Source organism: Mizuhopecten yessoensis, unplaced genomic scaffold (genome assembly GCF_002113885.1).
Source record: "Mizuhopecten yessoensis strain PY_sf001 unplaced genomic scaffold, ASM211388v2 scaffold9963, whole genome shotgun sequence".
NCBI classification, from domain to species: Eukaryota; Metazoa; Mollusca; class Bivalvia; order Pectinida; family Pectinidae; genus Mizuhopecten; species Mizuhopecten yessoensis.
In genome coordinates, this window is record NW_018408310.1 from 172,591 (window position 1) to 316,769 (window position 144,179).

Sequence of the window (144,179 nt, forward strand, 5' to 3'; positions counted from 1 at the left end):
TGATAAATATTTAGAAATTAACGTTTAGGGTAATAATCAATACAGTGTACGATAATGAAGGAGAAATTGGAAAAGAAATTATTTCAGTTATTAAAATATCTTACCAGATGCTAGAAGACCATTAGTAACGATGAGGAAACGTTTCGCAGTCAGTGTGAAGGTGTTATTAAAGTCGGTGATTGTCTTTCTTCGTTGGAAACTGCATGTGAATATTCCATCTATGTTTGATCCACTGGTATGTATGAGGTCGCTGGTATTCTGGAAATGACAAAATGGTATTCTTGATCATTAACGGTAAAATTCAACCCCCCTAGCTTCTTGTTGACTGGGAAATTGATTCAATTTTGATGTTTTTCATTTGCTTCTTTTTGAATATGAGATGTTTTTACAGTTATTGTTTTGATCAATAGCATTAAATATTGATTGCTGAAATAAATAATAACATAAATGATTAACTTGTTTTATTATGGAATAACAAGATAATGAATTCTTAATTGATGATAAACCAACCGTTGCCACAGTGGTGTACGCGTATCCGGGGTTGTAGCCGAGCTCCACCGAAATGCTGCCATTCATCGATTTACACATAATAACACTGGTGTTTTTCTGTAACATAAATGTTTCTGTAAACAATCCTGCAAAACCTGAAACGGTGTATAAGGGTATTATTGTGATGAAAATGTTCCATCATGATCCTTTTATCGTTCAACTGAAACGACTTTGTTATGGTACCGAACATCTCTTATGTAGATATTAACGTATATCAACCTACCATGTTAGTGTCATCTGATATACCGAGAGCTATCCAAGCGTTGTCTACAGCACTGATATTCTGTGACATTGTAAAGTCTATGTAGTCTCCAGCCTCCTGCCATGTCACTTGGAACATACAGTCCTCCCTACTCACACAGCTAAAGAAACATCCTTTGGTTACTCCACAGTCCACGTCAGGAATAATTGGTCCTGGCTAAGACAAAAGAACATAGTGTTTGCCGTTTGTACACATATCATATCTTAAATTAAACGAAATTATTGTTAACACTTATTCAATGGGATTACCGGTTTTCTAATAATAATTAAAACCACCAAACCTCATTTCTCTATTGATGAAAGAAGAATAGCTTGACTATATCACGTGACTACCCTGGAATTGTATTTAGTTGAAATTGAGCCGGTTCTTCCAAGTAATAAATCGTCCAACTAGTGTGTATTTAATAAGTATGATTCTGTACCTGAGTGGTTATCACCCCTGGGTTTACCGTGGTGATTTCTGGGACGATGTGGATGAAGTCCTGTTTAACCGGACTGACTCTCGGCTCGTTGGTGTGCTTCACAGGAATACCTGTTCAAAGAAACGTAGAATACAATGGGTTTTTTTGCTGTCATTCTTAATATTCATATTTTGGATAATTCAAAGTGAAGAAGAATTGTTAAAACAATGTTTTTTCCATACGATAATTAATATAAGCAGAAATGTAAAGATAAATGTATTTGAGTTATTGTAACGTCTTACCTGAAGATAGAAGACCATTAGCAACGATGAGGAAACGTTTCGCAGTCAGTGTGAATGTGTTATTGAAGTCAGTGATTGTCTTCCTTCGTTGGAAACTACATGTGAATATTCCATCTTCGTGCGATCCACTGGTATGTATGAGGTCGCTTGTATTCTGGAAACGAGGAAATTGGTTTATTGAACAGTCTGTGTGAATTCGATCGAACTAGCCTTGACTTTCAAGATAAATTGATTCTATATCGATGCTTTCATTTCATAATTTGTGGTCAATTCGATCTTTCGTACCTGGATTTTTCTGCAAGATCGATTTTGCTTTGATTTTGTGATTTGAAACAAATATAATATTTTACGTCTTAAACAAATACGATATGGCTAGCTATGTTTATCGTTTGAACATAATATGAGAAAAGGAGTCGGCTACAGTATTTATACCACTTACTTCTTTTGGACATAAAATAATTGGAAACAAGTAATGGATGGAGACCCTTGATAAAATACAGAGAGAATAAGACCATGTGTTCCGGAAAGTTCAGCGCCTTCTGCTTCATCAACGCCACCTGTCATGTAAATCTAGGTGAAATCAATTTAATGTCATGTCCATACAGCGAATGCTCGGGTAATGACAACAAATCAAAATATAGACTTACCGTTGCCACAGTGCTGTACGCATATCCGGGGTTGTAGCCGAGCTCCCCCGAAATGCTGCCACTCATCTCTTTACACAGGATAACACTTGTGTTTTTCTATAACATAAATAATATAACCATGTTTCTTTAAAACTTTCCAACGAACGCGTGGTCCCTGCAGGTAGGGCGTAAGAATTGTACCTGCTGCCCCATTGCATCATCGTAAGAGGCGACTAAATTTGGGATCTTATCTTTTCTATTCTTTCTAAACAACTTTCTTCTTCCCTATGTCTCCCTGGACAGTGCCTCGCCTTTTGGCCTTTAGTTGAGCATTCGCCCTTGTGGGGGAGGCTTTGGGTTATGTCCCCTGGCCGAGACATACCAAAGTTTGTAAAAATGGTAGTTTCTACTCCTGCTTAACGCTCAGTAATTTAGGAGTTGGACGACTGGTTCGCCCGTTTTCAGTATAATGTGACCGGGTGAGGTGTCCTGCTGAGTGTCTTCGGAAGTATGTTTCAGTGAGGTAACACTATAAAGTCGGCATTAGTTCCGCGCTATCACAAGGAGACAAACACAAACATATCGCAGCCTCCTAAAACACATTACACGCAGGCATCTTTCACACAGGGGAGTTTGTCCTTAAAAAACCATACTAAACCAAACCAAACCAATCAATCGAACACGTGTTTGTTATGGTCCCGAACATCCCTTATGTAGGTATCAACGTATATTAACCTACCATGTTAGTGTCATCTGATATACCGAGAGCTATCCAAGTGTTGTCTACAGCACTGATATTCTGTGACATTGTAAATTCTATGTAGTCTCCAGCCTCCTGCCATGTCACTTGGAACATACACTTCCTTGTATCGTCACAGCTCGAGAAACATCCTTTGGTTACTCCACAGTCCACGTCAGGAATAATCGGTCCTGGCTAAGACATAAAAACATAGTGTTTGCCGTTTGCACACATATCATATCTTAAATTAAACAAAATGATAGTTGTACACGCTTATTCAATGTGATTACCGGTTTTCTAATACTTATTCAAACCACCAAATCTCATTTCTATTGATTAAAGGAGAATATCTTGACTATATCACGTGACTACCCTATAATTGTATTTAGTTGAAATTGAGCCGGTTCTTACAAGTCATAAAGCTTCCATACCTGAGTGGTTATCTCCCCTGGGTTTACCGTGGTGGTTTCTGGGACGATGTGGATGAAGTCCTGTTTACCAGGACTGACTGTCGGTTCGTTGGTGTGCTTCACAGGAATACCTATTCAAAAAAACGTAGAATACAATGTTATTTTGCTGTCATTCTTAATATTCATATTTTGGATAATTCAAAGTGAAGGAGAATTGTTAAAACAATGCTTTTTCATATGATAATTAATATAAGCAGAAATGTAAAGAGAAATGTATTTGAGTTATTGTAACGTCTTACCAGACGAAAGAAGACCATTAGCAACGACGAGGAAATGTTTCGCAGTCAGTGTGAATGTGTTATTGAAGTCAGTGATTGTCTTCCTTCGTTGGAAACTACATGTGAATATTCCATCTTCGTGCGATCCACTGGTATGTATGAGGTCCCTTGTATTCTGGAAACGAGGAAATTGGTTTATTGAACAGTCTGTGTGAATTCGATCGAACTAGCCTTGACTTTCAAGATAAATTGATTCTATATCGATGCTTTCATTTCATAATTTGTGGTCAATTCGATCTTTTGTACCTGGATTTTTCTGCAAGATCGACTTTGCTTTAATTTTGTGATTTGAAAAAAAATATAAACAAATACGTCTAAAACAAATAAGATATGGCGAGCTGTGTTTATCGTTTGAACAAAAAATGAGAGTCGGCTACAGTATTTATACCACTTACTTCTTTTGGACATAAAATAATTGGAAACAAGTAATGGATGGAGACCCTTGATAAAACAGAGAATAAGACCATGTGTTCCGGATAGTTCAGCGTCGACTGCTTCATCAACGCCACCTGTCATGTAAATCTAGGAGAAATCAATTTCATGTGATGTCCATACTGCTAATGTTCGGGTAATGACAACATATCAAAATATAGACTTACCGTTGCCACAGTGCTGTACGCATATCCGGGGTTGTAGCCGAGCTCCACCGAAATGCTGCCACTCATCTCTTTACACAGGATAACACTTGTGTTTTTCTATAACATAAATAATTCTGTAAACAAACCGGAAATGCATGGAAGATTGTGTTATTGTATTATATAAACGACATGTTCCTTCATAACCATGTTTCTTTAAAACTTTCCAACGAACGCGTGGTCCCTGCAGGTAGGGCGTAAGAATTGTACCTGCTGCCCCATTGCATCATCGTAAGAGGCGACTAAATTTGGGATCTTATCTTTTCTATTCTTTCTAAACAACTTTCTTCTTCCCTATGTCTCCCTGGACAATGCCTCACCTTTTGACCTTTAGTTGAGCATTCGCCCTTGTTAGGGAGGCTTTGGGTTATGTCCCCTGGCCGAGACATACCAAAGTTTGTAAAATTGGTAGTTTCTACTCCTGCTTAACGCTCAGTAATTTAGGAGTTGGACGACTGGTTCGCCCGTTTTCAGTATAATGTGACCGGGTGAGGTGTCCTGCTGAGTGTCTTCGGAAGTATGTTTCAGTGAGGTAACACTATAAAGTCAGCATTAGTTCCGCGCTATCACAAGGAGACAAGCACAAACATATTGCAGCCTCCTAAAACACATTACACGCATGCATCTTTCACACAGGGGGTTTGTCCTTAAATGACCATAGCTTTTGATAGGACGTTAAACCATACTAAACCAAACCAAACCAATCAATCGAACACGTGTTTGTTATGGTACCGAACATCCCTTATGTAGGTATCAACGTATATTAACCTACCATGTTAGTGTCATCTGATATACCGAGAGCTATCCAAGTGTTGTCTACAGCACTGATATTTTGTGACATTGTAAATTCTATATAGTCTCCAGCCTCCTGCCATGTCACTTGGAACATACACTTCCTTGTATCGTCACAGCTCGAGAAACATCCTTTGGTTACTCCACAGTCCACGTCAGGAATAATTGGTCCTGGCTAAGACACAAAATCATAGTATTTGCCGTTTGCACACATATCATATCTTAAATTAAATAAAATGATAGTTGTAAACGCTTATTCAATGTGATTACCGGTTTTCTAATACTTATTCAAACCACCAAATCTCATTTCTCTATTGATTAAAGGAGAATATCTTGACTATATCACGTGACTACCCTATAATTGTATTTAGTTGAAATTGAGCCGGTTCTTACAAGTCATAAAGCTTCCATACCTGAGTGGTTATCTCCCCTGGGTTTACCGTGGTGGTTTCTGGGACGATGTGGATGAAGTCCTGTTTACCAGGACTGACTGTCGGTTCGTTGGTGTGCTTCACAGGAATACCTATTCCAAGAAACGTTTAATACATCAAATTCATATTTCAGAAAAGTCAAAATAAATATAAATTATCAATATTCGAACAATCCTGCTTCGTACGATAATGAATCATGAAAAGAGCATGTAACGATATATAAGGTTAAATTTGAGTAATTTAATGTTTTACCAGTTGCTAGGAGACCATTAGCAACGATGAGGAAGCGTTTCGCAGTCAGTGTGAAGGTGTTATTAAAGTCGGTGATTGTCTTTCTTCGTTGGAAATTACATGTGAATATTCCATCTATGTTAGATCCACTGGTAAGTACGAGATTCCTGGTATTCTGGAAACAACACATTGACATTTGATAGTCTGTGATATATGAATCTTCATAGCGTTCACTGTTCAATTGACATTGTCCTGATGAGTAACTTTTCCCAACTTTGACGTTAAATTATAAATTATATAAATCGTTTGTACATTTTGTATTACGCTGTCTACTTTTAGACAGATAGAATTTGAAACTTAATTGAAATAGACCAACCGTTGCCACAGTGGTGTACGCGTATCCGGGGTTGTAACCGAGCTCCACTGAAATGTTGCCGTTCACATCTTTACACATTATTACACTGGTGTTTTTCTGTAACATAAATATTTCTGTAAACAAAACTAAAAAAAAAAATATCAAAATTGTATTTGAAATGAAATCAAACATCTCTTATGTACATATCTAAGTACATGTCCTTACCATGTTGGTGTCATCCGATATACCTAGAGCTATCCAAGCGTTGTCTACAGCACTGATATTCTGTGACATTGTAAAGTCTATGTAGTCTCCAGCCTCCTGCCATGTCACTTGGAATGAACATAGGTCGCCTGAACCGTCACAGCTATGGAAACATCCTTTGGTCACACCACATCTTGGATCAGGTACAAATGGCGCAGGCTTAAATAGGCAAATATATTCTTTATATGAAACGGAATCATGCCATTTTATTTTCACAAATAAGAATGTTGTTGTATGTGTTTACTCATCTCTATTACGAAGATGATGCGACCATGACATTGTACTGATTAGCACAGTGTTTGTTTCAACTGATATATGAAATCTACTGTAGTAAGTGTAAACAACTACCAGGTGAACTTATATATTCAATTTCAAATATATGAATGTCCAGTGTCCAATATATAGTCTCTACGTTATAATTTATCTAAAGTTTAAGTGTATATTCGTTTACCTATTATGGAAAGCCACTATTAATGATTCAATTACTACTGGTATTTGTAAATCAGTATCCCCTACCTGTAAAGTGACGTCAGGAATGGGAGTAGTTGTTATGACATCATTTCCGCGGATGAAGTCCAGTTTTTTGTCCGAACATACGGGGTTTTTGATGTGCATGTGAGGGTTTCCTGTAACAACCCAAAATAAATGTCCATTCATATGCACAGGACATGAAAGTTGCGATTAACAACACCGCAGCAGTCAATAATTTGGACTGAAAAGTTAAATTCATTTTGCTAGATTTATGTTGTAACATTATGTTAAGCCCGTTTAATAATATACGCATTAACTTAAAGCACACCCTTTTGTGTTAATAATAATCTGAAAATAACTTTGAACTGTGTATATTTGAACATTACAAGCAGAAATGCATTTCATTTGAGAATGAAAGCAAAAACTCCCGTGAGGTAACACGTGGTTCACTTATGACGTCAAATATTAACCTTGTTCAATGAGAGTCTGGTCACTTGGCTTTGGATAACATTGAGAATGCCCCTGCGTCAAACGCTTAAATGACCACGTTTAATTATTGGCGCCAATTTTTATTCCAATAGGACTGTTCCGCCAATGTCAATTAAAGAACGACGCATATACAAAACGCAGTATTTTTTTTTTTATCTAAGAACAAATAAAAATGTAAATATATGGATTGAACGGCATTGTATTATTCGGTATTGAAAAGTGTATTTTCATGCAATATGGATGCAACCGATTTGCGTTTATATCGGCATGAAAATTTCAAAAAAAAAACGCCGTTCAACCCCTGAATGAAAATTCAATAAAAAAATAAACTTATCAATACCGAATGATATAATTATGAGTGAGGGAAAAGGTGAGAAAACAGGATAATACCAAAAATGTTAACAAAAACAGTTATTCTAACTAAACATGAGTTAAACCAGGGCAAAGCGTGAACATAAGCATCGGGGCATTTTCAAAAGTACAAAGAAAAACAGATCAGGTGTTTTTGATGGGTAAACGTTTTCTGTTTTATTGACGGCATATGCCATATATATGTAGGTCAAGTCAAGGTAATATCACGTTTGCAAAGAGAGATTAAACTAGCATCAAAGCATTTACGTAAATGGCATATATTGTTAATGTGAATACTCTTGGGAAAAAGAAGATTATACGAGTTAAACAGCCTGAACTTTATTAAGACTATGGACTTATTAGTGTATTATTTGATACTATCCTGTTCCATGCGTCTGTTGTGGGCTTATTGGATTTTGCAATAACTAAAATGATATGCCGACCATTGAAATATTTCCCCTTTCCATCTATAATTCGAAACTCATTTACTGCCAGTGTCTCTCATTAGTACTAATGGAAGACTAATTTTGCGTTGGACATTAAAATGCCAGTTCCGAAGTTATATGAAAGAAAAGGGAATTGGAACATTAACTGATTTCGAAACACATAATTTTAAAATTATTATTTGTTATTTACAGAATATACCTATTATTAAATCGACATCACCCTGTCCAACCAACATGTATAATTCGTCTGATAGCAGAGCCACGTGCTGATGTTTGACCTTGATGAGGCGCTGAAAACGACAGGTAAAAATTCCGTCGACGACAGAAACTTTGGTGTTCTTCAGTGTGTCTGGTACCTAATACAGAGTATGTAAAAGCGATTATGATTTAAATTGATAAAGTCCTTTAGTAATCATACAAATTTCGAAAAAATATATGAATAAAACAAACAGATAAGGAAGGAGGCCATTTCCGGCCGTTTTGTAAGGCCCCCTAACCGATAAGCTTTGTTTTTGGATGATAATACCTTCGGTTTAGACCTTCATACGTTTCTTTATTTGAAAAAAAAAGGTGGGAGGGGGAAATGAAATGTTCCCGACTTAAGTCTTACAACTTTTTCTTTTGGTATAAAAAAATATAATTTTAATGAGCAATCCTTTGATTGATGTAATATTGAAGGAGAACATCAATGAAAAAGTGGGTAAATAACCAAAAACAAACAGGTCACGGAAACTCATTTCAAAAATAAAGTTGTTTTTTTGCTATGTTTACGTTTCAATTACTTGAATATTTCTAATTGTTTTATCCAAAGTATAATTGATACTCTAGAAATATTAGATAAAATGTGTTCTTAGTAATTGTATAGAATGCATGGAAAGGGCAAGAGGTCCATGGCATGCATACATGCAGGAGACAATATGGCAGATTGTCATTTCAACTAGCAGCTAGTCTTTTCATTATTATTTTTATGTTTAGCGATTTTTATTTAGATCAATTTATTAATACCCTTTTTAATGATTCTTTTTAAATCATTTATTCTTATTGATGTTATTTTATGAAAACATAGATGCATAATTGATTTTGTCTGCAATGATACGTTAGAACGGAAATCAAATTCATTGGAACAGAGAAACGAAACATTTGTCATTTTGCTGCCCTTAGTTTGATCTCCAATATCTCGCAATACAAGGGGTCAAACGGATTTATTCAAAATTGGCTATTATGCAGGTCCAACCTAAAGGCATCTTCATGCTAAATACATGTTTATCGGCAAGGGGACATAAAACGGTCTAATAACGGTCTAAGGAGAAATTAATGTATAACATATACTCACATTTGTTATCGTTTCGTAGAAGTGTCCCGGATTATAGCCGAGTTCTACTGACGTAAACGTGTTGTGATCCTTGCACATCACTACACTTGTTCTTGCCTGTTTGTATGTAATTAAACATGAGAAGTAATAATTTAGTGACATGTCATTAACAAAACATCATTCACCTTACTTGATGCCTACAATTGGAAGCTTCAAAAAAGTGAGATAAAAGCCAATATCATGTGGAAACAAAATAAAATATGGAAAGATACTGAACCTTAACTGTGATATAATTTAAAAAATTCAAAATCGATGTCAAGAGTAAAATGGTGCTTCTAATAATTTTGCAGGTAAATCTCGAGTTTAAAGTTATTGGTCTGATATAAAGGGAGTACTTAATTAAGCGCATCTAAATATAGATATGTTATAAAACATTCTATAAACTTAGTTTCAGAAAAGTTATACCCTTGTTGTTAGAAACTAATAATGATCTTTTATAAAATATAGTGACCCATTAAATTAAGCCGTCACCATCAATGCTGCAATTATATATCTGACGTCATTTTAGTTTGCGACGTCAATTTAGCATTCATATGCATTTTGAGGATTGGCCTCCATCGTTACAGTAACACATTTTGCGAAAAATTTGCATAAATCTGGTTTACATTGTTAAGGTTCAATAAACTATAATACTGAAATCATATGCTATCTTTCAGGAAGCAAATCACGATGGGTAAATAACATAACTGTGCATTGAGGGTTTTCTTCTAGACACCACTTTACCATGTATTTGTCAGTCGAAAATCCAATGGCTATCCATACATTCTGACGTAGGTGAGATACATCGTGAACAACTTCAAATTCCACATAGGCACCAATCTTATTCCATGTGACTCTGAACTGGCAAACCTCAGAATCACACTTTTCGAAACACATCTTTTCTGTCGTTCCACAGTAAGGATCCGGCGAAATGCCTGGACTCTATAAATATTGACGTTTTACGTCATAAGAAAGTTTAACTAAGAAAACTTTAATACTTTCCTAAATAAAGCAGTTTATTAGTTTACTGAGATTGATAAAAAATTAAGATGCTAGGTAACTATACCATGACGTAATAAAATACTAAGAACAGTTTGCAAACACAATACTAGGATAAACCAGATTTGAAAAAAAAAATGATGAATAATGGTCATATCTTAAGTAGTTAGATATTGTCAAATAATTTTACATTATCTTAGATAATCAGAAATGATAAACTAGTAAAATACAAAATTGCAATGAGCAACGCTGAGAGCTCATATTGCGAAGCAATTAAATTTCATACAACCCAAATCGTTTACATATACAATATATATTTAATAAATGCATTGCTTTTTCACCCACGTCTTGACCAAGTTTGATTTGTATATTTTACTATTAGAGAACACTGTTTTTAACAATATGATTGGGCCACATGATGCGTACCGATTTAACTGCATAGCTATTATTGGTGTCGGCAGCACTTACGGCGACAGCCAATAGGATAGAAACGGAAACAAGATGGTTCATCCTCCCAAAAGATGTTCGCTGATCTGTGAAAGTAAAAAGAATCTGGATATTTCATATTTAATGTACATTTCCATGCTTTATATAAATCAGTCCTTCAACTATTTAATTAGGTTAGTAATGCCAAACACTATTCAAGGGGAAAAATATATCACGTTTAGCATTACACAGAAATACTGAGGTGACATGAACAAAATATATATACTAAAGCTGATCTACAAAATTCATGAATGTATCTCACCTTTATGTGTATCGAGGTCCAGGGTCTGGTCACACTGAACATAGGGCAATATCTACACATCAATATATTACTTGTATCTGTATTATCACCTGTATGTGAAATGCAAACAGTCACATGATTATCATGTGCACGACCCGACGAGGTGTGCTATCACAAAAACTGAGTAAGCGTGTACTTGATATACTTAACGTTCTACAGTACGTAAACAAAACTCTGTTTATAGTTGAATTACTATATGCCAAATGAATCAAGACGTTTTGTTATGTTTTACAAGAAAATGAGACAGGTTTTAAAGTATGATTCTTCATTGACTTCTTTCAACGTTAATTTGTCCCTAAATATCGTGCAGGTCTGTTTAAACATGTTACAAAGAACAAAATCCATACATGTGGTGCAAGGCTGTTTATGTAGTTGGTGTTCGTGGTATGTATTGGATAGATAAAAACGCAGGTATGTTTACATATTGTTTCTGTGGTATGGTTATATAGAGTCAACATTATCTTACTGCCTCACATCGATCACTATACTGCTGTATAGTGATCAGTGTGAGGAAGTTTACCCAGTGTGAGTAGCCGGTGCGACAGCATAAATGTAGTGAGGTGTACTAGGTGATCGTCGGGTACTGATAACCCTAAGTCTGTCATCAGTATATTTCGATAACAAGACTATCGGGGAATAGATAGGACACAGACATTACTGATTGTATCTCTATTATCATACTCTATTTCCCCTGTCAACTATTTTGAATTGCCTTTCCTGTCTATGTACTTATAAATCGCTTTTCTTTATTCATATAATCCTTGTGGAGCTTTTATGTAAATAATTAATTCCATTGTATTCTATATCAATAGTGAAATATACTGTATTATTACTTTATGAACATGATCAAACTGGGTAGAAGTTATTTATTTAAGGAATAACCAAGCAATTTTTTTTTGTGGTTAGACCGTATCCAATTTTGTGCACTTTGCATTAATCCGCAAAGTGCTTTATGCCAAATAGTTCATAGTTTAGGTATGTAAGGTACTCCTAATAATTTCTTTTGAAAGACACTTTCCCTTTGCAAAATCAATTGATATATAGTTTTGCTTCACAACAAAATAAATACTGTGCACTTATTATTTTTTGCCATTTTTCGATAGATCTGATTCGCAATTGACCTCCGAAAGCTGATTGTGACGTCATGATTTATTTTTCCCTTTGAAGATTTCTCATTTCTTTCCGTGTGTCATCTGTCATACACTAGGAGGTGACAGAGACATTTTTAACTGGTCAAAAGGGAGGCTACTCATTGAAAGGATGGAGTAAAGCTTACCGCATGTTAAATGTTGTTGATATTCCGATCATGTTATGTCCTACTGTTATATATGTGATCATATAACATACCACATTTTTTCGTCAGTAAGTTACAAATCAAGTGTATGATAGTCTTATGTACATATCTATTGTTTTGTACGTAATATATACCTAGACATATCTATGATAACAATGTGCCATCAGAGTCGAACAATATGGTCTGATATTACTTTTCTCAGATAAATAACAAAAATATTTATATCAGGTGTTTGTTCCATTCATTAATTATTTACAATATTTGGTTTCTATGTCATGCAACCTTACCAGCCAAGAAAATAGGTATTAACACTATTTGACGTGGGAGAATAGATTCAACAGTCATACGCTTGTGTAATAGGGTAGACTAGATAACGAACTCGAACAAAATGGTTTGCCGATCTGACGTTATACATTGCGCCACAATACACGCAAACAATCACATTTGTTGCATATTTACTTATCATTAAATATATAAATATGCATAAAGTCGTGCATACCGTTGGAGATATTTTGAACCAAGATATATTGTAAACACATAACACAACTCGTTACATTCGACTGGAAAGAGTTTCACTAGTAATTGTTAATGTCATGTTTTCTTTGTGCACTTTCAATTTCCGTCCTTTTTTTCACGAACAAGAGGTTAAATTTAACACATGGATGAAATATTTCACTTAAGAATTTCATTGTGTACATTTACAGTTTGTCTTATTTCTGTCTTACATAAATACAAGTGTCCTATCCTCATATACATTAACTTCCTTACACATACATGTATAGCCAGTAGCTATGTGTATGGAAGTTTTTTTCTGAAACCTGTAATCACTTTCCAAATGTTAGCAAAATGTTATTCAGCTAATATCATATAATGGCATTTATTATCCCCCCACCTTCACCGAAACGGGGGATATTAATTTGGGTTTGTCCGTCTGTCTGTCTGTCCGATTTTCTTCAAACTTGGTCACAGGGTTAAATGCCTTAAGGGCTCGACTAAATTCGATGACCACTTTCAGCGGACCCTATTTGGCGGAGTTATGGCCCCTTGAACAACGAAAAACGTCATTATCTGCTGCGTTTCGTTTCCGTACAATAACTACAACAAATGTTAATTGATTTTCTTCAAACTTTGTACCAGGGTTAAATGTCTTAAGGGCTCGACCAAGTGTGATGACCCCTTTAATCGGACTCCATTTGGCAGAGTCATTATCTGCAGTTTCCGCTTAATAACTCGAGCAAATATTAGATAAGGGTATTTTGCAAGCTATACATTATGTCTCAACAGCACGATACTCACTTGTTTAAACCTAACCTCAATAATATTTACCTACAATGTGTCCTGAAAGCGGGGGATATAAATTCCACGAATTTGCATGTTAACTTTATTATATATCCCAATGGCTTTTCTTTTATCACTGAATCGTTTACGCTCATCCATGAATATAACATAAATTTGCGAGCATCCTGAATGTTTGTTTGTTTGCATGAGTCTCGTTAACATGAATTAAACTTTGAAGCAATTAATATCAGATTTGTTCGAAGCTCACTTTCCCTTTTTATATTCCATCCCTTCTGTACTGTACGATGTGATCAAATACCATTATATAGATACAATTAGTTTAAATACAGAGGATATTAAATAGTAGGGTAAACCATTGAATTTTCCCTTAATAACATTTTCCAGAGTATCTGCAATATATCAAATATGAAATGCATTAAAAACTTTTGGAAATCTACAAAAGTAATCTTTGGTGCCATGGTTTAATAATGTCACGCTTGACAACAATGCTATGAGTCATTGTTAATCAGCAACTCATTGTAATTCTACCGGGTTTTTTTACTATCTGTTTAGGTTTACTTGAAGACATGTAATTAAATGGTTGATTGCTTTCATACGTTTGGTTGATGAGGAAAGATGTACCAAAACAATCACTTATTCTATCGTCACTTTTTCTGCATCCGAACAACAGGAAATCTGCAGCATAGAATGCAGGGAACGGAAAGTACCGTTCTTTTTGGTCAATACTAAATGTGATATATTCACATTGCGTATCAAGTTTACAGAATCCAATAAAATCACCAGATGATCCAAGGTGTACCAGGATAAAAAGACATAAGACTTTCATTATTTTATGCCAAATATTTACTCAAATATCATTATAACATAAACGTATGGCACATGGACATTGATTATTTGCTTTAATGATATCTATTAATCTTATTATCCTTTCGAGGAAATGTGATATACAGATATGTAACAAATTTAATAATTAAGTCATTAATAATTTAATTTCACTGTTACAAAATATTCTATAAATCTTCAAATAAACTTGACAGTAACCTTGTAACTTAAATCTATTCTGAGAATGTTTACATTAAATACTATCTGTTCAGCATAGGTTGTATAATACAAAGTTATAATTGTTTTATATGAATCGTCCTGTTTTGCAGTATTACTTAATAGAATCCGAAATACTTTGGAAATCAATGTAATTACAATTGATCTCAGTTTCCACTAAATATCCTAGGAGGACGAAATGTTCATATGGTATAGTAACATTATTTCATTGTGCTCATTCGGCCTTAGTTAATAATTCTAGCGCTCGTTTTATATTCGGAACAATTATAATTCCTCCCTGTATATGTATTCGCTATACTGATGAATTTGTTTGTGCTTATGTTAACCATTTCCGGTCAAAAGGTAGTCACTAGTTCCAGACATTTGGGCCGTGACTCTCCTCAACTCTGGCCCTAGGCCCGTGTCCATTGGACGTGTCAGTAATGAAAATATCTATATCATGTAGGTCCATACCGTCACTGTCACTGTCGGAGCACGGTCTAACAATAACTATAGGTGACACAGCATTTGCTGAAGATTGATTTCGAGGCTGAGGTGGTACAGCTTCTTCACTTTCCTGCTTGAATTTGCGTTCTAAACGATCGGCTAGTTCCATGAAATTTGGATACCAACAGAAAAAGGTCCTTAAGAAATATATACGACTCTCTTTGAATACAAATACAAATACAGTCGTGGTAATGATATATGAAACTTGAAAAGCAGTATGGTAAAGTTCTGCATAAATCAACACCACACTATCAGCGCTTAAAGGATTATCATTCACGAGCGATAAAAGAAATGAAACTGCCAGTGGACAGCAGGTGAAAAACACAATCACCACTATTGCAAACATGACGATGGGAGTGTGGTACAAGTTCAAGGGCAATCCATTGCTGTGTCCATTTGTTGGCACATCAACAGGCACAACCAATCTGTCACCTCGTATCTTCTTAGCGACAACAAAGACACACATCAAGGAAATAAATGCACAATGGGAGAACATTAAACAGATAAGTATTTTTTCCAATCTGAAATCATTATAGATTGATGCAACACAGTTTCCACTGTATTCGTTCCGAGCAAATGGAATCCATGCGCAGATTTGTATTATCAGCCATATTGTAACACAGCGCGCTATGGTGGTCTCCTTAGTAACGTGTATTATATACCAGGTCACATAGTGTACAGCTAACATCCGGTCAACAGCCATGCAGGTCACGACCCCAATAGAGACACCCACGACTTCAGTTAAACCAACCAACACTGCGTTACAATAATAGGGGAACAATACCAGTCCCGAGTGTAAAACAATCGATCGACTTATGATAATCCATACCGAATACATCCATTGTATCAGAAGTAAATTGTATACCAGAATCTTGATCTGTGGGACGATATTTCGACAACGGTAAAGTGTCACAGAGGCAACTGTGTTGATGGTCAGTGAACAAATAGCAACGGTCAGATCTGCAATACTGACCAACGCCCTGACGAGTAAGGCGTCCCCCATCGTAATGCACGGAGCACCTGCTCCAAACAGCGAGTTCAAGTACTGTTCATATGCGTGCATACACTCTCGTGTTACCAAGACATGATACCACTTAGATGATTAAATCACACTATACAAGGATGCTTGACAACACTTCTTGGTTGAAAAATGGTTTCGAGTAATCCCTAGATGGTGGCACAGATTTTTTTATTGCACAACTTGGTTAATTAGTCACTTTATTGTACAATTTTTTGTATTGAACAGAAGCAAAATATTGACCATTATAAAAACAGATCATTCAAATTAAAAAAAAAATTATTGCAATATTTTGGTTCTATTTTAAAAGTCTTCAACTAAATACTTCTGCCCACTGCTACGTCTGATGAAGGAACAGTAAAATGACAGTTCTATCACCATTGGTTACCATAAATGAGGTACATACAGTATTTAGTACAATAATATTGCCAACTGTTATCATCATAAAGACATATTACTTTCTTCACCTTTAATGAGGATGCTGTTACCTACATGAATCCTGATTTTGTCGCAAAAATAATGACTAGGACCTATAATATATTGTGATATGCAAAAGCAAGACGTCCGGTTTAATAATATAATGTATTCTGTGACTTTACTTGGTCATCATTCACAGCTGAAAATCACATTCAAAAAATTATATTTGCAACAGGTTAGATAACACAGATTTTGTTTGAATTAAAAAGAAGACGATAATGTATCATTCCCATTTTGTCCTACATCAATGTTGAATTCTTTGTACAATAATCTGATACATGCTTTTATTATGATATTTTGTTGGAAGGCTAATCGATACCTCGAAGCCTCTTGATGACAGATTTTCGGTTCATTCTCTTTGAATAAAATCTGTCTCCCCTTTTCTTCAGGTATTGTCATCTTGTATGGCTTGTTTTTTTTTTTTTTATATAAAGATGCATATTTTCCAGATGTTTCACCAATGCCACTCAAAGATTGAAATAGGAAATGGTATACTGTTAAATAATATTTCAAAAATAACACCATTGTGCCATAACCTGAGGAGGGAATCTGAACTCAAAGCGGATACAAACACACAACAACAGGAACCGAGCTCGAGGTGACACAAGAACTAATGGACAACATCAAGAACCGGAGGCGACACCTGGTGCACCGGAAGGGTAGGCGTTTTTTTTTTTATCACATTAAGAACTCGTCATATTAAATTTATGTTGTGAATGAGGACCTTTCCTACTGAAAGATGTTTTCCTTATTCTGAAATTTAATAAAAATCAATAATTAGCAATTATGAAAACATCAGATGTAGTTGAGACAGATTTTTTTTTTTTTTCAACTGCGATTTTATCACAATACGTTGGGAAGTTACAATATGTAATAAAACAACAGATTTTTTCTCATATACATATACTAGTAGGACTTCAGGTTACTACGAGACATTAAATGTAGCAAAGGACTAAAATGAAATAACTTTTTAGTATACAAATATTGCTTAACCTATTAATATATAATTCATGTGTGTCGAAGCGTGTGTAAGAATGTGTATCATTCACACTCGAACTCATCTCAGTTATAATCCCGGTTGTAACGGATGCAAGGACGTAGTCCCCGGATGTATCTGATGACACGTTATTTATATACCTCCATTTATGGATGTAAATATAACTTTCAGCAGAACGAAACGAAGGTAAGTGCGTTGACTTTTCAAATAGAAAACAAACTTTAGAATTAAAATGTATTGTTTTATTGTTAATTTTTACTTACTGTGCATGCTTTCTAATGTTTATAAAAGGCGTCCTTTGTAATCAGAAATAGAAATACAATGTGACTGTTTGCTTGCGTTTTAATTTGTATACAGTTATGCATGTTTAAGCAACTAAAAAAAGCTTCATTATACAAATTACTATCTTATAAATGTTGATTTTCTTCTATTTGGAAACTATATGTTTAGGTACAGTGGGTGTACAGGGCTTTCGCTTTGTTTAAAATGTTGCTGGTCGTTGGTATATTTGATTTGTTGGCGGTGATTAGTATTTCATCGGTTGTTAAAGATATTCCTTTCTTATTTTCAGATTCTTATAATTGAGATGTTGACCGTAATTGCTGTACTCAGTTCTGTCCTCGCTTGCCATGCACAGGTAGGTGAATTTCTAACGTAACTAACAAGAATCTTATAATATCACCTACAATGTCATTATGGATGGTTTTCTACATCTTACAGCGATCTGGTCAGTGATACATGTTATTATACCCATTGCAATAAGAACCTAAACGTAAAAGGTTATAACATCGAAATTCAATAACTCTGTTCTGGAAGGACACCAGTCTATAAAAGGAGTACTACCAGTGTGCTTGCACAACTAGACAGATTAAATCAATGGGCAGTAACATAATCACAGAATATTAGTTATACCAAAGGAGATAGGACAACAAAAAACCGACTTCTTAGCAACTGCATTATGGTTTTTGAGACCAGTGGCAAACCTTTTGCATCCACAGCGAAATAAGTGTAATGATTCTTTATTTCCGACTTTCAAAGATATCCCCTTGTAGTATTTTACATGCCCATACACTATTTATATAACATTGATATTCATTTAGTATTTTACATTTAAGATTGTTACAGGTTGGCAGCAAGATAATTGACTTGTAAATGCATTTGTTCAGGTATTAATTGACTTTGTTCTAGCAATATTTCAGACAGGACATCTAGCAAGGGTCCGAGATAAAGGTAGATTTACATCTAGCAAGGGTCCTAGATACAGGTAGATTTACATCTAGCAAGGGTCCCAGATACAGGTAGATTCACATCTAGCAAGGGTCCCAGATACAGGTATATTCACATCTAGCAAGGGTCCCAGATACAGGTATATTCCCATCTAGGAAGGGTCCCAGATACAGGTAGATTCACATATAGCAAGGGTCCCAGATACAGGTATATTTACATCTAGCAAGGGTCCCAGATACAGGTAGATTCACATCTAGCAAGGGTCCCAGAAACAGGTAGATTTACATCTAGCAAGGGTCCCAGATAAGGTAGATTTACATCTAGCAAGGGTCCCAGATACATGTAGATTCACATCTAGCAAGGTTCCCAGATACAGGTAGATTCACATCTAGCAAGGGTCCCAGATACAGGTAGATTTACATCTAGCAAGGGTCCCAGCTACAGGTAGATTAACTTCTAGCAAGCGTCCCAAAATACATTGAAAGAATATATTATATTGTTCAAAAGAAGATTCAACCTATCAGACAAACTCAAGAAATAGTTACTGATTTTAACTTTTTATTACGTGTCATGTAATGACTTATGATTTCAACCGTATAACAAGTACCAGGACATTGACCCCAGTAATACCTGTCATTACCGAAACTGTTACTTAATAGAAAGAAAAACAAATTTGAATTACGAAAAAAACTATCTGCAATCTGTTGACAAAGTGAAAACTTCGCCAACTGGTAACTTGGGTTTTTTATGAGATATGATATACTCATATTGGATTGATTCTTCTTTTTGTATAAAATACACCCCTTAACTGATTTCCTGACTGACCCAGCTGCATTTTGCTTTTATTTGTCCCTATTCATTTAACCTGTTAAAATACTTTAAAGATGAAAATCAAAAATAGATATTCTCCAAACATCTTATATTAACAGTGTGTAAAATCACTGAGGTTTCTATATGAACAACAGTATTTAAACAAAAGCTATTGAATCTATAAGGTCAAACATTTAAATTAACGAGAAATATACATATGGTAATATCTAAAATAGTACACCGGGGTTAAAGTATTGATAGGTTGATGGGTATTATCACTTCAGTATAAGGTAGATTGGGGAAGGTGTCTGTATGTTTACCGAAAATAGCAGGGTAAACTGAGATGTCCAATCAGTTTTCTTACTAATATGCGTTGAGAAAATTATGCTTAAATTGGGACGTTTACCTAGCATACTCTGTCTTCATGTAAAAAGAGTGGTCAGTCTTAAATTTGGAGGCACGGTAGTCTAGTGGTAGGGCGCCGGGTTCGCGATCGAAGGTACGCGGGTTCGAGTCACGGCATGGCACTGTGTTGTATCTTTTAGCAAGATACTTTACTCCGCTTGTTCCAATCTACTCAGCTGTAAATGAGTACGTGGTTGGGCAGTGCTAGAATTGTAGAATGCTAGCTGTGAGTGCCGAAATAGCAGTACCGGGGGGTTGAGAAAGATATTGGCTGGTTGCAAAGGCCCTATCACCACGGATAATAATATGTAAACCGCTTTGAGACGACCTACGAACTAGGTTGTGATAAAGCGGTATATAAGAACCTCTAAATATTATTATTATTATCATTAATTACTGAGCCGGAACATTCCTCTCAATATACCGACCTGGTCGGACAGCTGTGTATACATCCGTCTTAGTAAAGTGTTACAAACGATAGCCTCATAGACACCATTTGAGATAATAACGTCAGGTTAGTAGACAAAAACGTGATGTCAAATGAATACTCAGTTTAATTAGATACATGTTCTCACTTAATTTGTCCTTATGTACATACATCATTTCCTGGTGGGATGTTACTCTTATGTGTATGCAGAGACAGTTGATTGTTATACAGGGATAACTTAATGATGTCTTTATATAATGTCCCTTCAAAAAAAAAATCAAAGCAAAAGGCTATACGTTATGTTACTGGTAACTTTTGTAATTAAAAGATATTATATTTTCTTAAAGTGGTGTCAACGTGATAAGAAAAACTGAAAAGAAAATGTGCATTTCATTAGCTATTCCTTTCCGAAAACATGCTACGCAAGTCTGCCTAAACCTCTAATAAATCTGCAACACTCATCCCGTCATTCTAGCATTATGTGTGTCTGTATGTGTGACATGCGTGATACCAAAAATCTATTATTTATCAATTAAATACACATAGTTTTAACATTTAATTATCAGAAATGCAGTAAATATTTTCAACTTAAAAACAAATGATTTCGACACCAAATAGACTCGAGACCTTTTCCAAACTAAATGCGTCGACTGGCAATATGCAAATCGTATGTAGCTTCAGTTAACTCTTGTATAAATTTAAAGATATTAAAAGTCAACAAAGTCTTCGAATATCTTCTAGTTTTTAAGTTGTATGCTAAAAGCATGTTTATGATTGACGTTGGAAACGGAAATATGAACGGAAGTTTGTCTCACTTCGGAAGCTGCTTTTGTCATAACGGTATTTAAGTGTAGGCTGCTAATCTGTATAATGCAGTGTGTCATATAGCAGCGAAGAGGAAACGTAAAAAGTAAAGGTAGGTATCATACATAAACTTCTAAACATTTATATTACGCTTGACATATTAGCAAAGGAATCTCACTTTAGAGATGCTTGTAAAGTGTTTTTAAACATTTTATTGTCATAATAAATTCAAAATCAAAACAGAATATCATTAATCTGAATATTGTACGGAGGTCGACTTTGAAACGCCCAATTTTTGACAAAGTACCTTGATTGGAAACGTTTCAGGAAGGCAGACAAATTAAATAATCATGGTAAGAGGAATGAAAACTATGAAGTATGTGGATATATTTTTTACGGTAATACGATTAAACGAATTTGCCTGAAAAATTTAATAGTGAAACCTTTGTTGCAGATGTTCCAAGCAACCATCATTGTCGCATTGACGTGTCTTCATCTATCGGTACGTATCAGATGTGTTGTTGTGTTAAAAATATTATATTAAGTCGATAAGTGGGCATCTTTATCATTATCAGGTTTTTGCTAAGGGGTGATTTTTTTCTGTCGAAGAAAACATTTTTCTCATGATTATCATATATAATATTAACAATATATAACAACAAAATATCAACGAAACTGAGTACAGTTATATTCATAACGAAATGCTGAGGCATAGACATAGCTTGAGCTGGTTAAAGTTTTGGTATTTTCTCCATCTCTTGAATGATATAATGTAGTTTAATCAGAAAAAAGGGAATTGTGATCTTTTCGAAAAGATTATAACGAAGGTCATTGCTCTCGTTTAATATGGCAAATATCCAATGATAAAACATGGATAACACACAGGAAGTCATCAACATGATATGCACGTATTTCCGCATACCGACATGCATTGCCATAGAAACCTAGTGTCTCATGTTGTTAATGTGAATACGATTCGGATAGTGTGGATATTTTGTCAATTTGTATTGACTAAACAATCGCGAAAGAAAACAGATACGGATAATATTACACTATAAAATGCAGAATTGAATATGCAAAAAGAAAATGCAAAATACAAAATACGATAAGAAAACGCCAATATTTGCATCTGCAGGCATATCCAATATGTTACCTGGTTCTAAGGACCACATAAGTAACGTTATGACGAGGCGTCTGTTGTCCTTCATCTTTCTGTCTTCAGTCGTTCATTCGAGATTTCCATAATGATACGATTAGTGCTTAGTGCTTTTCATCATCATACGATAAGCGCTTAGTGCTTTCCATCATGATACGATTAGTGTTTAGTGCTTTCCATCATGATACGATTAGTACTTAGTGCTTTCCATCATGATATGACTAGTGCTTAGTGCTTTCCATCATGATGCGATAAGCGCTTAGTGCTTTCCATCATGATACGATTAGCGCTTAGTGCTTTCCATCATTATACGATTAGTGCTTAGTGCTTTCCGTCATGATACGATAAGCGCTTAGTGCTTACATCATGATACGATTAGTGCTTAGTGTTTCCATCATGATACGATTAGCGCTTAGGGCTTTCCATCATGATACGATTAGTGCTTAGTGCTTTCCATCATGATACGATTAGTGCTTAGTGCTTTCCATCATGGTACGATTAGTGCTTAGTGCTTTCCATCATAATACGATTAGTGCTTAGTGCTTTCCATTATGATTAGTGCTTAATTACACGTGGATCATCCCCTGGTGAAGGAAATTTAATGTTGAATAAGGAAACGTATGGCCGTCTGAAGAAGGGTAAAGAGGTGAACACTCCTGAGTGAATGATGTTTTCACCTATTCCGTCTTTGCGTATTGCAGAGTTATCTTCTCTTGGGAGTAGGTATTGATTGTTACGTCATTGGTTTGTGTGAGAAAATTACGTCGTTTTCTCAAAAATTGATTACGTTACTCTCACAAACAAGTGACGTAACAATCAATACCTGCTCCCAAGAGCAGATAACTCTGCATTACGCAAAGACTGAATTAGGCATCGGGGATGCATTAAACAAGACATTGCTGGAAGTATAAATGAAAGGGATGTCTCTCTGAGGGCAATGGGATAGGACGTAAATAAATCCTTTAAAACATTTATCCTTTTAACAGAATTGATGATATTCTAATTGCAGTTGATTTTCGCCGTAATTACTCCCGACCCACAATGTGGAAGTACTAAGGGTTGCTACCCCCCGACCTGTCCCGTAGGTGGATGCAAAGATTTTCACCTTCGCTGGGAGGACGCTGCGGAATACATAAGGTTCAAGATGGTGGCTTCAGTTCCATCAACGGGGAACGTCTGGGCAGCTATAGGCTTCTCAAAGGACAACCAAATGGTAGGTCAGCTTAAGTAGATGGGAAAGGATCATATACAGAAAAGAAAAAGAAAAGAAGATTTTGTTTTGTTCTGTTTAACCGCAGAAAAATGCATCTTTATAGTAGTTCATTGTTAATAACAGAACAGTGTCAATTTGATTTACAATTTTATGACATGAAATGCTATTAAAGTTGGAAATATGTATATGATAGCGTCTGCCTATTATGATATCTATAGTTATGTCTGTCTGTCTGTCTATGATAATGTCTGGCTATGGATTTGTTTGTCTATGATACAGTCTGTCTATGGTACAGTCTGGCTATGGTTTTGTCTGTCTATGGTACAGTCTGGCTATGGTTTTGTCTGTATCTGGTAATGTCTGGCTATGGTTTTGTCCGTATATGGTAATGTGTGGCTATGGTTATATCTTAGGTAACGTTTTTGTTTAGCCATTGTTTTTTCTGTCTATGGTACAGTCTGTCTAAGGTTATGTCTATCTTTTGGTTTGTCTGTCTAAGGTACAGACTGTCTAAGGATATGTCTATCTATTGGTTTGTCTGTCTATGGTACAGTCTCTCTAAGGTTATGTCTATCTTTTTCTTTGTCTGTCTATGGTACAGTCTGTCTAATGTTATGTCTATCTTTTGGTTTGTCTGTCCATGGTACAGTTGGTCTAAGGTTATGTCTATCGTTTTGGTTTGTCTGTCTATGGTACAGTCTGTCTAAGGTTATGTCTTTCTATTGGTTTGTCTGTCTATGGTACACTCTGTCTAAGGTTATGTCTATCTATTGGGTTGTCTGTCTATGGTACAGTCTGTCTAATGTTATGTCTATCTTTTGGTTTGTCTGTCTAAGGTACAGACTGTCTAAGGATATGTCTATCTATTGGTTTGTCTGTCTATGGTACATTCGGTCTAAGGTTATGTCTATCTTTTGGTTTGTCTGTCTATGGTACAGTCGGTCTAAGGGTATGTCTTTCTTTTGGTTTGTCTGTCTATGGGACAGTCTGTCTAAGGTTATGTCTATCTTTTTTGTTTGTCTGCCTATGGTACAGTCTGTCTAAGGTTATGTCTATCTTTTGGTTTGTCTGTCCATGGTACAGTCTGTCTAAGGTTATGTCTATCTTTTTGGTTTGTCTGTCTAAGGTACAGTCTGTACAATATTATGTCTATCTTTTGGTTTGTCTGACTATGGTACAGTCTGTCTAAGGTTTTGTCTTTCTTAGATGACGCTTGTCTTATATTTTGTCTAATAGTGATTTTATATGTCTACGGTAATGTCTGTTGTGGTAACACCAGTCTAATATGTTTTCTATTGATGATATCGTTGAATATGGTAAGGTCTTTCTATGGTAATTTATATCTATGTTTATTTCTATCTATGACTATGTCTATCTATGGTTAGGTCTGTCTATGGTTATTTCTATCTATGATTATGATATCTATGGTAAGGTGCGTCTATGGTTATTTCTATCTATGATTATGTATATCTATGGTTAGGTCTGTCTATGGTAAGGTCTGTCTATGTTTTTTTCTAAATATGGTAACGTCTTTCATAACAGCTTTATTTGGTTATCTTTCTGTAGAGTAGTGTCTGTCTATCATTGTCTGCCTAAGTTAAGTATACATATGGTAACATTTCCAATATCTTTACACTTACAGAAAAACAGTAGTGTGGTGATGTGCAAAGTGGACCCGACGACAGTGGAGATAGGGTATACCGACCCACTCAAAAACTCCTATGCTGCCTTAAAGGTTTATACGTTAAGAACTTGTTGTATTACATTTCTACACAGATGTATCCACCTTATCAATTAGATATTTTCACTTTCTTGAGTTTTGAAAAGTAATGTTATCCAAAATGCATTGCATTGAACACTAACATAATTGGGAATATCTAATAGTTATGCATATTTGAATAAGTGATAGATAGCAAAATAACGACAAGAAGAATGAGCAATTCAAAACAAGAAAAATGGAGTGCATCAGTCAAAATATGTACTTGGTTTTCTAAGATAAGGTTTTTTGCTTCAAGATTGTCGAAGCACTGACAATCACCGATAAACTTGAAGATGAAACAGGACAAGATTTGCTTTATGTGATATCACGGTTATGTTAGCTCTGTGCGAATTTATCATAGAGTATGTACAGTAGGCGAACGAAGTTTTTATTCAATGAAAACAAAAGTGTCAAGAGAACAGTAATTCTAAGTCAAAATCGATGACATCAGGGCGAATTGAACCCGACATGTATTGATATGCTAAATGTATGCAATGAAAATATTTTCAAAGACTCGTGACAAAGAAACCACACGTCACCATTTTGATCACAAATTCATCAAAATTCCTATTGCACAAGGAAACAGAATATTTCCAAATCAAATAATGACGGCGACCATAAAACCTGGCCTAAATCTCCTCAAGCTGTAGCTCTCGCACCCTGTTGTAAGTAGGTCAGTAAGCAATCGATAAATTACTATCAAGAATGAGAAAGTATGCGTTCGAAAATTATTCAGCAGTACTTAGAATGGTGGTGGTGCCTTACAATAATCAGTACCAAAAAGCTTATTTCTTGAAGTCGTGAAGTACTCAATCGAAAAGTCAATCCGAAACGGAAAGACACCAAATCAAAGGAAAGGCGAAACAAAAAAAGATACGCGTTTTTCTGCACCATATGTGTTAAAACCTTAAGTGAAACAAATCGGTCACTAGCAATCTAAGAAACTGTAAATAATCATAATAGCCCCGGCCGTTACATAGTTAGAAGTAAGGCAATGGTTACGAGCGTAATATTTCCTCAGCAAAGGTTGATAGCCTCCACAGTAGAAAAATGTGGCCATGTTGTCAATCTGTCATAAGGATACATTCATCCACAACATTATGATAATGAGGACAGGTCGAGTTATCTCCCATGTGGCGTACATCATAGATGTCACCACATTTATATTCAGTTTCTGATTAGATAATCTGGTGAAAGGAAATGTGACATGCAAACCCAATGAGCTAGGGAGGCTGGTATTTTACTACTTAGAAAGAGCAAAAGGGGGGGGGGGGGGCATTCTGTTTTAAGCAAACGAAACGTACATTACGTCGCATATAAGTAGCAAACGAAACGTACCTTAACAACACTGTTTCAAAATGATCGGTGTTTGAAGAGAAGTTATCGACATTTGGCGCATATAAATAGCATAAATTGAAGTACATTTGTTGTTGCAGACTGTATCCACCCTAACCAATGTGTCAGTAGCCCGTAACGGATCCTATATGACGTGTACATTCGCTCGGATCAAGAAACCAACGGAGTTCCCGACTCAGATATTTGCTCTAAACCAAACCGATCTATATCTTCTGAATGCACATGGACCACTTATAGGTGATAACTTATGAAGAGGAATTGATAAATAAATGCAAATTTAGAAACATCATATTTCAAATTTCTTTAGTTTAAACAAAACTTTTTAGTTTGAAATTTGACATTAATTTGTAAACACGAAATCGAGCTAGGAAACATATTTTTTTTATTTGATTCATCGCCTAAAATGTGACATAAAAATTACTTGCTCGTGGTATGTTTTCTATTTTACTGGAGCTATATTAGTATTATTGAAAATCAAAAAAAAGTAATTTGTGATTTTTATCAATTTAACTGGTTATATTGTCTCTGTTAATAATACTATGATTTTGTAATGGTGTCATTTCCAATCAAATGTTAATTAAAATAATGTCTGATGTTGATGCGTATGATATCTAATATACTTATTTATTTTTTATTTCAAGACGGCATACCTGGCTATCACAACGCAATCAGGCAAGCAAGCGCGAGCACCCTGTCGTTCGTAAATATGACCGACACTACTCCAATTTTGCCAACAACTGACGCCCCTCCTACCAGCACTCAGATGGCAACTCCTAGCACCACTCCTGCTAATACTGCTACACCCCTGAAAATCACTATTTCGTCCATGTTCCTTACATGTTTGGCAGTGGTCGTCACACTCCTGTAAAGAGAATAGAACTGGTTTCTATACAAACAGCTTTTAAATCCAGTGTATCTTGGTCAAATTGAAACGTTTCATTAGTATAAAGTTATCTATAAATTCTAACGATGAAGTTCGTCAAATACCAAGGAAAAGATGTCTGGAGCAAAATAAGTCTTTCCTCTATTTCTGATTAAGAAATATAATGCATTTAACTATTCCGTCTTTTTGTATTGCAGAGTTATCTGCTCTTGTGAGCAGGTATTGATTGTGACGTCATTTGTTTGTGAGAGGATAACGTCATCAAATTTTGAGAAAACGACGTAATTTTCTCATACAAACCAATGAGGTAACAATCAATACCTGCTCACAAGAGAAGATAACTCTGCAATACGCAAAGACGAAATACAAAGTATTTTCTACTGTCATCTAGTACTCTTTCGCACAGTTTACAAAGCGTTGCTAGATAATACAATGTCTCGATACTGAGCATGAAAGACATGCAGTATGTTATTTAAGGAATGATTTTTATTTTTTCAACATTTATGAGGTCATAACAACAATGGGTTTATGGACATATTGAATGAATCGCGTTAGCGATTCATGTAAAATATGTCCAAAAACCCATTGTTGTTATGACCTCATAAATGTTGAAAAAATAAATATCATTCCTTATATTTACATTGACGAATCCTTTCAGTGGATCGATATAACAACGAATAAAACAAATAAACAGGGTTTGTTCCTGCTTATACACGGGTGCAACGCAGTGGCGAGAACAGTGTTTTTTCGCGGGGAAATGTGACACTATCGTGAGAGATCTTAGCAACCGTCAACAACAATAACACAACAAAATGTAGTTCCATATTCAATGTTTATTTGTAGCACAGGACACGTGAATACGTGGATATTTCACAAAGCACAGTTCAATAATATTTTAAGATGTAAGAATTAAGCATCTAGGTCGGTCGTTCCGAGTGAGTAGTTTTTGTAGTGTATTACTACGCAGTGTGATCAGGTTACTATCAGTTCCCACGTGCTGAGATTCTATGAACACCTGTGTTATGCATTTATGAATGTAATTTTTGTCAATGGGTCTAAGCATACAGAATGTAAATATATACACATGTAAAGCAAATACAGAGGTTATTGGTATCACACGGATGGCCGATATATGTAATATATCTTTTTATATTCAGATGAACACTTTTTCATTAAGACAATAAGCTATTTCAGAATGGATAAACATAATAATTTCCAAAACTTATAAACAGATAATAACCATCATTCATTAATCTTAGCGTACGCATCTAGTTAAAAAAAAATAAAAAAAAAATTTTGTTAAGGCTTATTTTAATTGTATGTACATTATATCTATACATGTATAATTTAACAAGATAGTTGTATTTAAAGATAATTTCGTATTGATTTTTTCAGCCTTGTTTACGTTAGTATGCATTGCTTATTAACAGTATGATATAAGTGAACATTATCATTGTGCTTTGACACGGTAAAAAAATCCCGCGCGACACCAGGTTTCTTTTTGTGATATAGGATCTGGTATTTCATCAAGAGGGGTGAGAGGTTGTCAGGTATTAGAAGGTGAGGGGCATCTAAATACTATAAGCCCAAATAAAATTTGGACTGAAATACCTCCTATATTCCTGGACCGATCGTTTGGGGTTTTCGTTCTCTGTTTTTAGGGAATTTCTGGGGATTTAAAAGCCAGGACACAGGGACAATCTCCGAAAGAACTTCATATGTTTCCAATAGAGAATAATTTCCGTTCACACTTTTCCTTTTAACACGACAGCATTAAAAGACACATCATTCTGTTTTGTTAATTAATCATCTACGTGTCATTGATATATCTTAGTACGTATCTGGTAAAGTATATAAATCATATTAAGGGGCGTACATGTGTGACATTTATCAATATGCATTCGTTGAGAATATACGTCACACTAAGGGGGTACATGTATGATAGCCATGAGTATGTATTAAGGGGAGTATTTATATCATAGTTAAGAGATATGTGTTTTTGAAAGTATTCAAAAGTTTTACTTCAAATGTTGCATTTTGACACAGTATTAGCAGTGAAAAATTACTTAGTTCAACTTTCAAAATTTTAAATATCAATATTTTAAAGACTACTTTGTTTTTTGTTCTCCTTCAACAGCAAAGATAATGGGTTTTTTTATGTGAAAATCCTTTGAAATACATGTTCACATTACAAAAAGACTACATTTATAGACAAATGTGTACCTCATTTCAGCTCGCATGTGCAAGAGACGGTGTCCAAAATTAGAGTAGGCGAATATGAAAGCATTTGATTGTTCAATTTTACAAATGTTAGAGAAGTATAATATATTGTATACCTATTTACTCATTCCAGTTTGTCGTCAATACTAAATGCCCAATAAGAGCCATTCCTTGTGAAATAACGTCCTTTTTTTAATCTTCGAAAAAGCATGAGACATGGCGGTTATAAAAACTGCCAAGATTATTACAATTATGGTAAATATTTAATAACAAGTTTGTCTGTATGTTTGACATGTCACATCCCATCCTCACGTGATGAAAATCTACATCAACATGCTCCCTAGGGAGTTGAGAAAGATATTGGCTGGTTGCAAAGGCCCTATAACCACGGATAATAATTTGTGAACCGCCTTGAGAAGACCTCCGAACTAGGTTGTGAGAAAGCGGTATATAAGAACCTCGAATTATTATTATAAACAGCACATCAACTTACCGAAAAGAAAACTGAAACTGAGTGAAACATTTAGAAACGAGTGCTTAAATAGAACCTAACTATAATCCCATTTTATGAAAATGCCATAAGAAGAAAGCAATAAATAATATACAAGATAACATGCATTTCATTAGCTTTTCGTTTCCTAGATAATGCTCCTCGATTCTGCCTCAACCTCAAAACCTCATACAATTTTGCTTCGCCTGTCCCGTCATTCTGACCCTTTGTTTGTCTGTAGGTATGCACAATGTATGTTATGGTTTTATTAAAATGTGTGATGTAAAACAAATGCTCTCTTCTGTTATCAATTAAGTACACAACGATTGAATATACAGACTGGATGTTAATATTTTCAAGCTAACAATGAGTTCAACATCAAAAGGACTCTCTGGATTTGTTTGCAAAACTGAATGCGACAAACTTACAACTACAACGTGCAAATCAATCTTAGATTCATTGTTCATGCTTGTGTTTATTTGAGTCTGACAGTGTCTTGAGTTTCTATAGATTTACAGTCATAGTTTAAGTTGTACTTTTAAAAAAAAAACATTTATATGATTGACGTTGGAAACGGAAATTTGAAAGGAAGTTTGTCTCATTTCGGAAGCTGCTTTTGTCATAACGGTATTAAAGTGTAGGCTGCTGATCTGTCTAATTCAGTGTATCACATGGCGGCGAAGAAGGAACGTAAATAGTGAAGGCAAGTACCCTCCTGAACCATTTATTGAATGAATAATACATTTTCGACATGTAAGCTAAAACAATGTTTTTCAACTTATTTAGTAAGCTATTTATTCAATTTCTACTGTGATAATGAATGAAATACAAAGGCAATTTTTAAGTTAAATATTGTACAAGATGCCGACTTTGATATGCCCCGTGCTGTATCATGTACATCTGTTGAATCGGGTCCGCTTTTCTGAAACGCTTTAAAAAGGCAAATTATATTATTTTGGTAGACAAAAGGAAAAAAATCGTTTGAACTATAAAGATTTTTTTTATTGTAATACGATTAGACAAATTAAGCTGTTTTCGATTTGACAAATTTAAACTTACTCATTTCAGTTTGTTTCAGATGTTACAAACAGCGATCATCGCCACATTCGTCTTCATTCAAATATCGGTACGTATACTTTTAAAGAAAACAGCTTTTCAATGTCATAACAAAACATATTATACATGTAATAACAATTATAAGGATTATAACACGAAGATATAACAGAAAGAAGTAAGAACTTAATTGAGACGGCTATAATCACAATGAAAAGGTCGAGGCATGGAATGAACACCCTGAATACAACGTGCTGTTGTGGTAGTTTTTGGTATTTCCTCGAGCTGTGGAATGATAACATATAGTTTTAACTAAGAATTAAATCTGCCATCACCATCTCTTAATAAGATATATCTAAAGAGATAAATGCTCGCGTAAAAAATGGCATATATCCAATGATGAAATGCCGATGAAGACAGGAAACCGTCACAAATTATGTATATAAATTACTGTGTACCGACATAACTGTCATTTATATCTCGCGTATAATTCGATAAAATAAAAGAGGTTCGCAATGGTTTGTTAATTTGTATTTAGAAAAACATTGAGAAAGAAAGTAAATAAATTGATAAGCTATGACATTCTTAATCCGAAATTGAGAATTCGAAAATTTCCTGACAAGTTTGAAGAGTCAAAACACGAATATCTTTTCAAAATCACAAACATTTCTATTTTTAATTCACCTGGCGAACTTGTTTTCATGGGACAGCGTTCGTTTGTCTACATTTGTTCGTTGGTTGTCAATGTTTCTTTTTAAAAAGGTATTTCGACTTAATTTAAGAGATGTTGGTTTTGACCCTAATCTTAGTGGAGCATCCCTGGGCCATGATTATTGCATATATTATCAATGAAAGTTCTCTTTGAGATGGGATAAGCATTTTGACGTATTCCTGCTTTGGGTAATGTCGATTTATCTTTCTGTTTTCACGAAAATCTGGAATTTTATTGTTTTTAAAAGAAGCAAAAAAGAAAAAGAAAAAGAAACAAACACGCTTAAGTACCGATGATGAAGATTTGTTCTAATTCAACATGAAACATTCCTGAACCAAGGGATTTCAATATTCAGAGAAGTAAAGGGTGTTTCTATAATGGGGATACACTTCTAAAATATCGGGATGGGAATTTGGCTTTATTTGGCATTGGTGGTTTCCCTTAAAAATAGGAGAAATTAGGATATAACCATAACACTTCTCCCTAAGAGTAGCTGAAGGGGTTATCACGCAAAACAGTCGATGAAGGCGCTATATTGTTGAAAAATTAATGGGGATGCTCTCTATAAGAAAAGAGGGTCCGGTCCGTGAGTAAATTTGTCAAAAAACTTAACTTCTTTTCATTTAGCGAACACTTTCAAAGATTTATCAAACTTGAGGGACTAACATTTTTTTGTAATATTTCGGACTGATGTGTCATCCTGCTGGGGTAGCTAACACTAATGTGGTGTCCCTGTGTTCTGCAGGACAGAATTGATTTTACAAACACACCAAAAAGTTACTTTATCGAACTTCAAAATACATGTATAACGGCTAATTCTTATAAGTGGATCAATATATAGGTACTATTGTGTTGTCTAGCAGTAGCGGTGGTAGTTTCAAGTAAGCATGTATTGTGTTTATGTTTATTTAGAATCTGATGTGCCTATCAATAATCAATCACTTCGACATCAAGCGCATTAAATATTGTGTGATTTCATTTCAGTTTTTGTTTGTTTTCAATTTTGAAGCACCATTTAGTTGATTTAATGTAAATAATTGAAGACATATACAACGGGAATTTAACTTGAATTTGATCACATAATGAAGAAAATTATATTATATGCATTTATTGACCATATATATTAAATATAACAACTAAGAAGATACTCTAATTCCAGTTGACTTGTGCTGTAATTACGTCCGATCCTGAATGCGGTAAAACAAAGGGGTGTTACCCCTCCATCTGTCCCGTAGGTGGATGTCAAGAATTTCACTTAAGCTGGGAGGACGCTGGGGAATACCTAAGGTTCAAGATGATAGTTGAAGTTCCAGCAGATGAGGTTGTATGGGCAGCAATAGGTTTCTCAAAGGACAACAGAATGGTAGGTCTGCTCAAATAGACGGGGAGACAGAGTGACAGGGATAAGGCAGAAAGACAATTAACAAAAACACTGACAAAAAGGCGTCTTAAAAAATGTTTTACAGGCGATTTTATAATACATTGTTGTTATCCGTTGGACCGACGACAAGGTCTTCAAGTTAAATTTTAATCTGTATGAGATAAATATCTATAAATGGATGTGTCTATCTATGGTAACGATTATCTATGGTTATTTCCATTCACAGTAACGTTCGTCAATGGTTATGCTTATCGAACACTTGTATGTGGTTATGTCTTTTTATGGTAATGCATGTTTTCTTTGATAATGTTTTTCTATTGTACTTGTCTTTTTGTCAATCTATAGTAACACTCGTTTATAGTAACGTCAATCTATGGTTACACTCGTTTATTGTAACGTCAATCTATGGTTACACTCATTTATTGTAACGTCAATCTATGGTTACACTTGTTTACGGTAACATCAATCTATGGTTACACTTGTCTATGGATATGTCATTATATGGTTACACTCGTTTATTGTAACGTCGATATATGGTAACACTTGTTTACGGTAATATCAATCTATGGTTATACTTGTCTATGGATATGTCAATCTATGGTTACACTTGTCTATGAATATGTCAATATATGGTTACACTCGTTTATTGTAACGTCAATCTATGGTTACACTTGTTTACTGTAACATCAATCTATGGTTACACTTGTCTATTGATACGTCAATCTATGGTTACACTTGTCTATTGATACGTCAATCTATGGTTACACTTGTCTATGGATACGTCCATATATGGTTACACTTGACTATGGATACGTCAATATATGGTTACACTTTTCTATGGATACGTCAATCTATGGTTACACTTGTCTATGGATATGTCATTATATGGTTACACTCGTTTATTGTAACGTCAATATATGGTAACACTTGTTTACTGTAACATCAATCTATGGTTACACTTGTCTATTGATACGTCAATCTATGGTTACACTTGTCTATGGATATGTCAATAGATGGTTACACTCGTTTATTGTAACGTCAATATATGGGAACACTTGTTTACGGTAACATCAATCTATGGTTATACTTGTCTATGGATATGTCAATCTGTGGTTACACTTGTCTATGGATACGTCAATCTATGGTCACACTTGTCTATGGATATGTCAATATATGGTTACACTCGTTGATTGTAACGTCAATATATGGTAACACTTGTTTACGGTAACATCAATCTATGGTTATACTTGTCTATGGATATGTCAATCTGTGGTTACACTTGTCTATGGATACGTCAATATATGGTTACACTTGTCTATGGATACGTCAATCTATGGTTACACTTGTCTATGGATATGTCAATATATGGTTACACTCGTTTATTGTAACGTCAATATATGGTAACACTTGTTTACGGTAACATCAATCTATGGTTACACTTGTCTATGGATACGTCAATCTATGGTAACACCTGTCTATGGTAAACATCTTTCTTTGATAATGCATGTCTATGGTAACGTCTTTATATGGAAACATTTGTCTATAGTTACGTCTATCTATGATAACGCATGTTTATGGTTACCTGTCCATATGGTAACATATATCTGTTTTAACGTCTTCCTATGGTAATGCATGTCTATAATTACGTCTACCTATATGATTACACCTTTCGATGGTTACGTCTTTCTATGGTAACAACTGTCAGTGGTAACGTCTATATATGGTAACGCATGTTTATGGTAACGTCTATATATGGTAACGCATGCTTACAGTAACGTCTATATATGGTAACGCCTGTCTATGATTACGTCTATCTATGGTAACGCCTGTCTCTAGTGACGTCTATTTATTGTAACGCCTGCCAATGATTGCATCTATCTATAATGAGGTTTGCTTATGATCGCGTCTATCTGTGGTAACGCCTGTCTATGATAATGTCTATCTGTGGACACGCCTGTCTATGATAATGTCTATCTGTGGTAACGCCTGTCTATGATAATGTCTATCTATGGTAACGCCTGTCTATGCTTACGTCTATCTGTGGTAACGCCTGTCTATAGTGACGTTTATCTATAGTAACGCCTGTCTCTAGTGACGTCTATTTATTGTAACGTCTACCAATGATTGCATCTATCTATAATAACGTTTGTTTATGATCGCGTCTATCTGTGGTAACGCCTGTCTATAGTGACGTTTATCTATAGTAACGCCTGTCTCTAGTGACGTCTATTTATTGTAACGTCTTCCAATGATTGCATCTTTCTATAATAACGTTTGCTTATGATCGCGTCTGTCTGTGGTAACGCCTGTCTATGATAATGTCTATCTATGGTAACGCCTGTCTATGATTACGTCTATCTATGGTAACGCCTGTCTATAGTGACGTCTATCTATGGTAAAGCCTTCTAAAGTGACGTCTATCTATGATTGCGTCTATCTACGGTAACGCCTGTCTATAGTGAAGTCTATATATTGTAACGCCTGTCTATGATTACGTTTATCTATGGTAACGCCTGTCTATGGTTACGTCTATCTATGATTACGTCTATCTATGGTAACGCCTGTCTATAGTGAAGTCTATATATTGTAACGCCTGTCTATGATTACGTCTATCTATGGTAACGCCTATCTATAGTGACATCTATCTATGATTGCGTCTATCTATGGTAACGCCTATCTATAGTGACGTTTATCTATGGTAACGCCTGTCTATAGTGACGTCTATATATTGTAACGCCTGTCTATGATTACGTCTATCTATGGTAACGCCTATCTATAGTGACNTATTGTAACGCCTGCCAATGATTACATCTATCTATAATAACGCTTGTTTATGATTACGTCTATCTATGGTAACGCCTGTCTATGATAATGTCTATCTGTGGTAACGCCTGTCTATGATAATGTCTATCTATGGTAACGCCTGTCTATGATTACGTCTATCTATGGTAACGCCTGTCTATGATTACGTCTATCTATGGTAACGCCTGTCTATAGTGACGTCTATATATTGTAACGCCTGCCAATGATTGCATCTATCTATAATAACGTTTGTCTATGATTGCGTATATCTATGGTTACATCTGTGTATGGTTACAAGTGTGTATGAAACTTCTATCTACTCTTACAACTGTGTATGGTTACTTCTATCTATGGTTACATCTGTGTATGGGTACTTTTATCTATGGTTACAACTGTGTATGGCTACTTCTATGGTTACAATTGTGTATGGTTACTTCTATCTATGGTTACAACTGTGTATGGTTACTACTACATGTATCTATGGTTACAACTGTGTATGGTAACTTCTATCTATGGTTACATATGTGAATGTTTACTTCTATTTATGGTTACAACTGTTTATGGTTACTTCTTTCTATGGTTACTTCTTTATATGGCTACTTCTATCTATGGTTAAAACTGTGTATGGTTACTTCTATCTGTGGTTACATCTGTGTATGGTTACTTCTAATTGTGGTAACACATGTCGATGATTACGTCATATGTGGTAATGCTTGTGCCTTTTGAAGGTTTTTTCTGCACATGGTTGTCTTTGATTCGTATTTCTATGGCAACATATTTTTTATACTCGTAGAGAGACACCAGTGTGGTAATGTGCAAATCGGACACGATGACAGCCGAAATAGGGCATAATGATCCTTCACGATTCTTCTATGCTCCTTTAAGGGTATGTGCTTCAAGAACTGTTTATCATATACTGTACTGAATATGAAAAGTGATGATAATCTTTGAATCTTTTAAGCTCTTTAATTAAGTAATTTTATTACTTTAAATTTTTTAGAGAAGATCTGATTGATTCCAAATTACATTATGATTATAGTGGTTTATTAAGAAACCATATTGTCCCGTCAGTTAAGCATGAGGTAAAGGGGAAAGTCCAAAGTTCTGATAAAAGAGGCTTTCTTTAGGAAAAGGTGTTTAAGATCGATCATAGGATATTTTAAGCAACTGTTAATAAGTATTGATCCAATAAAACCCTGGTCATTTAATAGTCAAAATTCAGGCAATGATTACGATCGTTATATTTTATTAGCAAAGATTCAAACTTCTCTCGGAAAAAGTCCATGCCAATATCATATCGGTCACAAGGACAAATAGTATAGCAATCACAAGGACAAATATTATATTGGTCACAAGGACAAATAGTATATCGGTCACAAGGACAAATAGTATATCGGTCACAAGGACAAATAGTATATCGGTCACAAGGTCAAATATTACATCGGTCACAATGCCAAATATTATTTCGGTCACAAGGACAAATAGTATACGGTCACAAGAACAAATAGTCTATCGGTCACAAGGACAAATAGTATATCGGTCACGATGACAAATAGTATCTCGGTCACAAGGACAAATCTATATATAACTTACTGTTTTGTAAAACATGCAATAATGACGTAAATGAACTGAAACATGTTTACTCGACTAGCAAGGGAGGACGGCAAGTAATTCCAGAGATAATAGAAAAATGTGGTCAACACTCTTCTCAGCAAACATGAGCGTATGACGGTGAAACCTTTCAAAATAATCTTTGTCCGACAAGAAGCCATCGATGTTTCTGACGTTTGTGCAATGTACCTATTTAAACTAATTTTTACTTGTCTTCTTTTTTGCAGACTGTATCAAGCCTACAGGATGTGTCTGTTTCCCGAACCGTAATGTATATGACGTGTATGTTCTCCCGAATTAAGATACCAAGGGAATTCCCAGCACATATATTTGCCTTAAACCGACCCGACCTATATCTTCTGAATGCTCGTGGCCCGATTGCCAAAGGTAAATTTTAAGTAAAAACGAATAGATAGATATTTCAGATATATCTAATTTAAGGAAAACTTAAAAAAAACTAGTTTACTAATATATATCAATATAAGTAAACACATTGTATTGCATTCTGCATGATTTATATTTGTAATTGTAATTAGTTACCCTAAAAAGTCATAGAAATTGAAAAAAATACTTGAAGTTATAAGTTTATTGTATTTTAAAAAGAAATTGTTTTTTTTGCAAGGTAATTTGTAATCTAATTAATTATATTGTCATGTAATTGAACTCATGACTTGTTATGATAATGTGCGATTCTTACGTAGTTATTCTTCATTTTGTAGGAGGCATGCCTAATCCCCACACAAGCAGACAAGCAAGCGCGAGCCCTGTGTCATTCATGATTATAGGCCAGGAGGATACCACTACCACTACAACCACCAGAAGTCGTTCTACCACTAACACTACCACTACCACTACCACCACTAGAAGTCGCACTACCACTGCAACTACCATAATTGCGTCACCAACTACCAAAGATTCTACTATCACTACCTCCTCTGCGTCACCAACCACTAAACTCCCCCCTTCCACCTCTATCGACACACCTGCCAACACCCCTACCAGCACTTCTATCTCAACCCGTCGCATTTCTCCTACGGCCGAGCCCGTCAGCACTGCTATGCCAATCATAAATACTGTTTCGTCAATGATGCTGACATGTTTGTCAGTTGTCGTTGTACTAATTTTGATGACATAGAACGGGTTTAAATTCAGGTTTAACGCCTAAATGTTACCAAACAACATGTTGTTTCATTGTGTATTGTGTTCCATGGAAACGAATCCTAATTTAGGTTATTCCATAAATCAAAAACCTCGATCTATGAAATTCAACAAACACACAGGAAAAAGCCGTGAACACCGGTTTGTCAGGTGGTTTCAATATGCAGTTTTCCCCTATCTCTCTCTGATACAGATTGTAATACAGGTATACAGATGTAAGTCAATGCTCTTTCACAAAATTTACACAAAGTTGTGAGATAGGACCTGCAGATACATTATTTTAAATACTCGCATTTTTAAATGTTCGTTTCCGCTTCTCTGTGATTTTACGAAACTGCGCTCAGAGGTTACCAAATGCGATGTTGACCTGCAACTCCTTAACAATTACGCGAAAAGACGCAATACAATCCGTTGTTGATCTCCACTAAAATAGTAACAGGGGATCATGTCTATGGCGAATCATATTTTGACCAATCAGAAAACAAAACTGGCAATCACCGAGTAGTAAACAATGACAGGCAGCAATACGCAGACGTCCGATTATCGGGAGGCATTACGATTCCCTCGAATAGATCATAATTACCCGATTCTAAATTCCCTTAATGCCATCGAATTTGCCTAAAACTTTATCCAGAAAACGTAGCAGAGAGAGGCCAACTAACAAAAACAAAGTCTTGACATAGGTTAACACGAGAACTTGCTGGCCATCGATATATGACATTTGTTGGTTTCATTGAATATTGCCTTTCTTGGGCAAACGAATACCGTTTTTAACCTAAAAACGGCCACAATTGTGTTATGTTAAAAAGACTTGTTAGATTTCGTACAAATAAAATATATATATCAAATATACTCATGTACAGATTAACAAATTAATGTAAGACAACAGGAAACCACATCATGGTACATAAACAGATAATAGACATCATTCAATGATTTATTTAGCATTTCTATGTGAAAAAGATAATTTTTCAGTTATTATACTTGTATTCATGTTTTATTTGTATACGTATACACTGATGAGCAGTTCCATGATGTTTTGAAACGCCTAACGTCACTGTACCTAAATCGGGACACTTTTTAGATAAATATCGATGTTCTTTTAACCGTACTATCAGTTCCAAAAATATTTGTTCATTTTTCATATATAGATATGCTATCCACTTTTCATTTCTATTACAAGTTGATATTTCGGGCGCGTGGTTCTATAAATAAAACGCGAAGTACCAACAGGGTTACGTATACGTATGCCATTTATTTGGGGATACACGATCAATATTAGCAGAAAAGAAGACATATTTAAAAAGAGTTTAGATTCAAACAGGGTCATGATTAAATTTCTTCTCCAAACTAGCAGTAGTTTTGATAAAATAGACTTTGGAATTGATTTCCAAATAAATAGCGTCGCACGACACGTAAATCGGGAAGGTTTTGTTTTGGTCATTATTCTTACCTTTAAATTGTCCATTTAACGATAATCAGCAACCAATAAAGCTTACATACAGTTAAATTGTCATAAAAGTGTTATGGAATGAAAACTATATGCATAAAAGTACTTCTTTGAATTGAATGATAGTTCCTTGGGCCGTTTTCCCATAAGTGACCCGTTTTGGTAACTGTGCCGATTTGGGTACAGTGACGGTAAGATTCTAACCCAGAAAGGACGTAAGGTTGGCAGGGATACCTGGTAAATGTATGTGTATAGGGTTCTAGGTTTTAGCATGAAATGACAGCACCATAAGTCTGTAGTTATTTTTTTATTTTTGTTACTGGTGTTGTATTTCTATATGGAAATTTTAGAAAGGGACATTGGAGCGTTGTCTATCTTTTGAATAGAGAAAAACTGCCGAAAATCACAGGAGCCAATATTCATGTTACTATCTATTCTCTCTTGTTAAAATATTTCATTCTTTTGTAGGTGAATTATTTAGTCATTAGATTCTATTGATGTTACTTACTAATTGAAATAAACAACATTAAATATTTCGCAAATTGTTGAATTTATTATTTGGTACTAAGATAATATAAGAAATACACTTCTATTGGCATCAAAAATTGCAAATATTGTATGTGTTTCACTATTTCCTATTTTCGATTAACAGCAAATATTCATTTGCGTAATATGCTGCACGGTGATATTAAGCGAAATTTACGTTAACATGATAAATACTGCTTCACTAGTCAATGCTAAGTAAATTTGGAGCTCTTTCGAATACGATTCAAGCTTGTTTTATCGTATCTGTGACATTGAAACTATTACATGTATACACATTTCCCCTTATTCAGTTACTCTTTGTGAGGTTGAGCAATGGGCGAATTCAACAAAGGTCGAACCCCAATAAAAAGGCAGGACATTTTGAACTCATAAGATATAACATATTATATAAAATCATATTTTTGGAGTATGCATTAAGGTCATGGTCCATGCGCATTAAGATCATGGTCCAAGTGCATTAAGATCATGGTCCAGGTGCATTAAGGTCATGGTCCAGGTCATCAATCAAGTGATTCATATAAGGTAATAAAAACCCGTCTCATTCTTGTTATTGTAAAAGATATGATGGTAATATTTAGTTTTTCAAAGTTTAAACAAACGCACCACGGCGTCAACTAGCAAAAACAAAATAGGAAGTCTAAATAAATTTGAAAGGAAACCAGTATGGAACAGAGAAAGAATCATACAAAACTAAAGGAAAGATAGCATACAACCGGTTAAATAGTTTTAAAAACAAAGCACACACAACTATCAAAAACATAATGATACTAACAAGCACTGTGGTAGTGAACTTACTGTGACATGTATTAGTATACGTCCCATATGTTGATAGGTTTGTGCGAACAAAATTGAAGACGTTCTGTTCGGTGTATAGTGACCTTTCTTGTCATACTTTGGGTATCATGTTTAGAAGCAAAAAAAGTGGAATCTATGCCGCCTTGATTCAAGATCTGAGGAAATCATGAGACGCAAATTCTTATAAAAAGTTTTGTTATTCACGGACGAAACAGCATCTTTATAAGATAAGTTGAGATTAATTCTCTAAAAGCCCAATTATCTTAGTTTTATTACAGTGCAAATACAGATAGGCCCCAACTGGAAGCATCATCATAATCTACCAAAATAAACAAATAAACGGTATTCAACCGAGTTAAACCTTGTTGACAAACACGGAGACAGACAAAGAGCTCAGTTTAGACAAGACATTTTAAATGTGTTAGGATATATTGTATTTGCCTCTGTTGCTTGTTCAGACAGGGATATCGGCAGACCCAGCTTGTGACGTCACGAAGGGATGTTTTTCGGACTGTTCTGGCTCTCTGTGTTCCTTCCTGGTGACATGGAGACCTGTCAACAATGGACAAATCGTGTTTGAAATAACATCCGCAGTATCTGCGCCCAACAGCTGGGCCGCCATTGGATTTTCTGGAGATAGATCAATGGTAATTTTATTTACCATATAATTTTTCACTTTTTAAATTGGGCTAGGTCTTTTTGTGATGTTATTATATCGAAAAGGATTTAACGACACATTTAGAAAATTTAAAACTGATTCAGGTTTAGACAATACGCTTAAAAAAAAATCTTCATTGTGAAAACAAAACATCTTAAACTTAATGTATTATAAATGAGAACGTACAATCTCGATAAAATCGTAACACTCATATGAATTATTTTTTAGATAATACGCACGCGTATAAGAGGGATCAGACAGTGTTAACGCCTGTGTGAGTCCTGGTGTAGTAATTGTGTATTGTATAACAGGGATCAGACAGTGTTATCGCCTGTGTGGGTTCCAGCGGACTATTTGTGTATTGTATTACAGGGATCAAACAGTGTTGTTGCCTGTGTGAGTTCCGGTGGAGTAATTGTGTATTGTATTACAAGGATCAGACATTGTTGTTATCTGTGTGAGTTCCGATGGAGTAATTGTGTATTGTATTACAGGGATCAGACAGCGTTGTCACCTGTGTGAGTTTCGGTGTAGTAATTGTGTATTGTATAACAAGGATCAGACAGTGTTGTCACCTGTGTGAGTTCGGGTGTAGTAATTGTGTATTGTATAACAGGGATCAGACAGTGTTATCGCCTGTGTGGGTTCCGGCGGACTATTTGTGTATTGTATTACAGGGATCAGACAGCGTTGTCACCTGTGTGAGTTTCGGTGTAGTAATTGTGTATTGTATAACAGGGATCAGACAGTGTTATCGCCTGTGTGGGTTCCGGCGGACTATTTGTGTATTGTATTACAGGGATCAGACAGTGTTGTTGCCTGTGTGAGTTCCGGTGGAGTAATTGTGTATTGTATTACAAGGCTCAGACAGTGTTGTTACCTGTGTTGAGTTCCGGTGGAGTAATTGTGTATTGTATTACAGGGATCAGATAGCGTTGTTATCTGTGTGAGCTCCGTTGGAGTAATTGTGTATTGTATTACAGGGATCAGACAGTGTTGTTATCTGTGTGAGTTCCGGTGGAGTAATTGTGTATTGTATTACAGGGATCAGACAGTGTTGTTGCCAGTGTGAGTTCCGGTGGAGTAATTGTGTATTGTATTACAAGGATCAGACAGTGTTGTTACCTGTGTGAGTTCTGGTGCAGTGGTTGTGTATTGTATTACAGGGATCAGACAGTGTTGTTATCTGTATGAGTTCCGGTGGAGTAATTGTGTATTGTTTTACAGGGATCAGACAGTGTTGTTATCTTTGTGAGTTCCGGTGGAGTAACTGTGTACTTTAGTATAGGGATCAGACAGTGTTGTTACCTGGTTGAGTTCCGGTGGAGTAATTGTGTATTGCATTACAGGGATCAGACAGTGTTGTTATCTGTGTGAGTTCCGGTGGAGTAACTGTGTATTGTATTACAGGGATCAGACAGTGTTATTGTCGGTGTGAGTTCCGGGTAGAAATTGTGTATTGTATTACAGGGATCAGACAGCGTCGTTATCTGTGTGAGTTCAGGTGCAGTAATTGTGTATTGTATTACAGGGATCAGACAGTGTTGTTATCTGTGTGAGTTCAGGTGCAGTAATTGTGTATTGCATTACAGGGATCAGACAGTGTTATTGTCGGTGGGAGTTCCGGGTAGAAATTGTGTATTGTATTACAGGGATCAGTCAGCGTCGTTATCTGTGTGAGTTCCGGTGGAGTAATTGTGTATTGTATTACAGGGATCAGACTGTCGTGTTGCCTGTGTGAGTTCTGGTGTAGTAATTTTGTATTGTATTACAGGGATCAGACAGTGTTGTTGCCTGTGTGAGTTCCGGTGGAGTAATTGCTGCTGAATCTGGTTATACTGACGGTCGATCATACAGATCCCTTTCTAATGTAGGTAACAAAACTTCTTAAATAACGTTTAAGCATGCAGTTTCATTGTTTAAAAAATAAAATAGCATGTGTGCCCTCATTTTATTGGAAAAATACGGGGAGTGGAAGATCCAACGTCCAAAAGTACGGGGAGTGGCAGATCCAACGTCCAAAAATACGGGGAGTGGCAGATCCAACATCCGTGCAAAGAGTCCAGCGAAGTTCTGTGTTACTCAGCAGACGGATTCCACAAGGAATACATGAGTCAGACTGTAAAGAGTAAAGTAATCAAAAGGAAAAGATGACCATGACAAGGAAACTAGTCAACGTCAAATTTGGTTAAAGCCGTTATACCTTGCACGACATTTTCATTGTTATTTTTTTCCTTTTGATTATTTGAAAAGTATTTCGGAATTTTAAAATACAATGAATATATATATTCTACTACGATACTCGCGTCGGCTTTAGTATGTACCTAGGACAAAGTGACGTATATCATCAATTCAATTTAATTGTGTATATTTTTTTCGATTTGAATTTTTTTTCCACGTGAAACGTCGTTATCATTCCATTGATAAACTGATGTTACAACTGATATCGTAATTTCTAGACGTCGTTCAGCCAATAGTCTTGGTATTCCTGTTTGAGGATCCCCGTACTACTGGAACATCTGTATAAAAACCTTTTAACCAGCGTGAAAACAGAAGAACCGTTTCTGAAAATAAAACAGAACCATTCCTTGCGGTAAAAATAATGAAGATGAAAAAAAAAAAAAACGGAAAATCAACAACAGTGCTTTGAGAGTAAATATGTAACAATCCCAGTCCGGGGTTGAAACCCTCGACCTCCGATAGCATTACAATCGTTTTTACAAGCTGAGCTACCTGATCAGCATGTGTTTCTTGTCCTATGTACCCTTCAGTTATTTTTAAAACGAAGTAAAAGGGAGATTTGTGCATGAATGGATAAAGGTGCAGTAGAACTATCAAGTATTCACTTGAATTGGATTCTTAAGGTGGATGTGTACGTGTATTTGGAAACGTTAAATTTATGTATAAAAATAACCCCGCATAAAACATCATTCGACAAAGCTTATTTGTCTAAACCAAGGAACACACGGTCTCTCTATTACATTTGCAGTACGGGCAGTGAAGGCCTTTGAAATGCAACATGAGTGTAAAATTGTTTCTGTTTGAAACAATACGTATCGTGTCACGAAACGATGTGATTTTGTGTTTTTTCCTGAAATAATTTTGATATGATTATGCAATTTCACTATTATACAATATTTGCTTCATTTCACTTCTATGGAACCACGTGATGTGTTATACATTTCAGAAGGATCTCGGTCTGTCTGCTGTCACTGGTACAGTAGTTGATTCGGTGATGAGCTGTAGTTTTACCAGGACAATGAACATACCAGGACAGCAAGAGTTCTACGACCTACAGCAGGATTGGCACATTCTGTTTGCCCGAGGACAAGCAGTATCTGGTACTTCAAAAGTGGCAGTATTCGCGGTGTAATATTTTCACAACAGGAGATTTGTTTAATAATATGTTAAAAATGAATATCAACAAATGTTATTTCTGAAATCAAATAGGAAAGATTCCTTTCCCTGGAAGATAATATTACATAAAAAAGACAATATTGCCACACCCACAATGGGTTTGGTTTGAATTGTTTGTGTTTTACGTTCTAAAACAAGTTGTATTGTCGTTTAAGGACGAGCAAGGTTTTGGTGTTGAAGGAAATCCGGAGTACCCACAGAAAAACCACTAACGTACCAACTACAATAGTTTTACATATTACATATTAAGCAGTTGTCTTGTTTAGTCTTTTGTCGTCGACAATAGACCTTGTTTAGTCTTTTGCCGTCGACAATGCAGAAGCTTATCTATATAGTTTTAGTGCAACTTAACGTTTTGACAGTACATGTGAAAAGTAATTTAATAACATTTGCAAGATTTTTATTTTTTCATCTGTAGTTTTTTTGTTATTTTAATGTTTAAGTGAAAGTTCAATTTATTCACCGATGTACAATCTGTCTAATCTGACAGCTGTATTTGCTTTCGAGTGGTACGGGAAGGTATGACAGGGCCTCATTCTGACAACACACATGCAGTGCACTGCCGAGAAAATTGCACCCTGAATCAGAATGATATTTAGCAGAGCAGATTGCTTTTTGGGGAAAGCAGATAATTTCCATTTTTTTTTTTTTTTTTTTGTAATTTGCTTATTTGCAATTGCTTTATAATACCGTTACAGCTCATAAATAAAAATGATTTAAGATTTGGTTTTGATCAAATGCATTGTTATTAGATTGAAATGATCTTTATCATTTTGGTGCATAAGTGATTTGCATTAACTTATACTGATCTTGAATTTGTTTTTCACAGGCAATCCAACGAAACATGCGCAAAGTCCAATTATCAGTAGGGAGGCCGTGGACTTTCAGTCGACTTCGACATTAACTGGGACAGAAGTGTCCTACCCGCTAGTTAAGGCGCACGGTGCGGACACACGTTGTTAACGACTGACTGTATACAGGGAATTTTTTTGCAGCGGTTTATATTTCGCCTTTTTCGTCCTCCGTAATTAGGACGAATTTATCATAAAAGCCAACACCAGGAAACAACAAAATAAACATAGCAATCAGAAGTGAAGGGTGAAATCAATACTGAGCGAATACTGATAGTGTCCCGAGATACTGTAGTGTGACTTAAAAGTACCACATTTGTCCTTGGCTGAGTTAATAGAAGAGTCCTCTTAACGTTTGGAACTAAAAACATATTGCTCCAGAAGGAATCACATTTACATATAAACAATAAATGAATTATTATAAACGAAATTATTTCTTAAAAAACTAAAAAGTAACTTATTATGTTGTATTTACATTTCAGGCTCCCTGATGATTGTGGCCTGGGTGTTACTCGCTAGTATCGGTATATTCGTGGCTAGGTACATGAAACCTCTATGGCCTAATTCTACACTGTTGGGAGCAAAAGTTTGGTTTCCGGTGAGATTAAATTTGATTACCTATTTTCTGTCATTTATGGTAAACGTTTTACGGCTAAGATGTTATCAGATAAATCCCACGTTGAATTTCTTTCAAATTGTCTTTGTAGATTCACAGGATTTGTATGGGGACTGCGATGACTTTAACTATTATAGCTTTCATCATCATCTTCGTGGAAGCTGGAGGCTACGCCCATGTTAGTATGACTTTCAATATGCCCCATCTTTATTTTTTATGGTTTGACATGAACATTGGTCTCATTAAAAAAAAAGTTGAAATGAAAAATGTACATATAAACTTGTATTCACAGAATATAAGACATACACACTTATATTACACATCTACATCTAGTGGAAGATATCACATAGAATATATACATGTACTAATATTAATCCATTTATATAAGATATCCTTGGATACATATGATACAAAGAATATAAGACATTTAACATTTAATAGTTGTATATAGTAGTGTTAAATACATAGATATAAGACATCTTCATGAATATAGTACATAGGGTAAAGTTCAACTTCTTGTGTATCATACAAAGAATATAATAAATCTAAATATTCGTTATCGTCCACAGAATGTACTATATATTCTAGAACATTATACATTATATTAAAAATATCTACTAGTGTGTTAAATGTGTACCCTCAAGTATGAAACATACAAATAAATATGACTTTTTTATTAAGAACATTGGTGTGTCGGCGGGTAGTATATTGTTTGGACAATACCACCCCGTTCTCGGGATCATCGTCACTATCCTGTCAGTGGTAAATGTACGTATATTGTGTGTGTCACCTCCGTCACCCGCATGGGAAACCATTAATAACAAACACACATATATGAATACATAAAACAACTATTTTGTGAATAGTTGGGAAATACATGCATCTGTTTTGTTTGAATGACTTTATTTTGTTGTTTGACATATTTCATTATGTGGGGTGTAGTAATACTGCACACTGTCAAATATTCGCGTTTCAGCGATAACGTCCGTACGTCCGTATAAGTAGTTATAATTTTACACTTCATTGTTCCCTTTATGAACAATTCTCTGTCATTCCGGTGGTAGATAAGAGATAAAACTAAAGAAAGGCGAATATTTCGAGATCTCATCATAACGACAAGCGGCGCAATTGAAATTAAAACTGTTATTGTAGAATCTATAAAATATCACTGTTTGATCAATCACTTGATGTTTTTGGTAAATGACAGGATGAGGAGAAAATACTAATATATAACATAAGAACAGAAAAACACATACACACAGCGTGCATGCCATATGTCTACTGTAAAAGTTGTTTCCTTCATTGCGTAGATTGGTTATGTTATAAAAATTGTTTCCGTCATTGCGTAGATTGGGTTTGTTATAAATCTTTTTTTTTTCTTCATTGCGTAGATTGGCTTTGTTATAAACATTGATTCCGTCATTGCGTAGATTGGATTTATTATAAACCTTTCTTTTTTCTTCATTGCGTAGAATTGGTTTGTTATAAACATTGTTTCCTTCATTGCGTAGATTGGGTTTGTTATAAACATTGTTACTTTTATTGCGTAGATTGGTTTTGTTATAAACATTTTTTACTTTATTGCATATAATGGATTTGTTATAAACATTGTTTCTTTCATTGCGTAGATTGGGTTTGGTATAAACATTGTTTCCTTTATAGCATATATTGGATTTGTTATAAACATTGTTTACTTTATTGCATATATTGTATTTGTTATAAACATTGTTACTTTTATTGCGTAGATTGGTTTTGTTATAAACATTGTTTCTTTTATTGCGTAGATTGGGTTTGTGATAAACATTGGTTCGTTCATTGTGTAAATAAGGTTTGTTATAAACATTGATTAATTCATGTTTTTCTTTTACAGCCCACCATGGCTATTTTTCGTTGTGCCCCGGATCACGAAAAACGACCTATTTTTAACTTTGCCCATCGTATCTGCGGAATAAGTGCACATATAATTGCCGGTAATACATTAAAAACAATTCTTTTGAATTTTAACGTATTGTTTGCTTGTGATAATATGTTAAAAGTAAAAGTCAAAATTCAAATTTCTTATCCTTATTCTTAAGGTTTGAATGCACTTTATAAAAAGCAAAAACGTACATTTATTAAAATCACTTATTAATTCATTGCGTTTCATAGATATTTTAATTAATTTGTTTGTAAACTAGTACCAGCAGAAAACTTTGTAATCGATGACCTTCTTTCATATTTATTGTATTTACGGTTTTTTCATCATGATGTCTTAATGTTGGTATCTTAATGTAATTATCATTCTTTCTATCATCTGGACATTAACATTTTGATTTGATATTAAAACTTCAACGTTTTTGCTGTTAAGAAATAATATCAATATATTAAGGGATTGACGAGTTAACATTCTGATTTAAAAGCACAAATTTTAATCACATAAAAGAAGTAGTACATAAAGACATTCGATATTTATGTATATATTCCAGCAATAACAATCATTTTCGGAACTTATCTGGAAAAGTCTCAAGCAACCGGAAGTGCGTCTGGTGTTGCGATTGCATACCTTTGGGTGTTTATGATTGTGAACATCGTATTGGAAGTATATATGTTAACGAAAAGAAGGGAAGCAGGTATGTTCATAACACATAAGAATAAATGTGTAATTCGATAAAAAAAAAGTCTTATGTTGCCGTAAACGTTGATTAAGATTAACGTCTATTTCGTATTGCAGAGACATTCATACCATGCTCAATATGCGGAATAGTGTATGCAATAGGAGTTGATTAAACAAAATTAAATCCAGAAGAACGTAGATTTTAATATTAATAAGAGATACGTATACAATATCACCAGGAACATATGGAAATACATCTATATTGATTGATTGTTTTGTAATGTGATTTGAGTTTTGGTTACACAGCATATCTTGCTAGTGTATATACGCAATTAACACTTCCTGTACTTGTAACTCAACTGATCAGGACGTTCTGCAGACATCGAACTTGTCAATCAAGGAGGGAGGGAGTCGCTGACACCGGAAGGGCTTCAACAGGTATTTGTACACTATGAGCACACTTATATATTACGACATCTTCGTTAAGGATATTCACTTTTGCATATAAAAGTAGGTACACATTTGCACGTGAATTACCAAGGAAAGAGTGACGCGCTTATTAGATAATATCAGTACATTTCTGTTACTGCTACCTCCAATATTTGTAAACACAGACACTATACTAAACATCAATTGTTTAAACCGCCTACATTCTTCGAAATCGCGTAGTTCAAAGGCAATAGCGTTAAAGATGTTTGCAAACTTTCAATGAATTACAATAATTTAAAGTTGTTTGATAATAATATCATGGCAACCTGATTTTTTCCTATAGTAGTGAAAATAATTATGGAAGGATTAAAAATATTTGTAACGTCAGCTTTATCAATGGAAAAAATTGCAATGGGAACAATTAAAGATATGAAAAAATGTTTTAGTATTGTTACCGACAGATTTTCTGTTTTACAGACGGAGGAATTTGCAGTAAAGTGTGCCTTCGGGGTCCAGATATTACTGATGTCTGTCTTCGCTCTCACACTGCTTGTCCTCATAAACAGTGGCTGATGCACGTCTTTCTGCACGGGAAACGTCTGGAAGTTGGACAAGACATTAAGATCCAGCCGTTGTTGTAATGCCACTGTAGATTAAATGCAGTCATGCTCATTCGCGATGGAAATGAAAATTTCAGCCTCTCATGGAAAACATTAATTATATGTGTTATATTGGAATCTTTATGTATAAAAATAAAGTAAAATACTTAAATAAGGCGGGCATATTTTATTTGTATTTTTGTGTTAAGGAACAGCAGACATATTTGCAGTCTTTGCTTGTTTTTCATTTACTCTAACTGCTTTACTTTGTAATGAAGATTGTGACATCAATTTTCGATATGTTACATGTGTTATATAATTAAGAAATGTTCAACGAAAAAATAATTAACGAAGTCGCTTCCTGCCTTTGTTGGTTATTTTTTCCAACATTTTCGAATGCCAAGTTATATACTCCTCGATAATATATAAATGCATTTATATGCTGGTTAATATCTACTGTACACAGTAAAATGTAACGATTTTTGTTCGTAGATTAGCAAAGTGACCCAGATAAATCTCATTGTTTTAATGAGGCTTTTCTCTTGCACATCCCATCATTTGTCACGTGATGCCTATATGTCTTCATTTCTCAACAAACTTTGCGTTTTTATCTTTCTGTGGGCAGTTTTCCTATTTTTGTGTATAAAGCCTTGATATTTTTGGGAAGGATTTTCTATTGTCAGTCGGCATTTTGTCGACAGACGATAAACAATACACACTGACGTCATGCTTTATGCCAGACGTTTATTTCCATCAATCAAATCCACCAATCTATCGACATCGCTCGTCAATACATGAAATCAGCATTTGACAGATTTTTAAACACTATTTCGAGTTACTTTCGTGGTAAGTTCAGTGGTACAATCTGACTTTAAGATTAACAGATTTTAACATGAGGTTAAATGTAGATTTTGTGTGTTTGTCTATTAGCAAATCCTCAAATGTATACAAAAGCGGGTACTAACATTCGAAAAAATGAAATCAGTAACGCGACTCGCTTATTTATTGGTACTTTTGCCGGGGAGGTGTTTTTGAAGAGTGTTGGTCTGTTGGGAAAGAATACACGTCAGGACAAGTTTTGTGGTTTCCGTTAGATTTTTCCTATCTTGAAATTCTTAATATATGTTTTTGATGTATGATTTGGTTAAGTTTATGATAGAAAGATTCCCAAACACGTTTCCATCCAAGATGTTTTATACAAATTCCGCAGAATTCATATAAGTGGGAGTCCTTATTTGATCCTCTATAACTATTGTTAAATTGATATTTGGAGCATGACATTTGCTACATAGCATATCAAGATAATCCCTTCATTATTTATTTATTATTCTTTTATTTTATTCCTTCTAATTATTCGTCTTTCCTATCACTTAAGAACTAACTAAACATTAAGTGTTAACGAAATAAATTATCTTTGTATTTTATTTTTTTACACAAACTATTTCATGGACAACTGTATAATTATCAACCTTCTGTATGCTACTACAATAGCATCGTTAGGACGGACCACCACGGAAGGAGGCTTGACTATGTGGTTTCAGATATCTGTTCGTCTTAACTGTGGACAAAAGAGAATAAAAACCAAATCGGCTGACATTAAGGATAGCTTCTTTTTCTGATTTTGTATATTTTGTCACAGCCAAGTTGTTTTTTAATTCTGTATCTTGATACACTTTGTCTAAATGTAAATGTTATGATATTAAATAGATTCATAAAGAGATAATAAATAACTATTATCATATCATTATAAATGAATTGTTGGTTACTTTCAAAATTGTGTTATTTAGCTTTGTGAAAGACATATTAAAAGCATCAATTAAAAGTGGGGAATGTTACAAAACATGTATTTGAATATCTCAAAATACATAATTTATTGATCTTTCTGGTCCTTCCAATGAATTTAATAAAAATCGGTTAACGCAGAATTAACGTATTAGTTCGTTATCTCAGTACATCTCTATAAATAATAAACAAAGTAACGCCATGGCAGTTTTCTCATCTTTTAAAGTCTTAATATTGAAGCAATTATGAAGATCAGTTCTAGAATTAAAAAAAAACAAGTTTAGACCAAAGCGGGCGCATTATATGCATATTAATTAGCCCTATAATTATCACCGTATAAGTCGTTTATGTGGCTCAGTCGAATTAACACAAATGGTAAATCAATGTTTGTAAATGAGCCTTATAGCACGCCGGAATGAAATTTTGAAGTTCATTTCAAAAACGTTGTTAATGCTTTGAAATTCCAAAATGCTAAATAAGAATAGAAATTTACAACTTGAATTAATATTTCTAAACTTCAGTAACGAGTCAACCTTGTTGACTGATTTTTTGTAAGGTAAGAAAGGTCTGAATTCAGGCTTTACTGTCATAAAGACAATGTCCTGATAAATTACCGCCTTGGTGCTGTTTATCGTGTATGCAGATATCTGTTTCAAGAGAAATTGTGTAAACTACGTGGCGACTGATATATATATATAAAATGATCACGACTTTTCAGACTTTATCGTAAATTATTTTTATTTTCATTTTATGAAGAGTTGTCTCCCATGGGTTGCTGTAGCGTATGCGTAATTGAAAAAATGAATTTCACAAAATTAAGAAAGACATTTAAGATATTTATTGCTAATACATATGTATTGTAGAGGATTCTTGAACGAAATATAAAAATAATCGTGATTTCTTTCTCAAAAATGTGTTCATCGATAAAATTATCCAGATGTAAGGAGTAATTTTGAACATTAACCCTTCCAAGGTACTTTTAAGCGCATCACGGTATGTACTTTGATAAGCACTAGAAATGGTAGTTATACTCCTATAGTAAGATATCAGAAAAAAACACTATTACTTAAATGTTAATCAGAACAAATATTCAAATACACAGTAGGAAAAGTGAATAATTTTATTGCAGGATAAATATAAATACATACAAAAGGAATATTTGAAAAAAAAAATGTCGATACACATTTGTCAACTTTATTAGTGTTTATAACCTTTAATATCAAATATAATAAAATGGAGAACAATATCGCAATAGAGCTTACCAGTAAATTATCTATAGCCATTTAATGTATGCGGATGACGCTACAAATTTAACTAGGTAAAACATCTGAAAATGAATTTAAAACCATTATTCTTCACAATGAAACCCGAGGAGCCATGTGAAGGGTAAACGCTGCTAGACTTGATTTTTTCTATACATACCTACTTCACATGGACATTTTATCTTTTAATTATATATATATCAAAGAAAATCAAACGTCCTTGTGATTGTTTAATAAACTAAGAAATGACAAAAGAGTGTCTTTTTACTTACCTAGCTAGTACTTTCACCTCGTGGAGTGGGGAGATATATATGTATGAATAAACGAAACTTTTACTAAATGTGCAAATATATAAAGAATAAATTGCGACTGTTCTGACATTGAAATTTGTCCAGTTTTGATCAAGACACAAAAACAAGAAATAATAACATAATTAAAAACGTATGAAAAGTTCTGCTTAATTTGTGTGCTGATGTGAAAGCATATTCCTTCGGGATCGAAGGTTCATCAATCTCAAGACACTTCGGCCAGCTACGGATCAAATGCTCACCCACCTCAAGAGACTTCGGGCGGATAGGGATCAAAGGCTCTTCATAAAACCGACTCAAGACACTTCGGCTGGCTAGAGATCATAGATTCATCCATCTCAAAAGTCTTCTGCCGGCTAGGGATCAAAGGCTTTTCATAAATCCGACTCAAGACACTTCGCTTCAATAGTGAAGATCATAAATTCATTTGAGGACTTTCCCGCAATTTAAATACCTTTTGGATCATGCAGATGAAGACGATTTGGGTTTAAGCGGCCTTTGGTTTTGTTCTGGTTTTTTGACAACTTGTCATTAATTACATGTAGTAGAAATTCTCAAAAGACGTCCAATTATTGGGGTTTATTTATATTTATGTATTGATAAATTATTATTTTTATTTACCAAATGTACTCCTCCGCGAAATATCAGCGTTACACAGTAGTCTTATGGTTAAGTTTACATTAACAACTCTTTTTCATTATCGATTTAATATTGCGTAAAGCATCTCACTTAAGTCTCTATTAGTATGATTTGTGAAAATGTTTGTTTCCCGTAAATGGTGGGCTGGCAATCTTGTGATCTTTTGGTTCAAATCCCACTGGTAATCCTAATGTAGCATATAGGACAGCCAGGCACCGATGAGACAAGCGCAAAGGGATACAGATGCTGGTTTTATGTTGTGTCCTGTGCCCTTCATGACAGGATAAGAGTATGACTTAGGGGAGACTCCTCGGTTGTTTTTGTGGTAAGCAGGTACACCACCTGAGCAAATACGAAACTTGCTATAGATAATAGAAATATATATTCTATCACAATATTCATTATACATGATTGGAAAATAACGATATAAGTATTGCCATACAAATTATTTGCGACATAATAACATGACCATACAATCGTAGTAAGAGATAGCCACAGTTAATGCTGATTCTAACCAGTAACTGATTTTGAAATTTGCATTTCTGTTTCCCTTTCTCTCTTTGTTTTTTTTTTTAGATATTGACAATAACTTAATTCCAATAGCTTTACTCTTTATTTGCATTTTTATAACTTTTTGCTATAAAAAAGAGCTTTAGATCGCTGAAGGTTGTTGATCTTAACCAATCATAGAGCGTTCTTACCTGTTACCGCCCCCCATGCTCGAATCAGGAAGAACGAATCGGTCAGAGACCTAAGAGTGTCCTCGTTCTTGGTGGGTTTCTTGATTCGATCAAAGGAGCATGTAGTTATGTTATTTGTATCAGCAAATGATGTGTTCCGAATTCCATACAAGTCCTGAAAATTGAACGATAATAATTATCACATTTAAAACACTGTAGATGGAATAAATGTACGACTTTCAATTTTATTATAAAACTACTCTGGCTATAAACTCCATTACCAATCACATGATTCGAAATGCGGAATCTGTAATAACATTATGTAGCTATTTTGGTTTAGAATTAGAAGGAATTCGGATTTCACATTCTCACATGACATTTGCATATAATGAAACTATGTTGACGTATTGTGTCTAATTGTGAAGATATATTATCGTGGGTGATCACTTTGTACCAAACGCTAAATGAATCAAGATTTATCAATATAATTCAACTCTTCCACAAGAATGTGCAATTATACCCCAATGATTGCACGATTGATGTCTTCTACATTGACGTCCGATAGAAAAGAAAACACTGCCTACAATGAGACGTTATTAATTATGCAATACACAAAAGCTTTCCCTAACTGTATATATACATATCTATGATTCAATATATAATATATCTCATCGTTGCAGAATCAATATTGAGAATATGAAGGACACCAAATTTGTTGTTGTTGTACCACGTTGGAACAAAGTTTGTATAACGTTGTATGAATGTTGAATTCAGATAACATCATAACGCTATTAGAACATTGTGAAAAGGCGCCAGGAAAACTTTCATATACAACTTTCTACGGCCCAAAATTCAGCGTTAGGACGTGACCTTAACAACGTTATGTGCCCCCCGGGATCCTTGTCGCTGAGTGTATGGTTTCCTTAGGTATCTTGATTAAGCAGATATATACATAATACAGCAAATATTATTTAATACAACTGATAATTGGCTGACAAATAATGGTGTGCGCGGTCTTTTTCAAAAAAGTTTTACAGCAAAAGCTAAAAGTGCGAAGGGTTCCGATTATTAACAAGTGATAAATACGTTATTGTATATATAGAACACTATCTATCGTTGTAATGATCTCAAAGCGTAATTGTTGTCATGGAAACATCGACTCTAATTATATGTATTCTTATTATAATTATATAGTAAGTGTGATGTTTTCAACGACATGTTGTAACAAACTTACTGTTCCAGGCGCGTATGTGCGACCCTGTGTGTATCCAAGCTGTACATTGTCATCACTTCGGCACATCACTATACTGCTGTCCGGCTGGTCAAATAAAAACCGTCTTTCTGTTTAATTCTCAAAGTCTATCAATCAAAAATGTTCCAAAAGACAGTGAATATTTTCTCTGTAGTCATTAAATGTGGGATGAAAACCTCCAGTATTTTTCCTCACTAAAGAGTCGTTCTTGTGGGATTACTTAAACATTAATTCAAGTTATCTCACGTAAATACTCTTCCCTAATTGTGTCATAAGCAATTTCAATTCAAAATTATTTTTGTTGTTTTTTTAATCTTGTTTATGTTAAAATTATATCAACACATGTGTTTATAATCTGCAACACCAGGAACGCTTACCATTTGATTGTTTCCGGAGAACCCAAGGGCGATATAGTGCTCGCCTGATGGGACAATTTCCATCTTCATCTCAAACCGTAGATAATCCAAGTCGGTGTTCCACCAACTGATCAGGAAGCCGACACACCCTTCAGCGGGACATTCTGCAGGCCAGCATATCTTAGCTTTTCCACATTGTGAGTCTGGTGGAATTTCTCCATTGGTAAGCTAGTCATTACATAAATAAACTAGAATTAGAAACGACTACTTAACATGTAAACCCGGAACTAACACAGTCATTAGGAAAACCAAACCAAGTTTCTTCGGAGTGGTATTTCCAGCACCATATATTAAAACTGTGCATAATCAATCGTTTAACACACAGTCTTATTGATCGTCTGATTTTTGAAGGTTTTTAAAACGACTTTAAGCTGAAAAAAAAACCATTTGCTGATTTAGGATGTTGGACTAATTATAGCAAAACTATTCAGTTATAATCCCCTTAAATTAAAATACACACAACACAATGTGTGTGCATGTTTTATACCCACAAATCTGTGTTGTTGTTGCTGTACAGTTAAAATGCTCATTCTCCAACACCAAAATGAGTTGTATCCCCTTCTCTATGAAATACCACTGAAGAAATCCTCTTGAAGAAACCTTTAGTGAAGTGTGTTTTAAATAAACTACATTGTACAATGTTCCTTACATACAACATAAAAGTATTTGTTTTTTCTGTTGACAAGCCTGTTTTTAATTTAACACTCTAGTGCATTTGATATCAAGTGAAAAGTTTAGAAACCTAGTGGTGAAACCTATTTTCATTTTGATGTCTGGTGGTGAAACCTATTTTAATTTTAATGTCTCTTGGTGAAACCTATTTTCATTTTGATGTCTGATGGAGAAACTTATTTTCAATTTGATGTCTAGTGGTGAAACTTATTTTCATTATGATTTCTGGTGGTGACAACTATTTTTCCTTAATCATTTTCGTTTTGTCTCTTTATTAAACATTACTCACATTACAATGGTACACACACGATTATAGAAACAATGCCAAAATTTACAGAAACATATAAAATCATTTGCTTCGCTAAAAACACTTCCTTTGTTAAAGAAATATATATCGTTTTAAGTATGGACCAGTGTTATCAAACTCACATAACTGTATTAAGCGAGCTTTTCACAGGTTAGTTAAATACATGACAATCGACATTTAAATACATGATAATGGACATTTGAATACATGATAATCGATATTTTAATCAAATGTATCAGCTCATCTACCAATAACATATCGTCTTTGTATCTCATAAATTGTGTAAATTTCAAGGAAGTATCGTCCGATACTGTCGGAAAATTCAAATGATTTTTATATCATATAACTCAGTTACACTAGAAAACACTGAGGTTATTTTTTATGTGCAATTTCACAATGATGTAATCAATGTAATACAAAAAAAATATTGTAGTTACTTGCAAATAGACATTTCATTGTATTAATATTCACAACATCTTACCTGAGTGAAGACGCTAGCGATAAGGATACAAATCAGTTTGGTCCACGACATCTGCAATGCAATTAATGTAGTTGTTGGAAGTACTGTTGGATAAGGTGAATGCATAATATGGAATGTTTAAGTCTTATAATAGGGATTTCACGATTTTAAGACGCAAACAGATTTTTGATGAGTTTCATTCTTTTGGATTTCATTCACAAATGATGTAAAATGTTATTACTCAATATGAGACTGTCCTTTTACCAATCTGATTAAAATCATCTGTTACATGGCTCCGCCTGAACATCTGAATGTGCCGCGGTCAGGGTCATGTTCAAGTGACCTTTAGATGAACCAATCAGTGGCGCGCTGGCAACAGTTTACCAGCGAATCGGAATATCATGGTTGATAGATAATTAGCGAGGGGTATCGAACAGATTAGTTTTCCAAAACAATTATGGCGGCGGGGGCTAACGTTTCTACGACGCCAAGGAAAACGTAATTACGTAGGCAACACCGCCATACTGTCTTTCTTCTCTAATAAAGCTTCGAATTTCTTTTTCTGTTCGGGTTTCAGGCGATCAATCTCAAATAACTTCAGAACTTTTGCATCATTCTTATTAATGTCAGCCATACTTGTTACAACTCCGAGCGCCCTTTTGAAAGAGGGTCGCTGATTGGTCAAAATTTAATGAGTATTTATAAATATAAAGGTCACCTGAACGCGACTCTGACCGCGGCACACTCAGATGTTCAGGCGTAGTACGAAGTTAACGACGCCATGCAACATATGATTTTAATCAGATTGTCCTTTTACACTCTCACTTTTAAGATTTCACATCATTTAAGAATCCGTGAGCTTTTCTGTAACTTATATATCTTGATATAGGGTCTTTTGAATTATTAAAAATAAATAAGTAGATTATCTGTCATAAGTTTCCCTTAATATTAGATTTAAGATACAAGTTTTGACTTTTTCATGTTTGCGAGCCTCCGGAGTCTCCGACACAAATTAATATACACAGTATCTGATAAGTGCACACCGTCAGCATAATGCCTAGTGGAGTTGACACTCACCATGTGCGCTGTTTCAGCTCGTCATCCAGGAAAGGTGATAGAGCGGAAAGTTATGCAAGTATAATACGGGTGTTTATTTAATGTGATGCTGTACTCACGTGGTATTTATGCTAGGTATCAATACGATCTCATCTTTTCCATGTGAGACTAGTGCATGCCATGATGGCATTTATCTTACAAACCGGATACGTTAATAATGTTACATGACAACAGGTGCTATTTATAGGAAAGGCTTAAGTTGTAATTGTCAAATAACATGCATCAGGGACCACTCGTACATGAGCACCTAATTTTCAGAATAAAATAGTATCCCTTTTAAGATATTTATTTTCAGATTTATTCTATTATACGTTAACACATTTAAGTGTGATGGATTAGGAAAATTTCACAGCTAGCATTCAACAATTCTAGCACTTCCCAACGACGTTCTCATTTACAGCTGAGTAGACTGGAACGAGCGGAGTAAAGTATCTTGTTCATAGATACAACACAGTGCCGTACCGTGATTCGAACCTGCAACCCTTCGGTCACAAGGCCAGCGTCCAACCACTAGACCACCGTGCCTCCAATAAATGTGCCTTACAATAAATATATTATAAGTAATGATATTATATTTTACGCTATTGAATGAATTATACGTTTGTTTACCAAAAAACGTCAAATAAGTTTTGTTAAACCTTATTTTTATTGTTTTTCACTGAGAGTGCGATACTTTCGAATATCACAATTGGCTCTGGTCGTTCGGTATTGCCCGATTTCCCTATATAGACAACGTGACCGGAGGTATCGAATACTCCTAGCTCTGACATATAACATTTTCAAACACATAAATAATCTTTACAATATCCCTTCCAAAACCACGGAAAGGTAACTGACTCAAACTGTGAGACACCTGACCACATAATAACCATTTGCTGTTAAGTTGCAGCTTTAACGATATTTTTTCCGTCATTTCTCATTAAATAATGAAGATAGGAAAACAAGCTGAACATTTCTACCAATCCCTCTCCTTCTATCATAAGGCAAAGTTAAGTTTACATAGACATGTGCGCATCATTAATGACATGTAATCTACAGAAAAGGTAAAAATGAATGAAATTATATAAAGGTGTAAAACAAGGTGCTAATTGCTACAATACTTTATACGTTAAACATTAAGGTAAACATCTATTACGCGATTCATTCTCAATACCGAGTGAACTGGAACAACAAATATTTTAAAAACTGTCAGGTATATTTTGATTCATTTAGTTCCGATGTACGTTCTATAAACAGCTATGTTCATTTAAGGACGAGTAAGGTCTTGGTGATGAAGGAAAGCCTGAGTACCCGGAGAAAGGAGACAGTACCTGGCAACTGCCAAAGAAAGGCCTCGAACCTGCGACCCAGTAGTAAATGATTAGTGATTATAGACGGTCAAACGCCCCTGTTAACTATGTGAAATTCCAAGCTCAACATATCGACGTGAATCATTTGTATGACAGGGAGGGCAAACTCACACTCGTAGTTATATAGAGCCTCGAACAGTATAATCATCAATTGAGATTTCTGAATATTAACTCTTTAACAGCCTCACAAATAACTGAAATAGTTTTTAAAAAGGTCTTTTATTACAATATCATTTTTACTTGTCTTGTTTTTAAGAGATCTATATTTGATAATGTTCATGCCAGTAAAGTAAATCACGTACCTTTGCTGGGTTAGCCCGATACCGTCAGTGGCGTGAACAACACTTGCTGGGTTAGCCCGAAAGCGTCAGTTGCGTGAACAACGCTTGCTGGGTTAGCCCGAAACCGTTAGTGGCGTGAACAACACTTGCTGGGTTAACCCGATACCGTCAGTGGCGTTAACAACGCTTGCTGGGCTAGCCCGATACCGTCAGTGACGCTTGTGAAGTGTTTGTACCTACCCCGCACTTCTTATATTCGACGAATTCCTCACTTCCGNGCGTCAGTTGCGTGAACAACGCCTGCTGGGTTAGCCCGCAACCGTTAGTGGCGTGAACAACACTTGCTGGGTTAACCCGATACCGTCAGTGGCGTTAACAACGCTTGCTGGGTTAGCCCGATACCGTCAGTGACGCTTGTGAAGTGTTTGTACCTACCCCGCACTTCTTATATTCGACGAATTCCTCACTTCCGATTCGTTGTTCGTCTCTCGAGTAGAGATCGGCTGATGCATATTAATGTTAACTGAGAACTGGTTCAATTGGTATGCTTCATTAATATTCTTTCAGCGTCCTGCATGGATGACGTTCATGTGCATTCGTCACGAAAACTGAATATGTTACATCGCCACAGTATCTTACCTGTAAGCATGCACTGATTTACCTGTGTATCTACTGGACAGACAATGAGCTGGATTAATCGACAGGATCCATTGCCTTCACACCGTGTGTTCACTTTCTAAATCAATCATAGCCATGTATACATGTATGATATTTTCATATCATTAAGGAACCCATTTCATTTTAAACTTTTAAACTTGGGTAAACACTGTAGTGCACTGGAGTAAAAACCGTTATGCACTGGAGTTTACACTGTAGTGCACTGGAGTTAACAATTCAGTGAACTGCAATGCATTTCAGTGTTTTGTCTAGTGTACTAGATACCAAGTTAAGTTTGCTCCCAACTGTTGGTACCTGGTGATAGTTTCTCACAAGAAGAAATATGTGTTTTAACATCGTGACCATGTTGTTATATTGGCAAGTCTATATGATAAAGGAACGTTGATGTTCTACACAGTTTGTCTTCTTTTAAAAATGAGCTTGTGTTTTTAAGAAAGATACACGACAAACAGCCTAACACCACTCAGGTGTTTACAGCTTTTAATTTATAAAAAAAAATAAGTTTTAAAGTACAAAACTAGAACAGGTTGATACATCACATGTTAGCATATAATTTAACATTGAATGATTTCCATTAGAAATGCATACATGAACACGGATGTGCAATGATATAACAGTTGACGGTTTATTGATAATGAGTTTCTTGATAATCTGAATAATCGGGTGTACGTAATGAAATACTTTCTGTAATATGAATATTTTAGAATCATGTTACCGATTCTTAATCATTTTATCATTATCAAAGTTTGTTTCTGTTATAAATTTGACAGCAGTGGTATATATTGAACTTCTATGATCAGAATTTAATTTGTGTTTATCGTCTATAATATTTCAGCTTCAGGGAACATTCGACTTCGTATCGCACGTTTTTGAACAATTTAGACCTCAAATAATACCATGTCAATATGGCATTAAAATGTAACAGACTCCAGCGTCTGTTCTAAACGATGGACGAACGGACGGACACAATATCAAATAAAGAATATAAGAAATCTAGTTATTCGTTATCGTTCACAGAATGTACTATATATTCTAGAACCTTATACATTATATATAAGATATCTACTAGTGTGTTAAATGTGTACTCTCAAGAATGAAGCATACAAATAAATATGACTTTTTAATTTAGAACATTGGTGTGTCGGCGGGTAGTATATTGTTTGGACAATACCGCCCCGTTCTCGGGATCATGTTCACTATCAGTCAGTGGTTCATGTACATATGTACATATGTGTGTGTCACCTCCGTCACCCGCATGGGAAACCATTAATAACAAACAGACATATATGAATACATAAAAAACCTATTTTGTGAATAGTTGGGAAATAAACTGCATCTGCATTGTTTGAATGACTTCACTTTGAGCAATATGTTGTATTCGCATTTTACCAACAACATCCATATCAGCTCAGTTATAATTTCACTCTTCGAATTTGAAATCATGTTTATTGTATACAACGGAAAATATTTCCCCTCATGAACTAATCTCTTTTATTTCGGTGGTTGAAAAGGGATAAAATGAAAGTAAGGCGACTATTTCGAGATATAATCATAACGACACACTTGGAATATGAGCTCTGATTTTGTAGAAACTAGAATATATCACTGTTTTATCAATTAGTTAATGTTCTTAGTAAGTGACAGAGTGTGGATTATGCTTTAACATAAGTTTGTATAAACAGTTACACAAAAACATGTCTTCAAATCCCTTTGACGTATGCTAGGTGTGTTAATGATATAGAGTTAACTATTGTCACTCAGACCGTTGGGGAATTCGCTGATGGCCATCCAACATTTGTTAATGTGATTCCCGTCTGTGGTTTTACTGTAAATGTACCACAATCGCTTCTTCCCCTCTACACAATTAACATTACATAAAATATAAAACACACACACACACACACACACACATGCAAACATTGTGTCTACTGTAAACATTGCTTCGTTTATTTCGTAGATTGGGTTTGTTATAAACATTGGTTCGTTCATGTTTCTGTGGAATGAGTGCTCAAATGTTGTAGGAAATAGATTTACATTATATAAAAAATCTATTTAATTTTACACATATTGTTTCTTGTGAACGTAGACGTACATTTTACAAAAAAATACCTTAATACCTCATTGGATTTCACTTAATTAGTTTGTCTGTGAACTAGTGACCGCAGAAAACTTGATGGCATTTCTTATTATTTTATTATGTTTTTTAACATGATTGATAATTATTTGTTTCGTGATGTAATTATCATTCATAGATATCATCTTGACATTAAAGATTTGAATCAATATTAAAACTACAACGTTTTTGCAGTTGATGAATATGATTAATATCTTGATGGAGTAACGAGTAAACATTCTCATTTAAAAGCATAAATGCATTATCACAGGTAAGAAGTAGTACATAAAAACATTCAATATTCATGTATATATTCCAACAATAACAATCCTTTTCAGGGACTTATCTGAAAAGTCTCAAGCAACCGGAAGTACGTCTGGTGTTGTGATTGCATACCTTTGGGTGTTTATGATTGTGAACATCGTATTGGAAGTATATCTGTTAACGAAAAGAAGGGAATCACGTATGTTCGTAACACAGTAAAAATAAATGTGTCATTCGATAAAAAAAAGTCTTATGTTGCCGTTAATGTTGATTAAGTGTGATTTCTCTTTCCTTATGCAGATACATCAATTTAACATAATCAATATGCGGAATAATGAATGTTTATGATGTATGCAACAGGAGTTGGTTGATACGACAAAATTAAATCCAGAAGAACGTAGATTTTAATATTAATAAGAGATACGTATACAATATCACCAGGAACATATGGAAATACATCTATATTGATTGATTGTTTTGTAATGTGATTTGAGTTTTGGTTACACAGCATATCTTGCTAGTGTATATACGCAATTAACACTTCCTGTACTTGTAACTCAACTGAAAAGGACGTTCTGCAGACATCGAAATTGTCAATCAAGGAGGGAGGGAGTCGCTGACACCGGAAGGGCTTCGACAGGTATTTCTACGCTATTAGCACACTTACATATTACGACATCTTCGTTAATGATATTCACTTTTGTTTCTGTAATGACCAAGTAAGGATAATGGAGCGGTTATTTAAACATATCGATACGTTTCTATTATTATCACCTTCAAGAATTGTAAACATAGACACAATACGAAAGTTCTTCGATATTTCGTAGTTAAATGGCAATCGGGTTAAAGATATTTGCAAAACCTCAATGAAATACCATCATTCAAAAGTGTTTGATCAAAATGTCATGTAAACCTGTTTTTTTCCAATCGGAGTAAGAATAACCATATAACTATAGAAGGATTATAATCGTTATTACTTTTGTAATGTCAGCTTTGTCAAATGAAAATAAAAGTTGCAATGGGAACAATTAAAGATATGTAAAATGTTTTAATATTGTTACCGACAGATTTTCTGTTTTACAGACTGAGGAATTTGCAGTAAAGTGTTTCTGCGGGATCCAGATATTATTGATGTCTGTCTTCGCTCTGACACTGCTTGTCCTCATAAACAGTGGCTGATGCCCGTCTTTCTGCACGGGAAACGTCTGGTGGTCTCACAAGAGTTTGAGATCCAGCCGATGTTGCAAAGCCACGGTACATTAAATGCTATCATGAATATATAATCGTGACGAAAATTAACATATTTCCTACCTGGATATTCTAAAAATATATTCATATATAATTTGGTTAAGCATATGATAGAAAGAACCCCTATGTGATCTTCTTTAATTTTTGTCAAATTGATATATGGAACATGACAGTTGCTACATATCACATCAAGATAAGCCTTTTTGATTAGTTTATTATTCCTCTTTATTATTCCTCATCCATGTAAATGAATTATCGTTGTACATTATTTTCCTTATCACATATTCCTTCATTGACGTATGAATTGCCAAAATACTATTTGCTACTACCATAGCATCGTCAGGACCACCACGAAAGGAGGCTTGACTATGTGGTTCCAGATATCTGTTTCTCTTTACTGTGGACAACAGAAGAAACATAATATTATCAGCTGCCCCTATTGTTACAGCAAAGATCCCTGTCTTTTCTGATTATGTATAATTTGCTATTATTTCTGCTTCAATCCCGATATTTTTTATATTTATAGCTGGTGACACGATCTCTTAATGTAAATGTTATGGTATTAAGTAGACAGATAAAAGATAACATTTTGTTGAATTTGTTTGCTGTGTAATTTACATAAATTGGTAAGGTGTAATTTGATAGTCAGTTGATTGATTCGTTATACTTTTCTGTTTATCCATACAGGAAACGAACAGTTGATTGCTTTCAAGTTTGTGTTAGGACCCAACATTGTTTTCGTGAAAAACATATAAAAAACATCAAATAAAAGTTCAAATACTGATATGTTTTATATAACGTTCGTCGTTATCATAATCGAGTTCCGTTGATAAGATGTAAGAAAAGTTGTTATTGAATATCTCGAAATGTATTATTTATTGATATTTCTGCTCCTTCCATTGCATTTATTAAAAAATTGTTACGCGGAATTCACGCATTAGCTCGCTATCTAAAAAACATACCTTTAAAAAACAAACAAAACAATGTCATGGTTACTTTTTTCAGTTAAAAAAAGTCTTAATATTGCAAATCATAATGTAGATCAGTGCTAGAATTAAAAAATACTACTTAGACCAATTCGGGCTCATTATATGTATATCAAATAGCTCCATACTTATCACCGTGTAATTTGTTTATGGGACTCAGTTGAATTAACACAAGTGGTAAATAATTGGTTGTAGATAAGCCTTACAGCCCGCCGAACTGAAAGCTTGAACTGCATGTCAAAATGTTGGTAATGCTTCGAAATTCCAAAATTTACAACTTGAATAAATATTCTTAAACTTCAGTAACGAGTCAACCTTGTTGACTGATTTTTTGTAAGGTAAGAAAGGTCTGAATTCAGGCTTAACTGTCATAAAGGCAATGTCCTGATAAATTACCGCCTTGGTGTAGTTTATCGTTAAATATCTGTATCAAGAGAAATTGTGTAAACTACTAGGCGACTAATATATCTATATCTGTTAGTAAATTATCACGATTCTTTCAGGCTTAACCGTAATTTATTTTTATTTTCATTTTGTGAAGAGTTGTCTCCCATGGGTTGCTGTAGCATATGCGTCATTGGAAAAAAAAGAATTTCACAAAATTGAAAAAGACATTTAAGATATTTATTGCTAATACATGTATTGTAGAGGATTCTTAAACGAAATATAAAAATATTCGTGAATTATTTCTTCAAAAATGTGTTCATCGATAAAATTATCCAGATGTAAGGAGTAATTTTGAACATTAACCCTTACAAGGTAGTTTTAAGCGCATCACGGTATGTACTTTGTTAGGCTCTAGAAATTGTAGATATACTCCTATAGTAAGATATCATAAAAAAATATTATTGCTTAAATGTTAATCAGAACAAATATATATGTATGATGCAAATATATAAAGAAGAAATTGCGACTGTTCTGACATTGAAATTTGTCCAGGTTTGATCAAGACACAAAAACATGAAACAATAACATAAAAAAGTATGAAAAGTTTCTGCTGAATTTGTGTGCTGACGTGAAAGCATATTCCTTCGGCTGGCTTGGGATAGATGACTCATCCATCTCAAGACACTTCGGCTGTCTTAGAGGCAAAGGCTTATCCATCTCTAGACACTTCTGGTGGCTAGGGATCAAGGTTACTTCATAAACCCGACTCAAGTCACTTTGGTCGGCTAGGGATCAAAGGCTCTTCATAAATCCGACTCAAGACACTTCGGCTGACTAGGGATCAAATATTCATCCATCTCAAGACGCTTCGGCCGGCTAGGGATCAAAGGCTTTTCATAAATCCGACTCAAGACGCTTCGGCTGGCTAGAGATCAAAGATTCGTCCATCTCAAAAGTCTTCGGCTGGCTAGGGATCAAAGGCTCTTCATGAATTCAACTCAAGACACTTCGCTTCAATTGTAAAGATCATAAATGCATTGGAGAACGTACCCGCAATTTAAACATTAATTCATTAATTACTTTGGTACACAATAATATACATACATTTATAGATTCATTTAGTTATATTTATAGAGTATACCTTTCGTATCATGCAGATGAAGACGATTCCGGTTTAAACGGCCTTTGTTTTTGCTGTTATTTTTTGACAACTCGTCTTTAGTTACATGTAGGCGAAATTCCTAGAAATAGATGTAGTCAAAAGACCTAATTATCTTTTTCGAAAGACGCCCAAATATTGGGGTTTATTTATGTTTTTGTATTTATTAATTATAATTTTAATCTACCAAATGTATTCCTCCGCGAAATATCAGCGTTATATTGTGTTATTGCGAAACACATTTTTTTGTGCATCTCACTTAACTCTCTATTAGTATGATTTGTGAAAATGTTTGTTTCCCGTAAATGGTTGGCTGGCAATCTGGTGAACTTTTGGTTCAAATCCCACTGGTAATCCTAATGTAGCATATAGGACAGCCAGGTGCCGATGAGACAAGCGCAGAGGGATACAAATGCTGGTTTTATGTTGTGTCCTGAGCCCGTCATGACAGGATAAGAGTATGAATTGGGGGAGACTCCTCGGTTGTTGTTGTGGTAAGCAGGTACACCACCTGAGCAAATACGAAACTTGCTTTAGATAATAGAAATATATGTTCTATCATTATATGCAATATACATAATTGGAAAATAACGATATGATTATTGCCATAAAAATAATTTGCGACATGATAGCATGACCATACAATCGTAGTTGGAGATAGCCACAGTAAATGCTGATTCTAACAAGAAACTGATTTTGAGATTTGCACTTTTGGTTCCATTTTTTTAACACATTTTAGATATTGACAATAAGTTAATTCCAACAGCTTCACTCTTTATTTATATTTTATTAACCCTTTTCTATAGAAAAGAGCTTTAGATCGCTAAAGGTTGTTGATCATATCCAATCATAGAGCGTTCTTACCTCTTACCGCCCCCCATGCCCGAATCAGGAAGAACGGATCGGTCAGAGACCTAAGTTGAGCCACGTTCCGGATGGGTTTCTTGATTCGATCAAAGGAGCATGTGGTTATGTTATTTGTAACAGCAAATGATGTGTTCTGAATTCCATACAAGTCCTGAAAATTGAACGATTATAATTATCACATTTAAAACACTTTCGATGAAATATATGTTCGACTTTCAATGTTATTGTATAACTACTCTAGCTATAAATTCCATTACCAATCATATATTTCGAAATGCAGAATCTAAAATAACATTATATAGTTATTTAGGTTTAGAATTAGAAGGATTTCGGATTTCACATTCTCACATAACATTTACATATAATGAAAACATGTTGACGTGTTGTGTCACATAGTGAAACTATGTTGACGTATTGTGTCTTATTGTGAAGATATGTTGACTTTGGTGATCACTTTGTACCAAACGCTAAATGAATCAAGATTTATCAATATAATTCAGCTCTTCCACAAGAATGTGCAATTATACTCCAATGATTGCACGATTGATGTCTTCTACATCAACGTCCGATAGAAGAGAAAACCCTGCCTACAGTAAGACGTTATTTATTATTTAATACACAAAAACTTTCCCTGATCATTTTTATATATATCTATGATTCAGTTTATACTAAATCTTATCGCTGCAGAATCAATATTGAGAATATGAAGATCACCGAATTTGTTGTTGTACCACATTGGAACAGCGTTTATATAGCTTTGTATGAATGTTGAATTCAGATAACATCATAACGCTATTACAACGTGGTGAAAAAACGCCAGGAAAACTTTCATATACAATTTTCTACGGCCCATAAACCAACGTTAGGACGTGACCTGAACACAACGTTGAAGCAACGTTATGTGCCCACCGGGGAGCCTTGTGGCTGAGTGTATGGTTCTTTAGGTATCTTGATTAAGCAGATATATACATAATAAAGCAGATATTATTTAATATAACTGATAATTAGCTGACAAGAAATTGTGTGCACGGCCCTTTTCAAATAAATGTTCATGTCACATCAATATGGATAATAATAGGTTTTACAGCAGAAGCTAAAAGTGCGAAGGGTTCCGAAAATTGATAAATGATAAATACGTTATTGTATATGTAGAACAACATCTATCGTTGTAATGGTCTCAAAGTTTAGATGTTGTCATGGAAACAGCGACTCTTACTATATCCATTTTATTCTAGTTATATAGTAAGTGTGATGTTTTAAACGATATGTTGTTACATAACTTACTGTTCCAGGCGCGTATGTGCGACCCTGTGTGTATCCAAGCTGTACATTGGCATCACTTCGGCACATCACTATACTGCTGTCCGGCTGGTCAAATAAATAAATAAAACGTCTTTCTGTTTAATTCTCAAAGTCTATCCATCAAAAATGTTCCAAAATACAGGGAATGTTTTCTCTGTATTCATTAAATGTGGGATGAAAACCTACACTTTTTTTCCTCACTAAAGAGTCGTTCTTGTGGGATTACTTAAACATTAATTCAAGTTATCTCACGTAAATACTCTTTCTCTAATTGTGTCATAAGCAATTTCAATTCAAAATTATTTTTGTTGTTTTTTTAATCTTGTTTATGTTAAAATTATATCAACATATATGTTTATAATCTGCAACACCAGGAACGCTTACCATAAGACTGTTTCCGGAGAACCCAAGGGCGATATAGTGCTCGCCTGATGGGACAAATTCCATCTTCATCTCAAACCGCAGATAATCCAAGTTAGTGTTCCACCAACTGATCAGGAAGCCGACACATCCCCCAACGGGACATTGTGTAGGCCAGCATATCTTAGCTTTTCCACATTGTGGGTCTGGTGGAATTACTCCATTGGTAAGCTAGACATTACATAAATAAACTAGAATTAGAAAAGACACCCGGAACTAGCAAAGTCATTAGGAAAACAAACAAAGTTTCTTCGGAGTGGTATTTCCTGTACAATATATTAAAACTGTGACGTGTATACGTATGGAGTCTCGAATGTTAATACGTAAAAAAGAAAGCAATTGATATCATAAGTCAGAAAAACGTAGAATGCATAAACAATCGTTTGCCACACAATCGTATTGATCGTCTGATTTTTGAGGGTTTTTAAAACGACTTTAACATGGAAAAAAAATCCTAATTTGCCAAACATACAACATTTATTATGAAATGTTTTATACCGACACATATTTATTGTTGTTATTGTTGCTGTACAGTTAAAATCCTCATTCGCCAACACAAAAATGGAGCTATATTCCCTTCTATATGAAATTACCATTGAAGAAACCCTCTTGAAGAATAAACCTTAAACGCAGTGTATTTTATATAAACTACAATGTTTATTTTATACAAATAAAAGATGATTTATTTTCTGTTTACAGGCCTGTCATTAAATTATTACACCCTCATTATATTTTTTATGTTATGATAACACTATAATGGTAAATTTTATGCATTTGATAAGAAGTGAAAAAGTAAGAAATTTGTTCTAGTGGTGCTAACTATTTCCACTTTATATCTCGTGATAGCACCTATGTTTATTTTTATATCTAGAAGTGATAACTATGATAATTTCGGTGTCTAGTGGTGACAACTATTTTTATTTTAATGTCTGGTGGTTAAACCTATTATCATTTTGATGTCTAATAGCGACACCTGTTTTCATATTGATGTCTAGTGTTGACAACTAATTTCATTTTGATGTCTAGTGGTGACAACTACTATCATTTTGATGTCTAGTGGTGACACCTGTTTTCATTCTGATGTCTAGTGGTGACAACTACGATCATTTTGATGTCTAGTGGTGACAACTACTATCACTTTGATGTCTAGTGGTGAAACTACTTTCATTTTGATGTCTAGTGGTTACAAATACTATCATTTTGATGTCTAGTGGTGAGAACTACAATCATTTTGATTTTTCCGTAATCATTCTCTTTTGGTCCTTTTATTAAATCATTGCTCACATTACAACAATACAAACATGATTCATGTTATAATGCCAAACTTTCAACACACATATGAAATAAATAACTTCTCTAAAAAAACATTACCTTTGTTAAAGAAATATTTATCATTTTACTCTAAGTATGGCACAGTGTTACCAAACTTGCATAACTGTATTAAGCATACTTTTCATGCATACTTCACAAGTTGGTTAAATACATGATAATGGACCTTTTGATACATGATAATGGACATTTGAATACATAATAATCGATATTTAATTTAATTATATGTATCAGCTCATCTACCAATAACACATCGTTTTTGTATTTTACAAATTATGTAAATTTCAAGCAAGTATCGTTCGACACTATTGGAAACTTAAAATGATTTATATATTATATAAAAGAGTTACACTGGAAAAACTGAGGTTATTTTGTATGTGCAATTACACCATTATGTAATCAAAGTACTGCAAAAATGGATAATAATTACTTGCAAAAAGACATCTTACCTGAGAGAAGACGCTAGCGATAAGGATACAAATCAGTTTGGTCCACGACATCTGCAACTGAAATTGATAAATATCGATAAACAAATACCTTAGTTGTTTGTGGTACCGTTAGATAAGGTAGCAGTGTACAGTAGCGTACGGTGGCTAGGGAAGATATTTTCGTTCAATGAATAACCCATGTAATATTACATGTATCAAAATAAAAAGATTAAATCAGCACTAAAATTGGCATATACATGATGAAATGGACTATGTGGGCTTCACATTTAAAAAAAAATGAACTTGTTTTGAGACTACATTTTTGGCCATTTGCAAATCTGTGTCTACACAACAAAAGCTAGCTTTTCATGTAGTCTATTTTTGTACTCAGCACATGTGTAAATGTTGTGAAAATGCAGTTGAACGACCTATGCTAAAACGTGAGTATTTCTGTTACCGAGTAGGTGATATTCAATTGAAGACAGGTTTTAAGAAAAAAAATACTACTTTCTTGGGTCAAATTTTGGGTTAAAAACCTTTTGTTAAGCTTTTTTTGGCGTTTTTTTATGTGGTTACCATGGTTTTCACAAGTCCGAAATCTGGGGAAATCACTTTAAAAAAAAAAATATCATTCTTCTAAAAACAATGTATTGAAGGTGTAGTTTATAAATATATATATATGTAGGTGTGTTGTGCAGTATGAATCCGCTATCCATGTTTATCTGAGACATGCCCTGTATTTTGAGGATCAAGCCATTTATACTGTACTCTGCTACCTAAGATGAATGCATAATATGGAAAATCCGAAGTCATCTGATACTGCGGCATGTTATGAATTCATAATATGATAGGGATTTAACACTTTTAAGACGCAAACAGATTTTTAATGAGTTCCATTCTTTTCGATTCAATTCACAAATGATGTAAACTGTTATTAATTAATGATACTGTTCTTTTCCACTATCATTTCAAGCATTTTACATCATTCAAGAATCAGTAAGCTTTTCTGTAACTTTTATATCTTGGTATAGGGTCTTTTGAATGAATCAAAATAAATAAAAAAAAAAGGATTTGTCATAAGTTTCCCTTCATATTAGATTGATGATACATGTTTGCGAGCCTCCGGCCAGAAAATATTAATGTATAAGGAACATGTCCAACAGACTCAGTATACATGTCTGGATATTGCAATGTATTCATATCGTTGTGGTGAACGACCTCTTAACAGCTTTGATTAGTTATGGAAAGTAAGGTTTTAGTGGTGGGGGAAAGCCGGAGTACCCGAAGAAACCCAACGGCCTGCGACCAGTGCCTGGCGACCTGCCCCACGTACCGTCACAGTACCTAAATAGGGGCAGTACCCAAAACGTAAGAAATGTGCATGCTGTGCAAAGAAGTATTTTCAAATTGAAAATATTGTTTTAAAGATGCAAATATACCAATAAAACATTATATGAATTTTATTTACTGCCACTTAGGTTACAATCACAGTTTTACTTTGTAAATAATGACGAAAATGTAACATTCTGAATTGATGCGCCATGCGACGTTATTGATTTTCAATTTTTTGTATGGGATTTTACACAATCCTACTATTTCACAACGAATGTTAGTTTGGAAAAGAAATTCTTTCAGAACGACCATTGACTCTTAAATATTCCAAAGATATGCAATGTTCTGCTAAACATTTTACTAAAAAGTGTCCCGATTTGGGCACTGTAACGTTAGGCCTCAAACTCGCGACTAAGTGGTGGAGGTCTAGATCATAAAAGGACAGACGCCTTTAAAACGCGGCCACCACATTACCCGAGCAAAAAATAGACATAAATTGATACGAAAATCCAAAGCAAACAAATATCATTTGTATGAAAGGGGCAGGGGAGGGTATACTCAAACCCATAGCTATAAAGAGCCACAAACAGTATAATATAATTATTATGTTCATGCCAGTTAAGTAAATCACGTACCTTTGCTTGGTTTGCCCGATACCGTCAGTGGCGTGAGCAACGCTTGTGAAGTGTTTGTACCTAGCCCCTCACTTCTTATATCCGACAGATTACTCACTTCCGATTCGTCGTTCGTCTCTCGTGTATAGATTGACCGATGAATAATATCAACTGAGAACTATCTCCATGGGTATTGCTTCATTAATTTTCTGTCGTCGTCCTTCATGAATTACGTTCAGATGCATTAGTCACGAAAACTGACTATGTAGCATCATCAACAGTTGGGTGAATGAATATCGCCGGCTCTTGTTGGGGTAGACAGAAGGGGTGTTTTCATTTGAGACTTCATGTTCTAGCATTATTTACTTGAAAAACATAGAATATCGTTATACTGTTTATCGTTAATTAGGTACCAGGTAATAATTTCTTACAAGAAAAACATATGTTTTATCATCGGGACCATGTTGTTAGATTTGCAGGTCTATATGATCAAGGATCGTTGTTGTTCTACACATCAGATTGACTGTCCACACCTTATAAACATTCAGAATCTTCGAAAATACTTATTATATGATTCTTTCGAAGATGAAGATAAAATAAAACAGTTTTTCTTGTATAAAAAAAATAGCGGGTGCTTTTTGTAATTAAGATACACTAACACTAACACTGCTAAGGTGTTACAAACAGCTTGCTTTTTAAGTTTTAAAGAACATAATTAGTACAGGCTTAGGCACGATATAATTGCATCAGGATATCCTAGCGTTAAGGAAAAATCAGGCTCTTGAACAAGTATAGCTTAATTATCTCAGCAAGGAGCTCCCAATTAGCCAAATCAGTCATAAGGGCCAAAAATGAACCCCCAGCTTTGTAATTTTAAACATTTTATGAATAAGAATACGGATGTCCAATGATATAACAATTTACGGTTTATTGATAATGTGTTTCTTGATAATCTGAATAATCGGGTGGTATGTAATGAAAATAATTTCTGTCATATAAATAGTTTAGAATCATGTTATCGATTCTTAATCATTTTATCATTATCAAACGTTTATCTTTATCATAAAATTGACATTTGGTTCTTTCGTGTATAATATTTTCAGCTTCAGGGAACATTTGACTTCGTATCGCGCGTTTATGAACAATTTAGAACTCAACTAATACCATGTCAATATGTTTCACAAAAGTCTTCCATGCTAATGGCATACAAATGTAACAGACTCCGGTGTCTGTTCTAAACGACGAACGAACGGACTGGCACACAGTATTCAAGTAAATGAATAGACTTCAATTAACGGATAGGGGAGTTACAATTGAAATTGCAAATTGATTTCATATTGTCTATTTTCATTATATATAATGAATAAAACACGTTTATTGCATTTATATTGAAAAATAGGGGTTTCAGAAGATGTTATCACTAAATTGCTTTCTGTGTTGTCCTATTAAACCTATATAATGGTACTGCATTACCTCGTATTTGTATCGATCATTCTAGATCGTGACCCTCACGCTTTTCCTGCAGTTAATCATATACATCAGGATCCACATGTCGAGATTTACTTTCCGGATCTTTTGGAATTTTTCCCTTCTTTGCTTGAATTTCATGATGCTTTTCTTTCTGTTTTGGAGCCTTCTCGTTTCTGATGCTTTCAGTTTCGTTTTTCTCATTGTGTGCCGATACTGTCTGTTTGAGCTATTTAACAATCCGTACGTGTCATATGAAATACGTAAGGTTACTGATTTCGATGTTTAGTCTGTATCTACTTACACATATCACACTTTATCCTTACGATGTATTGATATTATGATGAAATAAATTGTACGGATGTATTTACATACGCTTTTATTTCAGTTGCCTTATATGAAGTCACTAGCAATAGCACACAGCAATCATAGCATCATAAATGCAACGGGATTTTGGATGCATAGTTGTGATGCCATACCATAAAGTTGTCGATTCTCAGCTATTTCAATGCCTGAATCAAATTTTTGTTTCAACATGTTCGATGAAATGAGTGATCCACATTTTCTAAATGTAGTGTCAATGTATATTTTAATCAATGTGCTACGTACACACATATATATATATATATATATATATATATATATATATATANTATAAAAAGAAAAATTCTCATCAACGAGTCTTTAGTACTTTCATCTCTTCTAGGAGATTCTTCAGACTAACCAATATATATACAGGTATTAATTTTACTATTTGAGACAACCGGAATATCAACAATCATAACTATTTATGAATAGAGTTGATTTTCTAGTAACTGCTACATTTTTTTCTTACCACATCCTAAATGAAACAATCCGGGTAGGTATCTGGTTTATCTGGGTCGACCTTGCTTACGCAAACAGAATGAAACATGTAGTTCGAGCGGACTTAACAGATCTGCTGCAAATAGCATACAACACTGACTCTTTATGGGTAACAAGACGCTGGTCTTAAATTCATTATCAACCATATGTGTGTTCTCAGCTGTGACATATACTATTTCATTTCAGAATATTAATTGTTCAGATCTTAGATACAAAGGAATTGGGCAACAGGCAAAGCCTATCAGCGACCTCTCATTACAGTAACAAACAGTTTACACACATCATATTGAATTGAAGTAATGCAATATATTAATAATTGCATGTCATTATTATTTTTTTGAAAATTGTTGTTACACAAACTAGATTATACAAAAATAGACAAATGATGCTGGTGGACAGCACTTAGTACAGGTATGTGCTGGTATCATTCCACACAGCAAAGTCATGTGAAAAAAGATAAACAAGTAAATGGAATCTAGTAGAAGCGTCTAGTATCTTTAATGAATCTCTGAACCATCCCCAGAATACTTGTATTCATATTGATGTCGAGTCTTCGACATCCATAAAGAAAAGTCTGATTACTTAATGGAATAGTGTCATTAAGAGCAGAAATTCAAGAGAATTTGCCTTTGATAAGTATACAGAGAACAGTTGAGAAAGACGTGATCACAATCATCAACAGGAAAATTACATTAACAGACAGGGGTATCAATTATGTGAGATTCAAATAGATCTACATATAGGTTACTGGCACAGTTTCTAATTGACAAACGTTAAAAAGGGACAAAAACTGGCATTTTATAACTGAGTACAGGGAAAAGGAACATTAAAAAATCTAATCTGGCGAAGATGGTAATTTTCAGTATTACTGTTTTTGTACGGTTTAATTATATCATAGACATGAGAGGGGCATTTCTTAATATATATTTTATAAAAAGTAATATTTTCATGAAAATGTTTTTTTTCTATTAAGTGTTATAAAACAATATTCTCTATATAAGATAACATGACTTGTTCAACGTCTTAAACCTGAAATAATACATGCTGCTTCTAGTTGGACAGACTCCAAGACACTGCATTCATTCTGCGTACAGTTTGCCCACATTATATTTGCATATTCCAGAATTGGACGTATGAATGTGATATATATAGTTTCGAGTGAATTTCTATCAATTTTGTATTTCAACATTCTAAGTATATTAATTCTTTTGTAAGATTTTTCGTATATATAGTTTATGTGGTTAGACCAATTAACCATGCTTTAAAAAAAAGTGTTGATGATTAGAATCATTAATAATTGGTGATTCATCAATTATAGGTTATGATGCAGTGTCTAAGAGTCAACCCGCCTCGAGGAGAGCAGGGCTACAATTTTATCTGGATTTAAGATAATTCCCTATTTTCTAGCCCAGATTGGAAATTTTCTTTAGATCGTCATTTTGTACATTAGCACATTCTTGCCTGTCTCCCTCAATAAGACCTTATAAGGAGGTATCGTCAGCAAATAGTTTGACGTTTGAGGTCAATTCATCACCAATATCATTAATATATAATAAAAACAAAAAATGAACCATGGACTGAACCTTGATGTACCCCTGCCTGTAAGGTTTTCCAGTTAGAGTTATACCAATCTTTGACCACTCTCTTTCATGAAGGTATGATGTCAACCATTCTAACATATTATTTCATATACCATATATTTTTAAGTTTACAGATTAGACTGTCATGCCAAACTCTGTCAAAGACATATACTATATACTGCTTTCATTTTGCATCGTGTTATTTTCGCATTACGTGGGGAAAAAAATCGAGCAGTGTTAAACTGCTTGTTTCGAGATTATTAGGTATTTAATGCTTTCACTCGACTTGTAAAATTTGCAAACTCGAAATACGTGAAATAAAACAGTAATCTTGATTGTTTTAGACATTCTTCATACAATAACAACTTAATATATATAATAATAATGCAGAACATGTGTTTTGCTTGAAAGTGAATAATTCTGCTTTGACATGCAAAATTTTAAGGAAACGTTTTTGAAACGGAGCAACGAAATATATCAACATAATTGTATTTCCGGCAGAAGACCGAATTGTCTGGATCTGATTCAAGTATACATTCGCCCTAGCTTTGTTTACGAGAAAAAGTATAATCTTTTTCTGCTTTCAACTCATTCCACAAACCACAGGACAGTTGGAATACAGTCTCAGAAAGTCTGGAAGCTTGTCTGACAGATATCAGTATCTGGATGAACGCACCAACATGCTCAAGCCTAATCAGGAAAAGACGGAACTAATCGTCTTTTCCCCAAAGTGTCAGCAAACTATGGCTCTCCAGCTCAAGGTTGGTGCCAGAACTATTATCCATATGTTGTAAAGCGCCTTAGAGTAATTTTACAAATCATATAGGGCGCTATATAAATGTTGTATATTATTATTATTATTATTGTACCACCTTTTTTTAAGAACTTTTTTGTTTTCTGTAATGTGAATTATTAGAATATGTTCATAGCGTTCATCTTCGAAAAAGTATCCGAACACTCCTATGTAAGTTTAAACACAAAGAACAAGTATTGTGTGTATATTTTTATTACTAAAACAATGGTTGTGTTTCTAAAGGAAATAAATATTTATATCACAGACGATGTAAGTACGATGTCAATACATCTACATGTTTTGTCACAAATAGTAATCGAGTTCACAGCTACTTCACAAAAGCACACATATTTCTGCTTAATTACACATAATCCTTAATTTTCCATGACGGTATGAACGCCGGGTACACTGATTCAATTTATAAAATCTTCATGTTTATATAATCACGAAATAAAAACTTGACTAAAACAAGTGTTAATGTATACATGATATGTGTTTGTTGACAACCTGATGATTTTATAAAAATTTGTATCAACGCACATAGTTCAAATGACCCGCTGCGTTCAATCCTCCGATTCTTTCAGTATCAGAACAATCAAGGCAACAGCAAAACAAAACATTGACAACATCTGTATTCCAAATATTACTTTCGCAAATGGTGCCCCCTCCTGAAAGATAAAAGATAAATCGATAACATCTATAAAAATAAATTGATTTTGACAGGTTTCATATCAGCAATGCTTCGTAACTAATATTTACAGTTCTGGTATCAAGTCATATACCTTTTATCTGTATGGAATTATTTCTCTTTCAAATAGTATTTATATGTTCTGCTATCATTTAACATTCATTAACTTAAACTATTTTCACTTTTACGATGTTGAATTTGTCTTATTCATTCATATTTTGACATTTAAATCTTTTGATATTATCCGTAATTTTGTTTTGTTTTTGTTTTCTTGGTATTGAAATTTGGATGTGTTTTGATACGAAATAAGGTTTAAAGAAATGAAGAAATAAAGTATTTAGGACTGATCAATATAAAATAAAATGTTTGTGAAACAAAAAAGAATATTTGGATAAGGTTCGTACATTTTTTTTTTATTAGTGATTAAAACTAACTTTAAACAGATTTTTCGTTTTTGAGACATCGTCTGTTGTTGGATCTTACTAACCTCTTCGCCGGTTGATGGAGGTGCATCGGGCGCCACGTCCCCCTGTTGTTTTAGCTCAACTTCTAGTGTTCTGCCTAAATATGAAATTGCACCGATATCATCTCCCTATCGCTTACACAAAGAAATGTTTTCTTTTATCATTGTTAACGATTTAACTCACTATCAGGTGAAAAAGAGTAGAAGAAAGTTTGTACATACAGTGACAGGCCATTTCTATTTTTTTGTATAACTTCATGTTTTGCTCAACATATTAGGAAACAATGCATGAGTCATTTCTTTTTTCAAAGATGATGATTTCAATTAGGACATAGAAAGCATGCCTATATTAATACTCACTCTTTAAACTTCACTATTTGCTTAACCCCTTTTTTATGAATTACATTTTTAGTTACACTGTTTCAGTTAGCATTACAAACCTTTTCTGTTCTTCCGGATGCGTAGATATATTTCTAGGACTATATCCAGGAACACGAACACACATATGTAGGATATTGATATGTATCTTGCACTTGGTGGAACATTGGACTTATCCAAATACGTAGCAAATACAATTGTCACTGCTGCAAAATACAATTTAAAACAACATGATCATTTAACTAACATTCATTGTGCATGAACGAAAACATAGTTTATTTCAAAAGGAAATATTTACATTTGCATGGCATTGTCACTATATAGCCTCTTTGAAAGCTGTGTCGTTGATGGGACTTTGATTACCATGCAGCACAAGACACAATTCTTAGCTTATTAATACAACACTGACCGGAACTACAATATCCAATGTAATTAAACATGACGGCTGCTGAAATATCGCTGGGCATGGTGAGACTTGACAATGTCATTGTAAACGTATGTGCAAAAGAAAAAAAATGAATAAAAAATATTTTTATTACAACAAAAACAAGACTAAGGTCTGCAATATCGTACAAAATGGACATTGGTTGAAATCACCAACGCCGGCATTGGAAACAATTTTAACGCTCATGCAATTTATCAGAAATATCGTCTGGTACACTGCACTGATCAACAGGGGTTCGTTACAAATGTCTGAAATACACATATTCTATAGACCTACTGAAACATATGTTACAGACCTACTGATATGAGTCACAGCACACATAAACATTTCAGAAATTTGTAACGAACCCCTGTGCTCCGTCGCAAGATCACTCACTTCATTAGATATCAGTTTCACGCGTCTCGCAGCCAGGGTTTTCTCAGTTTCTGATCACGACATGTTCAATAATGAGGCTGTTATATAATCTACTGACTGTAGTCAGATTCGCATACAATCAACAAATAAATCCACGTCTGGAATCTTCACAAAATGAGCAAAGAGAAAATTTAGAATTAACTTCCAAAAATAACTTCCTCGTGGAGGTCAAGGTCGGATTTACGGTGTTCACTGTATTTATTCATGCGCGAAATTTGTTGCGGGGAAAAATCGGAACAATTTAAAATCAAACTTTCAGCTCAGATTTCTATTGATAAACTTAAAACACCCTATAGATATAGCATACGTAATTGTATTGATAATGAATTGTGGATTAAAATTGAAGTGTTTGTTAAAATTTCAAAGTACTACTTTGTTTGCCAATCAGCACGCGGCAATACGCTGTTCAATTTATTGAACGAAATTGTGTGGACTGTCGATAAGGCGGGCATTTTTAATTTTAAATATAAATAATCAGTTTAAAAGAACATAAGAGGCAGAGAAAACGTAAATTATGTTGTTTGCTTTGAAAGCTGTGTCATTCAAATCGATCATAAATACCATAAAAATCAGTTCAATGCTTAAACAATCACATTAAAAATATATGAATGCATTATTAACTGTGTTTTTAAATAAGCAAACGGCCTAAAGAAATACTTATAATTATTAACTGTAGTGAACTTTTTTTTCTATTTCTAAGAACGTGCCAGCAGCCTTTTCTAAAATATATTTGCTTTTACAACTATAGGCAATCATTTCATTGTATAGTTACCATTGGCTGTGATAAATATGTGAAAACTTACCTGCTAGGACATGTGCGCTAGTGCCGATAAACCAATGATAAAAGTTAAAGATGGGTCGCTTCTTGTGATCCGGTGCACATCTAAGGAGCGCTATGATTGGCTGCAAAATGAAGTAATGAATAACAGAACAATAACTTGTTTATACCATCGAAATTAAAGATATAGTAAAAAGCCTAATACACTGAAAGCCTAGCTCATCACGGTTCCAAGCTTTCGGGCTTAGCCCTTCCTCAGGGATTAAATGTCACCGGACCTCTATGTCACATCAATCTTGACAAACATGATGAGTAACTATGAAAAGAGTGACTTTAAAGTTTGGTAATATTATTGCGTTCCCTATAGAAACATATGTTTATAGACAATAAGTCTTATTAGAATTATTTTTAACATATCATATGATAACTGATTATAGAAAACCACATGATGTGTTATATATATCAACGTTCGAAACCTAACCTGATAATAAGTGATTGTTAATGGAATTGACCTGTGCATGATAAATCCAGGAATTATAATTTACTGAATGTTTTTAAACAAACTTACTATTTAAATATGTTGATGTATAGTGTACTTACATTCATCACTGTGAGCGACATGACGATAATACCAAGAATGGGATGGTATTTGGCAAAAGAATGGCTCTCATCAGAAACAGTCACCTGCCAGGTAAATTGTTAAGTTTTGTTCATTTCATAGACATAAAAGGTTGTCAAAAATCCAATTATTTCTAATAGTTATTGTCTTATAATGGTTGAAAATAGCAACAAACACAAATACATATCGCAATGTAAATTTAATGTTATACTGTTAATTTCCTATGTAAAATTCAAAATACAAATGATAATATGAATTCTATATATATCATTTACTTATCGCACTAGAACCTTATACCGGAAAATGGCAACTCTGTAAAAAAAACTTTTTTCGAAAAGTTATCTTTATATAAGATCGATGATGGAAAAAAAGAATTCCGTTTATCAAGCCACCATTTTATCAGGCTCTTTTACTCTCAAGTCAATGATTTCCGTGACAAGTTTCATTTCCTTATCAGGAATTTCTTTTTAGATTAACCCAACATTAGTAAATGCTTATACATAGATTTAATAGGCAGGAGTAGACGTGTTACTTTGCTCAGAAGAGTGGTCCCAGAAAGGTTTGTCGAATACCTGAACCAGGTAACATGATAATTGCACTACTCATTGGTAGACAGGAACACAACTCCTCTCGTTATATATACATTTGCTTAGACTCAATACGTACAGTGTAATCGAACGAATGGTAATTAATGGCGTTTCTTTGTTTGATGATACTTACGTTGTCGGCATATCCATCGACTTCCACAAATATGATGACAAAGGCTATTGCAGTGAACAGGAATACTGTCATCATACACAGTCTGTGAATCTACAACAGAAGGAACAATCTATATGGTGAATATAACAGTAAAGACAGGACATGTTCTTTATTCGTGTTTTCCAATATAAGAAATCAAAGTTCATCAACGGTACAATCATGATAAGTTGGTGTATACTTAACACTTAATGAACATTTTATTATCAATTTAACGTTATCGAAGAGCATACCTGAAACCAGACTTTCTGTCCTAAAACAGTAGAGTTTGGCCACATCGTCTTGAGATATCGTGCGACAAAGATACCGATACTGGAGAACAAAACCCAGGCTACAACCATGAGCGAACCTGAAGCAAGATATATACATTTTTCTAAACATTCAGTATAGCCTGACCAAGCACATGAACACCAACCCCCCTCACAGACACACACCACACACCACACCCCCCGCGATGTTGCCCCTGTCGTGGTGTACCCGATAAATCCAGCAAATTTTGTTAAAAAGTTGAATAAATTCATAATATGATTGTATTTGGGTAGTTTTGTGAAAAATGGGGACTAAGAATACGGCTTTGCGTTACTCTTATTCGTGAAACAACATATCAACATTGGCGCGGATACATAGAGGGTTGATGCGTACCGTGAATCTGTACAAGGATGTATGCCTGGTTTACTCCTCTCTGCAGATCAGTTGACATAAAATCAACAGTTCCCACGCTAACAATCGGGTTCTGTGAATGCCGTTGTAAATTTCCTTAAAAAAATAATAATAGAATAATAAGATAGAGTATAATTTATTGTCAAAATATATATATTGATATAATATAAGGTAAAGTTCCAACATTTTTGGTTCATTCACTAATGGATGCTGTCTTTATGTATACGTAAGTACCATCGGTAAGAAAAAACATTTTTCTGTTCAACACTACAACGTACATAGAAATACGTGTGTATCTTATGAATGGAATTTACCATACCAGAAGCAAACGGTCCATATGCGAAGAAAAGACGCCACTTTTGTCGGATATCGAAGAAAGATGATTGTCCAGTTATATTGGTCATCCGTGTAAACTTGCAGTTCAGAACAGAGTTGACCATGCTGCCAGACACTGATGACAGACCAAGGTCAACCTACAATGTCACAAGGTCATTTTCATTTATCAGGATTTTTTGTTAAGAAATGCATTCCTCACCTTTGCCTTGTGCTTCAATGTTATTTACAGACGACAATTTTTAATATTTTAACAAGGGCCGAGTGATTATTTTACTGATTGGATGACTTATTGATCAAGTCATATACGACCCATTTATTTAAAAGATATAAACAAAGAAAAGGCAGCAAAACGAGAAAAAACGATATATGTAGGTTCTCCATCGTATAGGCAATTAACAACTGGCAATTGGTTTCAGCAAATAAATTCTGATTGTATGACTCCTGAATAAGCTGAGATTTTTTTCCGAAAGGAAATCATTCCTGACATAGAATATGTCACTTTATAAGAAATGTGTATTGTGTACGTACTGGTGTTAGTGATCCATAACTTTTTTTCGTGTTGTATCCGGACTGGGCAGACACAACGCCGCCGGAACTGACGCAGGCTACGATGCTGTCTGAACCCTGAACAAAATTTTACATTTATATACCATATGTGTTATATTCAACTATCCCGTGCAAACGCCTCTAATTGATTAGAAAAAGTGGGGTCAATTACACATTTGAAGCTTTAAAAACAATTAACAAGATTAAAACCTTGTCAGAAATGTTTGGGTATAAACTTCCAAGAGTTTACATGAATATGATTAAAAGATTCAGTGTTTCGTACCATCTTCTTGTCGGCTGAGAATCCTATAGCAACCCAGTTATTCGACCCTGCTGAGACGTCAGCAGATATCTCGAATTCAATGTTCTGGTCGTCAATGGTCACCCATGTAACCAAGAAAGAACAACCCGAGACCTTGCAGTCTGGGAAGCAACCCTTCGTTACTCCACATGCAGGATCAAATGTAACCGAACCCGATGGCTGTTAAAGAAAAATTAAACGTTTATGGTAGAAAAACAATCAGCGTCTGTTTCGAGCAAACAGTAAACTAAAATCTTGCCAAAGTTATCACTTCATATCGAAAAATTGTAGCCTTTATGGAAATGCAGGGTATTTGCTTCTTCCAATGACAACTGTATAACGCTACAAAGTATATGAACGACTTATTGTAGTATATTAAGTATATCTATACAGAACTAATACATTTATTTAACTTATTTTACTATGTAAGTATACAGTTCAGTATTAAAAATATGATTCAGTGTAAAAGAAATAGTAAATATACACAATACAAACCTGTCATTTAGATATCTTATACGATCTAATATGAAGTAATATATGTATTACATATTGATCAACTGTTTTATCTTATGCACCACCTTAAGCTCACCGGTTCTGTTGTAGGTGTATTAGGCGTGGTCAACACTGGAGTGGACTGTGTCACATTGAGGAAATCAAAAGTATTTGTAGTAACGTATCGAATACTATGGTATGTCGGGGTACCTAAAAGTAGAATTGACGAGCACACACAGTTGTACGTTTGTTACATTTCAAACAATCAAGAATGACAAATATATTAACAAAAACCATATGTAGAAACTCGACAACAAGAATCTTGAAATAGAAACAAAACTAGAGGCATTTGTTATTCTTCTAATTTTATTTCAAAGAAAGACTTAAAACAGGATGAGAGGGGACTCTAAATTATATATCAAGCTTGTATGGTCGTTCTAAATTCAGCCTTAACAACGATATATAAATATATACTTATAGGTTGAAAGGTATTTCATATTTGGATTGAATGTCGGTTACCATTCGTTTCAGAGCTAACTAAATGTACTAAGGAAACATATACCTGCAGTGATAGAGCCTTTTGCGTGAAGAAGATGTAAAGGTTGGTCAAGATCAAATACTTGAGCCTCGTTCTGGGTTGCGTTTTTAATTCTATCAAACGAGCAGACGACCACGGTTCCAATGCGATTTACAGCCGTGTTCTGTAGACCATAGTTATTCTGTAACACAGTCAATACTTTTAATTATAGAACAGCCCAGATATATCAGGATCTATGTATGCATGAATGTGAGGGAATATTAGATGTGTTGTGTTTGATGGTCTCCCCACAGCTAGTTGGATGTGAGAGGGAACAACAATACAGGCTCCACCTACATGGCATGTGCATTAATCAGACACGGTTACACCAATACACCCACCACAATCCCTAAAACACCCGTGTTTATTGTTCTATTTCCTTCTTTCTCTCTCTCTTTGCTCTTATTGTATATACCGTTTCTGCCATTCTTTTCTTGGTATCGATTTCGAATTACGAATTCGGCATTAAATGTTGACGTTGTTCCTTTTTTTCATTATTTACCTTGTGCCCGGAACCTATGTCCTCCGGTATTCTTAGTATTAATCTATTTCCGTTTTGCAAAAGAAATATTTGAAGGACTGTACACCACTATTGGTAATGGTAAAGCTTATTGCAAGGTTATAGGTTCGATCCACAAAGCAGCAGAATGTGCAGTGTGCATTGGTATGACTCTATAAATTATATGTTGGAAATTTGGAGACATAACTAGCATAATATTTATACACCTTCTCATTCATTACCTCTACACATAAAGAGATTTTTTGGGTATCCTGATAGTGTGGAATATATGTCAGTCATGCTTTGCGCAGAATGTTAGAGTAATTATCTTTGGACTAGATACGGCGCTATATTAACGTAGTATGGTAAATATAATTGATATACTGTGAATTGAGGAATTGCAGCATCCATTCTTTATCACATTAACATACAAATGTTCGTACCGATAACGTTCTGTACGCGTACCCGACTGTATGTCCCATTTCTATCGACGTGGCTCCACCTTCCATTCTACACATCACCACGCTGGAATCGCCCTGAAATATAATACATTACATAACAATGAAAACGTGTTCTCCTCATAATATCACACATTACATAACAATGAAAACGTGTTCTCCTCGTAATATAACACATTACATAACAATGAAAACGTGTTCTCCTCATAATATAACACATTACGTAACAATGAAAACGTGTTCTCCTCATAATATAACACATTACATAACGATGAAAACGTGTTCTCCTCATAATATAACACATTACTTAACAATGAAAACGTGTTCTCCTCATAATATAACAAAGTAAGTGCTTGACAATATACATTGATGGAGGCTTATACAGTATTTAATATCAAAACGATCATGATAAAAGGTTTAATTAGTAACAGTTTATAGTATGGCAATGTACCGATAGTAAGCCTATATCTTACCATATGTGTGTCCTTTGAGTATGCTAGTGCTACCCACTGGTCGTCACCGGCAGATATTTCAAACGTCATCACAAACCGGAGGTACTCTCCGGCCTCTTCCCAACTGACAAAGAAGTCTGTACATCCACTGACGGGACAAGCTTCTGGGTAACAGCCCTTGGTCATCCCGCACTCCGGATCAGGAAGGATTGCTCCATTAGTCTCCTGTTAGCAATTGTGAGAAAATTCTTCAAAATATTCCAGGATTTGTAGATTTTAGCATGTTGTAGATCAAGGCATATTCGACGCGTTATATTTTCGACCTTAAAACATGATTGAAATATTCCATGTGTAACAAGTAATCTAACTCAGTACACCTAGGCAGATATCCCGGTTACAGACCCTGGACCGTTTTTCTTTACCAAAAGTGCGTTCCGTTTCCGTTCCGTTTCCGTTGCATTTGCGTTTAAACGGACAAGAAAAACGGTCCAGGGTCTGTAACTATTCTCGGTCGAAATAAACATGTATAAAGGTAAGAAGAATATTGAAAATACGACCATTTGGAGCAGATTCTGACCTAAATTATTTGAATCCATTAAAAAGCATGCCTCTACACATCTGAAATAGTTGTTATATAGTTATATCTATAGTTTCAGTGGAAATCAGTTATCAAACATAACTCTATGTCAAATAAACAGAACCTGATTTTTTCAATTACATGTGTAGTTGATTCAGGTACAATTCCCCCAAAGCAAATTATGTGGCCTCAATTTGGCGGGATCATCGTCTTATCCTGAGTTTATCAACAAATGATACACCGTCATGACGATTTTGTAGATTCGTTAAGGCAATCCAAATTTGTAAATTTGAACGTTATTGAAGGACTATTACATCAAAGAATGAGTATTTTCCTACTTTTAAATTATTATTTAACCCAGTACAGATTTTAAATGTCTCACAAAGTTCGACCTAATATAATTTCAGAACTGTTGACTATTTTTCGTGGGGCCAAAATTTCGTGCTTTTATCTAAAATAAGTATTTCTTCAGTACACGAGTTCATGGATTACTAAAATCCACGAAACTAAAAGCACATCTTCAGGAATTTAAACAGTTCATTGAAATATTGTCAATCGTATTAAAATCGTAAACCATACCCGAGATTCTAGAAATAAACATGCAATATATTTCTATTTATATTAATTACATGTCTAGCAATGCCTCGTCTAATTGTTTTATAAATTTAGCTGGCAGTATATCACTTAGAATGAAAACATCTGCAAGTCAAACCTGTTATGAACGAAAATAATTACCTCGCGAAAACTAGTGATTCCACAGAAGCTGCCATGAAAAGTGCAAATTACAGAGAGATTCCTATCTCAAGATATGACTATTATTCATTATGTCCTGTTCTAGTGCTACTATTGATTATTTTCGGGCAGAGAATATTGTTTGCTTTATTGTTCTTAAAGATAATATTTTAAAATAGTTATATATGATTAATTATCACGACGTATACAAGGTTGCTTACAAGTCCGTATATCCGATATCACAAGTACCATGGCTATGTACTTAATACATCCAACAGGATGTAGGTTAAAACTTGATAGGCAGGGGCAAGCCGTATTATCAAGATTAGATGCGTAAACAGGAAGTTATTAATACAACAGGTTAAACAGGGTTAAGCTAAGGAAGTTTTAAAAATAATTATTTAGTCCTTGTCTTTTGTCATAAATCAATTAATGTATTTCAGGTATTACTTCAAATATTTTGAGAAAGAATATAAGGGATACTGGTGTAAACAAAACACATGCTGGGTGTTGATGTTTTGATGAAACCACGAATTAGATCAAAATAAGATATATAATAAATAACCTTTAGTGATTCGAAAATGTTACGGTACACAATCATGGAAAGACTTGATAATAGCTTGGATAATGATATCCTCTATCTTTTAAATATAATTACGTGTATTGTTGAAAATACTCATTTTGTAAATAAAACAAAATTTGTGCCTTTTATAAAGGGCGAAAAATGACAAACGTTCAACGGAGGAACACTGAGGGGACTAAACGACAGATGTTGGCTAATACATTTGGTGATGTCAATACTTATTATACATTCAGTCTATAACACATTTAACAGATAAAATTGTCACTCATTCATAAATACAGACGGTTTAAAAGAACGTCATTATAATACTCATCAAAATGTTTGTGGAGAGGGTCGTCATTGATTACAGACTGTTTGTTTATGTCTGAACTCGTTCTCAGTACAGGTGTACCGATGTACTTTACTTTAGACTTGACGTTATTTGGTGTCGACAGCAATGGTTCCTGGTGTGTGACGACCATAACAACTGCAAAATACGTGCAGTCACGGGTGGGTGCCACGCGCAATTATATTTATGTAAACATACACATTTGCAGACTGTTTGTTTATGTCTGAAATCGTTCACAGTACAGGTGTATTGATGTACTTTACTTTAGACTCGACGTTATTTGGTGTCGACAGCAATGGTTCCGGGTGTGTGACGACCATAACAACTGCAAAATACGTGCAGTCACGGGTGGGTGCCACATGCAATTATATTTATGTAAACATACACATTTGTTCTGAACGCCCACTGCGCCCTACCAATGTACTTTAGACTTCATTAATAACAGACTGTTTTTTTATGTCTAAAATCGTTCTCAGTACAGGTGTATCGATGAACTTTACTTAAGACTTGACGTTATTTTGTGTTGGCAGCAGTGGTACCGGATGTGTTACGACCATAACAACTGCACAATAGTGGAGTCATTGGTGAGTGCTTTGTGTCTATACACGTGCACTGAACGCCTAGATGGCCGTCTGTCGAATCAGTCCCAAAGGTAAACATGCACAACCACAGACCAAGGGGAACCTAAATATCAAATTTGAGAAAGATTCTTCAAGTAATTTCTGAGAAAAAGCGCCTTCAAACTTTTACTCTTAAAATTCAAGATGGCGCCTATCGGCCATCTTGGTTATGTGATCAGTCACAAAAAAATATATGCATAAGTAGGGCCCATAGGAAACCTTCACATGAAATTTGTGAAAGATCCCTCCAGTACTTTCTGATAAATAGCGCTAACAAACTTTAATTCTCAAATTAAAGATGGCTGGCTGTCGGCCATCTTGGTTTTGTGATCAGTCACAAAAAATGATATGCATAACTAGGGACCATGGGCAAACTTCATGTGAAATTTGAGAAAAGATCCCTCCAGTACTTTCTGATATATAAATAGCGCTAACAAGAATTATTTAGGGACGGACGGAATGACGGACGGAGGGACGGTCGGACCACGGACCACGGACCACGAACGCAGGGTGATTTGAATAGTCCACCATCTGATGATGGTGGGCTAAAAATGTTCGATCCTGTCATATATTTGAGATAATGGTACTACAAATAGCATACAAAAACACAGCACAAAAATTCCAAATAACATTCCACCTATACGTTGTGGATTAAATAATGCAATCACGTTTCCTCTCCGTCAGCATCAATGTCTGATATACATTTTCAAGATTGTATGAAATAAGACTATTTGATTATCAATCTCGTTTCTTTTTCGTTCAACTTTTGTACTAAATGTTATGTACTTCACTGTGTATTGTTTAAGATGTTAGAAACCAGTCTATTCTTAATTGTAACAGTTGTTGGTAGCAGTGACCTGTGCGATATATGCACATGGACTTTTGGTCTAAGTCTGCCAATATCTGTCTATGATAGTGTATATATGTGCTGAAATTGATGTATTTGTACATGTACTTGTATGTGTGTGTAAGTGTGTATGAGGTGTGTGAGATGTTTCCTTCATGAGTTACTTCCCCTTAGCCTTGTGTTAATACGAATCATTTCTAACATGTCTAAAATATTATGTCTCATTGTTTATTCCACTTTGGCCATTTGGCGGAGAGAATTTACATAGGCTTTGCCTGTTATTCTATCCAATTGACTATGCAATCTTATCAATAAAATTTGATGAAATGAAAAACAAAACAAAAGCCTCGTTCACCTGTTGGCGTCTTGTCGTCTCCAAAACAAGCAAACTCTTTATAAAATAGGTAAGTGCGAAACTACATGACGGGATTATAACACTAGCATGTGTTTATACATGTCTCATTCCGCGTTTGTTTTGGTGTTTATATGTATGGTATTATCATAACTTAGGTATTACAAGCCACCAGTCAGGCTGTTACGTGTATATGACGACATGGATGAATGCAATGACCGCTGTGTTTATTTCCGGCTCATTGACCATGTAAATGTCTGTACAGTGTGTGCCCTATTATGATATATATTATGAAATTGAGAAAATACAGTTTATATCAACGCGTCTGTTCAATTCTCAGTAATGCACTCATTCTCAACAACGTTATGATAAGCTCGACAAATTTTCTTTCATACAATTAGTATTAACATAGGCCCGTTCTATTACACACTTCGCACTCTATGTTGATCTGATAACCTCGATTTTTTTCTAAATATTACACTTTTTTTCATTTCAACAGATTTTATTGACGTGGTGTTATGGTCGATTGGATCGAATAACAGGCAAGCCTATATACATTCTTTCCATAGGTGGCTAGAGTATTACAAGAATATTATAGAAATTTAGCTAAATATGTTATATAGAACGATAAAGTAATTTAAGGGAGGTATCTTACTTTTGATTACTTACAATACAACATAGGACACCGACACACACCGACACACACACACCGACACACACACACACAAACAAAACATAAATATAGCTATTAATCATCATAAGTGCACGTGTACACATGAGTTACTATATAACATTAGATACAGTTAGGTAGATAGACCAAAAGTCAATTTGCAAGTACTGCACAGGTCATCACCACCTAAACTGTGTATTAATTTATTTATATGTAACTATTTAATCTACTTTTTAATATACAGAATTAACCCGATATGTACAATTATCAAAAGTATAAGTAAAACTTTATGTAGAGGAGCACAAAATAAATAAGTGAAAACTTATATTTATTACATAATCAATTAAATTCACAGCTATGTTCAACTGTTTCCATAGAAAATTACAGTTTTTGTCAATGTAATGGCTTTCTAGATCTTGTAAAAGTCAAAACGTTTGGATTTTCCTATAAAGTAATGTATATCACTAAGCACTAGTCTGTTTGTATTACCTTCACACCTAGGACAGCCATGTAAAATAATGTCAATACCGATATGGTTATGGTCAAAGGCATGTATTACTAATAAATGCGGTATAAATTATAATTAATGTTTTTCGATTTTCTCTAGTTTTTATGTAACGAAGAATGTTGAGTCTGTTGTAAGCTTTTTCATATATGTTCTGAATATGTTGTTTCCATGATGCATCATCTTTAAGGGTAAGTCCTAAGTGTGTATGTGATGTAGTGTCTGTAATTTGGCTGTTTTGAAAAGTTATAGTGGGGTGATTTGTGTTATGTTTCCTTGAAAATATGACTGATTTAGTTTTATTAGGGTTAAATTGTATGTCCCATGTGTTTGCCCATTCATTCATGTTAGTAAGGTCAGTTGTTAGTGCTTGTGCTGCTTGAGCTGGGTCTTCTTCTATAATTACATAAAGGGAGGTGTCGTCTGCAAAAAGCTTGATATTAGTAGAAACATTTTCGGTGATATCATAGATGAAAAGAAGAGAGAGAAGTGGGCCAAGGACAGATCCTTGAGGTACCCCTGCATTAATATTCTTGAATTGAGAAAGATAACCCTCAGTACTAACTCTTTGCATTCTGTCTGTAAGATAATGTTGGAAACCAGATGAGTAAATTTCAATCAACACCATATTTTTTTAGTTTATGTAGAAGACCTTGGGGCCACACACGGTCAAAAGCTTTACTGATGTGACAAAATATAAACCTTAACTCCTTTCCCTGGTCCATATTACTAACAATTTCATTATATATGAACAATAATTGATTTACTGTAGAATCAACTGGTGTAAATCCTGACTGATTCTTAGTTATAATAGAATTTTCAACTAGGTAATTATAAAGATATTTGATTTTTTTTTCATTAATTTACTAAAACAAGAAGTTATTGAGATAGGTCTATAGTTTAAAACATCATTGGTTGAACCGTTTCCTTTGTAAATAGCATTAATATTTGCTTGTTTCCAACTATTTGGTATAGTCCCTGATTCTAAAGATTTGTTAAATAATAGTGTGAGGGGTAATCTCAGAGAGGAACTTAGCTTTTTAACAATTTTAGGGATAACACTATCAGGACCTGGTGGTTTATTAACACTAAGACTATTAATTTGGTCAGAGACATCATGTTGAGTGACATGGATATTTGTCAGTGAAAATGGGGTGAAATGTTGTGCTGTTTGAGGGAGTTTAAGGTCAGGTGATGATGTAGAGATATTAGTAAATTGACTGTTTGGGATTTAAGCTTTATCAATTGGATGGTGAATGACCTGATGGTTAGAAATTCAAAGGGTGTGTGTGTGTGGGGGGGGGGGGGGGGGGGGGGGGGGGGGGGGGGTGTAGAGGAGGATTTGTTAGAAAAGTTAGTGATAGATTTTGCTATCTTCCTCCATTTGTCTGGAGGGACCATACTATCATTTAATGAATTTTCAAGGTTTTTTTTATGTAATTTGCCTTTGCTTCCTGAATCAGGTCAATAGGTTCATTTCTAAGAATACGAAATATGTGCCAATAATGAGGAGTATTATTTATTTAAGCCTTTTTGTGTATTCTGTTTCTCTGTCTCATCTTAAGTCTAATGGTGTTGTTCACCCATGGTTTATCATTTGGGCGTACTGTTATCACTTTTGTGGGAATAAAAATGTTGACCTAATCCGTTAAACAATTAATTATAGAAGCTTTAAATAGCTCAGTGTCCTGATTCAATGAAAAATTTAATCAATCAACATTAAAAAGAGCATTATTCATACTTTCAAAATCAGCTTCATCATATTTCAGAATGGTCTTTTTATATCTCACTTGGTTAAATATGTTAAAAGGAATTTAGGCATGAACTGATGAGTGGTCACTACAGAATGGTGGTGATACATAGGTACTTTTAATTATGTTTCTGTTATAAGAAAATATAATATCAATGGATGTAGCACTGTCAGGTGTTATTCGTGTAGGTTCATTAATAAAACTAGATAGATTATATTTGATAAGGAGTCTTGATAAGTGATCATTTAATGGCAAGTTTAACATACAACATTAATATCACCTGTAAGTACAACATCCATAGAGGTATCAGTAGCTCTAGTTAATGTATCATCAAGTTTGTTCCAGCAGTCAATGTTACTGTCTGGTCTATACAAACAACTAAGGAGAAATTTATGATTATTAATTAAAACCTCTGACCAAAGTAGCTCTACATCATCACTTTGTCAGTCAGTTCTTCTTTTCATAATAACAGTGTTTTTTTAATATGCTATAGCCCCACCCCTGGACCAGTAGTTCTATCTTTTCTGTGAGGAGTAGGAGTAAAGGAGTGTAATTGAATGTCAGTGTTGCCTATCAATAGATATAAATGTGATTCAGTCATGTATACTGTATATCATTACTTTCAAGTTCAGTTTCAATTAAGGAAGTTTTGTTTCTAAGGGATCGTACATTAAGGTGAACGATATTAAGATTGTGTAACGGTCCAGGATTACTTTCAACGTCAAAACAGAGGCTTATAATAATAAAGTGTGAAACTAAAAAGAATGATAAGTTATCAAAACATGAAGACGATAAATTTTATAGACAATCAGAGTATTAGAAACCATTGTATATATTCTTAAAATCAAATACGATTAAGTTTTGAAATAACCACCGGCGATCCACCATAATTTGGATAGAGTTACCCATCATAAAATTGGAATAAATGAACGTTTTGGCAGGATAGGTCGATCATCCAGCAACACAGGACTACATGGGGGGGGGGGGTATATGAGAACCAGTTGAACATAGTTGTGAGATACTGTGACAAAAAACTACACACGGATAATATAAACAAACACAGACTCACACACATTTTGGAGGAAAACGGAAGTGACCATATTATATTAGCAGGAGCTGACCGTTCTACGTCCACTCAGTTCAGCCACCGGAAGCTAACGAACGAACGAGCTAGTACACTTCATTCTATTAATAGCTTAACGTGAATTGCAATAACCTGTAAACCCAATGAATAAATTCATAGTAAAAAAAACAATGTAGCTCTGTTGATTGAATTAAATATATATATATATATTCATACCTGTAACGGGACTACTGCCATGACCACCGCGAGGATTACCGGCCACATCGTCTGTAATACTGAAACACAACTGACGGAAAATCAAATCACATATCTTTTTTTCTTATCTATACGGCTACTTTACGTGCAGATTAACAACACGAACTTGTGTGTCATGTTGACGTCATTTTCTATTGATAAGCCATCCGTAAGAAACATTACACATGATGCTACTTTAAACACCACTGTAATACAAAAATCAATATCTTCACACACCGGGCTAGCTGATTTGGTAAACAGCTGTTGGTAGCTAATACCCGCCATGTATGTTTAAAGGACTTTATTCTTACCACATGATGTAATGAAATACATAAGTTCTGGAAAGTAATAATTCCTGGATGTTCTATTGCTCTGAAATGTATCACGTTTGAAGTCAATGTCTTAACACGCATGTCTAGCTTTGACTAAAACTGATAAAACCAGTATACTACACAAGAATCGATTAGGTGTTATATATTGAAGCACATTTCATTGTTAAGTTAATGGGTGTGAAAGGAGCATCCTCCCTTCCCATCTATGATGTTAACATCTCGCTGTTGATCAGATATTCACAGACTTCGCTGTAATTATCTCATTGTAAATATTCTATTTCCTCATGATATATGTATATCGCCTTTTTAGTATACCATGTCAATAATATGGTTTTCTCTTTTAATAACTGACCACTACATGGATTTGATCTGGATTTGCATGACGGATATTGTGGGTGGAAACCGCGAACCCTTCCAAAACACTTGGTCATATAGAAATTTTAATTGTGTAAATCATTCTTTTGTTAATAATTTGCTCCAGTTTCGTCGATTTGAGTGTGAAATATGATATTATTTTTTACACATCATTGTTTAATACTTTTCCTCAACTAATGGTGTATCAAAATGTACGTTCAAACTTTATGATTTCAAATTACTTCGAAAAAAGCGGTCAAGCATGTGAACATGATATAACATAATGAGACCGGCAAAATATCGGTCGGATTACCAGACAATCTTAAGGCTAGTCAATCACACATTATGAAAGTAAGCTTAAGTGAACACCCCTAAGTCAACTGATTCAGTACTTTAAAATTATGAAAAGTAATTTGAACATCATTGTTGTAGCCATGGCAACATAAAAAAACTATGTAGAATATGTTCCATAATTTTATCGTTTCAATGTTTAAAAAAATAAAAATATATTGATCCAAAGCTGAAGATAATATATTCGGAGGTGCGTCCTGAATCTCATTCACTGGAAACTTATTCCAGATAATAGTCATCGCATTACCAGCATTGTATGCATATACTTGCGAAAAATAGCACCTTTTTGACGTCATGTCTACTGTTTTAAATGCAACGGAGCAATAGTATGACGTCATATCCATTGTTTTAAATATGACTTCATCGTTGGTGATAGTGCACAAGGCGAAGAGTAATACACGAAAATAAACATGGACATATTCACTAAAAAACACGGAGGCCATATCATTAACAAAACATAACGTAATTGTATGTACAGGATAAAAAACTCTTGAGCTGACTGTTTATTGTCAAATGACCAAGAACAATCTTTGCTCAAACTCAAGTTTCCTGATTTATGTTTGCGTTTACTGACTTTAAGATTGCAAGGAAATAAATAACAAATTGTGGGTTGTTGAGTTGATCAGCCCATGGTATAACAATGTAGGAGGAGACTGTAAATTACAGGAAAAGGGGTCAAGATATCGTGAAGGTGAAATTCAATCCTATAGGTTAAATGAAACACAGCAATGCAATAAAATTTGACAATTTCAGTCGTTTCAGTATAAGAAAGGAACCTTAAGAATACTTGAATCGAAAAATACTTACATCTCTGTGAGAATACCTCAGTGAATAGATTTCTACGTTTATATCGAAGTTAAAAAAGAATATGACTGAAACATTGTTTTCTGATTCGTTATGCTTTCTTTTTGCCTGTCGAAGTGTGTCGTTATATTGTATTTTAATATCATTTTTGTTTCATTATGTCGTCGAAATGATGGTTTTATGTATTTCTTTATTTTGTGTTCGTTTAGATTATTTGTTTGGCGCTATTTCGTTCTTGTTTACTTCTTAATTTTGTGTTTTTGCATTTGTTATTTCAAGTGTTATCGCTTTGTTGTTACGATTTTCAACGGAGAAATAAAATTACACAAAAAAATACCATATTCTATATAGAGAATAATACATGCCTTTTTCCATATCACACCCAGTATCAACCCGAGACTGCAATATCAGCCCAAGGGCCGAAGGCCCGAGAGCTGATATTAGTCGAGGGTTGATACTTGGTGTGCTATGGAAAAAGTCATGTTTTATTCTGTTTATTACATACTTACTTATAAAAGCTACTATCTTATAATACAATTTTCTTTTGAAATATTGAAAAACGAAAAATCAACCCAAAAGGGGTGTGATACGGGTTTTGCGGGCTGATACGGGTTTTGGGGTGTGATACGGCGGGGGCTGATACGGCTTTTGGGGTGTGATACGGCGAGGGCTGATATGGGTAAGAGCAATTATGTCGAATCGCATATACAAAAAACCCGTATTTTTTAGTAAGTATGTAATAAATAGAATTAAACGTAAAAGTATCCGCCTCATTTTTCAAGATGGCTACTTTAGTGAGAAACCATCATGTTGCAGACGTAAGGCCAAATAACGGGAAATAATTCATATCACTTCATCAGGCATCACGGATGTCGGTAAAAACATCATAAAAACCCCACAAAATTTAATGAAGTCTTACATAATTGTTTGCAAAATTAAACATTATGTGTGCATACAACCATCTTGCAATCTTTTAGTGGGTTAACAATACTGATATGACTTCAGTGGTATCTTGTTTTAAACGAAATCTAACAATGAATGGAATGTTGTAGGCTCAATGCTGTCCGTTGACAATGTCCTACGGAGTACAGACAAACGTTGTAAACTGTTGGTGTGTTTACGTCTGTACTTGAAAAATCACAAAACAGAGCAGAACAAACTTCGGAAGCTCCAACGACTGTTTCTGGTGTCTTGCTTGCGTAAATTGATCGTATTCTTAATATCAAGTGGTAGTAAGGAGAGCTTGAGGGAGGGAATTTTGAGAGAGACATTGTTAATGGAGAGGTCGATGAGGGAGTGGTTGCTGAGTAAGGGAATGTTTGGGGAGAAAATGTTTAGGGAGCGGTTAATGAGGGAGAGAGTATTGAGGGAGTAGATGTTGAGGGATTGGTTGTTAATAAAGAGGTTATTGAAGGAGAGAATGTTAAGAGGTTTTGTGGGAGATATTGTTGAGGGAGGTTGCTTGTTTTGTTGGAGAGGTTACTAGGGGAGAGGTGGTTGAGGGAGAAATTGTTGTTGAAAATTTGTTGAGGGAAAGGTTTCTAAGGGAAACGTTGTTGAAGGAGAGGTCGTTTGAAGGAGGGGTTGTTTATTGGGAGTTTGTGGAGTAAAAGTTTGTTTGAAGGAAAGTTTTTCGACATTCGAAAATGAATCCATAGTAGTCTCACATATTATCTATTTCTTAATTCTATATATGGTTAAAAGTGGTCACAATCGACTTTCGATGTGACAATTTCTAAAAAGCAGGACAACTATTTTCGAAGGCGGGCGGTAGCTAAACATAAGACATTTTTCATTTTGAGGCAGACCTACCACGGAAACAGAGACAGACACGAGACTAGTAAAATCAGGGAACATCTCAAAATTAGTTTTCATTTCATCTGTATTAAGGATTTCTGTCCCCTGCTTGCGACAAAACATTAAAGAACGGTCTTTTAGTGCTCCTTACCTACATTAACATCCCCTGGTTTTCATTACATGTACAACTGATAAACTTCTCTTTGCTGATCTCACCTTACTGGGTGGGTTTTTTTAGATTTTTTTTTAATTACGGTTTATACTGAACACAAAGACTCGGTGCATGCTAGAGTTGATCGCAGTAGTATAGAAATCCGAAAATTCACTCCCCTTAAATGATCCCTAGAACAGTATTCTAAGAATAGCATAAAAATGATTTTGCGAAGTTTGTGGATGTTAAAATTAATCCACAAATGTATATGTGATCCCTGTCACTTTGGTAAAATATAAACTTCTTTCAACTAAATATGTTGGCTCGGGGAATTTCTTTTAACTCAATATGCGTCAAAAAATACAACAGACGTCCCGGGTGAGATCCTTAACGGATATATTGAAATATCAACTACCACGGTCACATACCTGCCGCATTGAGCCACGAAAAAGACCATAACGACTGTGGTTACCGGTTACATAATTTCTTATCTGTATCTCCATATGATGTTACCTGTTCGCTTACCTGTAGTCACGTGCGTGCGTGTGTACACACTCTGACATACCCTATACGCTTCGTTCCATATAAAGTTATTTTTAAATTGACCCCTATATTTACTTGTCTAGGTCTCTGTCTCCTTGCTCCGTGCTAGGTCTACCACAAAATGAGAAAGGTCTATTAGTACCTTATGTCTGTCTGCTAAACACACCGTCTATAATAAAGCATATGTTATATGACAGTATCTCAAAACCATTTTAAGAATGATGACATACAAATGTCACAACGGACAGGAATTCGAAAATATTACTTAATAACATGTTGCATAGGTGTTTAAGTGTGTGCTCTTGTTCAGCTTCATCAACGCATTAAGTTCACTGTGCCAATGGTTGAAGTATAATTCCAACTAACAGGAACCAAAGAGAGACCTTTACGTATTCCTTTTTTCGGAGCTTCATCAAATTATACCGCGTTACATATCAATAGCTGCTATTGCTTTAATACGTCAATACAATCGATAATCACTCAGACATGTGTCTAACGGTAGAGAGATAACGGAATGAGATAACAATCAGTGAAATCTGACAAAAAATAATGCCGCAATAAAGAGCGGAGATCAATATATATAACACACAGATAATTCTGACAGCATGTCATAACAGGGGAGGCTAGTCATGGTATATAGAACATATAGAAAATCTGACAGCGGGTCCCTAAAGGGGACGAAGATCATGATATAGAACATATAGAAAATCTGACAGCGGATCCCTAAAGGGGACGTAGATCATGATATAGAACACATAGAAAATCTGACAGCGGATCCCTAAAGGGAACGTAGGTCATTTTTTTACACAAACAATGTAGGTTCGATTAAACGTACACGGGTACGTATAGCGGGTCCCTAAAGGGGGCGCTGGTCATGATGTAGAACATAGAGACAGTTATTATAGCGGGTAAAGGGGGCGACGGTCATGATATAGAACACAAAGACAGTTATTATAGCGGGTAAAGGGGGTGCTGGTCATGATATAGAACACAGGGACAGTTATTATAGCGGTAAAGGGGGCGCTGGTCATGATATAGAACACAGAGACAGTTATTATAGCTGGTAAAGGGGGCGATGGTCATGAAATAGAACACATGTACAGTGACAGTTCTTATAGCGGGTCCCTAAAGGGGACACTGGTCATGATATAGAACATGTAGCCAACTCTCCAATATTGCACAGTGTCCTCAATATAGAACAAAAGTCACGATATCAGACAAGTAAAGCTTTCACTCACGGATCCAGAAAACATAACAAATGAAGCGTATTAGATTTATAGGAAAAATAATTCAGTACATGTCATCAGGACAATAGTAATTTAAGACTGGTTCCTGTTGCCATGTAACAGGAGATATATTATTCATAGCTTAGTCATGATATCATGTTGTGTGCATATATTGTTCAACTGCACCTGCAATTATATCTGGAAAGGCGTCAAGTTAATCATTTAAATCTAAAAACACAAAAAAAAATAAAAAAAAATAATATAAACTTAGAGAATTCAGTAATAAAGTATATGGTAATTGACGTATTTTAATAAATATGTTAATATTTCGATTGGTTGCCTTTTAATTTGTTTGTTATATTATTGTAAATACAAAATAAAACATAAATAATATGGTTATTTGTGTTTTTATATTTTGCGAATAAGATCACTTCGTATAGATGTCAAATTTATGTACATACTTGGCAGTTAATTGATATCGATGGTGCATAGCTACATGTAGAGGCTAAAATCGGTAATGATAATGTAATACACCCATAATCTATATATCTATATATATAACTATCTAAATAGTTTAAACATATTTTATTGACAACATATTGACAAAGGGATTAGTCGGTAAGTTTTTCCAACTTATCAATTGACTTTTCTTCTATCTAAATAATATAAAATTGCGAAGTAAGTTATCAATGCTTTGGTGAATAACAAAAATGTTCAAACTTAAATACAATGTACTGACATTTTTTAAAGCCGTATTTTAATATAATTAATGAATATTTCCATTTTGTTTCTTTATATAGTTCCATCTTACCACGATATCCTATATGAGTAGTCGACGTCCTCAGTCCAGGAAATCAGTATTGTTATGGTTCATTCCAGTCATATGAATTTGATTTATTCATAACGTTTAACACGATTTTAACCAGAGATAAAATATATAATATATATCGTTTAATTGACTATGATAACCGCATTGTATTGGTAATAATAGTTATAGACTAGTTTAATAAAGTTTAACAAATTAATGAACCAATTAATTAACTAATGGATACATAGTTTTATGTTACATGTTTTGTGGTACATAACACACACCATGTGGGTGTTGTTATTACTATATTCAACGGTAAACTTAACTGACGAAGGAAGCCTTTTTTTTACTCGTGTTCTGTCCGGGTCTCGAACCCATGATCCCCGACACCAAATCGCCTAGCCGAGAATCATTCGTACATCCGAACGTCATATAGACTTTCTCGGCTAGACGAATGGTGTCGGAGACTTTCTTTAATAGTGCTTCTATGTTACATTTCCAATTATAAACAGCACCATGTATCATACACACTAGTGTGTATCGTTCCGAAGGTTTAACATATGAGCTTTCCATTTTAATTGTACAGTGTCATATATATTTATAAACTACATAAGTTCCGTTTTTATGTGAAATTAAGAAAAGCAAAGCTTATAAATATCGCTTTATCAAACCTATGTTCAACGAAACATGGAGGAGATTTCCATATATAATGATAAACAAAATAAGTGTCAATTCTAACGCATGCTTAGAACTATCCATAAAAAATCCATGTCACTATAAAATCCCAGAATTAACAAGCAATACAAATCACTGTAGTTTATAACGCACTTTTTACAAATAAAATATTACATTATTCAATTCACTTCGTAACCGATAGGAGGGAAAACATGTTTTCATGCCTGAGTAATAAAATTATAACTGACCAAGTAGATTTTAGGTTGGCTCAATAAGGGCGTTATATAACAAGATAACACCATTCCTATAGTGTCAACATGTCAGCCCTTCTAATCGGTGATGACAGAATACTGAATCATCAACAAAACCGAAAAGCTCGGCAATCATGAAAAGTTCTTTGAATGAAAATAGTTACCTTATATTCCTTTAGTTTAGAATCATTCCTCTACAAATGGCCAAACGGTCAGTGTGTGTCAAATATCCTGCTGGGCCGTCCAGTTTATCAGGTCATAACTTCTTATGAATGGGCGGTACCACTACTCCGTAACCCTGGTATGTGGAGTGTTCTACAGATAACACATGTTATCTACACTAGGCTTCGTCATTATTCACTCGGCTGTTTCTATCCAGCATATTTCACATACAACAATAATACAGGTTAAAGTCATTTATACATTAATTTATTGTTATTCATATTAAGACAATAGAGTCATATTTATAAAGAGGTGATAAGCCATGCCGTATTTCAACCATTATCTCTATCAGACTCGACAGATTTACTGTTCAACTTTAAATATAAATAATTTGAAACACTGGATACATTTATTTATGACTTATTTATAAATCTAGCAATATAACTATGCTAAGCAGTACTCTTAACGAGACAAGCATCGCATCACCGTTGTAATCTATGGGTATGATTTGGAACTACACGTAAGTCGAAAAAACTTTCAAGTTGGTTAAAGATTACAAAGTATAAATAGTTTCATTTAACTTGTAACAAACTATTTGTCTGGTTTTGATATTTACTTGATAACTCGTTATACTTAAAACAATGAAAATCGGAGCTACAGTCTTAATCGCCCTAGGTATCTTGCTAGAAAAATCTTTCAAGATGATTACAGATTACAAAGTATAAAGAGTCTCATTTAACTTGTAACAAACTATTTGGCTGGTTTTGATATTTACTTGATAACTAACTTGTTATACTTAAAACAGTGAAAATCGGAGCTACATTCTTAAAACACCCTAGGTATCTTGCTAGATTGTTTTTGAAAAGACCTGTATTCACTAACGTAAAAACGATTTCATCTTATGGTGAATTTCCCTTATGGAGATCCTTATCAGTTTATCAACAGAAGTATACACCAGAAAAGAATATAAATCATTCAACAGTTAGACAGAACAGACAAACAAGCTACTGTCTGTACTCAGATAACAATATTTGTATTGCGTTCTAAATACTTGATCAGGTATTACGATAGCTAACTTATTTTGTTTACCTTTGTTGGCAGCATGAAGCGCTTACGTCTTCGGCTTTCAACAATAACATCACCTCCTCCAGGAGAAAATAAATTTGGCCCGGCGCGGACCAAAAAAATGATATCTATTTAGAATATTCGCTGTAGTGAAGTTCAGTCCGACTCCGTCACTATCCTGGAAATAACAATATATGTTCTTTATGGATGAATACAACATATATTCATCATTAAAACATTGTTTCTTTTGATATGTTATCACTACTAGTTTTTACCTTTTAACTTTAGCCCAAAACGATGTTTGCTGTGTTAAGCATCAAGCGAACAAGCAAATTTAAGTGCCCAGGTATAATTTTGGCAAGTATCTCTTCTCCTTTATCGTTCGTCAGCTAGTATTTGTAGCTATATCGTATAAAGGGAACCCCCTAACAATTGTAAAAAAATTGTGTTAAAGAGAACATTTATTTAAGATATCGCTGGTATATCACTTGATTACGAAATATTACGTTACAGCCATTGGGAGAGCGATACATATACATATTATTCCTGTGTAATCTTAGGCAAAACATATCCTTACATAGTATTTAGCATGCGTCGGAAAAACCATCAAGGGCCGGTTCAACCGAATCATGTTTCTCTCAAATGTAATTCTCCAAAAATTATTTCACGAGCGAATCGAAAGTGCTTGTTATACCCGACTAGGTTCTTTCTTCAAAAGGTCATCATTTCTTCTGTACTTATTACTTGCAATTCCAAGTATAAGATGTATAACTCTTATTAACCTAAAAGAGAATTCGACTACAGTTGTGTCCAATAGAATTGATGAGGTCAATTAAACCAAAGATACCTTGGAAAACCTTAATTACATTGATATTAAAGTTTTACTTTCTACACAAACAATGTACGTATTAAACGTGTATGCAACGTTTCAAGACCGACTGGTCCCTTTGAAGAAACCAGTCGGTCTTGAAACGTTGCAACACGTTTAATACGTGCATTGTTTGTGTAGAAAGTAAAACTTTGATATCACATATTTCCAAACTGGTGAATCTTAATGAAGATATTTTAATTACATTGCCAAAGTGCAAACAAATATATCTAAAAAATCGATAAACAGTTTCTGTCTCTTGCGGCATTAATCATTTAACTACAGCATTATTTACAAACACAAATCCTTTTGTTACTTTACAAAACTCCTCAGAGGTTTCATTTGCGCTTAAGTAAACAAATCGTATTCAAACATAATGGATGACACAAAAACAAGGCCCAACACGAAATTGGTGCATAATCTGTATATGATAAGAAAGACGTCACAGACAACATAGATGAAGCTGAAAAACATCTTATGAGTAAATGAACTTTTTATTTCACAACCAGACCCTGGACTTTTTTTAAAGATAAATAAACGAATACTCGTTATTTTGCCTACTTTTGTTAATGACTGACAAAAAATCGAAAACGATATTTAATTTATTCTCCCGAACTAACTTCTATGGTGGAATTTCCCTTTATCCTACACCCATAGGCACGAGTGAGTCTTATAATTTATTTATTTATTTATTATTAACTTGAATAAAAACGTTTAACACTTACCGTTAGACAAGCTCTTCATGTATTTTACCTCATGAACAAAATACGCAGTAAATATATACTGGAAAACAAAATACGCAGTAAATATATACTGGAAAACAAAATACGAATGGATATTGATGATTGTACATTTCAGTGTTAGGCCCCTTGAGTACACGCATGGTCTGAGGTAATATCAAACTATCTGATAGATTACAAAATATCAATAAAACCAAACGTTTGCACTAATGAATAAAATATGAAGCTTGATGTCTAAATGACCATTCAAAACAAGATCGAACGACACTTCAATATCAACGGAATAGCATCATGATACTTGGAAATGGCGTATGAACGAGTATTTAATATTACTTAAGTGAATGATATCCAATAGCTGAAAGCAATTGTTTTTTCACAAAGCTTGTCATGTGGGATTCGAAACGGGGGAACGATTGCAAATACATTTTTAATACAGACAAATTTGACTTGTTTCAAAAGAGTGGCTCCATCGATTTTGCGGTATTTTTAAGCATTAGTGACATGTTTTTGCTGTTGAAACGCATTAAAATAAGATAAACAGCATACCAACAGTTTGTTTTTATAAAGAAATCTCAATGTGTTTTTATAAACTTCTAACTTTCTAACGGACTGTAAGGTAACCAGCGACACATAGTTTTTATCATTTTAACGTCATTGTACTAAAAGGCACTTTTCATATGTATGGTGCATAACTTTTATTTTGCATTACAAGTAGTTAGTGCCTGTTCTAACTTAAAATTGACATACTAGTAGTTTAAGAAATTGGGGTATTTTTATTTGCTGACTTAACTTGTTGCATGTTGCTCATCTAATCAATTAGATTTTTTAAAAAACGAAGCGAACATTATTCTTGAGAAACATAACAGCGCGAAAATCTAAATATATTTTATAACATTTTAAATATGGAAATATATTGATCAACATGTAATACATGTCTTAATTAACAAATGACTAAAATATATCAGGAATTATCAAAACTCACTTGAAATGAAGAAACATTTTATTATTTCAATTGTTTTTTGTTACATGTCGATAAATAAAAATAAATATATAAATGAAGTCACTAACAGGCTATATAGGAAGTTCATCTTCAGTAATTCACATCGCCATCGTAAACAATCGGCAATGATGCATCGATGTATTGATTTTTACTTCGTCATATTATAAAACAGTCAAATAGATTGTCGCCAAGATTTCAATATACGGCTAACACGAGAGTGTTCCCACGAGTATCGAATAGCATAGATTGTTGATAGTTGCGATGGCGATAAATCGAAATGTTAACAGGCACAATAGATAGATATACCTGATTTAGAGTCGATAAAGTGTGTAGTTTTCCTGATATCATTGTATATTTGACCACGGACTTAAATAATCTAATCTCATTCCGTGATCTGACATATTTTCCAGAAACGCGATACAAGTCTCTCGGTCTTCGATCCATACAATATTCATGACTATATTGCACTCCTTAATCGTCAAATAGATTACGCAATTTAGTGAGAAACAAATTGACCTGAATGTTAACCATACAATCAACGTTCGTTTATGACCAATCGCCAAATTGAATATCGCCAACCATTTGCTTTCAGTATTTAATGCCAAATCGCCAAATATTAGTTGACGACCTACAAATGTTCAAGCTATACGATATATCATTTGAGAATATGTACAAGATTTGGCTGATATAGACAACAAACAATACTTCCAAATTCTCATAAGTTATTACTTGACTAGAATCATGATTACATGTGATATGTTTACTGGTAAGCAAGCGACCGCGGTGTTAGTCTGCCATCAACGGTACTTAATTTGACTACTAGTATTTTACTGGGTGAACGGGTCACTAAAGACCTGTTTTGGTAGCTACCACATGTATATTGTATTGGGACACTTACCAGTTATCGTTTTGTTTTGGTGTTGGGCTTTCTGGTGACATGAATTCTGCTTTAGACTTTGCAAGCACACACTGTTTTTCACGGTAGTGGGTGGTGAGCAAGATCAAACCAACGCTCCTTTGAAGTGGCATACTCAACTAAGCCGAAAGGTAGATAGCTTTCTCCAATGCAAACCAAAACTAGATAGCGGCGTCTGAGGTAAGCTGTAAAGTAGCTAACGTTGCCTAAGTTAGGCCATGTGTATGGTAGATAACGCCGTCTTAGTTAAGACATAATGTAGATTAAAAGAATAAAACCTAGAAAACATAACCGGAGAATTCCAACCCTTGCTCGAGCCTCGATTCAAAATTAGGTTAGAATGGTTAAAATTCAAAAAGCTCAACCCGGGGGTAAGCATTTCACTGGAGTACCCTCATTTCTATCCCAGCCTATTGATAACAAGATGTATGACTGAACCTCCTATTAACAGCATAAGTCATTTAAAGACGTGCTACCATTTGTAATATATTTGTGCATATGTGAATGTGTCCTGCAGGTGGTATTTTAGTGTAATTGCCTCCTCACGATAGCGTGGATTTGATGCCGTCTTCATAGTGCTACCTCACTGAAATACGTTTTTAAATATTTTGATATTTCCCGGCTTGGAAATAATACCAATTTTTCCTTACTCGAATGAGCGACCGTTTAACTCTGAGGCTAACAGTGAGGTATTGCCAAAGGAGGCTCTATGAAACAAAAAGGTACTTTGGAAGTAGACAAAATATATGAAGATACCAAAGTAGAGGGCACAAAAGGGATTCCTCAATTCTGCATGTGGTTTCTACATTAGCTGCCTCTTGTATCATGCAGTGGGTAACAGCAAGCATATTCATTTCTAAATCTCCGACTGCGATTGGTAAAAGAAAGCGTACTCCTGAGTAAGCCGCTAAAACACATCGTAAGGTAGATAACTTACTCTAATACAAGCATTACATCTCAATGACGCTGTTTAGAATATACCCAAAGGCCGATAACCCGATGAAATGAAAGCCAAGTAATAAATGACGGCGAAAAAAATAACCAAAATAGTGTACAAAATTCAATGACGTAAAAAATGAATTCTATCAACAGAAAAATAGAAAACGAATTTCCGATGTAAGTATATACAGTCTACACTACCATTCACGCAATGGCCATTGTTCTTGTAAACTGCAGTTATCATCGCATAACCTTATCTAACATCATAACCTGACCAAAAAAGAAATACATTCCTGGAATAAAAACAAAATTGACAAAAATGTTAGAACTTGAATGTTTATGGGTTCGGTTTCTTTGTTCCCTTGACAACCATATCAGATTGATGCAATGCGTCCAGTCATCAAGGCAAATATACATGCGCCAATGTTACATACACCACAGCCTGAATATAGATATTTAATCGATCAATACCTCGCCGCCCATGGAAAGTGTCTGTGGGGTATAAGTAGGGCATACCAACAAATATGGCGAACAAGTGATCAAATGACGCAGCAAAAAATGTGTTTAATAGAAACATCTCATTTATTTAGTAAAAACATATATTGTCAGGATCGCTTAAGGATTCATGTACCTTAGGCATTGAACAATCATTTATCTAATTTATCACGCTGGTGTAAACTATATGGGTTGTACACGCATTCAAATTATAAGATATATCTGGTTGTGTTAAAAATATGTAAAAGTGCAAGATTATGCTAACAAAAATTTGTAAAAAAGCAGTCACGAATAATATTTTTACTGAGATTAATTACAGTACCACCGTACCAAATCTTATAGTGCACGTCTACAACTTCAAATATGAAAAGGCTTATGTAAGGCTCTGAAGAAACTAGATTTATGAATGTGCATTATCATAATCACTAGATATATAGGTATCGCTCATTGTAGCATTAATTGCTACATTCATTATAATCTTAATTAACCCAAGCAGAAAAGTGCAGATCATCTCCCCCCTACACAGTAAGTTAGGTCATTGATAGGTAACGAACCATGTAATGATGATCACTTCAGACATTTCTTCAAATAACTTTGTCAAAATACGCTGAAAGGAAACAAATAAGTTTTTTTAAGCATATGGCTTGTTTAAAGAAATTACTTTGAAAGAAGATTGTTTTCTATAGTGAATCCATAATTAATGTATAATGCTGCAAAACTGTCTTTTACTCTAAACCAACCTATGAATATAAAAGTTAAAAAACATATATTATAAAAGTAGCTACACATACATTTGTTAGTTATTAAATATATCCAACAAAAACTCATGGATAGACCCCATACAAAACATCTAAATACTAGGACAGCAAGGAAACCCCGAAAACAAACTATGAACAGGTGACCGTCGTAAGAGTCGGCAATAGATCAAATCACACGGAGTTAACAAACATAAGCATCGCTACTAATTTGATAAAACAAGCATTTCATGATTATTGTTTTAGGGACAAGAATATATTCCCTATGAATAAGTGTTCCGATATTGAATAAGAATCCAAACATGTAATGATACATATCTTAGCAATTAAAGTTAAGCGAGTTTGTGTAACCGGAAATGACAGATAACATGAATCTACAAATAAAACAGACAACACGTAAATGCTCCACACTCTAAAAGTGTACGTATGTTATGACTGCGGTAGATTATCAAATAAATGCTGCCTAAACTACGAAATCTAAATAACATTGGCAAAGAAATGGCGAATAACACTATTTAAACTTTTTTCAATCTTGTTTTAAACTCCAAAACTGTTTATATTTTGTATCTAATAAGTTTTTCACATTCTTGCGTAATTGTGTAAAGTTTCCTTAGATAAATGTTGCTTTTCGAGTACCAATTGTGTTCACATTTGTCCAAAAAGGCGTCGACTATTTATTCTTGCTGAAGGAAGTAGTGGTCTCACACAGGTTGCTGCACGATGTAGCGGCCTTGCATTGGGTGTTGCAGGAAACACCATGGTTTATCGAACGCATTTTCAACAGCACCGACAGCTGCCTTTTGAGCTGTGACACTTCTTCCTTGAGCTCTTTTGAGGTTGTGCTTTCCATCCATTTTATGATGTATGCATCCAACGTGTCTGCAATTGTCACCGCTTCCGTGTCCTTGAACGATTCGTATGGCCAACAGAGCACGAAGACTGTGATAAAATGTGCCGGAATCATTCTGGTATCTGAATTTTTTGCACATTTTGCAGAAGACACTCCGCAGCATCCTTCATCTGACGCCATGACCTTATTTTCTCCTGCATTACCAATAGATAAGCAGGAATCGGACACAATGTCGGCATTCTGTAAAACATCGTGTACAATGTTGTAAAGATCCAAACATTCGATCTGCTGAAGCAAAGCCTCTTTCAGCGAATTGTGCTCCTTTGAGAAATTCGCCAAGTCCATAAATGTGGAAAGAATGCATTCATGTTGTGCAATGCAACCGGCACTTTTCAGCAACAAAGGTAAAACTTGGTCGAAGATGTCCATGTCGTCGGATGGTATTTTTTCATCTGTACCTTCCAATGTCATTGCTGCAACTTCCTTCGCCAAGCCTTCTCGCCATTTGTACAAGAATGACGAAATACCACTGGTGCAGGCACAAGGTAAGAAGACATTGAAGGATTTCGACAATTTGAATAATCGCAATGATCCATCCTTGTTAATTTTTGACAAAATGCAGTAGCCTCTAGGCTTTCCTGAAAGTTAAACGATGAAATCTCGTGAAACACTGTTCATATGAATCATCGTGATAACAACACTTGCACAGTTCGCTTAAATCAAAGTTTTGTTATTGTCATTTTAAATGGAAAAATACCAAGGTTTTGTTGGGGTTTTTTTTCAGCTTTATAATTTTCTTATCTTCATGTCAAATATCGATTTCCCTTTAGGTTTGAAATGGTGATATTTGAAGACACCGATATGAAATTCATTCAGTTTAAAAAATAATTTATATCTTTTACCTCAGTTTGAGTTGAAACAATATCTTACCTGTACTTTTGTCGAGTGGTTTCATGGCTTCCCAAATGGTAGTCAGCGGAACCCAGTGAGGGGGATACTTGAACCGAGCTGTGTCCATCACCAACACCATGTCTCTGTCGGGATGATAACCTCCAACAGGGGAAAAGTGACCGTCCCCGGTCTGGCCAAGAATCTTTCTGCTATAGGATAAGGCGATGAATCGATCATCGTTTCTGCTTAGCCTGGTGACGTGATTTCGAAACGTTTCTAGCGAGGCAGAATCATCCATTCTTGTAGACTCTCCTTCTAATGAGTTACAAGCAGCCAGACATACAAATTGATCAAAGGTTATGCCATTTTCTTTCATCACATCTAATGATACACAGCATTCTAACATATCCTCGTGGTACCATCGCCAGGGACCCTTCCAGACTTTCCCAGGGTCGACCTCCAGAGCGTTCAGGATCATGACGAGAGTAGTGAGGCCGCAGAAGGCTGGCTCAGCTTGGGTGCTGAATTGTGACGCCATTTTGAAATAGCATCCCATGTGACCAGACACTAGAGCCTCCCTGAAGATTGTCTTCCCTTCTGTGGACGAAAAGGCGATACATCCGTCTGGTAGGACTCTTCGATAAAACTCCGGTTTTGGTTTTGTTCCGTGTGACGCCATTCTAAATGAATTTCCGAGTGTTTTCTATCAGATGTGAAAATAAAAAGAATTGGATAAATGAAACAGAAATATGAAGAAAATATAACTATCAAACACAAACACATAAATTCATATCGGTATTCGATATGAAAAATGACAGAATAGGTTTGAAAGCTAACATAGCATAATAAGAATTTGATCCCTCGTCACACCAACAAACTCGCAATCGGAACGGCAGTTGCTTTCAGATACAGCAGCTAGCTTGTTATGCTACTGGATTAAAAAAGAGTCATCATACTCGTGAAAATTACTTAGCAAGTATATATAACAGAACTCACAATTTATTTTCAAAAAAATTAAAAGATAGCAAAACCCCGATCCGTGACTTTTGAAATTTCATAACTTAATAAATGAGGGTTAGCTTAACATGTGCTAACCACACAGCATCTGTATGTAGACACATATCTCACGTGGTTTTCATTAAAAATGTTGATAAACGAAAGAAATACACTTACAATTTTTTTTACATTGATCAGTGATCCTTTTGAAAGAAGAGACATAAACCGCCAGCTGTTATATATACCGGTAACAATACCAGTGTATTGGCAAACTGTTCTGTTCGAAAAACATTCAGCAATTAGATACTTTAAATGGTCTCCTAGTTGTATATTTCGGTGCTATTAAAACGAGTTGCTATTTATGGAATGTCCATAACTTTATTAATACTGGAACAAATAGTCGAATAGGCCTACTAAAAGTAGTTTTGACATTTAGCTTGAGCTTACAGTAATTCTACACCGTTTTATATCGAACAACTTAAACCTTTCATACTATATTGTAGGTCAACACCTTAAGTACATTTGTCACTATACACGTGTATATACTGTAAAAGCCGAGACAAAATCTTATCAAAGTTTTAAGTACAATGGTCCTGCATTCACAAAGAGAACCCAGTGGTAAAGTTTAATCATGACTATCCTTATTGTATGACAAGGGCGACAACCTGTATTGAAAGAAATTCCGTAAATTTCCGTCTCCGTTTAAAATATTATTAAGGACTAATGGTTTAAAATAACAAGTCACGACCACCTATACTTAACGACTTTTTCAAAGTGTTTGATAAAGATACACTTATAATTGTCGTTTTCTTTTAGATCAGAGGCACGCTGCGTTGTCTACTTACCTATTTAAATGACGTTGATTCAATGCACAAATTGGAACAATGCAGTCGTGTATCTAAACCAGGAAGAGTCTTGCAAAAGATCGTGTAAACATTGAAACAAATCTCGATATTTTGTTCCGGGAATTGTTATTTTATGTCTTAACTGACTAACTTAACTGTCAGATATTACTATATTTGTACTCAAACCAAATAGGTGTATTATTTAAAAACTAAAAGGCCTATGAGGAAAAAGAAATTGTCGCATTTTCAGTGACCAGCACATTTTTCACGACAAACTGAATATTTCATTAATACGCCAGCAATCCTAATAATCACTTACCTAGTACAAATCATGTGTCCATTATCCTATTATATATGTTAGAGTTAGATCTATCTTACTCTATCTTTTCTTTTTATAATTATTGTCGACGTCATCATTAAATCATTCAGAAATACTCAAATATTATGATTATATTATAATGACACTAAATTATATTGTCTTCGTCTGAAACTCTTTTGGGAAAGAGGTGTGTATCATAATAGGGTAGCCTATATCCTTAACACAAAAACTGCCCCATAAATGTCTAGAAGATTTGTTTACATGTAATAAAAAACAATTTCTACACAAACCAATTAGCTAGGTTTTAAGAACGTATTTATACACATATGCACGTACGCACACATTTGTATAGTTCGTTTAATACACACGTTTACTTATAGTGAAAATAATGGCTGCATTATTAACTCCTGGTCCAGTTAGTGTGGTACACTACCAACGGATGTATGACCTAAAGCCGTTTATTTATATTTCATGAATTTGTAAACCTACTTACGAAATTCCACAATACTAATGTTTACATTTACTTTAAGACTTTGATTTGTATTAGGGTGCTTACGGCCATATCTTGAAGATAGCGTTAAACAGCTCATTTTATCAACTTAGTCATCCCAGTGGTCACCTCACCCTAACGACCCTGGACACCTAGCTATGAGTATATCGCTGGGCAGAAGATTTAGTATCTAATAGTAAATGTGATAATATACTAGTAAATCAGAAATAGCTTATTGACTTTTGACCAACAGTTGTGCGATGTATTATTGGTCTTCGCCAACTAATCACACTTCAGAATTAAGGTGGTTCCGTTTGTAAACAATAGAGAAAAAAATGAATTATTAATATCACATCTACGATGTATGTGCCATCTTTATTCTGGTATAAAATAGCATTAGCTTTCTTCATTATGACTCAATAAATTATATTTGTCCTTGTACATTTCTTAAATACACCTTCCATATGAACACCCAATTGTCGCATCAAATTATAACGTCTATTGGAGTATTGGTATATAAAAAGGGCTGTTAAGATGACAGTCAGGCATCCTCGATACTGAGCCAAGGGTAACTCACTCTTTCGCTCTCTGCAACCCTGGAATATGTCATAGCAAAATTGAAGGCACGCGGCTAGCTATTTGATTGGTGTTAGGTAAAAAAAAATCCTGACCAATCACTAGTTTGATACTTGTCCTTTGAAGATTACAAAGGAGCGACGCCCGACTTCAAATCCTGTCATTTCTTACCGTTACGCGACCGCGAGAATCTTTTGATGTACGTCAAATGACCAAATTAGTCCTCTCGCCTCATCCACAAGGTGCTGCACACTGAGCCTATGATTTTGCAATGAAATATTCCAGGGGTGTCGAGAGTGAAAGTGAGCGTAACTCCTGGACATCGAGGTTGACCGTCACGGGAATCGTTAATGCAAAAAGTATTGCTAAAACAACAAGAGTTATCTTTCTTTGATCACTACTTATTCGACCACCAGTACACTACACGCAAATTACACATCATCATACCTTGTAAGCATTCTGTATTCTAAATAGCATTTTATATTCTATATTTTCAGTGTCTTCTATGTTTGTACTACAGTTACAGTGCTATACTACAAATAAGTCTGCATATGCTTGCTTTAAAATGTATCCATTTATCCGTTTAGTCCGACATTATGAAATGTATCTGAATATAAACCTCTTGTTACACACGTTATTATAGTTTCTGGAGTGATTGTAAAACTCTTGAAAATCTTGGGAAAATCTTGGAATAAGATCAGATTTATCTATGTCACTGGTTCGTATTTTGCACTTTATATTGTATTTCTGTTCGACGAACGTGCTTTGTATTTTAAATTGTATTTACGTATACCCTGTTCATTGTTCTTAAGTTTGTATAATTTGTATACTTTGGTTGTACTTTGTATTATCTGTTCGTACTTCTGTACTGTTTACCATGTTCACTATTTTGTACTTTATGTTCTAGATTGTGTTTTCTGTCCGCACTTTGCCCTTGCAGGTCGAAGATCCGGAAAGGAATACACCTACTGTTACCCACTGCATGTATCGTAAAAGGCGACTAATGAGGGAACCCCCTGCAGAATTGGGGATTTGCTTTAGCGACCAAAAAATAAATCTGCTGCACCCATTGCAACATTTGGGATATTTATCTTACTTTCTACTTCTAACTACCTATTATTTCCTAGCGCCTAGCTTGGCAATACCTCACTTCTGGCTTTCATGTTGAACGTTCGCCCAGATGAGGAAGACCATGGGTTCTGTCTCCAAGCTCTGCAGGTCTGAATCTTGTTCAACATNGCGTTCGCCCAGATGAGGAAGACAATGGGTTCTGTCTCCAAGCTCTGCAGGTCTGAATCTTGTTCAACATCACGACCTACATGGTATGTGCCTTTCGTCCTGGTATCTTCTCCAGATTATCTCACCTCTCCGTTAATATGCTGTCACTTTGAACATCGTGGTACAATAGTGTTTAATAATTTCCTAGATATATTATCTGCTGTATGTCATTTTTTTCTGACTCTTCTTTGAAAAGGTTCTATTCCATGACCTTTACAATTCATCATTTACATCGTTCTTGGGGTGGGGGGGTGTCTCCTTAGAATTCCTGAGTTCGCAAATAATGCATCAAGCCAAATTATTACGGAGATGCATGAAACGCATCAAAACGGTTATTGGAATTGACTATGAATATAAATATTGATGTACAGTCACCAAAACTGTCCAACACATTTCTGGCGTTATGAACGGGTGCAAAGATATATTTTATAAACTGACAAAAAAATGTTTAAAGTGAAAAAAAAAAAGACCATTGAAATACAACGGCAGAAAAATAACTGAAAATGGACAATGCATTGTATATGGAGGTTTTACTGTACGTTAAAAAGGGACAGTCTGTCAAGGTTTTGAGGGTTCTTTTGTATATAAACTGGGGGCATTATACTGAAGATTTACTGCAGATAATCCAGGGGTGTTGTATCAAGGTTTTACTGTATATAAACCACTGGCGTTATATTGAGGTAATAGACCAAAGGTTCCCCTGTGTATAAGCAAGGGACAATATATCAACGTTTTGTTGCATATATATTGTATAAAAAATAGTCTATTAGGACCTAGCCATGCGCCTCACCCGTTACCCCATGGTCTATTTTTAGTAAAAGTAAACTTGAATTTGACCTTATTATCGTTTTAAAAATGTAATGCACAAATATCACCTGATCAAATTTCAGAAAGATTAGTCTTCTAGATTTGAGAGGACTGTACTGTCAAATTTCGGAAAGAGCAGTCTTTTGGATTTTGAAATAATCTCTGGAAACGTGGGACACCATGATCACTTAGAAACCTGGGATATGGATACTTTAATTTTCTGTGATAATTATTACTGCTTTTTATTCATATATGTGATTATCTCCCTTTACCAGTAATTTAATGTGTTATTGCTATTTTACATATGTTTGTCGCAATAATAGCTCTCAAGAGCTAATGTCCTTTGTTTACCTGTATATGCGACGTTAAATTAAGTTTCTTGTATCTTGTATTACTAAGCTCATTGTAAGATAACATGTACATCATTGTATACTAATCTGAACACGAAGCACACCTATACACATAAGAAACAGATAACCAAACCACTCTGTCATGTTTTCAATATGTTTATTTCATATCGGTATTATCGACAGTATTAAAACATTTGGACAACTGACGCTTTGCCAAATAGCCAGGTACCTACCAGCTGTAATGTTTATCTTCACAAACATCATCCATGGGGACTCTGGTAAGTTATAAACACCAATAATGGTACAGCCAGTTACCATACATTGTGTAATACAGAAACAGTAAATAATTTCATGACAGAATAATATGTATGGGCAAAATGTTTTAAGTTTATTTTCATTATCAATTGTAAAATGCAATGTAATTTTTCACCCACACAAAAAAAAGAAGAAAAAATATGATGGACACAAAATTTGGATGACAGATTTCTCATTTTCGAATAAACAAATCTTCAAATCTTCTTACAAATTTATAATTATAGCAGTAAGTAAGGCTATTTTTTGGTCTCAACATCAATTATTAGAACACAGCATGTTTATGACGAAAAAAGCATTGAATAAATCATGCAATTACTTAAGGAATATTTATTTTTAAATAATCATGCCCAAAATGTTGGTTTCCAATACAAGAATTATCTAAATTTTCAGTAAGACAATAATTTAATGATGATCATTTTATTTCAAAGAGTAAGAAAGGTAGACAACTCTATAGAAATAAAGCACCAGCATCATAGTTATAGCTTAGGTCACAACAAAATATTACGTTCCATGAAAGACGGTGTTCTTCAACTCGGGAAATTGTTAAAAATACATACGTAATCTATTTAATCACCTTCTCAATCCTAACACGTCACTTAGAACAAGTCATCTCTTTTATCAGATCATTCACAAAGATGTAATAAATAATGGTGAGAATTTTAAAACAAATGTTTACATATTCAATTTTGATGCATGTTATTTATCATCAATCATTTTCTTTGATCTTTTTATTTGACAGATTTGCACAATAGATGATGTGAAGTATGGGAGAGTGAGAATAACTTGAATCTTGTGTAAAATGAGGTGATTAGACATTAAGTTAGGTCATAATAATCTAGTTAAATTAAGTCTCTCAAAATGAATGCTTTGAGGACATGGAATATACACAAATGTTTTTTTTATCATTTCACACACTAAATCTTTGAGGTAATGAAAATGTTATCAATTTGTTTGAGAAAAACAGACTACAATCAATTTATACCTCAATTTATTTACAAATTCTTAAAATCTTGCTTTAACTTGAGAAAACATGCAAGACATTTCATATTTAGCATATATTTTTGGGTTTTTTATATTTGTTTGGATATTAAAGTGGACAGGCAAAGCGTTGACAATGGAATGAAGATTTAACTTAGCATATCACATGTGTAGCTTTATTTCACAAAGCTATTTACATATCATTTATCACGTTTCCAGTGCACAACACTGCCTCTGTGCACAATCCTATTTCTATTCTGTCTTCTAAACCTTGACAATTCGCCTATATCAATAATTGGCATGTGCAAAATTGAAGAAAATAAATTGCATTCGTTTGAATAACATCAATTTGATAACAACATAAAATATGCAGTGCAAAAGTGTAAAAGACTTTCCTTTTTTTTCCTTTAATTTCACAACACTGGTACCCACATGTATAAACAAATATAAAAAAAAGATTTTACTTGTAGAACACTTATGTTTCATTGGAAAAAAACAAGCACTGGCATTGTAAAAAATATTATTTTAATATTAATAGAGAACACAGAAGCCTCCAAAATTTTACGGATTCTGAACTTAAAATACTAGCAACCACGCAGTGTCACTGGCACATAAGATTGGGCAAAGAGTTGGACTAGATGAAAGATCGACCAAGTAATGTTAATGCCTGAAAAATGACTTTACACGTCCAACAATAATGACACAATGTATAATATGTGGGCTAGTTTCACTGCAGCTCCAATATACAAACTCAGGCGCTAACTGTTTCAAGTTAATCATCTAATTCATAAATGCAGTATACACATAATTAATATAAATACATTTTTAGTAATAATAGTAACTTATCTTAACATATGCATATGATGCAAGATACATATTCTAATTTGTTCTAAACGCATTTTACATATCATCACATTTACACTTGCACATTCAGAGCATTTAAACACATTACTACAACTATTGCTGGACAGGCTTTTAACAATTAAATTCACTAAAGCGTTAACGTTTATCACAATCGGTTTATACTTGTATTTCACAGCAGATCTAATGTGGCAGCCGTTACGGTGTGAACACCTTGTAGCACTTCTACTGAACAGTTTCCAGATTTAATCTCATTATGATCAATATTGAAATATATCATTGTACGATTATATTTTTTTGTAAAGAAATTATATCCATGAACCAATCATAATAAATTGTCTAACCTATGCGAAGTTTGATATGATGTTATTTATTTATATCACCAGCATTGCTTCGTTCGAATATTTTTCTTACAAATTCAGAGCTTTAAACTAAGAAACGAAGTTCATCCCCAACTCTCTCTCTCCTCCCAGAGTTGAAGTATAAATTAAACCATTCCAACTGACACAAAAGGGTTATATATTCCCCAATGATGGGTTATCCCCCTTGCATGTTGACGGGGGATTCTCTTCATCCCCGGTTGATGCTTCCCTTGTAAACATATAAACCAAGGCAAACACCAGAGGAAAGAGATAGGGTGTTCTGGCATCACTAACCTATCCTTACAGAGAGCAAGGAAGTCTTCTTTTAACTGTAATATCCTGAACTTTTGATTGACATATCCAATGAAATATCGATGTAAAATATCTTCAACTGAACTTTGTTATTTTAAATGGATTGAAATTCTTTTTCCATGAGACCTTTACATTTTTTTTTTCAAACTTCATTGACTCTTTAGAAGAAATCTTGAATTAGAATACCTGTACAGATATATACTTTTATCATCAAGTTTTAGGCATAGATCATGATCAATTCAGTCGCATCAAAATTCCAGGATATTTCCCACCAATAACACTAGTTACTACTGTAGATCAACACTTAGATAGATGCCTTATTTAACGAGTTGTGCCCCTTGAGTTGCAATTTAAAATCTATTTTCCATCATCTTATGTACCAAAGAGAAAGTGTGGCAAGCATATGGTATGTATAACATTGTTGATTGATTCACATGTGGAAATGCAATATCATTCACGACCAAATTCTGAATAGTGATATGGTTAATTTAGTAGTTGACATTTTATCAGACCAGCTGACAGTAGATGTTTATAACAGTTAAATCAGAAATAAATAACACTTGGATGCATTAAAAATTGCAAATATTTGGAATACTTTGATTTTAGGAATAAATAAATATATAAAGTGATCGACTGTTTTGCAATTCAAGGTTTACACAACACTATTATACTTAATCTGGTAACAAACATTCTACCCTTTGTATTACCTATTCATATTCTTTTAACTTGGCCAATCACGAAAGAATTAAAGGCTCTGAATTTGAACTGCTGGTTGACCTGGATGTGATTTGTAGAAGTCAGACCCTTAGGGACTCTGGGACTTTGTAACCAGTAGACATTTCCGGCTCACTAGCTGCAGTCCCACTTATTATGTGTTCCAAATGGTGTAAAGGAATCCATATTTTTCGAAGCCATTTGAGAAGTGAATATTCCATGTCAAAGAGGGTGTTGGGACCTTAGGATCACACTAGCTGTATAGTATAGGGAGAATCTCCCTGAACCATTCTCCACATTTGACCCTCTTCTGACTCGGAATCCTCTTCCCCGTCCCCGATTCCGAATTCTTGGAGCTGTCCACGGACACGGTCCTGGCTTTGAACCATGGCCGCCTCAAGCTGCTGCCACATTTGATCCAACTGTGACTGAGCTTCAGGACTGCTGTCCAGATGTATAGAGTTATCAGATTCCACACCGTTGGTTTTAGCTGGGTGCACTGTCACAATGATCTGATCACTGTCATCTAGGCCCGGTGGTTTAACGGGGCTAGGTGGCGCCACCAGCCCACCAACTTGTTCATTGTTGCTGCTGTCGCCATCTGGCGATGAAGATGCAGCATCAGGTTGGTGTGAGGAATCGTGTGTGTCTTTGGAGACACCATTGGTCACTACACTGTTGTAGGAGACCTCAAGACAAGAAGTCTGAAATGAAAAACCAATGAATGTGAATTAGTCTTTATTATATTTATTTTTTTATTGAAAATCAGACTACTTCTATTAATTGCAGATTTACCAATGCATGTGTAATTAAGTTAAATTTCTTCTTTTTTTGTCTGCCATAAATCCAGAATATTTTGATAAGGGAAACCATTTCTCCATGATAGCTTAACAATGAATGGAAAGTCTGTTACCTCCTCGTGTGTTTCCTCAGAACACGTAAGATTTTCTGATCGAAGTAATGTTTTGTATTTATACAGACCTGACACATCCCTGATCCCCCACCAGGGATAAAATACATAACTCCATCAAACACACAGATCAATAAGTGTTTTAGCTTTACCTGTTTGATGGGTAATCAATGCACAACCTTACAAACTTTCACTGTGTCTGTGGGTGAGGAGGGTTTCAACTAGCAAATAACTTACAAATCTACAAAGATTCTGTTATTATGAATCCCATCAGTAACACGAAAGTCTAACCTACAGCCTCTAACATATAACTGGATAGCCTACCCTTTTACCTCTCACTAATGACCTGAAAAGATTGGGGGGCACCTGCTCGACCACATGGGTTCTCTCTGGGAACTCCAGTTTCCTCCCACATTAAGACCTCCCTTTCGCTAACATCCAGGCCAATAAGAGTGATAAATATATGTTGAGAACACTTATATCATAATTTTTGTTAAATAGATAAATCTGTTAATAGAAGTCAAACCTATGATCTTTCACTAATGACCCCTGACAGTCTTAAACTTTAACCACTCAATGGCACCTTATAGTCAATTCTTTGACTGATCACCAATGATCTCTGGTAGTCTGACCTTTGATCAATGACAGCTGATTGTCTAACCTACGACTTATAACCTATGACCCCTGATTGTCTAACCTATGACTTATAACCTATGACCCCTGATAGTCTAACCTATGACGACCTCTCACCAGTGACTAAGGACATCTTTACCTGTGACTTCCTGTCGCCGGGCTGCATTGTCTTCAAAGGCAATTATAGGCTTAGGATGGGAGTCGGAGCTGATGTTGTCCAGGTTATTGTCAATACTGTTCGTGTTGAGGTTCAGCAAGTCATCCGTCGTCTGGTGGGCGAACAGCGACTGCTGGGCCTTCACTTCAAAGTTTTTATTGGTAACACTTAGATCTATAAAATCTTCAAATTCACTGTTGGGCTCTGTGGATCCACTGTCTGTGGTCGTGGAACCCTGTTCCACAGATATAGTCTGAGAATCCACCAGGCTCTCTCCTAGTGACTGGTCTGAGGATGTTCCCAGGGACGAGTCAGCAGTTCTCATACTAATACTGCAAAGACAAGTTATAGGAAATGACAGTTTGTGTTAGACTTCATGTTATATACAATAATGTAGTACAACTGAGTTCTTGTGGCTTTCTCATTTCAATTTTGTGAACAAAAATTTCAACCGAAATTTCACAATCATTACCATATTTAATTATGCCCACAAAGAAAAAAGAAAATCTCATAAAAACCACATTGAAAAAGGCAGCAATAGCAATGTATAAATAATCTATTGTTTGGACTAGATTTTCAGATACTCTATATGTAGTATTTATATAAAAAATTCTACAAATTTCTGTGATGACTTTGCATTTACAGTAAAATGAGGTAGTCCTTGTGAAAGTTGTATATTCTAGTCATTGTAAGTGAAATAAATGCTTCATTTCTTTATTGCTTTACAGCTTCAGCTCGACAAAAACACAATAGATCTAGAAAACTGTATTATCCAGAACTTTCTGCTACATCTCTAAACCTGAGTAATAGCAACACATGATGCTAAGCTATTTCGAACAGAAGTAATGATCCTTGCGGTTTATAATCTAGACAGAATTCACTATACAGGTACCAGTTTGATCTTTTAGGCTATTTATAATATATTACAACAAGCAAGCAGCAAATTGCAAATGTTAAAACAAACATAGTGAAGATAGTTCAGCTACTCTTTTTGTTTCCAATATTTCACACTGTCACCTTACACACATACATCACAACATTTTCTCCGACATGATATAAATTAAATCTTGTACAGTATGAGTCATGTACAGCGAGCATTTTCAGGTAAATCTATTACAACAAACAGCCACAGGTACACTGATGGTGTACCAGACACATTGTGTTTCAAATAATATATGCAACAGCAAAATGAATTAATGGCAGCCTTTAGTTAAGCCTACACAGCGACAGCTAACATCTCACAAACGCTGTAATATATATATACATTTAATTCATGTATAAGTCATGAACGCTAAAATGCCGCCAACAAAATGGCTTCCCCATTATGTTGATATGACACAAGATTCACAACAGCCTACAAGCGCTGGCCTTTAAACTATTGAATAAACTCTACATCCAGACACGGATCGACACTCCACCAACGATCCCCGCCAATCAAAATTACCAGCGTATAACTCACAAATTTAACTTTACTACTAGAACAGAGAGTGGAGACTGACCTGATGATGTATATTCAATACTAGATGCAAGTATTCAGCACATGCAGAAAATAAACACAACATTACCTGAACACAACTCCATATTGGAAGGTGTGACCCCTGTGTCTAAACAGCACTTCCTCTACTGTGTTACCTGTGTACAACTTGGGGACCATCTCAAAACCATTCCTCACTCACATTCTCTGCTAGTTCATTCAAATTCTGGAGTGATGTTTTTTAGCCGTTTCATGAATAGGTTTACCTGGAAACTAGTGTTCATTACAAGAAAGATATTAGAGGTTGACATATCATTCTTCATCGTGACATAAACCTTTAAAAGCTTTTGAGATGCCTGCGGGACACGTGACCCGGTTATCCATCTACCTGTTGGAATGTACACATCCATATATATATAATGTATATACCTGTACAGCTTACTTCGGTCTCATTTACATACAATTAAACCTTTATAGCCGTGTGTTTGTCATTGAAATAATGCCGTGTATATACACCTTATCTAGATAAGTAGGTCTAAATACAGAAGAGATAAAGTGGACCCCAATGACAATGAAATCACCCTCCCCTCTCCATTGTGGTGACCTTATTTACTCTACATCTCATATAAACTACTGTACATATAGTTATTTTCCACTTTTTCTGCCCGCCCCTTTACAATGTACATTATTGTCACGTATCTAAAATAAACCCATAACAATCTTAAAACCTGTCTAAAATAAACCCTTAAGAATCTTAGCACCTGTCTAAAATAAAACCTTTACAATCTTAAAACCTGTTGAAAATAAACCCTTAACAATATTGAAATCTAGCTTTGAGCCCTTACTAAGGGACTGTTCTGGTGGACACTGGGCCCTTTAGCTTTGAGCCCGATCTAAGGGACTGTTCTGGTGGACATTGGAACCTGTAGCTTTGATCCCCACCTAAGGGGAGGTTCTGGTGGACACTGGGACCTATAACTTTGAGCCCTATCTAAGGGACAGTTCTGGTGGACATTCGGACCTGTAGCTTTGAGCCCTATCTAAGGGACTGTTCTAGTCGACACTCGGACCTGTAGCTTTGAGCCCTAACTAAGGGGTGGTTTTGGTAGACACAGGGACCTTTAGCTTTAAATTTGAGCCCTATCTAAGGGATGGTTCTGGTGGACACTGGGACCTATAGCTTTGAGCCCTATCTAAGGGACAGTTCTGGTGGACACTGGGACCTGTAGCTTTGAGCCCTATCTAAGGGACAGTTCTGATGGACACTAGGACCTGTAGCTTTGAGCCCTATCCAAGGGACAGTTCTGGTGGACACTGGGACCTGTAGCTTTGAGCCCTATCTAAGGGACAGTTCTGGTGGACACTGGGACCTATGGCTTTGAGCCCTATCTAAGGGACAGTTCTGGCAACAAGCCCAAAGAGCTCTTGTGAACAGTAGATAAATACATTGGAAAATTCCATGATCCCAGCACACCATAAATTAAACCCCTTTTTTATTATGAGAGTCAGAGGCAGAGGTTTTCCAAGTAATTTTGTATTAGATTTTTAATCATGTGATGATGATTGAATAGACACACCCAATGTAAATGATACAGAGTAATCTCATCACATGATCCCATGGTGGTTAGATATAGTTTATCTCTCATGATTAGAGTATTTATATCACAAAAAGTGTGGCTATCCTACCAGTATCAAAGAGTTGATATCAGTATACAATGGTTATCAGCAGGAAATAAAACACTGTATTCAAAATGTGTTTACAGTCTGTAATTATTATTGTTATCCATGTTGTGTTGTCTGTGTCATTTCTTCATCAAAGGCAAAATAAACCAATAATATGACATTACATGTTAAAATGAAGGACGATTATAATATGTGTAAAACGCCAAAGTAACACTCCACAACTGAATCGTTTTTAGCGCACATTAATATATTTGTGCAATCTTATAAGGACATATATTTCACACACTGTACTTTTCATTTTTAATATATGTTTAGCACAATTTAACCACAGAAAGTCTATTGTCATGTTTTACACCTTTAGATGTACAGAAATCATTCATGCAAGGAGAAATAAAATTGTCGATCATTTTCTACCTAGATGTATTTATATGCGAGTCAAACTAGCTGAAATGTACATAAATGTAAAGTGAGCTAGTTTATTTTTAGATGCATCTTGATCTTGATGGATGCACCAATAGGCTGTAGGAACTGAACTTTGACCTCTGCTGCACCCAATGACCTGTCCAATTGATTAACATGATTGACAGCAGAGTGTACATGAGACATGCCTAGAAGGAGCTGTGGACTTGTCACTCCTGTATAAAATGTACACATATGTCTACCAGATCTCTCATATAAGCATACACTTGGGTGGACACTCTGGGTCTTAAATTATCTTCTATATATCGTCAACCAAATTTGATAGAGTGCAAAAGACAGTGAAATTGACACTGAAACATTTCTGCAAGCATGTTCAACTTTTATGAAAACATTTGCCTTTTTCCACTCCAAAATAGACCCTTATGATTTCAAATTGAAAAGGCTTCAAACTAAATGAATCAAACAGTTAACTCCTAGAGGAATTCTTCAGTTTCAATTAAAAGGTGCCCAATTAAAATGCTATATTTAAAGATCTTGAGTAAGTTAGAACAATTTTAAGGACGAGATGACATAATTTAAGTTTTCAATTAAAGACTTGCACTTCATGATCTTAGAGAAATATTCAACATTGAAATCAACATTTGAAAACACATTTTGTTCATAATTGGCAAAAACTTAAATTTTAAGTTTTTTGTTCTCCTGAGTAATAAAAAATATTTTCCTGCACATACTTGGATAGACTCAAAATCATATACACAGATATGTAGCCTACAGTTGACTTCGCCAGAGCGCTCGAGGCTTTACAATGACAAGTCTAATTGAAAAGTCTGATGTGTATGAATGGAAGATAAGTACCATGAGAAATTCAAGTGAACAGAGGAAGTACATGTATATATATGATAAGTGTTTGTCAGCGATTGTGCAGGCCATCTCTACACAGTCCAGGAAACAGGCGACTTCAAATCTATTTAATCTACAAAGGTTTCTATAAGGTTGCACCATCAACTCCATCTAGTAGATGAAAAGGAATTACGTGTACTTTAACCAAAAAAAATTCCATGAGTATAAAATATATTTAGAGTAATAGCTAGCAGGCAGACTTTTGAAAATTTTACTTGTCTGACCTATATTTTAATATTAAAATTTAAGCAGCCCTGACATAAATACAATACTGTATCTACTAGCCTAGCCTTTGAGTGTTGGGGTAGTACAATTGTACACGTAGCTCTAGCTTTCACAACTCTGTTCACAACTTGAGATGGCAACAAGCTTTCACAAATACAAGCATTGTCGTCTCGCATCTCTTGTGTGTGTGATATATTAACAGACATTGCCTGCCCCCCTCCACTAGCTGTGGCCTACAGATTACACTTATGGTAATCATTAAGTCACGGTTGCCTACCTACAGGATAAAGCTTGTAAGGATTACAATTATTAGATATGCTAGCTATATAATTTCCCTTTCAATTCTAACAAAACCAATTTTCTTCCTTTCCTAAACAAATGTACTACACTTCTACTTGTGCTGACACCATATACCAATTACAACTACATTTCATAGACTTCTAACAACCACAAAAATGTTGTTTACTTTCATTGTAACTTAAAAGGATATCCGTCGTATTGTAACAAAACTGGTTTTAACAGCTAATTATAGAATGGAGATGATTCTTTTCCATATTATACAACCATTTCCTTCATCTATACTGTGTTTTTGACAGAATAAAACATGAAATACTTCTCCTGGTAGCTGCAGCTAAGTTTTTTAAGCAGGATTCATGTTCAATTAAAGTTTTGGGCATGTTATCTTACACTCCTTAATAGGTTTGACATTAAATGCCTCACAATTCTAAATACCAGGTACATTTTGTATAAAGACACCTCAGTTCAGGCATACTTGTATGTCATTATTTATCAAACTTTGAACAGTCCACCAGTCGCCTACAAAGACTCTACATAACCAGTCCTAGTTCAGGGCATTTGCCAAACATACTCCTTATGAAATGATGTTGTTATTGCAATGATAAATACAATTGTATGTCAGATATTCACTACAGTTTATTAAGAGTCGAACAATAATTTGTATTCAAGATTTATTTTATACTGGTACTCATTTTTAGACAAACATATATGCATGTGCATACCGAGTAAATTTTGAAATGTTGCTATATATTTTTCCAACATTCTGACAGTTCAAACTATAAGTTGTGTCAAAAGCTTGATTCAAATAAAAAAAGAAGATTGATCCCAGATGCAGAAAGAAGAACCAGAACACTCTTTTTCTATCATAAACTCAATGATTTTATTGACATATCAACTGAGTTACCTCCCTTCTTATGTAAGCACTCTGACCATGCATGCTATGTATTTAATATGAAATATATATGTTCAAGGCCAGAGACCTTAATTTGAACATGCATGCATCAAGCTGCAGTATAAAATATCCACATAATCACTGTTTTGGCTTCTATTTCTCCTAATCAACCAACTGAAACAGTCACTCCAAATATCTGTCCCTGTTTGTGTCCTCTTACACAGAATTTCAATATCACAGTTTAACACCATCAACATCAGGAAACTCCAAGCACCATACATTGTCATCATCATATTTCTTACCACTTGCACTGAACATATACACTTCTCTTGTCCACACAAACACAACATCCAGGAAAGCATGTGTTCCTTTGGGTGTATAAATAGTCACCGACATTCTACGTTTGCAGAAATGTGTGAAGAATTTTTTCCCCATATTGAAACAAATACATCACAACTTTGGCAAAACTGTACTTGCTGTAGTCTTCTGAATTGAAAGCAGAACAGATCAGGCTATATTCCAACTTCATAACCTTATAAACCATAGAGCTCCTTTGGATTCTACTAGAGTATTTAATCCACATATGCAATGTGTATCCAAATAGTATTGTAGAAGGGTCCTGCAGAACGAAGTTCCATACAAAACATGTAAATTAATATGTTGTATTATAGTTCTCCATGATTTAAAGGTTCCCGAAGGGGTGAAGAGAAAGTGAATTTGAACACGAGCTGTCTTTAGCAAGAATGCTGGCGTGGATACTACACTATAAATGCGGAGCTCTAGTGGCTGGCGCTGTGCGGCACTAGAAGATGATGTGCGTACCACTCTGGGCGGCAGTACTAAGTGATCAACACAAACACAACACACGAGTGAGAGGAGAACACTTACCTAGAGTCTACTAGTTCCTGTGGGTACTGCTCCATCTCCCCGTTCTGAGATACACCGTTCAGTGACGACGAAGACACTTCAGTTTTAATTATCACAGTGTTTGAACCTAACTTTTGTTCTGCTATTGATACATCCTTGGCAGTACTTGTGTCACTATCTACACTTCCGTCTGACTTGGAATTTCTCGACTCACTTCTATCACTTTCATTGTCTGCTATCACCAGAGAGTCTACTTGTCCCTTCTCTCCCTCAGACACCTGCTCACTAACACTCTCCTGTGCTTGTTCCCCTGGCTCCCCTTGCTTGTTCCCATTGGTTGTTACACCATTAGTTTTTTCATCCGCCTTATCCATGCCCAACCTCTTTTTGCCCATCAAATTCTGCAGCAGAGGTGACTTGAATTTGTGAGTCTCATTTGCCCCATTTTGAGATTTATTTTCCACAAGTTTCTGTAAGAGAGGTGACTTGAATTTTGGCGTGTCTGTGGCAGGTTGTAGCGTCTTGGTCTTGTCGTCCAACTTATCATCTAGCCCATTAGCCTCGTCAGCACTGTCCTCTCCGCCCTCGTTGGACTGTAGACTGTTCTTGCTTGGGGAGTTCGACAGGGACTGATATGGGGAATCTCCCTAAATGGTGGCAAGAAAATAGGAAATTAAGCTCTACATAGCACGAACTTACACATTTTTTTTATAACAAATAAGGTTGAGTACATGTTTAAATACTAATATAACATATTGGTTTAATCTTGAATATACAAAACACATTAACGTTGCACTTTTGTCTAGGTACAAAACATAATAATTCTGCATCACAATTTGATACAAAAGAATGTAAACTTTTGCAATGTTTGACACATATTTAATGATACTGTATTGTTAAATGAAATATATATGATATTTTGTGATTTACATTGGAATGCCATAAGGCTAAAAACGCACATAAATTTATTTTTACTCTACTATGAAATTGTAAAGGTATTTATAAAACAGATTATCTGTAAAATAAAGAAGATAAGTATAAATTTAACCTAAATCAATTTGCTGCACATGGGATTTAGCCCTTTCAACACTGTAGAACATAATAGACTCATCCAGATCAATGCATGGTAGAGTCTACTAAAGGTATATAGGGGTGAAAGGGTTAATGTGCCTGGGATGTACCTACCTTGTCTGAGCCAATCAGGATCATGGAGCTAGACATAGATCCTGTCATGGAACCGATCTGTGATCCAGACATTGAGCTGCTGGTACCAATCATGGAGGAGGTCATGGACCCGGTCATCGGAGAGTCTGGCTTCACTCTCTTCATGATCATCTCCAGTCTCTGAAGTGTAGGAAGACACAGGTATTATAAGTCTCACAAACTACCAGTTAGGACTTTTGTTTTTGGTAATGTATACTTTCATTTTGAATTCATACAAAATCAATTTATAACATAATGTATTGTGTTATCCAGTGAATATACCCATGTTATATTTGTTTGCGTATTAACCCGTGTAATATGACCTATCAGCCCTGTGATTGGTTGTAAGTTTCAATTGTTTCATTTGTGATGCACGCCTAGGACAAGTACATGACGTCACAGACTTACGCACTGGAGTCAAAATGGCGGCTTTTTACATTTCATGGTTATATGAAAATTGTTGTTCTACAGGAATAAATGCCACAAATCTTGATTATGTGATAAAAAGTATCTTACACTTGTTTCATTTCATATGAAATTTATAAAAACTTGTCAGGAATTTTTCATTTTAGCTTGCCAGAGGCTTGTTAAATGGAAAAATTCTTAGCCTCGTTTCATAAATCTCATATGGCATGGAAACTCATGTAAGATCCTATGTATAAACATATAACATAAAGGTCAGAGTATCTACATTGTAGTAAACTCTGCAAGTACCAGAAATGTTACATGTATTAAAAGGACAAAGGTTGTTAAGAGTTTTAGAATTAATAATTTTATTCATAATCTGGAATAAATGAAGTAAGCAAATATGAAATTTGAAATTCATTCGACAACTGATATAGGAGATATGGCAAAACAAAGAGAGGTATAAACCTGCACTGCTTTCTTATTAAAATGTATGAATATCGTCTATTGTACGCTATCTATGTTGAAAATTGTCCATTTTGAAGCAAATTAAAGAAACACCAATTTTTGAAAGCCTCTGTATGCACCAATCAAATAAATACTTGGAAAGCTTAAACATTGTCATACCAGTGTTCGTTTGTAGAAAACAATAATTGGTTTTCACCTGCAGAGGCTTTCAATTCTGCATGCAAACTGTCCAAAACACCATATTTGGGTATATCTGCATAGCAACACGAATTTGTTTTTGCTATGGCGGGTCATGTACACATGCACAATGAAAAGATTGTTTTATGAAAATGACCTGTCACTCCCTAAGTCCTTTGTTGACATTACACACACTCTCTCCAAAATGCTTGTTCCAATCTGTTTCCATTACTAAGTAAAGACTGTACGAATTATTTGTAAACAACTAGCTGACTTTCTGACCTCGCATATTATATCAATTCAAAGTACCTTCTTCCTTTCTAGTCTTTCCTCCTCATCCTTTTTAGCCTTTTCTTGCTTTTCTTTCTCAATTCTTTCTGCGTCCTCTTTAGCTTTCCTGTCAGCTTCTTCTTTCTATTAAAACAATAAATATTACAACATTCACAATTTTTTTTTTTAATTACAAAGAAAGACCTATGTTGTCTATTTCAAATGAAATGAACATTGTTTCCGTTTATCAAGGTCATCACTAAATCTTCAAAAATGTTTAGCCCATTTCTTTTGTCTCTCTTAAGCCACATTGTTTTAAAGATTGGGAAACTTTCTTTCAAATATAGTGCAGGTATAGTGACTTAGAAAAGAAGGCCAAGCATGCCAGACAAAACAGACACATTACTGTCTATTACAAGGAAATTGTAAAACCTTGTATTAGTCATGAATCAATCAGTGTTCAGTGTTATCATTTCTATACTTCAGATTATTAGCAACATAATAAATAAAATACTTTCAAATATGTTTTTCTTTCTTTTTTCCATGTAACTTGTTGTTTTAAAGGTCAAATCATATACATAGTGATTTAAATACTACACAATTAATTTTTCATATGGAATCTTAAGATATATATAAAAGCTAGAACCCAGCAGTTTGTGACTGAACAGACAATACAAGATGAGATCATTAATACCTGTTGCCTTTCCTGTTCAAGACGTTCTGCCTCCTCCTTCTTTCGGAGATCCTCAGCCTCGATAGCTCTCCTCAGCCTCTCTTCCTCATTCTTCCTTGCTTCCTGAGCAAGTTTGCCGGCTTCTTCCTCCATCTGACGCTGTTCCTCCTCCTCCTGACGCAGGGTTTCCTCCTCTGCCAGTCTGTAACACACAACAGGGTCATCAATAGTAAGCAGACACATATATCACATAAGATGAAACAACAGAATTTCAGAAAATTTTGTAGAAAACAAATTGCTGATGCTTTAGAAAGATTTTACCATTTGCTATTGAGTCCAACTCTGGCTTCAGTGATGATCTATGTAAGAACTATGAACTACATTTCTGTGGGATCCCCTGTGAGAATCATGGAGTGAGTATCAGACATCTAGACTGACTGTAGCTCTTCTATAGTATAATATATACTGGACGCTTAGATGAATCCATACACAATCAATGGTTCAGCTAGCTAATTGAATAAAAAGAGTCAGAATGGATATTGTTACTTCCCTTGCTCTTTAATACAAGTTGATCTTCACTCTGTGCCAAGTAATAGCATTTCTTACCTGATTTCCTCCAACCTCTGTCTCTCTAACTCTGCCTCCCTCTCTGCCTTCTCCCTTGCTTGTCTGCGTTTCTCAGCCAGCTTGGCCTTGTATTCGTCCATTTCTATCTCCTTCTTTGACTTTGGAGTGGCAGCAGGTGTAGCTGGGGTGGAAGCTACACTTGGTTTACCCTGTGCTGGGGTGGCCGGGGTAGCTTGGGTTGCCTCTTCATTCGGCTCTACGATCTTCACAACCTTTTCAGGAGTCTTCTTTGGTACTGGGACAGCCTTCTCCTCGTCCTCGGACTTGGATGAGGCGGGGGATACAGACCGGGGCGTTGTAACCTTGGCAGACACTTCTTCCACTGAAGCCCCACTTTCTGGCTGGGCAGGGCTCTCAGCCTTGACACCCACAGCAGGTTTTGGGGAAGCTCTGGGGCTGTCGAGGGCCTCATTACTGCTTTCCTTACTTGTGGGCTTCCTTTTTAGAGGCTCTTTGTTTTCTTTGTCCTTTTGTTTAGGTGTTTTTGTCTGCAAATAAACATCAATATATTATTCACTATCTGTGCTAAAACGTTTTGAAATCAAGATGCATAAATGAGAATAATTTAATCTTGCTTGTAACAAGCATTTTCATTGGCTTAAAAATTTATGTTATAAGCCCATAACGTAAAAAAATGATGTAGCCGTTTGTAACGTCGCTTTTGATTGGTTGATACAGCAGCGCAATAATTTCTAAAAGAAAAGAGTCCATCAATGAAAATGGATTTCCACAGGGATTGTGTATAGTAGATTAAATTATAAGGATTGACTTGAATATATTTTTCATGTTATGGAGCTATAACACACAAAAAATGGAGTGTATTCTCATCATAAACCGCTCGCGGTTTATTTAGAGTACTCTCCGTTTTTTGTGTTATATCTCCATAACATGAAAAATTTAAAGTTAATCCTTAAATATGATCTTAAAATTGACACAAGTTCTTCTACAATACACCAAACAAACAGTTTGAATACCACATAACTATAATACCCTTATAGTTCCCTCTCAGCATCACCTCTAACACCCCCATACACAGCAATAAAACACTTATAATCTAATACATCTCTGAGGAATAACCCAGGGAAATCAATACACTGCATGTGCAACGCGTGATTATGAACAGTTTGAAATCTGCCATTTCTCTATCTGCAGATGTGTACTTTTCCACGAATTGATTTTCATTCTGGAGCTATCATAAACATACAACATCACCTGATTCAATCATTTTTGATTTACAACCAGATCAATCCAGATATTCATTTGCCGAACTACAAATTGTAGATTGTCACAGACCACGTACAAGTCAGCACAGATCTGTGACAATTACTTGGGTGATACACCATCTGTAGCATAGGTTTTTTTGACAATCAATTGTAACAAGTCGGTAAATTAAGCGACTGCTTTAAAGTTCGAACACTAGAAGTCTGGTTAGACTGGTAACATACAACCTTGCTATCTACCCACCCTATACTAGAGTTGTTCTATATGTAGTACAGATGTAATGCTCTCCACAGAACACTAGAAGTCTGGTTAGACTGGTAACATACAACCTTGCTATCTACCCACCCTATACTAGAGTTGTTCTATATGTAGTACAGATCTACTGCTCTCCACAGAACATTTAACCATCATTAGAACCCCACAGACCTGTACTTTATGTATATACAAATCTAACAATACTACAAAGCACCTGTATGTTTATCCTTGTGTGGGAACAATGCATCATCTTCCTGTCACAGTATTCACTACATACATAAGTCATGGTAGCAGATAGTTTGTTTTTATTACTGTTGTCACATCTCTGACACACAATAGTTTTAAATCATCGTATAAAAAGACTGTTACTCGCGTCCTGTAAATATCTATATCTACTGTGACAGTATTCACTACATACATAAGTCATGGTAGCAGCTAGTTTGTTTTTATTACTGTTGTCACATCTCTGACACACAATAATTTTAAATCATCGTATAAAAAGACTGTTACTTGTGTCCTGTAAATATCTATATCTGCTGTGACAGATTCATTACTCACATTTTTTATTTCTACTTTAGGACACAAGACTATTATACACACGGGAAAACAGTGTATCTCTGTATTGTGGCTGGTTGTACGACTACGAAACACAGCTTTGACATATTTAATATCTAACAATGCATATACATATATGTATACAATGTGCCGGATGTAATATGTTAATTGAAATTAATTAATTACACATTAATTTCTATGTTTGACTTTAACATTATATCAGAGAAGAATTTTAAGCTTGTTAGTGTTAATACTGCTATAGCCCATACTAACCCAGTATTGTGTATATATATATATAATTATATCAGATAATGAAATGCAGAAATGTAAGGACTTTTTTTTATTAAATGAAAGCAATGATTATTTTATTTTTATTTATCTTGTCAACCCAACACCGGTTAGTAGCCACTGGACTAGTATACAGCACATTCAGTTATCTTACATGAAATAAACATCAGTAATCACATTGTATCAATATGAGTAATAATTTTCAAATATACCAGTAACTAATTACATGACATGTAATTATAGGATTTATCTTCATATTTTTCACCTAAAACAAACAATGTAAATAGAATAAGGTTTGAAAAAATTGTGAAATACACAAAAATAGCTGACTGCTCACATGAAATCATTCTTTTTTTTCATGCAAAACTTTTCTGCTGACTACACAAGTGTAAATTAAGTGAGAAATCTAGAATGACAAACAGGATTTTAAGGAGTCACCAACTAAATTTGTACAGTCAAAAACATAATTACAGTTAAGTTACAGAATCCAGAACAACTTCTAGATCTATAGCATATCATACCCACATAGCATATTATATCTCCATCTCTAAAGGAGTTCAGCAGTTTAAGGGAGATCCTCCTCTACCTTAACCCTTTCACCCCTATGTAACTTTAGTAGACTCTACCATACATTGATATGGATGAGTCCATTATGGTCTACAGTGGTGAAAGGGTTAAATTAATATTGGTATCTTATGGATGGCAGTACCTTAGAACCTTTCAGGTATGGTTGTTACTGAAGATTTGTATAAGGGTAGTGGGACATACCATATTTTAGGTACAACCCATCAGAGTGGCAATAAACAGGACTGAAGGTTTATTACAATTCCTTATTTCCATTATTTAACAAGTCAATATTTGTAAGCCTGAAAAATGTTAAAATTAAAATGTCAAGCAGGTTAATATGAAAGGTTTAGGCAATTTGTTTCTAGATTCTGTTTGATGTTTATCTTGATTAAAGATTCCTGCTCATTTTCAGTGTTTTTAAGCATTATCCATATTGATGTTCCCAACGAGTGATGGTTGGTTATCATGTTTATCTAACTTTTGTTAGTTAATTTTCCTATTTTACTTTTGCCTCAATGTGCAGGTCTACTTTCAAATTCAAGGGTTTTCCTATTTTACCTTTTCCTTGAATCACATAAAGGTTATAATGGATTGACTAGATGCAGCTAGGAATATATATTTTTTAATAAATCTAGGACTTTTTACTTATCTTTAGAATTTCGTTTTTTCACTGGTGGTCTTCACAGAAAGCTCAGAATTTCTTTGATACTAAAAAATTGTCATTATGCTCCTCTTTCGAATAATATTGCCGAAAAGTCTTACATTGAATGAAATTTGAAAGTACACTAGATAAACAAACCACAGTGATTTAATGCCAGCATATAGTTTGTTGTTCCAGTTTTACTCAGATAAGGGTTAGAATAAGGAAGTTTATTACAAAACAAAACCAACACAGATGGAAATAGACAGGACTAAGAAGGTACTCTTTTTACACAGTAATATTCAAGAGTATCTAATTTTCTCCAGTTCTTTCTACTTAGAAGTCTAAGTGTGTTTGTCACAATGTTCAAATCAGGAAAAACATGCTGAAAATCATATGATTCATCAAAAACAAAAATGTTCGTTAGTTTGTCAGTAAAATGGCATACAAGTGATATATTGAAATAAATAATAACAGAATAATATTAAACTGTATATTCTTATTAAAACTTTTACAACAGGAATGGTTTTCAAATTGAATTTTTTGTCCAACATGGCACCTTGTAATACAGTGTATTTATCGTAAAACGTTCAAACATTGATAAAGATAACATTAAAGACATGTTGGACAAAAGTTTCAGTTTGAAACCCCCCAATAAAGTAGGGTCTGCTCTGGTGATAAATACATGCATTGAACTAACCTTACTAGGAGAAGAATGGGGAGCTACAATTGTAACCGATTTCTTTGTTCCCTGCAAAAAGGGCAGCACACAAAGCGTGAGTTAACCGACTTGATTGTTTGGAGTATATCTTCTTGAAGTATTCAATATTTAATATTACGCATTGAAAAAAATCTTTGTTAATTACAATTTAATAATTTTATGAAATCACTTCCCTTGTGTAGAAAGGAACTCGAGCTCCTTTAACAGAAATAATATGGAGATTACTTGCATTTCTTGCTACCATCTGAATTTTTCTGTTTTTGTTATTTTTTCATCAGGCAAAATAAAACAATAGATCTTGTAATAAAAAAAGTATTGTAAGGATAACCAGTTATGATATACAGCATAGCAAACTTGTTTCTCTAGACCATCACACAACATAAGCCGAAAAATACACATTGGCAGCAGGATCTTCAAACATACAAAATGGTCATCTCTTACAGGCATAATGACCTTATCCAGATGACATGTCAATCATTGCTGACCCAGCTCAGAGATTAAGTGCCAGCGACTAGTGCAGTATTTACCTTGGTGTAGGTGGGTGTGGAAGCCCGTTCTCTAGAGGGCGTCGCCCGGTCCTTGACTGTTTCTGTCTTGGCTGGTGTCTCATTCTTGTACTTGGCAATCCTAGGAGTGGACAGGCGGTCAATAGACTGTTGACTGACCCGTGCTGTTGACCTATCTGGTGTTTTTTCGTGGTCACTTCCTTCAGATTGATCCTCCTTTACTTCTTTCTTCTTTTCTGCCAGTTTCTGAAGCTCAGCTTTCCTTTTTTCTGTGAGTTTTCGTATATCTACACTGCTTCCTCTCTTTTCCTATAAAATATGTTTATCATGTGAAATGAGTTTAACAAGCTTGAAAACCTACAGATTCCCACATTCCTCTCTAAATGGAACAAGTTTTATAAAATTAAAGTATATAATTGCATGTTTTCTAATGCTAAACAGACCCAAGTGTGTACAAATTCATATTAAGAATGCTAGACTGCAGTTAAACAATGAAAAAATTCCACTATCCTAACCTATATTTTCATGGTAAATATTGAAAGTGGTAACTGACCCTGACAACATATACTAGCTCCTGTGTTGGGCTAGTGTACATTCTATAGGCTTCATTAATATGAAACTTAAGTCTGGAGAATCAACTCAGCTTATACTTGCCATTGATTTTGTATTTCTTAAACGTTTTTTAACAGTAAGATTTTCATACATGTGGGGCCGGTGAAAAACATTTTTTTACTCAAATAAGTGATTCACTTTAGAGACCGATTGTACTTTTGCACTTTTTTCATGTTTGATCATCAGTGCATAAACATTCAAACCTACTGACACACGTACTATGAAACTGCAGTAGCATTGCCGAACAAGAGAACTTTCCCATCATGAGTAGTTTTTACATTAAAACGCTAACAATTTAACAGTACACACTTACAATGTGATTCTTATGATATGGCACTGGGATTAAATCTAATACTAACTAATAGCCCTTAACTCATTTACCCCTACATTTTTAAACTGGACTTGCCCAGTCTTTTATTTGGTGAGGTTCAAATGTGATCTAAAGGGTGGAATGAGTTAAGCGTTGTTCCACCAACTGTAAAACATGGCCAACAGGTATAGTATCTGATATCACAGACACTGTACTGTAGGTCAGAAACAGTAAGGATTCAGACAACGTAGATTTCCCCCTTTTTTGGCTTTAACTAGACTTACACTATATTGAGACAAGTGGGCAATGTGGGGTGTAAGACGAAGCAACAATAAAATACCTGAGGGTAATCAAACTACACCTTCCCTAGACATAGGTTATATTATAAACCATGTAAATTGGTCATTTGGCTCAAATTTAAATTCTTGATCCTTTATCTCCACAATCACCTACATTGTTTACATTAACAAACCTTCCCATCCTTTGTGTACGAAATGAAATACCAGCAGAGCTAATTTTAGTATCGTATTACAGGTAATTCATACGGAAATAAGACATGAACCTCTCAACATTGAATTCCAAACTTCGAACAAAATTTCCAGACACACCCAACACAAACACCTGTGTCAGGTGTAGTAGAACCTAAAGTGTCATGACAATTATCATACTGTATCTGCTATATGCCATTGGGGTCTAGTTTTTATAAATTGGAACAAAATGGATACTTGGCTTATTCTTGAATTCATCTCTGTGTAGGAAATGCTATATTTACAGATGTGACCTTCAATGGTCTGCAGACTCTCTTTAATGACTGAGTGGAACTAATATGGAGCATAGGGTTATCAGAAACGGCCTGTACACTCCTACACAAAACACACGGTCACCTTTTTCTCCTGTAGATTTTGTTCATCTTTCTCTCGTTTTGGAGTTGATCTCGACGGTGTCTTCTGTCGATCTGAGGAGAAAATAATGATGACAGTAGAATGGAGAGTAGCCTGACGTATTGTCATGAAATATTTACCAGACCATGTCTACAAGACAAGTTCTGACGGAGGAATGTTACAAGGATAATCCACTCAGTTTTCTTCAACAAGGCACAAGATATTCTGATTGAAATAAGGCAATTACCCAAGCTTTATCAATATTAATTTAGTCCCTTATGGCAAAGATTTTACAACAGACAGAAAATCAGATACCAGTATGAACTTTGTATCAACTACTAGTCTTCTAAGTAATCAGATTGAACTGAGGTATTCACTGTTACCACCATGCCAGTCTCATCAGTTCCATTTTTATTCCCAGAGCTACATCAAGCCCAGCAGATATCCACATTATTAGTCTTCTATAAGTGAAACAGAGGTAACATAACATACAAGTTTCTTAAAGTGTTTTTTTTTAATTCATTATTCGGCCTTAAATATTGAACGATGAAAAATGTTCTGATTAAACCTTGCATACATCATTACCCCCTACAGAAGGTAGCATCTACTAAATTTAAGAATTCTATCTCAGGTGTCAAAGTCTACGACACTAAGGTGAAGGGGAAGTATATGTTTTACTTTATATAAAACACATCGTTTATCTCAAAGTTTGTTAACCATGGTCCAAACAACTATGACATTACATTACAAGAGTATACTGCTGTATTTAACTGTCCTGTTTCTTTGGTATCCTAGTCCTTACCTCTGGCTAGTCTGTCCGTGCTCTTGCTTCGTGAGGTTCCCTTGGGAGTTTCCATGGAGATGAAGCTTGGTACAGATCCTGCTATACTGGCTGGGCGGGGTTTCCTTGGGGTTGTCTTGGGGTCCCTCAGTCGAATGTTTTCCCTAGTGCTCAGGTTCATGGTGCTCTTAGGACGGGTAGGGGGAGTGCCACTCGGTGCTAGAAAAGAGCGACGTTTCTTCGTGGGACCTGCCTCTGGGATTGAGTTTAACACTGCCATGGGGACATGGTCAGATGATTGTGTGCCATGGAATCAAAGTGCCGCCAAAACCAAACCAAAAGTAGTCCCATCCAGTTGGTTGTGGGGTAACCGGATGGGTAAATTTGGTATTGATGGGTTGATAAGGATGAATGGATTGGTAAATGAATGGGATGGGAGGAGAGAAAAGGGGAAAAAAGAAAAGAAAAAAGACAACATCAATCCAAGGTTCACAAACAACATGAGCAAAACTGGATAAAGTGAATAATAATGGGTATAAATTGTTATGTTGTAAGCAGTGTCCTTCACCTCTGGGTGTTAAACTGCTGACCCCTGTCAGGGTCATTCCCTCATATAGGTAGTATATATTAGGCATTAGTAACAGTTACATGTCTGGCTATAGGATGCATATGCAGAAATGTTCATGTGTGCCACAAGATTCACAAGTTATGAAGTCATAAAAATAGTTGTAATACACTGCATGTCATTACTGACAAACTAATAAACGTTCCCAGTCATAAAACATGAACATGATTGTGCACACATTAACCTTTTCACCCCTATGTAACTCTGGTAGACTCTACCATGCATTGATCTGGATGAGTCCATTATGGTCTACATTGGTGAAAGGGTTAATGCTCAGGCTGTCATTAAATTGGTTACCAAATATAAAATATTCATTTCAGAGACTTATCCAATTTTTCTTAATTATTTTCAATAAATAATGTTTTGCTTGTTTCTAGAAAAATTTGCCAAGATAGAGAATCTTGTGACACACACCTATTGATCGACTACATGGTTTACTGTTCTATTACGAAACCTGTATGCTCATGAATTTTTAAAATTTCATTTACGAATATTTAGAAACGAACTTGATTCGACTGAAATAAAATCCTAACTTAATGTTAATGCACCATTTCGTATTAATGGCAATTTATCAAAGTTACGTCACGTTGACGTTACACACTGTCAAGTTAATTTGAAAAACAAACCGACGTCTGCTCCAGACTGTTTACATGATGGTGGTATCCGCTCATTGATTTATATACTGCAGATGTTTTCACAGTATCGATCAGGTTTTACCTGCACCGGATGGCCTTATATGGAAGCCAAGGTTCCGTAATAGATACAGCGAAACAGTCAGTCACATTCTACAAATTATACCATATTTAATGTAATAAGCACTCCACGTTCTGCCCTCCCCAATATCATAGTGGTCTTGTATTCCATAACCGGCATAATATACCATATATTTATAGTGTTAATTCTTATCTGATGCAATGTTAATGATTTTCAAGTTGTGCCAGTACTTCTTTTCTGTAAATTTTCATATGCCAAGAATTATGCTATTGTGGTTAACATAAGATTGGTTCTGGTTCAGTTTAGACAGATTTGGAGCAAATCAAACATGATCCAATTTTTTTAAATAAAATTAGCAATGCTGGTGAAGACTGTTTCATTGCTACATAAACTTCAACTCACAATTCTATTCTTTAATACATGGAGTGTTTATCGTGTCAAATACGGTATTTAATGCATGCCTTCAGACATCTATATATATATATATATAGTTGTAGTTATATATTGCAACATTCATCTAAAATAAGGAACAAAATGCAGCAAGGCAAACATGCTTTAGATGTGTAGAAATTACCATGTATGTATATATATGTACACAGAATATCTTGGGAAATCTACATAGGCAAATGTTATTGTATCTGTAATCATGAAGTGGATTGAAACAAGGGAAACATCGTCCAGGCCCTATGACTAATGAATCTGACGTACAAGTACTGAATGTTAATTCAAGTGTTCGCTCAAGTCAATGGAAATTCATGTTTTCAAATTACTGAATTAATGAGGTATATTGGATATTTAAAGGTTTTCAAAATTACTTTTTTTTAAATTCATTTAATCAAACTACCATTTACATATAGCTACACAAACATGCTTCAAATAGAGTATTTCACATTTTCATTTCCAGAAAACTTACACTATAATACAGATCTGTAGATTTTACTATGATGCACTTTACAAAAACATTCTTCATCTATTGATCAAAAAGTTGTTTGTTTTCCTCCTCCTTCCTGATTTACAAATAATTTAAACCTCAACAAATCCCTCAAGTATTAACGCTAATATTCAATATTTTTTATTTCTATTTTATTATCAAAATGTTCTGTTTCCCATCCTGTTTTCAAGTTTTAGATGAATCTGCGATAACATCACAAACAACGTTACTTTTTTGTCATGTTTTTAGTACCACTTGGCCACCGATTGACTGATAAAAAAAACAATGAAAGTAAAAATCGATCCAAATCAGTTCTCTAGTTGACCGTGTGAGAAG

At 34.8% G+C, this 144,179-nt stretch overlaps 10 protein-coding genes and 1 long non-coding RNA gene across 26 annotated transcripts in view; 4 read left to right on the top strand and 7 right to left on the bottom strand.

Moving 5' to 3' along the window:
• The window catches only part of LOC110459088, a 22,371-nt gene extending 11,440 nt beyond the window's left edge, over positions 1–10,931 (bottom strand). The window contains exons 1-20 of the mRNA XM_021511180.1: positions 10,868–10,931; positions 10,187–10,384; positions 9,425–9,520; positions 8,291–8,447; positions 6,851–6,960; positions 6,296–6,493; positions 6,092–6,187; positions 5,737–5,890; positions 5,467–5,576; positions 5,034–5,228; positions 4,226–4,321; positions 3,588–3,741; positions 3,310–3,419; positions 2,879–3,073; positions 2,161–2,256; positions 1,514–1,667; positions 1,233–1,342; positions 773–967; positions 511–606; positions 105–258 (exon numbers count right to left, since the gene is read on the bottom strand). Coding sequence (XP_021366855.1) covers positions 105–258; positions 511–606; positions 773–967; positions 1,233–1,342; positions 1,514–1,667; positions 2,161–2,256; positions 2,879–3,073; positions 3,310–3,419; positions 3,588–3,741; positions 4,226–4,321; positions 5,034–5,228; positions 5,467–5,576; positions 5,737–5,890; positions 6,092–6,187; positions 6,296–6,493; positions 6,851–6,960; positions 8,291–8,447; positions 9,425–9,520; positions 10,187–10,339 — 2,629 coding nt within the window. The 5' untranslated portion in view covers positions 10,340–10,384; positions 10,868–10,931. The remainder of the gene's footprint in view (positions 1–104; positions 259–510; positions 607–772; positions 968–1,232; positions 1,343–1,513; positions 1,668–2,160; positions 2,257–2,878; positions 3,074–3,309; positions 3,420–3,587; positions 3,742–4,225; positions 4,322–5,033; positions 5,229–5,466; positions 5,577–5,736; positions 5,891–6,091; positions 6,188–6,295; positions 6,494–6,850; positions 6,961–8,290; positions 8,448–9,424; positions 9,521–10,186; positions 10,385–10,867) is intronic.
• Positions 10,932–17,972: 7,041 nt separating this feature from the next.
• Positions 17,973–54,657, top strand: LOC110459065 (ferric-chelate reductase 1-like). 2 transcript variants are annotated; one of them, XM_021511116.1, is made up of 13 exons: positions 17,973–18,044; positions 18,430–18,495; positions 42,575–42,763; positions 44,549–44,644; positions 45,962–46,115; positions 47,021–47,134; positions 47,525–47,640; positions 47,750–47,836; positions 48,340–48,426; positions 49,529–49,628; positions 50,124–50,267; positions 50,619–50,689; positions 51,158–54,657. In XM_021511116.1, the coding sequence occupies exons 1-13, from the start codon at positions 17,979–17,981 to the stop codon at positions 51,251–51,253; spliced, it is 1,386 nt and encodes a 461-aa protein (XP_021366791.1). In that variant the 5' UTR covers positions 17,973–17,978; the 3' UTR covers positions 51,254–54,657. The 2 variants fall into 2 exon arrangements, with proteins under 2 accessions (XP_021366791.1, XP_021366792.1); XM_021511117.1 differs by having other exon boundaries at positions 45,965–46,115.
• On the top strand, positions 21,429–28,123 carry LOC110459067. The gene is made up of 6 exons (XM_021511119.1): positions 21,429–21,643; positions 21,986–22,033; positions 23,697–23,900; positions 25,543–25,635; positions 27,096–27,252; positions 27,657–28,123. Exons 2-6 carry the CDS (start codon positions 21,986–21,988, stop codon positions 27,881–27,883), a joined length of 729 nt encoding a protein of 242 aa, XP_021366794.1. The 5' UTR covers positions 21,429–21,643; the 3' UTR covers positions 27,884–28,123.
• LOC110459066 (cell wall protein DAN4-like) lies at positions 28,915–41,291 on the top strand. Its single transcript, XM_021511118.1, has 6 exons — positions 28,915–31,311; positions 31,687–31,734; positions 33,533–33,736; positions 37,350–37,442; positions 38,395–38,554; positions 38,887–41,291. The coding sequence occupies exons 2-6, from the start codon at positions 31,687–31,689 to the stop codon at positions 39,300–39,302; spliced, it is 921 nt and encodes a 306-aa protein (XP_021366793.1). The 5' UTR covers positions 28,915–31,311; the 3' UTR covers positions 39,303–41,291.
• Positions 54,168–62,018, bottom strand: LOC110459068 (DOMON domain-containing protein FRRS1L-like). 2 transcript variants are annotated; one of them, XM_021511122.1, is made up of 6 exons: positions 61,825–62,018; positions 59,079–59,129; positions 57,580–57,786; positions 57,185–57,268; positions 55,972–56,125; positions 54,168–55,612 (listed from the first exon to the last, which is right to left on the bottom strand). In XM_021511122.1, exons 2-6 carry the CDS (start codon positions 59,127–59,129, stop codon positions 55,458–55,460), a joined length of 651 nt encoding a protein of 216 aa, XP_021366797.1. In that variant the 5' UTR covers positions 61,825–62,018; the 3' UTR covers positions 54,168–55,457. The 2 variants fall into 2 exon arrangements, with proteins under 2 accessions (XP_021366797.1, XP_021366795.1); XM_021511120.1 differs by lacking the exon at positions 61,825–62,018 and adding an exon at positions 60,135–60,162.
• A 2,935-nt stretch (positions 62,019–64,953) lies between these two features.
• On the top strand, positions 64,954–68,568 carry LOC110459070. Its single transcript, XR_002463855.1, has 2 exons — positions 64,954–65,914; positions 66,082–68,568. It is a non-coding gene; the product is annotated as an uncharacterized LOC110459070 (long non-coding RNA).
• On the bottom strand, positions 68,335–75,034 carry LOC110459069. Its single transcript, XM_021511123.1, has 6 exons — positions 74,952–75,034; positions 73,006–73,062; positions 71,192–71,398; positions 70,790–70,873; positions 69,503–69,656; positions 68,335–69,149 (listed from the first exon to the last, which is right to left on the bottom strand). Exons 2-6 carry the CDS (start codon positions 73,054–73,056, stop codon positions 68,995–68,997), a joined length of 651 nt encoding a protein of 216 aa, XP_021366798.1. The 5' UTR covers positions 73,057–73,062; positions 74,952–75,034; the 3' UTR covers positions 68,335–68,994.
• Positions 75,035–79,833: 4,799 nt separating this feature from the next.
• On the bottom strand, positions 79,834–104,420 carry LOC110459076 (ferric-chelate reductase 1-like). 3 transcript variants are annotated; one of them, XM_021511153.1, is made up of 17 exons: positions 104,236–104,420; positions 96,762–96,812; positions 88,518–88,721; positions 88,030–88,122; positions 87,073–87,229; positions 86,608–86,720; positions 86,001–86,198; positions 85,700–85,795; positions 85,155–85,308; positions 84,818–84,931; positions 84,409–84,524; positions 84,140–84,229; positions 83,401–83,484; positions 82,826–82,925; positions 81,226–81,369; positions 80,810–80,883; positions 79,834–80,302 (listed from the first exon to the last, which is right to left on the bottom strand). In XM_021511153.1, exons 2-17 carry the CDS (start codon positions 96,807–96,809, stop codon positions 80,198–80,200), a joined length of 1,890 nt encoding a protein of 629 aa, XP_021366828.1. In that variant the 5' UTR covers positions 96,810–96,812; positions 104,236–104,420; the 3' UTR covers positions 79,834–80,197. The 3 variants fall into 3 exon arrangements, with proteins under 3 accessions (XP_021366828.1, XP_021366827.1, XP_021366826.1); XM_021511152.1 differs by having other exon boundaries at positions 96,762–96,820; positions 104,236–104,419; XM_021511151.1 differs by having other exon boundaries at positions 96,762–96,831; positions 104,236–104,419.
• A 6,124-nt stretch (positions 104,421–110,544) lies between these two features.
• On the bottom strand, positions 110,545–114,676 carry LOC110459071 (glutathione gamma-glutamylcysteinyltransferase 2-like). The gene is made up of 3 exons (XM_021511124.1): positions 114,594–114,676; positions 112,792–113,455; positions 110,545–112,499 (listed from the first exon to the last, which is right to left on the bottom strand). The coding sequence occupies exons 2-3, from the start codon at positions 113,429–113,431 to the stop codon at positions 111,682–111,684; spliced, it is 1,458 nt and encodes a 485-aa protein (XP_021366799.1). The 5' UTR covers positions 113,432–113,455; positions 114,594–114,676; the 3' UTR covers positions 110,545–111,681.
• Positions 114,677–118,553: 3,877 nt separating this feature from the next.
• On the bottom strand, positions 118,554–122,641 carry LOC110459049 (the record flags this gene model as incomplete). Its single annotated transcript, XM_021511088.1, has 1 exon — positions 118,554–122,641. A coding segment is annotated over one exon (438 nt), but the record flags the coding sequence as incomplete, so codon positions are not given.
• LOC110459089 (ensconsin-like) overlaps positions 118,554–144,179 on the bottom strand; it is a 67,917-nt gene continuing 42,291 nt past the window's right edge. For 9 of the 12 annotated variants that reach the window (XM_021511183.1, XM_021511184.1, XM_021511189.1 and 6 more), the window contains 11 exons: positions 141,595–141,846; positions 140,796–140,866; positions 139,011–139,298; positions 138,463–138,513; positions 134,216–134,724; positions 133,631–133,811; positions 132,976–133,080; positions 131,599–131,757; positions 130,435–131,060; positions 123,638–123,987; positions 118,554–122,659 (listed from right to left, as the gene is read on the bottom strand). In XM_021511183.1, the coding sequence (XP_021366858.1) occupies positions 122,646–122,659; positions 123,638–123,987; positions 130,435–131,060; positions 131,599–131,757; positions 132,976–133,080; positions 133,631–133,811; positions 134,216–134,724; positions 138,463–138,513; positions 139,011–139,298; positions 140,796–140,866; positions 141,595–141,846 (2,606 nt within the window). In that variant the 3' untranslated portion in view covers positions 118,554–122,645. The remainder of the gene's footprint in view (positions 122,660–123,637; positions 123,988–130,434; positions 131,061–131,598; positions 131,758–132,975; positions 133,081–133,630; positions 133,812–134,215; positions 134,725–138,462; positions 138,514–139,010; positions 139,299–140,795; positions 140,867–141,594; positions 141,847–144,179) is intronic. The other 3 variants (XM_021511186.1, XM_021511191.1, XM_021511185.1) reach the window with 2 other exon arrangements.

What these genes read in the sequence shown, in the direction of transcription:
- LOC110459065 (XM_021511116.1), top strand. Translation starts at nt 17,979, where the DNA reads ATGACACGTTATTTATATACCTCCATTTATGGATGTAAATATAACTTT. An exon ending in TTCAGCAGAACGAAACGAAG is followed by an intron (nt 18,045 to 18,429) that starts GTAAGTGCGTTG and finishes TCTTATTTTCAG; the next exon opens with ATTCTTATAATTGAGATGTT. An exon ending in TTTCTGGAGATAGATCAATG is followed by an intron (nt 42,764 to 44,548) that starts GTAATTTTATTT and finishes ATTGTATTACAG; the next exon opens with GGATCAGACAGTGTTGTTGC.
- LOC110459067 (XM_021511119.1), top strand. Translation starts at nt 21,986, where the DNA reads ATGTTCCAAGCAACCATCATTGTCGCATTGACGTGTCTTCATCTATCG. An exon ending in TGACGTGTCTTCATCTATCG is followed by an intron (nt 22,034 to 23,696) that starts GTACGTATCAGA and finishes TTCTAATTGCAG; the next exon opens with TTGATTTTCGCCGTAATTAC. An exon ending in TCTCAAAGGACAACCAAATG is followed by an intron (nt 23,901 to 25,542) that starts GTAGGTCAGCTT and finishes TTACACTTACAG; the next exon opens with AAAAACAGTAGTGTGGTGAT.
- LOC110459066 (XM_021511118.1), top strand. Translation starts at nt 31,687, where the DNA reads ATGTTACAAACAGCGATCATCGCCACATTCGTCTTCATTCAAATATCG. An exon ending in TCGTCTTCATTCAAATATCG is followed by an intron (nt 31,735 to 33,532) that starts GTACGTATACTT and finishes CTCTAATTCCAG; the next exon opens with TTGACTTGTGCTGTAATTAC. An exon ending in TCTCAAAGGACAACAGAATG is followed by an intron (nt 33,737 to 37,349) that starts GTAGGTCTGCTC and finishes TTATACTCGTAG; the next exon opens with AGAGACACCAGTGTGGTAAT.
- LOC110459068 (XM_021511120.1), bottom strand. An exon ending in TCGCTAGCGTCTTCACTCAG is followed by an intron (nt 57,787 to 59,078) that starts GTAAGATGTTGT and finishes TGTAATGACTAG; the next exon opens with CTTACCAATGGAGAAATTCC. An exon ending in AGCATGGGGGGCGGTAACAG is followed by an intron (nt 55,613 to 55,971) that starts GTAAGAACGCTC and finishes GTATTTGCTCAG; the next exon opens with GTGGTGTACCTGCTTACCAC.
- LOC110459069 (XM_021511123.1), bottom strand. Translation starts at nt 73,056, where the DNA reads ATGTCGTGGACCAAACTGATTTGTATCCTTATCGCTAGCGTCTTCTCT. An exon ending in TCTCCGGAAACAGTCTTATG is followed by an intron (nt 70,874 to 71,191) that starts GTAAGCGTTCCT and finishes TTATTTGACCAG; the next exon opens with CCGGACAGCAGTATAGTGAT. An exon ending in GGCATGGGGGGCGGTAAGAG is followed by an intron (nt 69,150 to 69,502) that starts GTAAGAACGCTC and finishes GTATTTGCTCAG; the next exon opens with GTGGTGTACCTGCTTACCAC.
- LOC110459076 (XM_021511153.1), bottom strand. Translation starts at nt 96,809, where the DNA reads ATGTGGCCGGTAATCCTCGCGGTGGTCATGGCAGTAGTCCCGTTACAG. An exon ending in GACAGAAAGTCTGGTTTCAG is followed by an intron (nt 84,230 to 84,408) that starts GTATGCTCTTCG and finishes CTTCTGTTGTAG; the next exon opens with ATTCACAGACTGTGTATGAT. An exon ending in CTCCATCAACCGGCGAAGAG is followed by an intron (nt 80,303 to 80,809) that starts GTTAGTAAGATC and finishes TTTATCTTTCAG; the next exon opens with GAGGGGGCACCATTTGCGAA.
- LOC110459071 (XM_021511124.1), bottom strand. Translation starts at nt 113,431, where the DNA reads ATGGCGTCACACGGAACAAAACCAAAACCGGAGTTTTATCGAAGAGTC. An exon ending in ACCACTCGACAAAAGTACAG is followed by an intron (nt 112,500 to 112,791) that starts GTAAGATATTGT and finishes TTTAACTTTCAG; the next exon opens with GAAAGCCTAGAGGCTACTGC.